This window comes from Bufo gargarizans, chromosome 1, assembly GCF_014858855.1.
Source record: "Bufo gargarizans isolate SCDJY-AF-19 chromosome 1, ASM1485885v1, whole genome shotgun sequence".
Classification (NCBI taxonomy): Eukaryota; Metazoa; Chordata; class Amphibia; order Anura; family Bufonidae; genus Bufo; species Bufo gargarizans.
In genome coordinates this window covers 189,061,818-189,194,789 of record NC_058080.1, presented here as the reverse complement: position 1 = coordinate 189,194,789, position 132,972 = coordinate 189,061,818, and the positions used below count along the sequence as shown (strand labels likewise).

Genomic DNA, 132,972 nt, shown 5'->3' with positions numbered 1-132,972 from the left:
TGTAGCCATCTATTTTGTAGTCTCCTGGAGCACTCTGGGAAACTCATACAGGGATGAAAACACTACAAAAGAATACTAGTCATACTTTTCATGAGGCATACTACTATAACAGCAGTGCGCATGCGCACAGAGCTGATGCCCTCTGGTTATTGCAGTGCACATGCCCGGACCCACCGGTGAATTGTGCGGGATCTTGGGAGCTGGAGAGGATGATGCAAGATGACTACAGGGCTGGCCAGACAAGGCAGGGAGGAGTTAGGAGCGCAAAACGCTGATACATACCAGCTTCCAGGGCATCCCCAGGCAGTACATAAAGGGCTATAGGGGTTTTCTGGTTATAGAAAGTTGTACCCTATACACAGAACGGTATGATGGCTATCGCCGAGGCCTGATCCTGACAGATTTTTATCAATACCCTCGGAATCATGGAAAACGGAGGGGGGATATAAGCCAGCCTGAACCTCCAGGATATTTACAGAGCAGCTATCGCCAGGGGGTTTTCCTCCCTGTAAAGGGAGCAAAACCTCCATCTTGGCGTTGAACCTTGTTGCCTTAAGATCCACCTCTGGCATCCCCCACTTGAGGACTATCTGCTTGAATATCTCGATGTAAAGACCACTCCACTGTTGGAAGACTGCAGCTCAGCAGATTTGCTATCATTTGAGGGAGCATCGAATGTGGATCGCAGATAAGTGGGAAAGGTTTGGCTCTGCCCAATCCAGAATCGCTCTGATAGGAGGGGAAGTGATCTTGTGCCTTCCTGCTTGTTGATGTAAAGTACCACAGTCATATTGTCCGAATGGCTTTTCACTGCTTTGCCCCGGATCTGAGGGGTGTAGTGAAGGAGGGCTAGCCGTGTACCTCTAATCTCGCAAAGATTGGATGAGAGGAGACCAGGATCTGTGAACGAGTCATCAAGGTGAGAGCCCCAACATCTTCATGAGAGTCCGAACTGGGACTTGCCAAGGCACCGATAGGAACGCTGCCATGTTCTGTATTCGGGATCTTCTTTCTGGAGTCAACCGGAGAGACATTCCAACTGAGTCGATTATGCAGCCTAGATATCTTGCTGAAGTCGACAGGCTCACGTTTGACTTCTGCCAGTTAATGATCCACCCTAGGTGTTCCTAAAGAAGATCGCTATATGAAGATGGTGGGTCAGGACCACTAGGGAAGAGGCTTTTAAAAGCCAATCGTCCAGATAAGGAATGATGGTCAGTCTTGGAGCTGCCACCACAGAAACTACCACATTAGTGAAAGTGTGAGGGGAAGAGGAAATGCCAAAAGGAATGGCAACAAACTGAAGGTGTCTAATGACCCTCAAAACCTGAACCGCAATTCTGAGATATTTCCTGGAAGCAGGATGAATCGGGATGTGCAGATACACATCCTTGAGGTCCAGGGTTGCCATCCCGTCTCCAGGATTCAGAACGTGAACCACTGACCTGATGGTTTCCATATGGAACCTCACCTTCCTTTACATATCGATTTGAAATATATCAGATCGATAATCATCCGAAAATCCCCTGACGCTTTGGGAACCAGAAATACTGGTGAGTAGATCCCTATGCCCCGTTTCTCTGCCGGAACCTCCTCCAGAGCCCCCTTGTGGATGTAATCCTGAATGTAAGTCTCCAGAACAGACTGCTTTGCGGCCTGTAAAAGTTAAGTCCTGTTGAACCTGTCCGGAGGAAGAGAAATAAGTCTGATTAAATATCCCTCGGAGATGACATTCAGGACCAAGGGATCCAAAATCTCTCAGATCCAAATGTCCTTGAAGTGGGAGAGATGACCCCCGATGGGAAGATGAGGCAGGGGAGTGGGGAAGTCTTCTGGCAGGAGTAACGGGAGTCATCCAAGAGCCTCGAGGAGGCCTGTAGTCGGGAGGTGGATATTTTACCCTTGGCTCCTTCGCGAGAGCGCCTCGAACCTCTTTGATGCGCTCCCCAGTCCCTCTGGGCTCTTGACTGCTGGCCAAACCTACCACCACGGTTCTGTCTGCCCCACCCCTGAAAGGACTGCTGGGGAAGACTCTTCCCCTTATCAGACTGGCCTTCCATGATCTTATCTAGCTCCGAGCCAAACAAACGCGTTGGGCTCAAAAGGGAAGGCCACATAAATTATACTTGGAGGAGTTGTCAGCGACCCAAGGCTTAAGCCACAAAGGCCTATGGGCCGCTGACACTAGGGCCATGAATTTGGCCACCAATTTCAACTGCTACTGCTGTGCGGTATCACACAGGAAATCCATCGCCAGGTTGACAGTCTTGAAAGCCGCCAGAATGTCGTCCCGAGACACCTTCTGATCCACGTCTGTCTGGATCTAGTTTAGGCGAGACCCGGGGAATGTGCAGACTAGACCCATCATCTGCTGGAACTAGAGTGCGCATGGACAATTTGGCAATAGCCATGTCCACTTTGGGAATGGAACCCCACGATTCCACCAAGGGTTTAGCCATCGGAAACATGGTTCTAAATCTCTTGGTTAGAACCGGACCTTTTTCGGGTTTCTTCGACGCATGACATAGAGGAGGGTCACATCCGCTTTAAAGACGCATGGTCCCCCGACCTCATGGACTTAAGTAACTTTTGCGTCTTATCTGGAGAAAAGAAACACAAAGTAAGCTCCTCCTTATCCGAGGAGGAAGAACCCAAGGAGACCACGGAAGGTCTCTCTACTGGAGCCGAGGACTCCATAGGGGTCTGAGCAGCAAGCCTCTCATCCAGCAGGCTTATAACTCCTTTGATAGACCCATCAACACAGGTCTTCACCCATTGATACATATCCTGCATCGTAGGTTCAGTAGAAGTATGGACCCTCAAACGGCAGCTGTCACACCTAGAATAGGGATAGCTATCCTCAGAAAGAGCGCTACAATTGTAGCAAGATAAATGTTTCCTCTTGGAACCCGCCTTTCTGCCATCCGAATCCTGCGGAGAAGACATCACGGCAGGGAAAAAGAGACAAGTAAAACATTTGTAAATTACCTACAAATGTTAAGGAGAAAAAGTAAAAAATGCGGAAGCTGAAAATGAGGACCAGAAGAAAAAAGGCACCAATAAGTGGAGGAACGTCGACTTATAGGACTCTGGGAGCTCGCTTAAAAAGCATGTGCAGCCAGAGACCAACCTGGTGCACAATGCTTCCTTAAATAGGGGAGTGGATGGGCCCAGAACCGAGCCCCTGCCCCCAGAGGAGAAACTCCAGATTAACAAAATAAAAGTTCCCCCCCAACGAAAGCAACACTTGAAATCCTCCAACAGGAGGAAAGATCGCAGATTATAATAAAAAATCACAAGAGGATGCGAAACCACGTCGCAAGTAAGCTCGGGAAGTAACGTCAGAGAACTCCAACGTCACTTCCGGAAGATCGCGGCGCTCGGCAGCCGCATGGAAAGAGGACCGAGGACACCGCCAAATACTCATTAAAACGAAGGCACAGCCCGTCGACAAACTGAAAAAAATATCCCACCTAGAGGGAGGGGGAATCACCGTCTAGTCCACCTGTCTGGGAGGACAGATAACAACACAGTGGGCAGGAGGTGATTCCCTCCTTTATAAAGAATGCTTAAGTGTTTTATTAGTTTATTACTTGGGTTCATTAAAAATTCTGCCGGTCCTACCAGTCCACGGGGGGTGTTTATCCCCATCTGTGCTGCTGGTAGGACGTAAGGGAAAGTAAATTATATGTTACTATCCATAAATCCCAAATATCATGACATTTCTGGATCTTCCCCCTTTTATGGTAAACAAAGTGTTCTAGGTGAAGAAGTTTAGATTCTCAGCGCTCCCTGGAAAAACCGCATGGTCTGAACAGTTATTCCCGATGTTAAAAACAACATGTCTGTTTGAAACGCGTAGACGATCTTATGGGAAAACTGAGGTGATGCTGTCACTGTATGGATCTGTGTTATTGTGAATAAAGAAACTTACAACGTTGTAACACTTTGGTGCTGGATTCATCTTTATTGTTTTTAGATTTATTACTAACCTTAAAGAGGATGTGTCACCAAAATATTCAATGTAACCTGAAAGCACTATGAAAGAGCAGGAGAAGCTGATCGGATTGATATATACATTTGTGGGAAAGGATTCAGTAAAATTTGTAATTTTTACATTTATATCTGCAGCCCTGTAAAGTGCTACCAGTTCAGGGAGGCGGACTTATCAGTCACTGACCGATATCTCTTATGTTCACTTATATACACAATGCCATCAATCACTGATAACCCCTGCCTTCCGTACTGATGCTGTTCAAAGAAGGTATCAATATGCTCAGCTTCTCCTGCTTTATGACATGGTGTCAGTTTGCATTGGATTATGTGGTGACGGGTCCTCTTTAAAGGGAACCTGTCATGTGGATATTTGATTATAATCTAACTAATTATATACAATCATTAAGTACTAAAAAGTGCCTTAGATGTATTCACTTACTGGTGTGACAGATGGTTACCTTATAATATACACACAAAGATGCCACGTGCCGCATGCTAATGAGCTGATTTGAGTCCAGCGTGATGTCATCGAGTCCAGCATATATTTAATTCAGAGCTATAGCCACTCCCCTGCCCACCTGCTGCTGATTCCTATGGAAACAAACTGTCACTCAGCAGCAGGTGGGCGGGGAGAGTCAGGAGCTCATGAATATTCATGACTCATCATTATCAGCTGGAGCTTTTCAATACAAGATGTTGGCAGATTGACTGGATCAATTAAAGAAAGTGACCCAGCATTTTGTTAAGAGAATAAGTCACTTATTTATGTTGCCCTTAGTTAGGACACCATAAAACTGGTGACAGGTTCCCTTTAAAGATGGTGTCTGAATTTCTATGGAATTCTGAAATTAATGTTCTTAAGTTAGCTTCTAAAACCTAGCATTTTCTAACTGTAAGACGTGACATATGGATCAAGCTATAGTTAGGTGCCATACCTTCCAAGAACTATTTTTGCTCTTTGCCTTTTCAGCCTATCAGCTTGTTTAATCCACAGCTAGAAAGAAATAGAATTGCTAAATGAGAACAAAGGCACCTCTTTTCAGTTTAAAGGATCACAAAAAAGGACTTTACGGGTAAACAAAGTGGATTTGAGTCCAAGTCAGACTCCCCAGTCCTTCAAGAGAAACTGACAGCAATCTAATGCAAAGAATCAGAATTTAGGATGCCAGGGAAAGGGCCACAGTAGGTGCCAGACTGGGTATATTCTATCAAGAGTGGAGTACAACATCGTCAGATGCAGAAAAGAGTTCAAAATGAATACCATCCATTCTGCAATGGCAATTCTCAAGCAATGGTATCTGATGGCCACAATAGACCTCAAAACTAGTACTTGCATACACTGATTCTTTTAGCCCAACAGAAGATTCCTCAGAGTGGTGGTCAACAGGGATCATGAACTTTTTATTACCAGTTCATCTAGCTGCCTTTGGTCTGTACTCTGAGTGTTCACGGAAGTCGCTGTAGTGCAGGTGTCGACTCTAACACTGTCTGGAGTATAGATAGACCCCTACTTAGACGACTGGTGGGTGAAAGCCTGCTTACAGTCCTTGCTCAGGTGACATCTGATTCTTCACATGCTGGAATCACACGGGTTTCTGATAAACCTGGAAAAACTCCAGTGCAATGACCCCCAGCCTCTCAGTTGAAAGAGTCCTGAAGATTAAATGATCAGTCAAGTCCATAGTGGCCTGTCTAAGGTGATTGATCTGGAAACCATCATCTTGTAACAGATGCTTGTTTGCAAATCCTTCAGAAGTTGTTGATTGGAGGACACTTGTACGAGCCAGTCATTGTTGTATGGGACGACTGTCACATCTTGCATCCTTAGGGACCCTGTTAGAATTACTGTGATCCTGTAAAGATTCCTGTGGCTGAATAATATAATGATGTGCAGGTAGATATTTGTGAGATGTATTGTGGTCAGAAATTTTTTCTCAAAAACACCATGATCGGATAGTCTTCATTTTTAATTTCTATTCATCAGAAACCTGTTCAGGAAGATGAGATCTATTAATTTATCAATCTCACTTTTCTCCTGGCCTGGGTATTGGAAATATTCTGGACATCTTTACCTTTCTCTGTGGTTTATTCTTCTAATACTACCTGTTCCAGAATGACTGGATTCATGTCTGTGTTGAGGAAAAATGCATCAGAAGGGAATTCTCTGAATTTGAGCACATAGACTCTTCTCATTTTTGAGGAGGCTCAAGTGTTTGATGTCTTGTCCTGGACCATATTATGTGAGGGGGAACAGCACTCCACGTACAATATTTGAAAAAAAAGTTGAAATGCAGGTGCTCGCCACAGTAGGGTTTGGTCCAACTCACTTCAAATACAACATCCAAAAATAAATAGTTGAGGCAGCACTCCAAAATCATGCAAAAGTCAATGTGTGGTTTATTGCAGATGCATATATACCAGATGCAACGTTTTGGCTATAGAGCTCGAGAAAGGCTCTATAGCTGAAACGTTGCATTTTGTATATACCTTTGCCATAGAAATAGATATTAGGGCAGTTTTATGGGCCACAGAGGGAGAGGTATACGTTTTGTTTTGTTTTTCTAATAGTGAATCAGCTTTCCTATACATCAATTTCTTCAGTATTCTTGACTCTTCTGAAAGGAACACAGCTTTTTTGGATTGTCTTGCCACTGCTAAATCAGCTTTTGGGACACCATCCCACACTTTACATAATTTTTATCTACTTTGTGGCTAGACGTAAAGGGGATAGGTCATTAGTAAAAAAAAATTAAAAGTAAATTGGGGAAAACCCTTTTAATTTTGTAGTTAATGTGGAAGTCTATAGGCCAGATTTATCATGACTCTGACAGCTCACTCCACTTTAACATATGGCTAAAGTCAGTTTTAGCCAAGTCAGATTTATGATCGGCCCTTTAAGACTGTAATAAATGTGGTTTGACGGTAGCAGTTTATCCGTCAGTAAGCAGCTTTACAAAAGTCGCACATCTTTACGAAAAAGTTGCAAGTTTTTATGAAAAAGTCGCATGTTCTATTAAAAAGTCTCATAAGATAAGCATGGTCCTCACTGGAGTGAAGTTGCGACTTTTTAAATAGTCCCAATAGTAAATCTGTCTAGAGATTCATTTACATAAGAAAACACGCCCACTTTCAGAAAACTGGCGAGCATAGGGCAGAGCAGAAAAAAATCGCAAATTTGTGTGCAGTTTTAGCGTTTGGGACTTTTTTGGGGACTTTTTCACTCCATTATTCTGACCTGAGCTAATGATAAATCTGGCCCTATTCTTGAAGCTCAACCATCACTGCAGCACTCCACCAATATAGGCTTTATGACAAAGTGGACAGAAAGAAGCCTGTCCTCAGTAAAAGACACATGAAAGCCTGCCTGAAGTTTGCAAAAAAAGTATCTAAAGAACTTTCAGACTGAGAAACAAGATTCTCTGGTCTGATGAAACCAGCACGGAACTTTTTGGCCTCAATTCTAAGCATCATGTTTGGGGGAAACCAGTCACTGTTCATCACCTGCCCAATTCCATCCCTACAGTAAAGCATGGTGGTGGCAGCATCATGCTGTGGTGGTATTTTTCACTTGCTGGGAAAGAGAGACTCGACATAGCTGTGGGAAAGCTGAATGGAGCAAAGTACAGAGATATGCTTAACCCCTTAACGCCCAGCGCTGTACATGTACGGCGCAACCAGACGTGACTTAACGCCCAGCGCCATACATGTATGGCGCAAGGTCCGCGGGGCTCTGGGGAATGATCAGGGGGGAGTCGTGGCACCATGCCTGCTCTTACTGGCAGGCAGCCATGCCGGGTAAGGGCAGCATGGTGCTGCACCGCCCCCCTGCAGCTCCAAGCGCTGCGATTGGCCGATCAATGAGACCGGCACATCGCAGCGAAGGAAACTGTCAGAGGCATCGGGGAGGTGGCAGGTGCTGAACAAGTCAGCAGCGGCCTCCTCCGAGGTGAGGCAGGGGACACCAGTGTTTTGGGTCCCCTGCCAGCGCTGCCATTGGCTGGAAAAATGCTCCAGCCAATGGCAGCACTATAGCTACACAGAAAGAGACAGAACTTCCCTGCATGCAGTCATTCGAGCTGGTGACTGCATGCAGAGAGGTTCTGTGCCTTTGTTAAAAAAGAAGATAAAAGTAGTTAGGGCATTATATAAATATATATAAAGTTCTATATTTATATATATATATATATATATATATATATATATACTGTATATAGATATAAGTTACATTTTTAGCCAGTGTTCACTGTAGTGAATTTTTATACTACAGTTTTTGCATGCACGCATGATCTGTGTGCGTGCGCGTGTGCATGCTGCAGAGCACCAATCAGTAGTGTGCTCCGTAGCATCTGCACATTTTTGAGATTTTTTTTTTTAAACTTTTTTTGGTGTGAAATAAGAGCTGCAGTTAGTGGTAGTAAGTTAGGTATATACAGTGCCTTGCAAAAGCATTAACCTCCCCTTGACTTTTTTCATGTTTTGGTGCCTCACAACCTGGAATTAACATGGATTGTTTGTGGATTTGCATTATTTAATTTACAGAACATGCCCACAACTTTGAAGATTATTATTTTTTTATTGTGAAGTAAACAACAAATAGGACAAAATAACAGAAAAAGTCAATGTGCATAACTATTCACCCCCCTAAAGTCAATACTTTGTAAAGCCACCTTTTGCGGCAATCACTGCTCCAAGTCGCTTTGGATAAGTCTCTATGAGCTTGCCACATCTTACCACTGGGATTTTTGCCCATTCCTCCTTGCAAAACTGCTCCAGCTCCTTCAAGTTGGATGGTTTGCGCTTGTGAACAGTAATCTTTAACCCCTTAAGGACCGAGGACGTACCGGTACGCCCTATTTCCCGAGTCCTTAAGGACCGAGGACGTACCGGTACGTCCTGACTTAAAATCTGCATTCCGGCGCCGCGGGGGTTAATCGGAACGGGACGCCGGCTGAAATCATTCAGCCGGCATCCCGTAACAATGCAGGGGGGGGTCATTTGACCCCCCCGTGTCGGCGATCGCAGCAAACCGCAGGTCAATTCAGACCTGCGGTTTGCTGCGCTTTTTGCAGTTTCTGATCCCCGCGGTCCCTGACCGCGGGGATCAGAAACTTCAGAGTGCCTAAAATCAATATTGCGCCCCCCCCCCTGCACCCCTGCATGATTTGATGGCGGCGGGTGGTGCAGGGGGGGTGTCGCAGGCAGTGGGGGCGTTGCGGGAGGCGGGCGGTGCGGCAGGCGGGATCGCGATCCCCCGCCCGCCTCCCATTGCATAATCGTTGGCGTCTAGTGGGTTATACCAGGGTGCCAGCACATTGCAGGCACCCTGGTATAAACGGCTGACATCGGTGATGCGATGTCAGCCGTTTAACCCTTTCCATGCAGCGGTCCGTACGGACCGCTGTATGGAAAAGGTTAACAGCGCAAGGAGCTCCCTCCCTCTCCGATCGGGGGGCTGCTGTGCCTTTGCAGCCCCCCGATGGGAGAGGGAGAGAGCCCCCAGAGAGCCCCCCGAAGCCCCGTCCTCACCCTTCCCCGTCTGCGAAGTTGTGACAGACGGGGAAGGTTCCCATGGCAACAGGACGCCTGCTCAGGCGTCCTGCTGTCCATGGTGCTGAACAGATCTGTGCTGAAAGCATAGATCTGTTCAGTGTAAGTAAAATACAGTGCAGAAAACTATATAGGTTCTGTACTGTATTTTACAGACATCAGACCCACTGGATCTTCAAGAACCAAGTGGGTCTGGGTCCAATTTTTTTTAAAAAAAGTGAAAAAAGTTAAGATAAAATAAAAAAACATTTATCACTGAATAAAAATAAAAATAAAAAAATACACTACACATATTAGGTATCGCCGCGTCCATAACGACCTGATCTATAAAACGGTCATGTTACTTTCCCCGCACGGTGAATGCCATAAAAATAAAAAAATAAAAACTATGAGAAAATTGAAATTTTGCCCACCTTACTTCCCAAAAAAGGTAATAAAAGTGATCAAAAAAGTCGCATGTACGCCAAAATAGTACCAATAAAACCGTCATCTCATCCCGCAAAAAATGAGACCCTACTCAAGATAATCGCCCAAAAACTGAAAAAACTATGGCTCTTAGACTATGGAAACACTAAAACATGATTTTTTTTGTTTCAAAAATAAAATAATTGTGTAAAACTTTTATAAATAAAAATAAAGTATACATATTAGGTATCGCCGCGTCCGTATCGACCGGCTCTATAAAATTATCACATGACCTAACCCCTCAGGTGAGCACCGTAAAAAAAAAAGAAAAAAAAAGTGTAAAAAAAGCAATTTTTTGCCATCTTACGTCACAAAAAGTGTAATAGCAAGCGATCAAAAAGTCATATGCACCCCAAAATAGTGCCAATCAAACCGTCATCTCATCCCGCAAAAAATTAGACCCTACTCAAGATAATCGCCCAAAAACTGTAAAAACTATGGCTCTTAGACTATGGAGACACTAAACAATTTTTTGGTTTTAAAAATGAAGTTATTGTATAAAACTTACATAAATAAAAAAAATTGTATACATATTAGGTATCGCCGCGTCCGTGACAACCTGCTCTATAAAATTACCACATGATCTAACCTGTCAGATGAATGTTGTAAATAACAAAAAAAAAAAACGTGCCAAAAAAGCTATTTCTTGTTACCTTGCCGCACAAAAAGTGTAATATAGAGCAACCAAAAATCATATGTACCCTAAACTAGTACCAACAATACTGCCACCCTATTCCGTACTTTCTAAAATGGGGTCACTTTTTTGGAGTTTCTACTCTAGGGGTGCATCAGGGGGGCTTCAAATGGGACAATGTGTCAAAAAAACTGTCCAGCAAAATCTGCCTTCCAAAAACCGTATGGCATTCCTTTCCTTCTGTGCCCTGCCGTGTGCCCGTACAGCAGTTTACGACCACATATGGGGTGTTTCTGTAAACTACAGAATCAGGGCCATAAATAATGAGTTTTGTTTGGCTGTTAACCCTTGCTTTGTAACTGGAAAAAAAATATTAAAATGGAAAATCTGCCAAAAAAGTGAAATTTTGAAATTGTATCTCTATTTTCCATTAAATCTTGTGCAACACCTAAAGGGTTGACAAAGTTTGTAAAATCAGTTTTGAATACCTTGAGGGGTGTAGTTTCTTAGATGGGGTCACTTTTTTGGAGTTTCTACTCTAGGGGTGCATCAGGGGGGCTTCAAATGGGACATGGTGTCAAAAAAACTGTCCAGCAAAATCTGCCTTCCAAAAACCGTATGGCATTCCTTTCCTTCTGCGCCCTACTGTGTGCCCGTACAGCAATTTACGACCACATATGGGGTGTTTCTGTAAACTACAGAATCAGGGCCATAGATAATGAGTTTTGTTTGGCTGTTAACCCTTGCTTTGTAACTGGAAAAAAAATATTAAAATGGAAAATCTGCCAAAAAAGTGAAATTTTGAAATTGTATCTCTATTTTCCATTAAATCTTGTGCAACACCTAAAGGGTTGACAAAGTTTGTAAAATCAGTTTTGAATACCTTGAGGGGTGTAGTTTCTTAGATGGGGTCACTTTTTTGGAGTTTCTACTCTAGGGGTGCATCAGGGGGGCTTCAAATGGGACATGGTGTCAAAAAAACTGTCCAGCAAAATCTGGCTTCCAAAAACCATACGGCGCACCTTTCACTCTACGCCCCGCTGTGTGGCCGTACAGTAGTTTACGGCCACATTTGGGGTGTTTCTGTAAACAGCAGAGTCAGGGCAATAAAGATACAGTCTTGTTTGGCTGTTAACCCTTGCTTTGTTAGTGGAAAAAATGGGTTAAAATGGAAAATTAGGCAAAAAAATGAAATTCTCAAATTTCATCCCAATTTGCCAATAACTCTTGTGCAACACCTAAAGGGTTAACGAAGTTTGTAAAATCAGTTTTGAATACCTTGAGGGGTATAGTTTCTTAGATGGGGTCACTTTATGGAGTTTCTACTCCAGGGGTGCATCAGGGGGCTTCAAATGGGACATGGTGTCAAAAAAACTGTCCAGCAAAATCTGGCTTCCAAAAACCATACGGCGCACCTTTCACTCTACGCCCCGCTGTGTGGCCGTACAGTAGTTTATGGACACATATTGGGTGTTTCTGTAAACAGCAGAGTCAGGGCAATAAAGATACAGTCTTGTTTGGCTGTTAACCCTTGCTTTGTTAGTGGAAAAAATGGGTTAAAATGGAAAATTAGGCAAAAAAATGAAATTCTCAAATTTCATCCCAATTTGCCAATAACTCTTGTGCAACACCTAAAGGGTTAACGGAGTTTGTAAAATCAGTTTTGAATACCTTGAGGGGTGTAGTTTATAGAATGGGGTCATTTTTGGGCGGTTTCTATTATGTAAGCCTCGCAAAGTGACTTCAGAGCTGTAGTGGTCCCTAAAAATTGGGTTTTTGTAAATTTCAGAAAAATGTCAAGATTTGCTTCTAAACTTCTAAGCCTTGTAACATCCCCAAAAAATAAAATATCATTCCCAAAATAATTCAAACATGAAGTAGACATATGGGGAATGTTAAGTCATCACAATTTTTGGGGGTATTACTATGTATTACAGAAGTAGAGAAACTGAAACTTTGAAATTTGCTAATTTTTCAAAATTTTTGGTAAATTAGGTATTTTATTATGCAAAAAAATTAATTTTTTTGACTTTATTTTACCAGTGTCATGAAGTACAATATGTGACGAAAAAACAATCTCAGAATGGCCTGGATAAGTCAAAGCGTTTTAAAGTTATCAGCACTTAAAGTGACACTGGTCAGATTTGCAAAAAATGGCCTGGTCCTTAAGGTGAAAATGAGCCCGGTCCTTAAGGGGTTAAGGGTACTTTCACACTTGCGTTTTTTCTTTTACGGCATAGAGTTTCGTCCTAGGGGCTCTATACCGGAAAAGAACTGATCAGTTTTATCCCCATGCATTCTGAATGGAGAGCATTCCATTCAGGATGCATCAGGATGTCTTCAGTTCAGTCTTTTTGACTGATCAAGCATTATTTTCCATAGGAATGTATTAGTGCCGGATCCGGGTTTTCAAAATGCCGGATCCGTCCTTCCGGTCTGCACATGCGCAGACCGAAAAAAGGTGGGAAAAAAAAAAAAGACGGTTCTGGCATTTCAATACATTTTTCTGACTGATCAGGCATTTTTCAGACTGATCAGGATCCTGATCAGTCTTACAAATGCCATTGGTTGGCATACGTTTTGCCAGATCTGGCAGGCAGTTCCGGCGACGGAACTGCTTGCCGAATCACTCTGCCGCAAGTGTGAAAGTAACCTAAGTCTGACCACAGATTTTCTATTGGATTGAGATATGGGCTTTGACTAGGCCATTCCAGCACATTTATATGTTTCCCCTTAAACCACTCAAGTGTTGCTTTAGCAGTGTGTTTGGGGTCACTGTCCTGCTGGAAGGTGAACCTACATCCTAGACTCAAATCACGCACAGAGTGGTACAGGTTTTGCTCAAGAATACCCCTGTATTTAGCATCATCCATCTTTCCCTAAACTCTGACCAGTTTCCCAGTCCTGGCTGCTGAAAAACATCCCCACAGCATGATGCTGCCACCACCATGTTTCACTGTGTGGATGGTGTTCTTTGGGTGATGTGTTGGGTTTGCGCCAGACATAGCGTTTTCTTTGATGGCCAAAAAGTTTAATTTTTGTCTCATCAGACCAGAGCACCTTCCTCCATACATTTCGGGAGTCTCCCACATGCCTTTTTGCAAACTCACAACGTGCCTTTTTGTTTTTAGCTGAAAGTAATGGCTTTCTTCTGGCCACTCTGCCATAAACCCCAACTCTATGGAGCGTACGGCTTATTGTCGTCCTATGTACAGATACTCCAGTCTCTGCTGTGGAACTCTGCTGCTCCTCTAGTTACCTTAGGTCTCTGTGCTGCCTCTTTGATTAATGTCCTCCTTGCCCGGTCCGTGAGTTTTGGTGGGTGGCTGTCTCTTGGCAGGTTTGCTGATGTGCCATGTTCTTTCTATTTGGTTATGGTAGATTTGATAGTGCTCCTGGGGATCATCAAAGATTTGGATATTTTTTTAAAACCCAACCCTGACTTGTACTTCTCAACAACATTGTCCCTTACTTGTTTGGAGAGTTCTTTGGTCTTCATGGCAGTGTTTGATTTGTGATGCCTCTTGCTTAGGTTTTGCAGCCTCTGGAGCCTTTCAAAAAAGGTGTGTATATGTAATGACAGATCATGTGACACTTACATTGTGCATAGGTGGACATCATTTCACTAATTATGTGACTTCTGAAGGAAATTGGTTGCACCAGAGCTTTTTATGGGCTTCCTAACAAAGGGGGTGAATACATATGCACATGCCAATTTTCTGTTTTCTATTCCTAAACAATAGCTTTATTTATTTATTTTTCTCATTTCACTTCACCACTTAAATTGTGTTCTGATCCATCACATAAAATTCAGATTAACAAAACATTAAACTTAAGGCTGTAATGTAATGAAAAAATTCAAGGGGGATGAATACTTTTGTAAGGCACTGTATATATATATCGCAGCACACCACTAAATGCATTAAGACTGAGTGAACAGGTGAATGTGTGAACAGGGTCAAATACATGACACCAATACTTACTGCAAAGCAGTAAAGAAGCTCTTAGCGCATATTATTGATCAAAAATATGTCGGGCCCATCTACCAGACGACAAGGTAGCTTCTTATCAGGTGGGATCTACTCTAACACGGAGTGTCCAGCTCCATTGTTACTCTGATTAAAAACACCAAGGGGTGGGGGATGGGTGGGGAGTGCTAAGTTCCAAAGAGGATGCCTGGTCCTCTATAATATACATATAAGCAAAAAACGGAACAGCACCTCCTGAGACAAATCGCAGGTGCAAGCTACCCGGCAATAATACAGCAAACAAATAAAGTAGCAGCACACCACTAAATGCACTAAGACTGAGTGAACAGGTGAATGTGTGAACAGGGTCAAATACATGACGCCAATACTTACTGCAAAGCAGTAAAGAAGCTCTTAGCGCATATTATTGATCAAAAATATGTCGAGCCCACCTACCAGACGACCAGCTTTTTGCTTATTCACCTGTTCACTCAGTCTTAGTGCATTTAGTGGTGTGCTGCTACGTTATTTGTTTGCTGTATTATTGCCGGGTAGCTTGCACCTGCGATTTGTCTCAGGAGGTGCTGTTCCGTTTTTTAGTTAGTGTAAGTATAGGTTTTTGCAGGAACGCACCATCTGCGTGCGTGCATTTTGCAGAGCACTGTAGTGAATTTTTATACTAGTTTTTGCACACACGCACGATCTGTGTGCGTGCGTGCTGCAGAGCACCGATCTGTAGTGTGCTCAGTAGCATCTGCAGATTTTTTAGTTTAGTTTTTTTTTTTGGTGTGAAAAAAGACCTGCAGTTAGTAGTAGTTAGTTATATATATATATAAATTTCAGTTAGTGTGAGATTAGGTTTTTACACAAACGCACCATCTGCGTACGTGCATTTTGCAACCACTGAGCACCGATCAGTAGTGTCCATTACTGATTGCGTCTGCTCATTTTGCACTGCAAGTTTTTTTTTTGTTGCAGCAAATACTTGTTTTGTGCAGAAAAGACGTTTTTTTGCTCAGAAAATACTTTTTTTGCAGAAGACTTTTTTTCTAAATTTAATTTCAAATTTATTACAAGCCCCTTCACGTGTGAAAACACTACATATACACCCTTCACACTAAATAAAGGTTTACACATTTCACACATCACACCCCAATAAAATAAAATTCATCCCAACGAGTATATTCAGCTGAAGAGGCATACGCCAGCCTTGCCTCCGATACTGAGTCTGCCAGTGAGGGAGTAGAGGATGCCACTTTCCTCTATTCCTCTACCCCCTCATCATTATCATCAGCTGATGAGGGACCCTCTAGAAGGCGCCCCAGGGTGAGCCCACATGGACCCCACCCCCTGACAATTATCAGCCCCAAATTCCAGAGTTTGTCGGAAACTCTGGAATCCAAATTGACTGCACGGGCTTCACAGAAATTGATTTTTTCAAAATCTTTTTCTCAGAAGATTTTATAAATTTGATGGTGACCCAAACAAATTTATACGCCCAGCAATTTATTTATCAGAGCCCTACTTCGCCATACGCTAGACCAATAGGTTGGACTCCAGTAAGTGAAGCAGAGATGATGACATTTTGGGGACTCGTGCTGCATATGGGCATTGTGAAAAAAACAACCATTAGGCAAAATTGGAGTTTGGACATTTTCTACCAGAATCCAATTTACAGTCAGAACCATGGCACAGAATTGATTTGATTCAATTCGGAAATTCCTATACTACAATGACAATTCACAGTGCCCACCCCAAAACGACCCAACATTTGACCGTCTGTTTAAAGTTAGGCCTGTCATTGACCACTTCAGCACAATGTTTGGTGAGGTGTACAACCCCGATAAAAATGTATGCGTAGATGAGTCCCTATTACTGTTCAAAGGGAGGAATAGATTCCGCCAGTACCTGCCTAGCAAATGGGCAAGGTATGGCATAAAGTTATACAAACTTTGTGATACTAGCTCTGGGTACACTTACAAGTTCCGCGTTTATGAAGGGAGAGATTCCCGGATAGAACCCCCAGAATGCCCCCCCATCCTAGGAGTTAGTGGGAAGATTGTGTGGGACTTACTGCACCCACTGCTGGATAAAGGTTACCACCTGTATGTGGATAATGATTATACCAGTATACCCGTATTCAGGTCCCTAACTGCCAAAGGTACTGTGGCTTGCTGCACAGTGCGCAAAAATCAGAGAGGCCTCTCTAAATCCCTGGTAGGGCAACCACTGAGAATGGGTGAAAGTAGGGCTCTCCTCCATGATAACATGCTGGTGGTTAAGTACAAGGACAAGAGGGACTTCCTTGTACTGACCAATATTCACACTAACGCCAGCTCCCCATCCCCTGTACGTGGTACCACTACCACTGTCCCCAAACCAGTTTGTATCCTAGACTACAACAGGCACATGGTAGGGGTGGATCTTTCAGATCAACTTCTGAAGCCCTACAGTGCCACACGAAAAGTAAAACAAAAATGTGGTACAAAAAGCTGGCCGTACACATTGTGCAGATGGCAATGTGCAATGCGTATGTGCTATTTAATTCTGAAGGCCATGGAAGAACTTTGCTTCAGTTCCAAGAGGTGGTAATCAAGGCCCTAATTTTTCAATCCAGGCCAGGGAGGGTCCCAATACTTCAGGAAGTTACGGTGCCCGTGTTGCACCAGGGCAACATTTTCCAGGCCAAGTCCCCCAGACAGCAAGGAAGGGGAAGACCCAAAAAAAGATGCAGGGTGTGTTCCAAAAGGGGGATAAGGAAAGACACCATTTACTACTGTGAAACCTGCCCTGAAAAACCTGGCCTGTGCATGCAGGAGTGCAGAATCTACCACACATCCATGGAGTATTAATTTAATTTCACCCTTTATGCCACCTGTAATATTTCCACATTAGATCTCTGATTTAGTCCACTTTGCTTGCATATTTACTTTCTAACAACCACTACATATTCTTTTCTGTGAAACAACTGTTAGGTCAAAAGTGCCCTTTCCACCCCTTAGAATGTTCGTACGGGGGTGCTCTTTCCGAAATGAGGTCACTTCTTGGGGTTTTTCATTTCTGGGGACCTCAGGAATTTATTTAATGTGACATGGCAGCTAAAATCCATGTCTGTTTATTCAGGCCTGCAAAAACCATATTTTGCAGTTTTCCTCTAGAGCCCCGCTGTGCGCCCGTACAGCAGGCTACAAGCACATATGGGGTGTTTTCAAAAAGGGGCAAAAATGAGGAACATATACTGGGGTGCAGTTTCTCCTTTAAACCCTTGTGAAAGTGAAAAATTGGGGTCTGCTAGTAATTTTTCATTTTTACAAATGTGTGCTTTGAAATGCTTTCACAAGTATTTATGTCTTCTGTGAGACATCTGTTTGCGGAAAAGTACCCTTTTCACCACTTAAAATGTTCATACGGGGGTGTTCTTTCAGAAATGGGGTCACTTGTTAGGGTTTTTCATTTCTGGGGACCTCAGGAATTTATTTAATGCCACATGACAGCTAAAATCCATGTCTGCCAATTCAGGCCTGTCAGCAAAATTCATATTTTGCAGTTTGCCTGCTGTGCGCCCATAAAGCAGGCTACAAGCACATATGGAGTGTTTCCTGAATAAGGAGAAAATGGTGAACATACCCTGGAGTGCATTTTCTCCTTTAACCCCTTGAGAAAACAAAAATTGGGGTCTGCTAGTAATTTTTTCCCCCCACAAATGTGTGCTTTGAAACGCTTTCACAAGTGTTTCTGTCTCTGTGAGAACCTGTTTTCTGAAAAGTACCCTTTCTACCACTTAAAATGTTTGTATGGGGGTGCTCTTTGTGAAATGGGGTCACTTGTTGGGGTTTTTCATTTCTGAGACATCAGGAATTTATTTAATGCAATTTGCACCTAAAATTAATGTCTGTTAATTCAGGTCAGCAAAATCCGTATTTAGCACATATGGGGTGTTGGCGTATTTGGGGGGAAACAGCAGAAGGGGGCAGTCATGTACACAGTTATTTTAGTATATTCTAACTTGAAGCGTCCCTATCACCATGGGACCGCCTCTGTGTTAGAATATACTGTCGGATCTGAGTTTTCACAAAGTGAAAAATCAGATCTGAAAAAAACAGTTATGCAAACGGATCCGTTCTGAACGGATGCAAGCGTTTGCATTATAGGTGCGGATCCGTCTGTACAGACACCAGACGGATCCGCTCAGAACGCAAGTGTTAAAAGTAGCCTAAGTTTATAACACCAGATGGATAAAATAGATAATTCAGGAATTTTAAGGCCCCTTTGCACAGGCATTTATCTGAAACAAATTATTAATTCCCCAGAACTGCCTGCTCATAGAGAAGATGAAGGCTGCATTTACATGCTGCAATTACCTCTGCTGCATGAGAACGATCGATTTCTACTGTGATCGTTAATCCCTTTACAGATTCTGCTATCCAGAAACAATGATTTTCATTTGATAAATGAGCATTAGGCTCCATTCACACGTCCATGGTGTGTTGCGGACCCGCAAATTGCGGGTGCACAACACACCCGCCCGGCACCTCTATAGAAATGCCTATTCTTGTCCGCAGCTGCGGACAAGAATAGGACATGTTCTATCTTTAGCGGAGCTGCGGACCCGAAGATCGGGGCCGCGCTCCACAATTGCGGATGCAGACAGCACACTGTGTGCTGTCCGCATCCATTCCGCATCCATTCCATCCAAAATTGCGGAACGGATGCGGAACCATTTTGCGGACGTGTGAATGGAGCCTTAGGCCTAGTTCACAGGAAAGTTTTTTTTGCGAGTGTACTGGCCTTTTTTTTGTGTTCCGTATACGGTCCATATACGGAACCATTCATTTTAATGGTTCCGCCAAAAAAACGGAATGTACTCCGTATGCATTCCGTTTCCGTATTTCCGTTCCGTTGAAAGATAGAACATGTCCTATTATTGCCCGCAAATCACGTTCCGTGGCTCCATTCAAGTCAATGGGTCCGCAAAAAAAACGGAACACATACGGAAATGCATCCGTATGTCTTCCGTATCCGTTCCGTTTTTTGCGGAACCATCTATTGAAAATGTTATGCCCAGCCCAATTTTTTATATGTAATTACTGTATACTGTATATGCCATACGGAAAAACGGAACGGAAAAACGGAACAGAAACACAACGGAAACAAAAAACGGAACAATGGATCCGTGAAAAACGTACCGCAAAAAACTATAAAAGCCATACGTTCATGTGAACTAGGCCTTATTCTGGAGTTATTCTGGTATTATTTTTTCATCAAATTAATTTCTTCAACTAATCTGCTATATATGAGCATGATCTTAACCAGCCTGATACTTTCAACCACTTCCTAAGTACAATAAGTGAATATATTCAACGTACATAGGGGAAGGCAGGGTAGTATATTAAAAGATACTTTTCTCTGTCTTATGAAGACACAATGGTGATGAGACAGAACCGAAAAAGAAGTGAAAAGGAACATGAGAAGAAAAAATTTGCATAAAACGAACATTCGTATGAAACTTATGAAGGAATACAGATTAAATACAAGAAATTTAATATTGAAATGTCATACTGAAATACGATCATTGGCATAAATATTCCTGAACATTTCTTTGTGTTGCCATAGCAGCAGTAAATACAACAGAAGAAAATCCAATGATAGCAAAAATTGTATAAAAACATCGTACATCCCTTGAAATGTAAGACAGACCATTGTCATAAATAGTGTTATTGACTAGGAAAATATCTAACAAATTAATTCACTAGTGCATTTTGTTTTAGCACCATTTGCAAAAAAACAAAACACTTTATGCCTTGTTTTACACTGTGTATTTATGTCCGTTTGCGCCAATTTATACTGTAGATTCACAGCTGTCTGCACAAAAAGTTTAAAAATATTTGTTAGGAAAGGTAAAAAATAAAGCAAAATACTAAGATGCATCATGTATTCTAGCCTGGAGCTAAGGTCCAATTTCTGCTGTGCTCAGATTTCTCAGCATTCCTTGGTGGTCTAAGATTTCCCCTGCACCAAAAGGGAATGCGTCTAATTTCTGATGGGGCGCACAGCTCATCCCCTGGCAGTTTGTGCACCTAAAGTGAAATCTATGCCAGCTCGGAACTAGCGTAGATTTCAGTCTTCTTTTATGTCTGAAAACTGTCATAAAAGAAGATAAGTATGCCATACCTAATGCCAGAGGGGGTACCTGAGCACTCCTCATGGGCACCAGCTGGATACCTAATGATCTGATGCTCTCAGTAGTAATTAATGCTAGAAGCATCAGGTACTTATGCTCCTGGCTGATGACCACAGGTGTCCTCCTGAAGTCAGCTATATCTCCATCCTCAGGACAGTAATACAGTTGAATACTGTAGTGAGTGCAGCAGTATTTTGTGCTGCATTGTATTATTTGGTTCTGCTGTGTCTTCTGTCAGTTTGGACCTGCCTCAAACATGGGGCCTCCTATGGGTTCTTTTTCAGGGCCATTTTAAGCTCGCAGCCTACTCCAGTACACATTAGATGGTTTGCCAGTCCCTCCGAAATCGGAATGTTCAGTCAACATTCACAAATGTTTATGGCCACCTGAGAGACTTTTTGCTCTGGCTTACGAGGGGGAGGGAGGGACCCTCAAATAGCCAAATGCAACATGATGAAAGGGTTTTTTCAAAGAGGAGGTGTAAAAACCTTTATATAATGATAAATAAGACTAGAGAGTGTTAAATTGGTTTGCCAGGTTCGATATGTAGATGAAATCAGGCTGAATTGCTTCTTGGAGAACCCATAGTTAATAGCGGGTGAAAATATTTGCTATCCCTATCCAACACATTTGAAATAGTTTTGGTACCAAACAGCCGATGAATAGTTCATCAATTTTGGATAGATTTAGTTGGGGAAAGAAGATATATCAAAAGGTCCAAATAGTACCAAAATGTATAGGCACAAAGAAATCAGAGGAACGTAAACTTCATGTCCGATCTTCTATACCTCCGAGTTGTCACTGCTGCTGTTTCTAGTGGTTACAGTTTCACGGCTATTGCAGTGACTATTGGAGGCAGTCTTTTTATCAGAATGTGAGCGTCCTCTGCATTTTAGTAGCACAATAATGATAACTGTAGTGCAAATCAGGAGCAACAAAGCAGCCAAACCTCCGATGACTGGCATCACAGTGCCCTGTGGATCCTGGCCAGTAATTTCTAAAAATGGCTTGTCATATAGTCCACTGCCCGGTAAAGTGTCCTTGTCGGAGACTCTTTTAGAGTTTCTTAGAGCAATGTGCTGAATGTTTGTCCCTCTGTTCTTATCTGCACCAATGTCTTGAGTAAGTGCTAAATTATCCTTATTTTCTCTTCTGCTTCTCTTCAAAAGAAACTGATCATTTCCTACGGCTGTGCTACTCAGGGTGTGGTGGTAATCCACACTACGTTTTCCAATGCCCCTGTTTGCATTTTCTCTGGAGCGGACTGTATAGATAGCATGAATGAACCATTCACGTCCAGCAGCCACCTAAATGTAATGAATTGGAAAAGACACATTTTATTTCTTGAGTATTAGAAAACATTTAGTTTAATACTTTAGCTTTACATTGGCACTAACGAGAGAGCTGCTGAAACAAATATGTATGTAACTCTTTCTGGAGGCTCTATAAAATATTTGATATTTGAAAAAAGCGGTGATGTTGGAAACACATTAAATTAACCTCAACTAGACCATAAATGTTAGGTTTAGTGACACTACAACTAGGAGTAAAGCTATCCATACATACTGGATAAAAATGTGCAGATTTTTGTATATATACCACCTATCTAATGTGCATGGAGGACTCTAGACTATCCGACAAAGGCTGATGAATCTAAACATGCATGGTCTTTTATTCCCATGGGAGATAAGCTTCTGCCAGATACATCTGGCAGCTCTTTATTCTCCTCACCCCACTGAAATATAGATGCACACTCATCTGAGCCAAGAGGGGTCAAAAGAAATACTGTAGCTCTTTGAGGTGTATGGCCAAATTAAGGCTGTTGTCACAATAAAGTTAAATCTCAGATCAACACTTAAAGGGGCTCTCCAAGTCTGGGAACACCTTTTTATACGGCCAGTCATGGTGAAGGGCTAAAATAAAAAGACTCACCGGTGCTTGGGTTCCAGTGCTGAGCTTGACCAGAAGTGTAATGTCCCGTCTATATGCACACCACTGTTCGCCAATAAGTAGCCTCAGTTTTGATGTGTACAGGCACGGTACCTGGCTGGTGCCACTACTGAGGTCATTGACTTGCCAGCAGCGGTGATGTGCATGTAGATGGCACATCACAATTCTGGTTCAGCAGGGACCAATAGCACATGAGAAAGAATCTTCATGCTAGACCTGAAGCACCTGTGACAGCTAAGTGTTGCCAGTCTCGGAGAACCTCTTTAACATAATCATTAAATACATTCTTTATAGTGTATTCTTCAGATCTTTTCGTCTTATGGGTTACATTTCTGTTATATGTATGCATTTAAAAAAAAAGTTTCTACAATGTGTGGTGCTTGTTGAGGATTGCACACTGACAGTAAAATTTATTAAAACAAAATTCTAACCACAAATTACCTGAAAAAGGGCATCTGATGACATACTAAAGCCATCCGATCCTGGCTGTTTCACCAAGGGTAGAGCTTCTGGACTGTCTGCTGCTAATTTAGCTTCAAATGGAACATTTCCAAATACCTTCCCTTGGGTTTCTGGTTGAGCTTTGTCCTGTTATTGAAGTAAAATACAACAGATTTTTAAAATGTTTTTGAGTTGTATATGCAGTTATTTAGTATTTTCTAGTGTTGTAGTGGAAAGATTATCTATGCCCTATAACACAAATGTTGTTGCACATAATAGATCAGTTCCTGGACAATACGCAGTAAGGGCTCTTTCACACCTGCGTTATTGTCTTCCGGCATAGAGTTCCGTCGTCGGGGCTCTATGCCGGAAGAATCCTGATCAGGATTATCCTAATGCATTCTGAATGGAGTGAAATCCGTTCAGGATGCATCAGTATGTCTTCAGTTCCGGAACGGAACGTTTTTTGGCCAGAGAAAATACCGCAGCGTGCTGCGCTTTTTGCTCCGGCCAAAAATCCTGAAGACTTGCCGCAAGGCCGGATCCGGAATTAATGCCCATTGAAAGGCATTGATCCGGATCCGGCCTTAATCTAAACGTCGTTTCGGCGCATTGCCGGATCCGACGTTTAGCATTTTTAGAGTGGTTACCATGGCTGCCGGGACGCTAAAGTCCTGGCAGCCATGGTAAAGTTTAGCGGGGAGCGGGGGAGCAGCATACTTACCGTCCGTGCGGCTCCCGGGGCGCTCCAGAGTGACGTCAGGGTGCCCCACGCACATGGATAACGTGATCGCATGGCGCGTCATCCATGCGCATGGGGCGCTCTGACGTTATTCTGGAGCGCCCCAGGAGCCGCACGGACTGTAAGTATGCCGCTCCCCCGGTCCCCGCTCCTACTATGGCAACCAGGACTTTAATAGCGTCCTGGGTGCCATAGTAACACTGAAAGCATTTTGAAGACGGATCCGTCTTCAAATGCTTTCAGTACACTTGCGTTTTTCCGGATCCGGCATGTAATTCCGGCAAGTGGAGTACACGCCGGATCCGGACAACGCAAGTGTGAAAGAGGCCTTAATCTATAACACACCTGGTCACCTCGTAACTAAATGCAGCACCATTAATTTTTGACAATTGTCAGACTTCGACTTACTGTATATTGGTAGATTGCAATGAGTTTAGTAGGTTAGTACACTAATGTGGCTATAAATTAACATACCAGTATCTTAAACTGATATAGTAAGGTGGGAGAATCTGCAAGGCATCCATACTCCTTGTTGTCCGGATTGTATTTAGGCACATAACCATCGGCTCCAGTACATAAGAATACTTTCTCAATGTTGCAGATGAATGAGTCTCCAAGGTTTTGAACAGGATCCACCATGACACGTCCATAAATTGTGGATCCTTAATTGAAAGAAAGAATATTTCAAAATTGTCTTTAACAGATGAAATGCTTAAACACCATATGTTAATAAACAGGGGACTAACAGTTGGGTATAATAAATAAAGAAACCTCATTAGTAAGAACAAGGGGTGTTATATGATCTGCTGATATCAGGACGCATCTCACTGCCCTGTGGCCTAATGGGACAGCAGACATATGACAAACCAGAAAGTAGGATTCAAGAGCGTGGGATAAGAGAAAATTGCAAATTAGGTAAATAAAGAAATAAAAAACCCAAGGGGAAATGGGAGCTAGAGTGAAAAGTAGGGTATTCCTTTAAAGAAATATATTGATAAGACAAAAATAGGGGAGGAATATGTATGCTGAGTAACAAAAAATATTGGGTGGCAAGGGGCGTTATTTCTTACATGTTCTACAGGCTCATGTATGTATGAAATAGTACAATATATATAATTTTTATAACTTATTACCAGAAACGTTTCCTTCTTTAAAATAAACCAAAAACACCAGTCATGGCAAAATAATTTTTTTGCTGTGGTTCTTCAGAAACAGCAGTGGCACAGCTTCTTGCTGCACAACTACCCGAACATGTAAACATATCTTTAAAGTTTAGAGGGTTTAGTGTATCTGTCATCAAAGATAGAGATGGCCTTGCGGTTTGCCCGGTGGTCGTTTTGCGGCGAACTTTGCGCGTTCACAATTCGCCGAACATGCGAACATATACCGGTGTCCGCCGGTGCCATATTATTTTACATTGCGACGAACTTTGACCCATGACACATCCATCAGGTGGGACAGGACAGCCAATTGAGATGTTTCAGCACATGGACACACCCCCACCCTATCACAGAACCGATCTGGCAGCCATTTTACTTTCTGTGTTTTGGCAGTGTAGGAGAGAGGTTGCTTTGTGGAGCAGGGACATGCTGAAGGGACACCAAACGCTAGCTAACAGGGCCACAAAAGTCTTTTTAAGGACTGGTATAGGTGTGCTATCGATAGGTGTGATATACTGAGGGGTGTGATATACTTATATTTTCTAACATAAAAAGTATATTATAGTGCATTTGTATTGTGCAGCAGTTGTGTGCGGTTCTGCTGCGATAACGCAGCTATATAGAGGGACAAACGCTATTGGAACAACTATTTGCAACGGGTGTGATATACCTGTTTCCCCCCCAAATAAACTGATTTGAGGGGTGTGATATACCTATAATATACTTTCTAACATAGAAAGTATATAGTGCATTTGTATTGTGCAGCAGTTCTGTGCGGTTCTGCTGCGATACCGCTGCTATATAGAGGGACAATAGCTATTGGAACTACTAATTGCAATGGGTGTGATATACCTGTTTCCCCCCAAAAAACTGATTTGGGTGTGATATACCTATAATATACTTTCTGAACATATGTTTTATTGTTTTCAAAAAGGAATGTTACATATATTCTGTGAGTTGCATGTCTCATTATACAGTGCAAATAAACAGTATTTAACAATACTACAAGAGATGTTTGTCCTCGTCATCCCCAACATAGGGATACCAGGGCAAAATTTATGAACATTACTATAAGGTAACATTGGGAAAGTAAGGAAAAGGGGACGAAAATAAGGGGGGGGGGGGGAAGGGAGGTGTGTGACAAAGTGATAAAAACATCTGTACTTTACTTATCTATTAGGGCTTTGTTGAATTTGGAATAAAGCCAGTAGTGCCATATAGTTTTAAAATTGGCTCGTTTGTTATATATAGAGGCATTGATCATTTCATATAAACAGTTGTTATTGACAGCGTTTACAATTTCCATCAGTGGAGGAGGGTTTGGATTTTTCCAATAGTAGGCAATCTTCACTCTAGTAGCCACAATCACATGGGTGATAACTGTCCTGATAGTTGGGGGAAATATATCTAGATCAACGGAGAGTAGGGCTTGAGATATGGATAGTGAAATTTGGATATTACATATTTGTGTAAGAATAACATTGGCCGAGCTCCACATCAGTTTAATCTTACTGCATTCCCACGAAATATGTTCCATATGAGCTTTTTCCACAGAACATCTCCAGCAGACTGGGGATGATAGGGGGTACATCTTAGATAGTTTATAGGGTGTATAGTACCATCTATAAAGTATTTTCCTAGAATTTTCAAGGTGGTTTACACATTTAGAAGAGGCACTTATAATCGAGAAAGCAGTGTCCCATTGTTCTAGAGAAATATTTAAGTTTAATGTAGATTCCCATTTCCTCAATAGGGGGGTCAGTGGTGAGTCCGATCTCTCATAAGGTGATAACTGACAGATAGGGCTTTGAGAGTAGTTAATGGGTTTCGTAACATTTTCATTATATCAGAGGTGTCAGTCATGGGGAAATTCGTCCCAGATAAAAAATTTCTGACTTGTAAGTACTTGTAGAAGTCCCTATAGGGAATTTTGAATCTCAAGGACAAGTCTGTGAAAGAGCTTAAAATATTGTTGGTGTAAAGTTGACTCAGGTTTGTGATTCCTGAGTTAATCCAATTATGGATCTTTAGATTTGGGATACACTTCTCCACGACCTCTAGGGGAATGTCTGTTAAGGAAATGCTAACAAGGTTCAATTTGGTCGTCAATAGAGTCCATACTTCAAGTGCAGCTTGAATTGTGGGTGGCATCTCTGGAGAGCGGGAGGATTTCATTAGTGAATTTGAGATGAAGAATATTTGGGGGTCATCTACACCAATTGTATAGTTTTCGATTGTGATCCAGTTTTCGATTGTGATCCAGTTTTCGATTGTGATCCAATGTTTGTCGGGCTGGCTTAACCATGTATATCTCATTTGTTCTAAAATGCACACCCTGTAGTATTTAACCCTTTCATGACCAAGGTTCATTGATGCCCCAGTGTCCAGGTCAAAATTTACAAATCTGACATGCGTCACTTTATGTGGTAATAGCTTTGGAACACTTTTACTTATCCATGCCATTCTGAGATTGTTTTCTCGTGACACATTGTACTTCATGATAGTCATATATTTGAGTCAATATATTTCACCTTTATTTATGAAAAAATCCCAAATTTACCAAAAATTTGGAAAAATTCTCAATTTTCCAAATTTCTATTTCTCTGCTTCTAAAACAGAAAGTCATACCTAAAAAAAAAATTTATTACTTAACATTCCCCATATGTCTACTTTATGTTGGCATCATTTTGGAAATGTCCTTTTATTTTTTTAGGACGTTAGAAGGCTTAGAAGTTTAGAAGCAATTCTTAAAATTTTAAAGAAAATTTCCAAAACCCACTTTTTAAGGACCAGTTCAGGTCTGAAGTCACTTTGTGGGGCTTACATAGTGGAAACCCCCCATAAATGACCCCATTGTAGAAACTACACCCCTCAAGTTACTCAAAACTGATTTTACAAACTTTGTTAACCCTTTAGGCGTTCCACAAGAATTAAAGGAAAATGGAGATGAAATTTCTAAATTTCTCATTTTTGGCAGATTTTCCATTTACAATTTTTTTTTTCATTAACACATTGAGGGTTAACAGCCAAACAAAACTCAATATTTATTACCCTGATTCCGCGGTTTACATAAACACCCCACATGTGGTCGTAAACTGCTGTACGGGCACACGGCAGGGCGCAGAAGGAAAGGAATGCCATACGGTTTTTGGAAGGCAGATTGTGCTGGATTGGTTTTCTGAACGCCATATGTTTTTTATTTTTCTGCCGATCGTCTTGTGCAGGGGCTCGTTTTTTGCAGAAAGTGTTGAGGTTTTTATTGGTACCATTTTTGGGTACATAGGATTTTTTGATCATTCATTATTACACTTTATGGGGCAAGGTGACCCATTGGCTGTTTTGGAACAGTTTTCATTTATTTATTTTTATTGCGTTCATCTGAGGAGTTAGGTCATGTGATAGTTTTATAGAGAAGATTGTTCCGGACGTGGCAATACCTAATATGTATACTTTTTCTTATTTATTTAAGTTTTACACAATAATAGCATTTCTAAAACCAAAAAAATGATGTTTTAGTGTCTCTATAGTCTGAGAGCCATAGCTTTTTTATTTTTTGGGCGATTGTCTTAAATAGGGTATCATTTTTTGCGGGACGAGGTGACGGTTTGATTGGTACTATTTTGGGGGTCATACGCCTTTTTGATCGCTTGCTGTTGCACTTTTTGTGATGTAAGGTGACAAAAATGGCTTTTTTTTACACAGTTTTATTTTTTTTATGGTGTTTATCGGACGGGGTCTATCATGTGATATCTTTATAGAGGCGGTTGTTACGGACGCGGTGATACCTAATATGTGTGGTTTTAAAAAAAAAAAATTTATAGGAAAAGGCAATTTTTTTTAATTTTACATTTTTATTTATTTATTTATTTTCACATTTTTTTTTATCAAGTCCCTCTTGGATCATGAAGATCCAGTGGGGCTGATGGCTGTACTATACTTTGCCCTGTAGGTGGCAACAGCGGGGCTGACATCGCAGCGCAGCAGCCCCGATGGTGGAGAGAGGGAGCCCCCTCCCTCTATTAACCCCATGGATGCCGCTGCCGTGGCATCTATGGGGTTACAGAACTTACAGCAGAGTGTCAGCATAGAGCTGACACTCTGATGATGGCGGCTGCTCAGGAATGGAGCCGCCGCCATCAAACACAGCAGGGGGGCAGACGGGGGCAGCGCTCGAAGGGGGGGGAGGGAGGTATGTCATGATAGCAGGGGCCGGACTCAAGGAGGGGGCAGCACTGGGAACAGATGGAGGGGGCACAGATGGGCTGCACAGATCGGGGGGGGGGGTTGTCTGCACAGATCGGGGGCGGGGGGGAGCTGCACAGATGGGGGGGCTGCATGGATCGGGGGGGGCCACGAGGACACTGATTTCAGGCTCTGATCTGCAGAGCGCAGATCAGAGCCTGAAACCGGCATTTTAACACTGCCGCGTTCCGATTGGTTAGTCTGCACAGACTAACCAATCGGATCGATTGCCGGCAAGGGACCAGTCTGATTGGTCCCTTGCCGGCATTACTGCACTGTATGCTGTCCGTGACAGCATACAGGGCAGGGGCAGAAGCTTTAATCCAAGCGCTTTGCAGTGCTTGGATTAAAGAGCTGCCAGAACGTATATATACGTGGTAGCTGCACGGGGTATGTGCAGCTATCACGTATATATACAGATTGCGGTCGGGAAGGGGTTAATTATGGAGGGGAATCCGAGTCCCCCTTTGGGAATGGGTAGGCACATTACATCTGCTTGGATTCTATATTTTCTATTTTGCCAAATATACTTAATAAGCATTTTTTGGATCTCTTTAAAAAAAAATTAGGGGTATAGAGATTGGGAGGTTTCAGAACAGGTATAGAATTTGTGGTAAAATGAACGTTTTTATGGCTCATTTTCTTCCAGGATATTTCGCAATTTCTCATCCTATTTAGTTTGTTTTTTATTTTTTCCATTAAGGGCTCTTTCACATCTGCGTTCTTTTCTTCCGGCATAGAGTTCCGTCGTCGGGGGGCTCTATGCCGGAAGAATCCTGATCAGTTTTATCCTAATGCATTCTGAATGGAGTGAAATCCGTTCAGGATGCATCAGGATGTCTTCAGTTCCGGACCGGAACGTTTTTTGGCCGGAGAAAATACTGCAGCATGGTGCGCTTTTTGCTCCGGCCAAAAATCCTGAAGACTTGCCGCAAGGCCGGATCCGGAATTAATGCCCATTGAAAGGCATTGATCCGGATCCGGCCTTAAGCTAAACGTCGTTTTCGGCGACGTTTAGCTTTTTCTGCATGGTTACCATGGCTGCAGGGACGCTAAAGTCCTGGCAGCCATGGTAAAGTGTAGTGGGGAGCGGGGGAGCAGTATACTTACCGTCCGTGCGGCTCCCGGGGCGCTCCAGAGTGACGTCAGGGCGCCCCAAGCGCATGGATCACGTGATCGCATGGCACGTCATCCATGCGCAAGGGGCGCTCTGACGTCATTCTGGAGCGCCCCGGAAGCCGCACGGGCGGTAAGTATACCGCTCCCCCGCTCCCCACTACTACTGTGGCAACCAGGACTTTAATAGCGTCCTGGCTGCCATAGTAACACTGAAAGCATTTTGAAGACGGATCCGTCTTCAAATGCTTTCAGTTCACTTGCGTTTTTCCAGATCCGGTGTGTAATTCCGGCAAGTGGAGTACACGCCGGATCCGGACAACGCAAGTGTGAAAAGAGGCCTCAGTTGTTAAGGTTTACTGTTAGGAGATTAGAGAACGATGGGGTTAGCTTAATTCCAAGGTAAGTGATGTGTTCAGAATTCCACTTAAAGGGGTAAGATCTGAATCTTTTAGACCTAGGTTAAGGACTTGGGTTTTAGCTACGTTTAAGCTATGGTATGAGATAAAGCTGAATGACTTTAATATTTACATAATGGTGGGTAGGTATATTGTTGGATTGGTTAGTGCCAGGTTAATATCATCGGCAAATAAACCAATTTTGTGGCTTGTTTCCCCAATTTTTATACCTGAAATTAGTGTGTGGGCCCTTATGCTTTCTGCCAAAGGTTCAATCGCCAATGCGAAGATAATGGGTGACAGGGGGCACCCCTGTCTTGTTCCATTATTGATTCGTAGTTGGTTTGATGTTCGTCCATCACTAATCATAGATTAAAAAATTCATAGTGAAAACTAAGCCAGCTATATGCTAAATGTTACCTATGACACATTTCTACATAAGTGGTATTCAGCCAGGTACTGTCTTCTCACCTTCAGAAAATGCAACATCTGTTCCTTCACCAAATCCCATTGAGCCATCGGAAAGCCATAGTTCCTTTTTGGACAGTAAAAACATTTGAGTATTGAGACTGAACTCTGCCGATACAGGATCACTGACCTGCAAGACACCAATATGTTACATTCAAATGTGTCTGCCTTTCTAAATGTGCAATAACATACATGAAAGCTGCTTTTAATTACATACAAAATTAGGCTGAGCCCTGTATCCTACCTGTTGAAACCTAATGTCGATGTCAAATGTGATAGGCTCACGTGGATTGCATACAGGAGGTACAGTATATTCTTGGTTGGGAGATGCACTACAAGGAATAAGTTTTACAGTGTATGTTCCTGAGTAATCGCGCACCTGTAAGAAAACAAGAGAACACAATTTTTAAAATAGATCAAATAAATAAAAAAAACATACAGTGCCTAATTATAAGCATCATATAGCATGATGATTAAAAACATGCTCAAATTAAATGTGATCTAAAAAATTATCTTGTTTATGGTCTGGGTAATCTTCGGTCACATATGTGTCCAGCTACAGTATGTCTTCTTTATTTTGGTAATCTGCATGCAGTTCTTCACAAATACCACTAGGTGGAAGTATTCAACTCCACATTGACTAACTTTGATAAATGGGTGCTGAACTAAAAATTGCACCAGAACTGCTGCAACCTAAAGCCAATTAGGCAAACTATGATCTATCCCTACTCAGTGAATTTAGTCATGTCCTGATTTTCGATCTTGAATATATTCTGCAGAATGTACCCACCCACATGTGGCCTTGCTCCAAATGGGATTTTTAACTATCATAAAATCTCTCACTCACTCAGAGTAGTTTATTTTAAAGGAGTTATCGAGGAATATATATTTATGACTTATCCTCAGGATAGTTCATTAGTATCACATCTGCAGGGGTACGACACCCGGGACCCCCACCAATCAGCTGTTAGAAGAGGCCCTGAGCACGACAGCCTCTCCCTAGGCCAGTGACATCACTGTACATGGCCTAGTTGCAGCTCAGCCTCTTTCAAGTCAATGGGGCTGAGCTGCAATATGAAGCACAGCCATTATACGATGTATGGCGCTGTCCTTGGAAAGCTGCCAGGAGCCTGCATCGCTCACCATAGCTTTGGTGAGCCCAACAGGTGCCTGAAACGGCTGATAAGCAGGGATGCCGGGACTTGGACCCTCACTGATGTGATAATGATAACCCATCCTTAGGATAAGTTATCATTATCTTTTCCAGGAAAACCCCTTTAATATTTATGTTTTTGTTGATTTTTATTAGTTATGGCAGTTTATTAAAGGGGTTTTCTTATCATATACAATGGGGGCATATCGCTAGGATATGCCCCCATTGTCTGATAGGTGCACTCCCACCTCTGGGACCCGCACCTACAACGAGAACGGAGAGGGGAAATAAATAGAGGGCGCACTGCACATGCGCAGCCACCCTCTATTCATTTCAATAGGGAAGTCGGCCCCATAGAAATGAATGGGAGCACTGTGACCGCGCATGCGCGGTGTGCTTCCAATCACTTGTATGGGAGCAGCGCTTGGTGGTGGACGGACCCCGGGAAACCCCGTGTCCTCCAGTCACAGCTCTACCTGCTGCCTTCTCGTTGTAGGACCTGCACCTATCAAACAATGGGGGCATATCCTAGCGATATGCCCCCATTGTATGTGATGGGAATACCCCTTTAAGTTACTTAAGGTCTTAAGGTCCTTTAATATGCTTTTAAGAGGTTTTTAAAATGCCTTTCCTTAGCATAATTGAGGAGTCTCCTTTACATTCCATCCAGGTAGTGTTCCCCTGTGTCATACAGTAGATGCTTGTATGATCACATGAGCATTCTTCGTGGCTTTCTTGCCTGGCTATATTGGACCGTGTAGCAACAATTATAAAGAGCTCCCTATTTTTCTCAACCATGATATCTGTGTAGATAGAATGGCTGAAGCTTGAAGGCACTCAGAATATGTTAAAATACTTTATAAATAGTCATTCTATGTTAAAGGGAAACCCATCATCTGGATTTAGGCTTTTAAACTGTCACCAGCCTGTTACCTAGGAAGGTTGGCAGCTTTACAATGATGATCCTGTAGTCAGAAAAAGAAGCTTAATCGCTGTAATCAAATGTGTGTCAGGAGTCATCTGAGAGGAACCGCTCATTGGAAGAGTAACACTACACCGGTTCTGCTCCTGGATTGATTGATGTCCTGCAGATCAGGTACGTCAACACAAGACATCTCAATCGGCATCCGACATATGTGCTGTGCACAGATGAAGATGAGGCCAGTGTACCCCGCTTCACTGTGCATATGCCGGATGTCACTAAAAATGATGTCACTGGTCTGTGAGACCTCAATCAATCCAGGAGGGGGCTGGCCAGTGTGACTCTTCCAAGCAACAGCTCCTCCCGGATGACCCCCGACACACATTAGAATACAAGTCAAACTTCTTTTTTAGATTTATGCTGAATATAGATCATCATTGTGGAACTGTCACCATCCTGGATAGGTTGGTGGCAGTTTGGGGGCCTAAATCTTGAATGACAGGTTCCTCATGACAGGTTCCCTTTAAATGTTATTATTAGAATAGGCTCCTATAGCCAAGGAAGTATCCTGATAATATAATGTACAAGTATCTGCATGGAATTTAAAATGATATCTAGTTTCTCAGCAGATCTAATATCATAAGCTGGGAGTTTTACAACAGACATCGTAAAATGTTCTGCCGGGTCTGCTGAAGAGGTGTAACCTGAAGCTCCTGAGCCCGGTGCAAAATTTGTAAAAGACCCCCACCTATTATGTGTCATTATAATACTGGTGTCTTATTATGTTGCAGAGGGACCTCTGCACGTCTATAGCTAGAGCCCTAAATCACCTGAACCAGTCATATATCCTGTCGTATCATCCCTGTATTGAAATATTCTACTTTCTAGAGGGTAAAAAATTCTTAGAAAGAGGGCAGAATTGGTTAAAAAGTAAAACAAGCCATACCTCATGGATCTCACACCACTGCTGTTCTGATGATTAATGGGCCCTCTGCTGGTATCTGCTTCCTGATCCATCTCGACACACAGGAAATCACCAGCCAATCGGTGACCTGTCTCAGCCAGTGATGAGTGGTCATTTCCTGCACGTTCAGACCAGCTGGGGAGCTGTTAAAGGGGTTGTGCGGTATACTGATGATGTATCCTCAGGATAGGTCATCAATATCAGATTGGTGGGAGTCTGACTCCCGACACCTCTGCCGATCAGCTGTATGAAGAGGCTGCAGAGCTTGCGCGAGCGCTCTACACTCTGCCCTGTTTAACTGCACGCTGTCTAACTTGTAGCGGCGGTGCAATGTATAGAGTATTACATTTACTTATATAGTTTACCCATTATAGAAACTGCTTTGCGGAGCGCACAATGGGGGAGATATATCAAGGCTGGCGCATCCATCTGCCAGTCTTGATCTCGCTGCACTGGCATGAGATGTGCCTTATTTGTTAGGAGGCAGAAGCCACTTAATAAAGCAGGTGCATCTGTGCCCTGCTGTGCACCAGACAGTGACGTCTACGCCAGCTACAGACTGGCGTAGACTTCAGCTATAACTTCCGCCACTTTCAGGCGAAAGTTACAGTAAATGCGGCCTGCGGCACAAAGTCACGGCCATTACACCAAGCCATGCCCCTTTCTGTGGAACTTTGGGAAAGTGCAGAAAAGCTGAAAAAGTCACACATTATGGTGCACAGATGCTGTGCTCCTTAATGTCAGCCGTTTTACACCACAGTTGTGGCATATAGGGCTTGATAAATGCCCCCCAATATGTTATAAACAAGCATTTGATCACTGGACTCATTATTATCTATTCTCATACTTACAGCAAAGTCTGAAACAAAATTCCACTGTTGCACAGGCTGCCGGAAGCTGGGCTCACTGCGAAGAAGGTTCAAGGTGAAGGTGAGCTCAGGGTGGTCAGTAGACATGATCATAGATGTCAGAGATGTACCTAAACCAAAAGAATGACCATTAGCAAATAGAGTTAAAGGGATTGTCCCATTTCAGCAAATGGCAATTATCATGTACAGAAAGTTAATACAAGCCACTTACTAATATATTGTTATTGTCTATAGTGCTCTCTTCGCTGGCTGGATTCATTTTTCCATTACATTATACACTGCTCGTTTCCATCAATCCAGCAGTGGTGGTCGTGCTTGCACATTATAAGAAAAAGCACCAGCCTATTTGGTGGCCGGGGACCGTGGGAGCGCACATACACTGGTGCTTTTTCCTATAGTGTGAAAGCACGAACACCTCTGACGGATTGCATGGCGGTTGTAACCATGGAAACGAGCAGTGTATAATGTGCTAAAAAAATGAATCCAGCCAGCAAATGACGCAATACGGACAATCACAACAACACTGAGATCGAGGCTGAGACAGCTCTTTCCTACTTGTCAGGGATTATGATCCCGAATACAGATTATAAGAACGTTAGCTGAATCTCTGTATGGATGGAGTTCATGAAGAGACATGAAGCACAGAAAGAACGGACTATAGCTCAGTGTTGTGAAGTAACTTGTCCTGCTGTGTGATTAGGACAGGTTTTGTGTGTACTAATAGGACGGCGGCCATTTTGTTTCTCCTAATGATTTCTCCCTAGACAAAACAAGCCATTATAACTAATGAAAGGTATTTGGGAATATATTTATAATAAAGTAAAATTTAATTATTTTCATTTTCTTAATTCCCGGAGAACCCCTTGAAGCTTTAGACCTTACCTGGATGAGACATGACAAATTGCCCTCGGAAGCGAATTTCCGTTTTAAAATTCACCACTAGACGACCTTCCTCATTAATCCGCATGCTAGTTGGGTAGAGGGATCCTGGAACAAACATGTAATTATTATTTTAGACGTGTGGAACACTGTACACAGTAATGTATGAGCAACTACTTTATGCAATGATGGACACAGACGTGGAATTCTTGTTGGCATAGAATAGCAATTTTAGTGGGATCCATTGATAATCTAATGTCAATATAGCTAAAATAACATAATATGGTTGGCATACCCTGGAGCACCTGTATCTGAACACCTTTGTAACTGCATATAATTAAAATGTATTATAGACAATGGTTTATTCATTAAAGCGCCCCCTGCTGTTTATTATTTTCCCTATTTCTCTGTCTTTCTTCCTCAGATGGTTGTACATGCTCAGTTCCATCCTACAACAGCCACTATCCCTACAGGACGAGAGCTGCAGCGGAAAGAACACGCCCACTGAGCTGGGATAGGGAAAGAGCTGCAACTGAAAGAACACGCCCACTGAGCTGGGATAGGGAAAGAGCTGCAACTGAAAGAACACGCCCACTGAGCTGGGATAGGGAAAGAGCTGCAACTGAAAGAACACGCCCACTGAGCTGGGATAGGGAAAGAGCAGCAGGTGAAAGGTAACACACCTAAGCTGTGATAGGGAGAGAGTTACAGCAAAACTGGCAGCTTTAAAGGGAATGTGTCATCACATTTTGGTGATATTATTTTTAATTTTCCATGTCACTATATTTTAAAAAGAAACTAAGTAAAATCCTGCAGTTTTTTTTACACTGTCCACTAAGCCTAAAATAGGAACAACTTTTTGGTCAGTTCCGGATTACAATGACATATATCACCTCTATATAGATAAAACAGGATCTACCATTCACAATAGGTGATATCACAGCGTATATACTCCCCCCTGACGTCTAACAGATTACAGAACATGACTAGAAAACTCCCCCATAAAAATCAAAGAGGTCAGATCCTGTCTATTGTGTCTATGGCCTATGGTGGCTGCTGTAAAGCATATCTGTAAATGCTGTTAACAACAGCTATGGCAAGTTGGCCACTCCCATAATCATGTTCAGGAAAGAGAATTTAAAAAAATGTACTAAAATAAAAACTGATTAGAAATAATATATGGTTTTAACTAGCAAAAAAAATTACCTTTTCCTCCCTTTAAATATATCTAGCAGAGCATCTGGAGCAATGAATGGGAAGACTCTAGACCTGTGTGGAGTGGTAGGCTGGTTCTTGCTTTGTTAGCGTAAAATGTACTATACAAAGTCATATTTTATTTTTTTACATAAATCATGAGATTACCCATTTAAAAATCGATAGATAAAAAATATTTTCTTAAGGAACATTGATTACAGCCACACAAAAAAACTGCCTGTGGAACAAATTTAAAGGAATATCTGCATATAAATATACTGTATTTAGTCTTACCTTGTAATTCTGATTCTGGTGGGCTACCTATTCCTTCATTCCATAAAATGGCTGTGTCATATACAAATTTAAGCCTCAACTCAGACTGCAGGTCAAAGTGCTGCCAACCACCAACTGCTACCGGTGAATGAAACACATAAGAGACGTAGAGAGGAACCCGCAGGGTAACATATGATTGTACCAAGTTCAATACCTGTAGAAACATGAACGTAACTATAAACGTCTAGAGAATAAGTACTTATTATAGACCACATTTATACTGCACAATCTCCTGCATGGCATATAAGGAGGAATAAAGTAGACACTGGCAAAATCTTATCTGCAGGAGATGTGAACTGGCATTGGCAAGTTAATTGACCCAAGGCCATGGACAATTAAGTCATGTGATCTTATGTGACTACGAAGGGACTGACTAGGGACTGACGTTGTCTGGACAGGTTTCAGCATGTGGTAGAACTCTTTACATTTGGCCACACAGGCAAGAGCATATTCAGCAGCTGAGCACAAGAAAAATCTAGCTGAATAGTAATAGTCGAATATACACTGTATTAGTAGGTGCCCTAACTTTTATTGCCTGTTAACAGGAATTGTTCTATGGAACCAGGCTAGACCTTTTGTAAAGAAAAACTGGAGGTCCAGCAACTGAAACCAAGAGAAGTCAACTTGTATGTCCAGGAGAAGCTGCTGGTGGCTAAACATATCTCCTGCACATAAATTAGGGACTATGTAAGACCATGTCGACTCGAGTCCACCAGAGTATGAACTGCTCTTTGCAGCAGCTCTTCATTTTGGTAAGGACAAAGCCAAGGCCTCGGCAGGTCACTTTCCACCCAAACCTTTAGTTGTTCATATACCTTAATATGGCATATACTGATAGGGTTTGGCCCAACAAAACAATCCCTAATAAAAACCAGATTTTTGGGGGAAATCCATGCCAACACAGGGAGAACACAAAAACTCCATTGCCCATAGTCAGATTTAAAATTAAGAACCAAGTACTGTAAGGTGACAATGTTAACCAGTGAGCCAACTGTGGTTATTGTGACTATCTATCTATCTATCTATCTATCTATTTATCCACTGACCTGTCCATCAGTCCCTATAGTGCCGCTGCAGTCTGTCAAGAGCTCAGACATATCATAGTAGCTGTTGAATTCCCAAAGACAAGCTTCCAGGTTGAGGTTATGATAGAAGCGCAAGGATTTAGCTGATCTCAGAGCGGTGCTGTACTGGTATGGAGAAGTTTCACCTATCAGTTCACCATTTTTTGTGCTCTCCGTTATGAAACCGTATTTGGTAGGAACTTCATTGTAGTCCAGTAGGTTAGAACACTTATGGTTGCCAACACGAGTGCCATCAGGACTAAGTGTCAGTTCAAAGTTGGACATGTGTCTAGTTGACACAACAGGAAGCATACCTGTAATATAACCAAATGTATGAATTATACAACGTGGTTGATAGTTTTATTTTACACTATATCTGATATATACCGTGGCCTACCAATGTCAACAAAGCATAAATATAGAACCATTAATGCGCTTAGTTACTCTAAAATTAATTAACTGTATAGCAATCACCTAAGCAGAATTAAAATATAAATTTTTTAGGAAACATAGAAATCATACCATCCATATGTGGCATTGTTACAGTCAGCTTTATTAGGTTAGGATGGTCTGGATCTTCAGGGCCAGTGTACCGAATTTTTGCCGAAAAAGGTTCAGCACCTACTGTCCCAGGAACACGGGGTTGACAAAGACCTTGAAAAAGAACAATTATTGGTAAATTACTGATTTATTTGATAATGCAAGATATTTATAAAGCACTTGCGTCAGATTTTTGTGTTTCAAAACAAGCCTTAGCATGAAAGAGACTTTAACCCCTTGAGTATAGGGTGCATTTGTCAATAATGATGTCAAATAAAAATAAATAAATAAAAATAGTACATGATGGTTTTATTAATATTTTTTCTACAAGATTTTTTACTTTTTTGTGTTTTTTTTAGAGGTAGATTGTGAAAAAAGGTGAAAGAACCCAGATTTAACATGTTTTACTTCTTCAGTTTAGTAGTACACATTTACATTAAAGATACAGTTAAAGTTACAACTTAAAGAATGCCGTACAATTTAAACTTCTCACCCACAAAGTTTTTCACGGTGCTACACCACCCTATACTGTATACTGTCATTTCAACCTCTCACCGGTTTCCAAGATTTTTCCCATGCTGCACCAATTCTCTAGACTGCACTATCCTGGATATCAGATTACCAACATCCACATTTTTAAATGTGCCCTAAAAACATTTTTTTTTAAGGCAGGCTTACCACTTTCCCTAGCTTTTCTGCAATACCCTCCCTATTGTAACGCTTCTCCATTTATCTTTTTCTATATTACTGTTATAACTCAGTTTGTGACCCCCTTATCCAACAATTACCCCTCACACTATATACACTGCATATCTATACTTACAAATTAAGGCTACTTTCACACTTGCGGCAGTGTGATCCGGCGGGCAGTTCAGTCGTCGTCGGAACTGCCCCCCGGATCCGTCGATCTGCATGTGACTAAAAGCATTTGTGAGACGCATCCGGATGCGGATCTGTCTCACAAATGCATTGCAAGAACGGATCTGTCTCTCCGCTTGTCATGCGGACAGACGGATCCGTCTTGTATCTTTTTTCACATTTTTACCGGTCTGCGCATGCGCAGACTGGAAGGACGGATCCGGCATTCCGGTATTTTGAATGCCGGATCCGGCACTGATACATTCCTACGGGGAAAAATGCCTGATCAGTCAAAATGACTGAACTGAAGACATCCTGATGCATCCTGAACGGATTACTCTCCATTCAGAATGCATGGGGATATGCCTGATCAGTTCTTTTCTGGTATTGAGCCCCTGTGACGGAACTCTATGCCGAAAAAAAAAACGCTAGTGTGAAAGTACCCTTACCAGTTGGATGATTGCCATATAGCTGGACCATTGTACAAAATAAGCACTTTTACCTTTTGTTTCAACTCTGCTGATCTGTTGTACTCTTTGAATTCTAAGGGCTCTTTCACACCTGCGTTCTTTTCTTCCCGGATAGAGTTCCGTCATCGGGGCTCTATGCCTGAAGAATCCTGATCAGTTTTATCCTAATGCATTCTGAATGGAGAGAAATCTGTTCAGGATGCATCAGGATGTCTTCAGTTCAGGACCGGAACGTTTTTTTGGCCGGAGAAAATACCGCAGCATGCTGTGCGGTCCGCTGCGTGAATGACAGCCAAGACCCGCTCCGGACAGCAGAAGCACGGAGCAGTAACATGATTGATAATGCTCCGTGCCTCTCTGTGATCTCTTTACTACAAAACCACAGTGAGATAAAGTTGTCACCGTGATTTTGTAGTAAAGAGACCACAGAGAGGCACGGAGCATTATCAGTCATGTTACTGCTCCGTGCTTCTGCAGTCTGGTCTTGGCTGTCATTCACGCAGCGGATGTCACGCACGGCATCCGCTCGTGTGAAACAGCCCTAAGACGAAATGCCAAAGGGAAACCTTTAGAGGAATTCCATTTTGCATTCCATCATAATAGAAGTCTATGGGAGCATAATGGATCCGTCCTGGTTTCCATTAAGCAGGAGTCCTGCTGCCCATAGACTTCTATTATGACGTAATGGAAAATGGAATGCCTCTAAAGGTGTCCCTATTGCATTCCGTCTTAAGTATTATGTTATTTTCCAAAATACCCATGTTATAACAAAAAATAATACGTTTGGGTAAAGTTCGGGTCCGGAACCTGAACTTTGACCTGAAGTTCGGCTGAACCCAAACTTCCACAGGTTCGCTCATCCCTATTAGCGAATTGAAGTATCCGAAGTGGACTTCGATGTGAATTTCAGGAAAGATTTGATTTGCCACGAAGCCGAATTTCCTCGCACTTCGTTGTAACTAATCAATTTTTCCTAAAATGGTGGGTGAAAAAAAATAATACCTCATCCACTTGTCATCAGTAATGACGTCACGGTGCGTGTCCAGCATAATCACGTGGTGATGTGATCACCCTCACCGCAGGTCCTTTGGCGAGTTTTCTTCAATCAAGATGGGAGCAGTGGGTGCGGTGAGTATTTGAATATTTTTTTTTTATGCTGATTAACCCCAGAAATGCTGAATGTGAGTCACAGATGCCGCGATCAGCGTTGAACGTGACACCTGGGGGGTTAAATGACGGGTGGCACAATCTCGGTTCCATGTCATTGCGTCCGGTCCATACAATGGGAATCGATTCGTGATGAAGTAAGGCTACTTTCACACTCGCCTTTAGTGGCGATCCGTCATGGATCTGCTCAAACGCTTCCGTTCAGATAATACAACCGCATGCATCCGTTCAGAACGGATCCGTTTGTATTATCTGTAATATAGCCAAAACGGTCTTGAACATGATTGAAAGTCAATCGGGGACGGATCCGTTTTCTATTTTACCATATTGTGTCAGTGAAAACAGATCCGTCCCCATTGACTTACATTGTGTGTCAGGACGGATCCGTTTTCCTCTGCATCGTCAGGCGGACACCAAAACGCTGCAAGTGGAACGGAGGCAAACTGATGCATTCTGAGCGGATCCTTATCCATTCAGAATGCATAAGGGAAAAACTGATCCTTTTTGGACCGCTTGTGAGAGCCCTGAACGGATCTCACAAACAGAAAGCCAAAACGCCAGTGTGAAAGTAGCCTAACTCGTAACGAATCAAACTTCTTGTCGAAGTTCGGCGGAGCAGCCAAATCGAATTATTAAAAAATTCTATCATCTCTAATGTTGGTGCTTTATGAAAAAGTATAATAATTATTATATTAGAAAAACTTTTTATAAAAAGGATCCCTTTTCTGTCATTGCCTCTTTGACATGACAAAAAAGTACAATTTGGGCTGGCGGCAATTAATATTATTGTTTTATTGTCATTTTCCTATTCTTTTATTCCCAAACCTCTCTTTTTGTGGGTATATTAGAATTATATATGTACATTACACACATTGTAGTCTTTCACTGTAACTAGTTCAACAAAAATATCATTTATCACTTTAAGTGTTTTGTTGGCTCTAGTTAGACCCAGCAATTATATACATGTACCCAGTATTTTGAGAATCACATGATCAGTTAACTGAGCCCTCTAATTTGTATACACTGCTCAATATATGTAAGAATAGAGAATGCAGAAGAGACAGAAATGCCTTTGTCTCCCCTACTTAGAATCTGGCTGTCCTATTTTGGGGTTCTCTAGATTTATAATTATTACTTGTTTGGTAGTATAAGGATAATCGCCCAATGTGTATCAGGGTGTTTTGTGAGAACTTACCTTCATCTTTGCTGACAGTAACTATGGGGCTCATCAGTTCTAGACCAGGATCTCCATTAGCATTGACTGCCCTTGCAGCACATTGAACCCTGGAACCAGCATGGAAGTAGATGGAGTCTAAAGTGATTGACTTGGTGTTAGTGAAAAATGTATTGGAATCCACTTCCCGCATAGGACTGGTTACCCCATCGCTGCCACTAGGGGCACTGACAAGCCAACGATACTGAGTAAGTGTGTCATTAATATTCTCAGCACTGCAGATGGAGCCTGTCTTGTCATACTCTGAATATTTTGGATTGCATGCCTAGAAAAAAAAAAAAAGATGTTACCAATATAGTAATACTGCAACTCCATCCAAATTCTCATTGTAATGAGCTTGGTTCATATCCTTGAATGTGTTCATTTTTGAGTACCATTTTAATAAAGATGTGTATATGCTAAGTTACATAAAGGGGTATTCCCACCTATGACTTTAAAGTTAGATAGATGTGCGTTTCACCTTTGAGACCCACATATATCTCGAGCACGTGCCCCTGTTTGGTGGCCGCAGTGTGTGGAGAGGTAATTCCCATAGAAGTGAATGGAAAGAGCTGCGCATGTCTGGCCACCTCGCCATACACTGTAGTTGGACGCAGGGCTTGGACCTACATCTATTAAAGGGAACCTGTCATCAACTTTATGCTGCCCATACTAATGGCAGAAAAAAGTAGAGACATGTGAGATAATTTCAGCGGTCTGTAATTTATAGGTTAAAAACCAATGAGAACCAATATCACAATCATTGCAGACTGGGCCTGGCTCTTCTCAGGTAGATTTGACTCTTTTCCAGGCCTGTACTGCAATGATTGTGATGCTGGTTCTCGGCAGCCACTTACCCTACTTTTAGCTCATGAGTGACACACCGCTGAAATCAGCATTTCTCAGTGAGGTCAGCATAAAGTTGATGACAGGTTCACTTTAAACTTTTACGACATATCCTATGAATGCTATAAACTCCTAAGATGTGAATACCCCTATAACTTTTTATGCAGATTAATTATATTAACTAAAAGTTGTCCAAAGGTGAACACACACTTTAAAGAAACAAAAGTAGTTCAGAAAACTCAAATTATATTTACATTTTACAAAGATTCACACTAATATAGTGGTTAATTTTTCAGAAGAAATCCATATACATGAATCTTAAATTTATGTAGCACAAGGCATTGCCATTTAACTGGGTCTAAAACCTTGGAGACCACTGTCTATCCAGCAAGTTATAGAAGCAGTGTTATAAAAGGGAGCTCCATTGACCACTTAATGCATATTAATCATGCCGGATGGTGTCTTTTAACTCTACAAATCTATGGAAATCTATGTAAACATGATATTATTAGATAGATTAGATATAATCTCATTGGTCATTGTTCAAAGCATGCCTACTAGTGGCCAGGACAGCTAATTGAGCCTAAGACATTTTTTGTTTTATCCATATCAGACAAGAAAGCAAATACTGCTAGTTGGATATGAGTGATATGAAGTGGCCATCTATAAAAGATTATGTCTCAAGAACGTGCGTTGACTTTTATGAGAGTTTTAAAAATGGCCATGCATGGTTTGGCTATCTTCAGACCTCTCACAGAAGTGAATGGAGAGCCGCACTTGCTTGACCACATCTCTTTTCACAGTAACCATGAGGTGACGGGAGATCATCCTTCACAGGATAGGTGTGGGTCCCAGGTAGGAATACCATAACATACCATATTTACGGTTCTCTGAAATGGTTAATAATGGATTAAAACTAGGGATGAGCGAACTCGAACTGTATAGTTCGGGTTCGTACCGAATTTTGGGGTGTCCGTGACACGGACCCGAACCCGGACATTTTCGTAAAAGTCCGGGTTCGGGTTCGGTGTTCGTCGCTTTCTTCGCGCTTTTGTGACGCTTTCTTGGCGCTTTTTGAAAGGCTGCTAAGCAGCCAATCAACAAGCGTCATACTACTTGCCCCAAGAGGCCATCACAGCCATGCCTACTATTGGCATGGCTGTGATTGGCCAGAGCACCATGTGACCCAGCCTCTATTTAAGCTGGAGTCACATAGCGCCGCCCGTCACTCTGCTCTGATTAGCGTAGGGAGAGGTTGCGGCTGCGACAGTAGGGCGAGATTAGGCAGATTAACTCCTCCAAAGGACTTGATTAACTGATCGATCTGCAGCTGTGGATCATTGAGCTGCTGATCCTCAATTGCTCACTGTTTTTAGGCTGCCCAGACCGTTTGTCAGTCACATTTTTCTGGGGTGATCGGCGGCCATTTTGTGTCTTGTGGTGCGCCAGCACAAGCTGCGACCAAGTGCATTTAACCCTCAATGGTGTGGTTGTTTTTTGGCTAAAGCCTACATCAGGGTGAAGCTGTCACACCAAGTGCATTTAACCCTCAGTAGTGTGGTTGGTCAAGCTATCACACCAAGTGCATTTAACCAGCAATAGTCTGTTCATTTTTTGGCCATATACTAAATCAGGGGCAAGCTGCGCCCGTCACCAAGTGCATTTAACCCTCAGTAGTGTGGTTGGTCAAGCTGTGACACCAAGTGCATTTAACCAGCAATAGTCTGTTCATTTTTTGGCCATATACTACATCAGGGGCAAGCTGCGCCCATCACCAAGTGCATTTAACCAGCAATAGTGTGGTTATTTTTTGGCCATATCCCAGTCTAATTCTGTCACTAAATCCATACCGGTCACCCAGCGCCTAAATACTAGGCCTCAAATTTATATCCCGCTAAATCTCTCGTTACCGCTGTCCTGTTGTGGCTGGGAAAGTTATTTAGTGTCCGTCAAAGCACATTTTTTGTTCTGGGTTGAAATACAATTCCCAATTTAGCAATTTAAAAATTTAGTGGTTTCTGCTGTATCAGAGCTATTTGAAATCTATCCCTAAAAGGGTATATAATATTCAAGGTGCACATAGGGTCATTCAGAATAACTTCACACACCCGCTACTGTGCATTTCCAAGTCTAATTCTGTCACTAAACCCATACCTGTCACCCAGCGCCTAAATACTAGGCCTCAAATTTATATCCAGCTAAATCTGTCCTTAGTGCTGTAGCTGGGCGAGTTATTTAGTGTCCGTTCAAGCACATTTCTTGTTCTGGGTTGAAATACAATTCCCAATTTAGCAATTTCATAATTTAGTGGTTTCTGCTATATCAGAGCTATTTGAAATCTATCCCTAAAAGGGTATATAATATTCAAGGTGCACATTGGGTCATTCAGAATAACTTCACACACACCCGCTACTGTGTATTTCCAAGTCTAATTCTGTCACTAAACCCATACCTGTCACCCAGCGCCTAAATACTAGGCCTCAAATTTATATCCTGCTAAATCTCTCGTTAGTGCTGTAGCTGGGCGAGTTATTTAGTGTCCGTTCAAGCACATTTCTTGTTCTGGGTTGAAATACAATTCCCAATTTAGCAATTTCATAATTTAGTGGTTTCTGCTATATCAGAGCTATTTGAAATCTATCCCTAAAAGGGTATATAATATTCAAGGTGCACATTGGGTCATTCAGAATAACTTCACACACACCCGCTACTGTGTATTTCCAAGTCTAATTCTGTCACTAAACCCATACCTGTCACCCAGCGCCTAAATACTAGGCCTCAAATTTATATCCTGCTAAATCTCTCGTTAGTGCTGTAGCTGGGCGAGTTATTTAGTGTCCGTTCAAGCACATTTCTTGTTCTGGGTTGAAATACAATTCCCAATTTAGCAATTTCATAATTTAGTGGTTTCTGCTATATCAGAGCTATTTGAAATCTATCCCTAAAAGGGTATATAATATTCAAGGTGCACATTGGGTCATTCAGAATAACTTCACACACACCCGCTACTGTGTATTTCCAAGTCTAATTCTGTCACTAAACCCATACCTGTCACCCAGCGCCTAAATACTAGGCCTCAAATTTATATCCAGCTAAATCTGTCCTTAGTGCTGTAGCTGGGTGAGTTATTTAGTGTCCGTTCAAGCACATTTCTTGTTCTGGGTTGAAATACAATTCCCAATTTAGCAATTTCATAATTTAGTGGTTTCTGCTATATCAGAGCTATTTGAAATCTATCCCTAAAAGGGTATATAATATTCAAGGTGCACATTGGGTCATTCAGAATAACTTCACACACACCCGCTACTGTGTATTTCCAAGTCTAATTCTGTCACTAAACCCATACCTGTCACCCAGCGCCTAAATACTAGGCCTCAAATTTATATCCTGCTAAATCTCTCGTTAGTGCTGTAGCTGGGCGAGTTATTTAGTGTCCGTTCAAGCACATTTCTTGTTCTGGGTTGAAATACAATTCCCAATTTAGCAATTTCATAATTTAGTGGTTTCTGCTATATCAGAGCTATTTGAAATCTATCCCTAAAAGGGTATATAATATTCAAGGTGCACATTGGGTCATTCAGAATAACTTCACACACACCCGCTACTGTGTATTTCCAAGTCTAATTCTGTCACTAAACCCATACCTGTCACCCAGCGCCTAAATACTAGGCCTCAAATTTATATCCTGCTAAATCTCTCGTTAGTGCTGTAGCTGGGCGAGTTATTTAGTGTCCGTTCAAGCACATTTCTTGTTCTGGGTTGAAATACAATTCCCAATTTAGCAATTTCATAATTTAGTGGTTTCTGCTATATCAGAGCTATTTGAAATCTATCCCTAAAAGGGTATATAATATTCAAGGTGCACATTGGGTCATTCAGAATAACTTCACACACACCCGCTACTGTGTATTTCCAAGTCTAATTCTGTCACTAAACCCATACCTGTCACCCAGCGCCTAAATACTAGGCCTCAAATTTATATCCAGCTAAATCTGTCCTTAGTGCTGTAGCTGGGTGAGTTATTTAGTGTCCGTTCAAGCACATTTCTTGTTCTGGGTTGAAATACAATTCCCAATTTAGCAATTTCATAATTTAGTGGTTTCTGCTATATCAGAGCTATTTGAAATCTATCCCTAAAAGGGTATATAATATTCAAGGTGCACATTGGGTCATTCAGAATAACTTCACACACACCCGCTACTGTGTATTTCCAAGTCTAATTCTGTCACTAAACCCATACCTGTCACCCAGCGCCTAAATACTAGGCCTCAAATTTATATCCTGCTAAATCTCTCGTTAGTGCTGTAGCTGGGCGAGTTATTTAGTGTCCGTTCAAGCACATTTCTTGTTCTGGGTTGAAATACAATTCCCAATTTAGCAATTTCATAATTTAGTGGTTTCTGCTATATCAGAGCTATTTGAAATCTATCCCTAAAAGGGTATATAATATTCAAGGTGCACATTGGGTCATTCAGAATAACTTCACACACACCCGCTACTGTGTATTTCCAAGTCTAATTCTGTCACTAAACCCATACCTGTCACCCAGCGCCTAAATACTAGGCCTCAAATTTATATCCTGCTAAATCTCTCGTTAGTGCTGTAGCTGGGCGAGTTATTTAGTGTCTGTTCAAGCACATTTCTTGTTCTGGGTTGAAATACAATTCCCAATTTAGCAATTTCATAATTTAGTGGTTTCTGCTATATCAGAGCTATTTGAAATCTATCCCTAAAAGGGTATATAATATTCAAGGTGCACATTGGGTCATTCAGAATAACTTCACACACACACGCTTCTGTGCATTTCCAAGTCTAATTCTGTCACTAAATCCATACCGGTCACCCAGCGCCTAAATACTAGGCCTCAAATTTATATCCCGCTGAATTTGAATACAATACATTGGGCCAAATAATATATTTGTTGTTGTGGTGAACCATAACAATGAGAAAAACATCTAGTAAGGGACGCGGACGTGGACATGGTCGTGGTGGTGTTAGTGGACCCTCTGGTGCTGGGAGAGGACGTGGCCGTTCTGCCACATCCACACGTCCTAGTGTACCAACTACCTCAGGTCCCAGTAGCCGCCAGAATTTACAGCGATATATGGTGGGGCCCAATGCCGTTCTAAGGATGGTAAGGCCTGAGCAGGTACAGGCATTAGTCAATTGGGTGGCCGACAGTGGATCCAGCACGTTCACATTATCTCCCACCCAGTCTTCTGCAGAAAGCGCACAGATGGCGCCTGAAAACCAACCCCATCAGTCTGTCACATCACCCCCATGCATACCAGGGAAACTGTCTCAGCCTCAAGTTATGCAGCAGTCTCTTATGCTGTTTGAAGACTCCGCTGGCAGGGTTTCCCAAGGGCATCCACCTAGCCCTTCCCCAGCGGTGAAAGACATAGAATGCACTGACGCACAACCACTTATGTTTCCTGATGATGAGGACATGGGAATACCACCTCAGCATGTCTCTGATGATGACGAAACACAGGTGCCAACTGCTGCGTCTTTCTGCAGTGTGCAGACTGAACAGGAGGTCAGGGATCAAGACTGGGTGGAAGACGATGCAGGGGACGATGAGGTCCTAGACCCCACATGGAATGAAGGTCGTGCCACTGACTTTCACAGTTCGGAGGAAGAGGCAGTGGTGAGACCGAGCCAACAGCGTAGCAAAAGAGGGAGCAGTGGGCAAAAGCAGAACACCCGCCGCCAAGAGACTCCGCCTGCTACTGACCGCCGCCATCTGGGACCGAGCACCCCAAAGGCAGCTTCAAGGAGTTCCCTGGCATGGCACTTCTTCAAACAATGTGCTGACGACAAGACCCGAGTGGTTTGCACGCTGTGCCATCAGAGCCTGAAGCGAGGCATTAACGTTCTGAACCTGAGCACAACCTGCATGACCAGGCACCTGCATGCAAAGCATGAACTGCAGTGGAGTAAACACCTTAAAACCAAGGAAGTCACTCAGGCTCCCCCTGCTACCTCTTCTGCTGCTGCCGCCTCGGCCTATTCTGCTGCTGCCGCCTCGGCCTCTTCCTCCGCCTCTGGAGGAACGTTGGCACCTGCCGCCCAGCAAACAGGGGATGTACCACCAACACCACCACCACCACCTCCGTCACCAAGCGTCTCAACCATGTCACACGCCAGCGTTCAGCTCTCCATCTCACAAACATTTGATAGAAAGCGTAAATTCCCACCTAGCCACCCTCGATCCCTGGCCCTGAATGCCAGCATTTCTAAACTACTGGCCTATGAAATGCTGTCATTTAGGCTGGTGGACACAGACAGCTTCAAACAGCTCATGTCGCTTGCTGTCCCACAGTATGTTGTTCCCAGCCGGCACTACTTCTCCAAGAGAGCCGTGCCTTCCCTGCACAACCAAGTATCCCATAAAATCAAGTGTGCACTGCGCAACGCCATCTGTAGCAAGGTCCACCTAACCACAGATACGTGGACCAGTAAGCACGGCCAGGGACGCTATATCTCCCTAACTGCACACTGGGTAAATGTAGTGGCAGCTGGGCCCCAGGCGGAGAGCTGTTTGGCGCACGTCCTTCCGCCGCCAAGGATCGCAGGGCAACATTCTTTGCCTCCTGTTGCCACCTCCTCCTTCTCGGCTTCCTCCTCCTCTTCTTCCACCTGCTCATCCAGTCAGCCACACACCTTCACCACCAACTTCAGCACAGCCCGGGGTAAACGTCAGCAGGCCATTCTGAAACTCATATGTTTGGGGGACAGGCCCCACACCGCACAGGAGTTGTGGCGGGGTATTGAACAACAGACCGACGAGTGGTTGCTGCCGGTGAGCCTCAAGCCCGGCCTGGTGGTGTGTGATAATGGGCGAAATCTCGTTGCAGCTCTGGGACTAGCCAATTTGACGCACATCCCTTGCTTGGCGCATGTGCTGAATTTGGTGGTGCAGAAGTTCATTCACAACTACCCCGACATGTCAGAGCTGCTGCATAAAGTGCGGGCCGTCTGTTCGCGCTTCCGGCGTTCACATCCTGCTGCTGCTCGCCTGTCTGCGCTACAGCGTAACTTCGGCCTTCCCGCTCACCGCCTCATATGCGACGTGCCCACCAGGTGGAACTCCACCTTGCACATGCTGGACAGACTGTGCGAGCAGCAGCAGGCCATAGTGGAGTTTCAGCTGCAGCACGCACGGGTCAGTCGCACTACAGAACAGCACCACTTCACCACCAATGACTGGGCCTCCATGCGAGACCTGTGTGCCCTGTTGCGCTGTTTCGAGTACTCCACCAACATGGCCAGTGGCGATGACACCGTTATCAGCGTTACAATACCACTTCTATGTCTCCTTGAGAAAACACTTAGGGCGATGATGGAAGAGGAGGTGGCCCAGGAGGAGGAGGAGGAGGAGGAGGAAGAGGGGTCATTTTTAGCACTTTCAGGCCAGTCTCTTCGAAGTGACTCAGAGGGAGGTTTTTGGCAACAGCAGAGGCCAGGTACAAATGTGGCCAGCCAGGGCCCACTACTGGAGGACGAGGAGGACGAGGATGAGGAGGAGGTGGAGGAGGATGAGGATGAAGCATGGTCACAGCGGGGTGGCACCCAACGCAGCTCGGGTCCATCACTGGTGCGTGGCTGGGGGGAAAGGCAGGACGATGACGATACGCCTCCCACAGAGGACAGCTTGTCCTTACCCCTGGGCAGCCTGGCACACATGAGCGACTACATGCTGCAGTGCCTGCACAACGACAGCAGAGTTGCCCACATTTTAACCTGTGCGGACTACTGGGTTGCCACCCTGCTGGATCCACGCTACAAAGACAATGTGCCCACCTTACTTCCTGCACTGGAGCGTGATAGGAAGATGCGCGAGTACAAGCGCACGTTGGTAGACGCGCTACTGAGAGCATTCCCAAATGTCACAGGGGAACAAGTGGAAGCCCAAGGCCAAGGCAGAGGAGGAGCAAGAGGTCGCCAAGGCAGCTGTGTCACGGCCAGCTCCTCTGAGGGCAGGGTTAGCATGGCAGAGATGTGGAAAACTTTTGTCAACACGCCACAGCTAACTGCACCACCACCTGATACGCAACGTGTTAGCAGGAGGCAACATTTCACTAACATGGTGGAACAGTACGTGTGCACACCCCTCCACGTACTGACTGATGGTTCGGCCCCATTCAACTTCTGGGTCTCTAAATTGTCCACGTGGCCAGAGCTAGCCTTTTATGCCTTGGAGGTGCTGGCCTGCCCGGCAGCCAGCGTTTTGTCTGAACGTGTATTCAGCACGGCAGGGGGCGTCATTACAGACAAACGCAGCCGCCTGTCTACAGCCAATGTGGACAAGCTGACGTTCATAAAAATGAACCAGGCATGGATCCCACAGGACCTGTCCGTCCCTTGTCCAGATTAGACATTAACTACCTCCCCATAACCATATATTATTGGACTCCAGGGCACTTCCTCATTCAATCCTATTTTTATTTTCATTTTACCATTATATTGCGAGGCTACCCAAAGTTGAATGAACCTCTCCTCTGCCTGTGTGCTAGGCCTAAATATATGCCAATGGACTGTTGCAGTGGTGGCTGACATGAAGCCTGATTCTCTGCTATGACATGCAGACTAATTCTCTGCTGTCATGAAGCCAGATTGTCTGTTACGGGACCTCTCTGCTCTGCCTGTGTGCTAGGCCTAAATATATGCCAATGGACTGTTGCAGTGGTGGCTGACGTGAAGCCTCATTCTCTGCTATGACATGCAGACTGATTCTCTGCTGACATGAAGCCAGATTCTCTGTTACGGGACCTCTCTCCTCTGCCTGTGTGTGTGCTGGGCCTAAATATATGCCAATGGACTGTTGCAGTGGTGGCTGACGTGAAGCCTCATTCTCTGCTATGACATGCAGACTGATTCTCTGCTGACATGAAGCCAGATTGTCTGTTACGGGACCTCTCTCCTCTGCCTGTGTGCTAGGCCTAAATATATGCCAATGGACTGTTGCAGTGGTGGCTGACGTGAAGCCTCATTCTCTGCTATGACATGCAGACTGATTCTCTGCTGACATGAAGCCAGATTCTCTGTTACGGGACCTCCCTCCTCTGCCTGGGTGCTGGGCCTAAATATATGCCAATGGACTGTTGCAGTGGTGGCTGACGTGAAGCCTCATTCTCTGCTATGACATGCAGACTAATTCTCTGCTGACATGAAGCCAGATTGTCTGTTACGGGACCTCTCTCCTCTGCCTGGGTGCTGGGCCTAAATTTATGACAATGGACTGTTGCAGTGGTGGCTGACGTGAAGCCTGATTCTCTGCTATGACATGCAGACTGATTCTCTGCTGACATGAAGCCAGATCCTCTGTTACGGGACCTCTCTCCTCTGCCTGTGTGTGTGCTGGGCCTAAATATATGCCAATGGACTGTTGCAGTGGTGGCTGACGTGAAGCCTCATTCTCTGCTATGACATGCAGACTGATTCTCTGCTGACATGAAGCCAGATCCTCTGTTACGGGACCTCTCTCCTCTGCCTGTGTGTGTGCTGGGCCTAAATATATGCCAATGGACTGTTGCAGTGGTGGCTGACGTGAAGCCTCATTCTCTGCTATGACATGCAGACTAATTCTCTGCTGACATGAAGACAGATTCTCTGTTACGGGACCTCCCTCCTCTGCCTGGGTGCTGGGCCTAAATATATGCCAATGGACTGTTGCAGTGGTGGCTGACGTGAAGCCTCATTCTCTGCTATGACATGCAGACTAATTCTCTGCTGACATGAAGACAGATTCTCTGTTACGGGACCTCTCTCCTCTGCCTGTGTGTGTGCTGGGCCTAAATATATGCCAATGGACTGTTGCAGTGGTGGCTGACGTGAAGCCTCATTCTCTGCTATGACATGCAGACTAATTCTCTGCTGACATGAAGCCAGATTGTCTGTTACGGGACCTCTCTCCTCTGCCTGGGTGCTGGGCCTAAATTTATGACAATGGACTGTTGCAGTGGTGGCTGACGTGAAGCCTGATTCTCTGCTATGACATGCAGACTGATTCTCTGCTGACATGAAGCCAGATCCTCTGTTACGGGACCTCTCTCCTCTGCCTGTGTGTGTGCTGGGCCTAAATATATGCCAATGGACTGTTGCAGTGGTGGCTGACGTGAAGCCTCATTCTCTGCTATGACATGCAGACTGATTCTCTGCTGACATGAAGCCAGATCCTCTGTTACGGGACCTCTCTCCTCTGCCTGTGTGTGTGCTGGGCCTAAATATATGCCAATGGACTGTTGCAGTGGTGGCTGACGTGAAGCCTCATTCTCTGCTATGACATGCAGACTAATTCTCTGCTGACATGAAGACAGATTCTCTGTTACGGGACCTCCCTCCTCTGCCTGGGTGCTGGGCCTAAATATATGCCAATGGACTGTTGCAGTGGTGGCTGACGTGAAGCCTCATTCTCTGCTATGACATGCAGACTAATTCTCTGCTGACATGAAGACAGATTCTCTGTTACGGGACCTCTCTCCTCTGCCTGGGTGCCGGGGCCTAAATATCTGAGAATGGACTGTTCCAGTGGTGGTTTCAAAGGAAAGGACCGGCACTTCGCTGATGTAGATCACAATGTAGATTTATTCAGTCACATATTCAAAATGGCATAGTGACGCGTTTCAGCACAGATGTGCTTTCATCAGACTGCATAAAACATCTTACACTCCAGCTATTTATACATAAATGAAACACAAAGGAACTGACATCATCAAAGAAGCTCCGCCTCCCTCATTAAATAAAATTCGCATATCAAATAATCGCAATGAAAAATTCGCATTGAAAAATTCGCAATTGAAAATTCGCAACTGAAAATTCGCAATTGAAAATTGAAAATTCGCAATTGAAAATTCGCAACTGAAAATTCGCAACTGAAAATTCGCAATTGAAAATTCGCAAAAAACATATCCACTCTATACTGGCGAAGATTTTCAGTCACATAGTCCATTCTTGCAGTGATTAATCACGCTGAAGAAAAAAATAAATATATTTATCAGATTGCATAAGGCCGAATGCCTTATAGGAAGCAGGACACATTGTACTCACGATTGAGGCCCCTGGGCTCCATTGTCTGAAGACGATGGATCCAGTAAGCCTCCCTTTTCAATAACAATTTATTTCTGTCACCCCCTCGACGGGGTAATGATACACCTTCAATAATCTGATACCTCAACTGCGAGATGTTGTGTTTTTTATCATAAAAATGAAGGGGTATTGGGAGTAATAAATTCTGTTTACGGATAGTAGATTTGTGTTTACTTAGTCTGTCCTTCATTCTCATTGAGGTTTCCCCCACATATAGTAATCCACATGGACATTTAAGAATGTAAACCACAAATCTACTATCACAAGTGAACGTGCCCCTTATTGGAATATTTTCACCTGAGTGAGGGTGGGAGAAACATGAACCCTTTATAACGCTGGAACAATTGACACAGTTTAAACAAGGAAAAGTGCCCCGTCTAGGTGTAGATAAAGTACTCTGTCCTCTTTCTATTTTATTACTTCCCACATCCGCCCGGACTATTTTATCCCTAATATTTTCTGCCCGTTTATAGCATATCATGGGTGGCCTCTGGAACTCTCCTATCCGTGGATAGGACTTAGATAATATGTGCCAATGTTGATTAACAATAGTCCTAAGGCGCTGGGACCAGGGATGGTATTTAATCACTAAGGGGATCCTTGTTTCTTTCTTAGTTCTATCTGGTGGTGTAATCTCAGCTTTATTACGCTGTATTTTCAATAGATCAGGGGGGTAGCCTCGCTCTCTAAATTTATTGGTCATATCGTCTAATCTTGTTTGACACATATCCCTATCACTAACGATCCGTCTAACCCTCTGGTATTGCCGCCCTGCTTCTTACTAGAATTGTTCCAGTGGTGGGTGACGGGAAGCCAGATTCTCTGCTATGGAACCTCTCTCCAATTGATTTTGGTTAATTTTTATTTATTTAATTTTTATTTTAATTCATTTCCCTATCCACATTTGTTTGCAGGGGATTTACCTACATGTTGCTGCCTTTTGCAGCCCTCTAGCTCTTTCCTGGGCTGTTTTACAGCCTTTTTAGTGCCGAAAAGTTCGGGTCCCCATTGACTTCAATGGGGTTCGGGTTCGGGACGAAGTTCGGATCGGGTTCGGATCCCGAACCCGAACATTTCCGGGATGTTCGGCCGAACTTCTCGAACCCGAACATCCAGGTGTTCGCTCAACTCTAATTAAAACAGATTACTTACCGTTACACATACTACAGGGTAACCAGTTGGAGGTCTTGGATTTTCTTTTGCTTTAGAGGTGTCATCATACATCATGAGGGAAACAACCTGGGGCACTGCTGGGAAAGTCACATCAGCAACACTGTCCATTTCTTCAATGTACACAATAGCTTTATTCATCTGAAAAGATAAGATACTATATGTATTATATGACTGGTACTGACTGCTCCTAAAACATGCATTTATGATAATTGATTGCAACTAAACAATGGAGAATTGTCATGTCACCTGCTCGGTGTGACTTTCGAGAATACAGATCTACGCACCCTGACACTAACTACCAAGTCCTCTCTTTTCCAATAATCAACTTTTGTGACAGAAAATGTGTAAGATTCTTACCTGGGTTTCAGCTACCATGTTATCATCTGGTTTTAAATGAACTGTGAATGCCTCACGCATTTCTCTTTGGCCGTCATATAATATTTCTAATTCAACAAAATGCTCTGTGTCCCCTTCCTTGAACTCAACATCTGTCCAAAGAAAAATATATCAATGGTGATCTAGTGAAAATAATACTAAAACAACAATAATTTTTTGAATTGTGCTTCAGGAAATGAATCCAGATATTTGACCATTGATCTGCCTATCTCATGTACAAGTACTTAATCATGAATGTTGAACTACATTACAGTTTCAGGTGGAAATTAAACTGTTTTCCGGGAATACATTAAAGGGGTTGGCCACCCCACTCACAGGCCTGCAAAATAAAACATACTAACCTGCTCCTCACCGTTAGGTCCTGGCTTCTTCGCTCCCTGGCTTTGGCTGCCTGACTCAGGTGGTCCCCTGCTATCAACATCCTCTTTGATGCTAAGGTAGGCAATGACTTCCCGCAGTGGTGACTTGCCCCCTTTGCGTCATGTCAATTGGTCACATGACACAAGGGGAGCACGTAATCTCTGCAGCTAATGATTGGCTGCAGTGATGTCAAAGCAGATGTTTACAGTGCGGGACCTAAGCAAGGAAGCCAAGTCTGGCCTGGAAGGGGGAAGTCTGCCAACCCCCCCCCCCCAAAATGTGGCCATTTCATTCAAGGTTCATCTATTCACTTAAAAGAAGATCTGAATAAAATTATCTTCCTCCAGTTTGGAAACATTTGTAGCCAAGTGTCCTTTCAATAGGGCTGAGCTCGATACCAAGCACAGTCGCTATACAATGTATGGCGCTGTACTTGGTAAGCTGCGAGAAGCCACAACGCTCACAGGAGCACCGGTGACTTCTTAAACAGCTGATCAAGAGGGGTCCGGGTGTTGGACCCCCACAGATCAGATACTGATGACTTCTCCCGAGGATAGGTCATCAGTATTAAAATGTCCAAAAGCGCTTTTCATGTTTAAGCCGGCATAAAAGGTTCTATTTACTGTCAAATGAATGTTTCCTTTTGGCTGATAATCATCCTGTGCAAAAGACCCTTAAAGGAAATGTGCCATGCCAAAATGACCCATTGTTTAAATCATATTTCTATGTTAAACATTTTTTTTTGAATTTCTGGTAAACTTTTTTCTTTTTTCCATTTTAGCATCTATATTTAAAATTTTTTTTTTTAATCCTGCAGTTTTCATACTGGCCACTAGGCCTAAAATATGTTAAAACTTCCTGTCTTTTGACAGCAGCTACATGGGTCAAAGACACAATGGACAGGAGGGGACCTCGCTCATTTATATGGAAAAACTTTCTAGGCATGCTGTGTGACCTTTGCAGAGGTTAGGAGGAAGTAGATAAGCTGTGATATCACCTAATGTGAATGGTGGATTCTGTGTTATCTATATAGAGGTGTTACTTATCATTGTAATTCTGCCTGTGGTGATAATTATAATGGCTACTGAAAAGTTAACTGTACTGACGAGGAAATCATGACCTATTATTAGACCTAGTGAGCAGTGTGAAAATTGCAGAATTATGTAAAATTTTTAAATATAGATTGACATGGAAAATGAAAAAAAATAAACTCACCAAAAATTCTACACAAAACATTTAACATAAAAATGTTATCTAAACAGTAGTTCAATTTCTGATGACATATTCCCTTTAAGTTTAGAAGAAATGTGGTCAATTGGCCTTCTATTTTAATGGTCTAGACGCAGTGTTTCCCAACCAGTGTGCCTCCAGCTGTTACAAAACTACAACTCCCAGCATGCCCGCACAGCCAAATGCTGTCCGGGCATGCTGGGAGTTGTAGTTTTGCAACAGCTGGAGGCACACTGGTTGGGAAACAGAGCACATCAGATATGACTAGATGAAGTAAAAACTGATATTACATTGGACTGACACGATAGCAATTGAACCAATGGCACAGTACAACAATATCTTACCTTCAGATAATGGATTGTAGTCTTCACCAGAAGTGGCTGACCCATCCTTTGTGTGAACTCTTACAATGGACACTTTGGAACTGTCACCAACACGTAGTATGGGGATCTTCACAACAGCAATTTCTCCAAATTCCTGAGGCTCTTTAATGCTATATTTTACTTCTGAAAATCTAATAATGGGTTCTGTGAAAATAGTTGTATGTCAGAGGAGGGAATATCATATAATAAACAATCTAACAAATAAAAGGTAGTAACATGGCTTAAAGGGAACCTGTCACCAGTTTTATGGTGTCCTAACTAAGGGCAACATAAATAAGTGACTGATTCGCTTAGCAAAATGCTGGGTCACTTTCTTTAATTGACCCAGTCAATCTGCCAACATCTTGTATTGAAAAGCTCCAGCTGATAAAGATGAGTCCTGAATATTCATGAGCTCCTGACTCTCCCCGCCCACCTGCTGCTGAATGACAGTTTGTTTCCATAGGAATCAGCAGCAGGTGGGCAGGGGAGTGGCTATAGCTCTGAATTAAATATATGCTGGACTCAATGACATCACGCTGGACTCAAATCAGCTCAATAGCATGCGGCATCTTTGTGTGTATATTATGAGGTAACATTCTGTCACACCAGTAAGTGAATACATCTAAGGTACTTTTTAGTAGTTAATGATTGTATATAATTAGTTAGATTATAATCAAATATCCACATGACAGGTTCCCTTTAAACTTGGAAACCACATGCAGTGTTCGACATCAGCACTTCTACTATTATATTAAATTATACTATTTGTCCTTTATAGAGTACATGGTAGGACTGCCACAAGTGGAGAATTTTACCATGGTTTTGCTTTTTTCTCCTAAATAAGCAATTCGAAGAAATTTTCCTTTCTGCACTTTTTCCCATTGGAAGAATGAGTCATTTTTGTAACAGCCAAAATGGAACAAAAGCAGTGGAGCAGATTTCTTATTAGAACTGCGCTAGAATTCTGTCTCAGACCGAGTTTGAATTCTGGCGCACAAGTTGTACATTTATTCCACCTCACCTGGCACAGGGAATAGCTTAGTGGCAAGTGGGCGTGGCTTAGCAGAAAGCGGTCAGTGGCTTAAGATGATACATTATGCACCAAAACCATGTCAGAACCTTGGCACAAATTTCTGCCACAAAGTGTAAGTCAACTAATAGGCGGTGTAAACTTTGGTGGGGGTGAGGATTTATTAAGAATGGCATTTCTTAAGCAGGTCTTCATAAAAAAAAATTCTAGCATAAAATGCACAAAATCTATTAAGAGATGCACACCTCCTAATTATCATCTCAGGTACTCGTGTAGATTTCACTTGTAATTTATACCAGTTTTCTGGCTTAAATGTTGGTAAATCTGTTAAGCCATTAAGGCCACACTCCCTTCCGCCCACCACCAAGCTACTATTAGGCCCCTTTCACACGGGCGAGTTTTCCGTGCGGGTGCGATGCGTGCGGTGAACGCATTGCACCCGCACTGAATCCTGACCCATTCATTTCTATGGGGCTGTGCACACGAGCGGTGATTTTCACGCATCACTTATGCGTTGCGTGAAAATCGCAGCATGCTCCTCTTTGTGCGTTTTTCACGTAACGCAGGCCCTATAGAAATGAATGGGGTTGCGTGAAAATCGCATGCATCCGCAAGCAAGTGCGGATGCGGTGCGATTTTCACGCATGGGTTCTAGGTGACAGTCTATTCACTGTATTATTTTCCCTTATAACATGGTTACAAGGGAAAATAATAGCATTCTGAATACAGAATGCTTAGTATAATAGTGCTGGAAGGGTTAAAAATAATAAAAAAGTTAACTCACCTTCTCCTCTTGTTCGCGTAGAGGCCGGTCTGTTCTTTAGCTGTTCTTTAGCGTTTTGATGCGTTTTTCACGCGCGTGATAAAAAACTGAAGGTTTACAAACAACATCTCCTAGCAACCATCAGTGAAAAACGCATTGCATCCGCACTTGCTTGCAGATGCAATGCGTTATTAACGCAGCCCCATTCACTTCTATGGAGCCAGGGCTGCGTGAAAAACGCAGAATATAGAGCATGCTGCGATTTTAAAGCATTGCAGAAGTGATGCATGAAAAAAAACGCTCATGTGCACAGCCCCATTGAAATGAATGGGTCAGGATTCAGTGCGGGTGCAATGCGTTCACCTACTGCATTGCACCCGCGCGGAAATCTCGCCCGTGTGAACGCAGCCTTATTCTGGTACAGGGGACTTGATATATTCCCCTCCCCTGAAAATGTCTAAATTTTAGACAGTATTAGTAGATCGGCCTCGGTATATGTGAAAGCAAGCTTAAAATCAGAATGAAGTATAATAAATTACTCTAAATGGGGAAACTGGTATAAATCTATAAGACCATTGTAAAAATTTCTCTTTCTTTAGTGCTTCAAATGCAATTTTAAGGAAAGAGAACATAAATTGTCATCTAATGTATTTCTATATTTACAGAAATGGGACCAATCATCGTATAGAGTGATAAGGTAAGCCACAGGCAAACAGTATGGGTTAGTGTATAAGAAATGAGTAACTCACTGTCTTCCACATCCTTTATCTTCATCAGTGTCTCTTTTTGGTCCCCAATTGCAGCTCCGAAATGTGAGTCACTTTTTGGTGACCCAAGAACCAGTCTGAATTCTTCTTCCTCTTCATAGATTGTATCATCCATTAGAGTCACTATACATGGCTTATCAATCTCACCTGAGGATACCATTAAGATTCCAGTTTACTTACAAACAAGTAAAATTATTTTAATATACTTTTAGTGTAAAACCGATAAACGAACAAGATTTTGCATGTTTCTCGGGTATCTTGATAGAAAAGCTGTGTACAGTACCTGGGAGAAATACTACCAAAGAGTCATCAGTATTTGGCCTTTCTTCATAGTCCAGCACAACCTGTGCAGAGCCCTGGCGGGTGTAGCATCGCACTGAGGACTTTTGGCTGATGTCACCACTCCTGTATATGATAGCTGATCCTTGCCTATCCTTCTCATTCACAATGTATACTGGCTCCTTGAACTGCACCTTGGGCACTGCAAGTAATACATTGTTAGGAATTTATTAGAATTGCGGTGACAATGGCAGTAGAAACTGCTAATGTAGACTGTATTTCAAAGTTAAATGGCTAGACACAGATATTTATATACAGGTATATATACAGGGGTCAAGTCCTGGGAAAAAAAGTGTGGGAACTCACCCAAGATCCACTGCAACACCCCCCCCCAAAAAAAAAATTTGCTAAAATTTCAGTGCAACATTTATTGTAAAGTGCCAGTTTACACAAACAACTGCAGAATTAAAATGAAATAGACATGGAGATCCCAGTGCCAGCTGCCTTGCTGGTGGATGATTGACATATACTTCTTCTGCAAGGCAGCTGGCACTGGAATCTCCATGTTAGGCTAGTTTCACACTTGCGGCAGGACCGATCCGACAGGCTGTTCACCATGTCGGATCCGTCCTGCGGCTGTTTCGCCGTGCCCGCAAAATTGACTATAATGGGGACGGGGGCGGAGCTACGGCGGTCCACGGAGAAAGCTGCCGCACTAAAAAGCCTGACATGCAGTAATTTTAGTCCGGCGGCCTTTCTCCGTGCACCGCCGTGCTGCGCCGGAGCTCCGCCCCCGTCCCCATTGTAGTCAATGGGGACGGAGCGGCGGTCCGCGGGTACGGCGAAATAGCCGCAGGACGGATCCGACATGGTGAACAGCCTGTCGGATCCGTCCTGCCGCAAGTGTGAAAGTACCCTTATTGGTCAGTTAATACATCAGGGACCCCCTGGCATGGGGCCTGGGCATAACTAAGTGCACACTGGGTGATCCATAGGCAGGACTAGGTGGCTGCCCTCATCTACCAGCCCGTCAATACCCCCTTAGGAAATCTCTCATCAGATGTGAGAGCAGCAGCGATCGATCAGCCAGGATTAATGTGCACAGTGGGAGGCCTCCCTTAGGCAAGTGACAAACTGCCCCCCTCATTCTTAGGCAAGTGACAAACTCAGCTCTGCTACATCTACAATGAGCAACTACAACAAATGTAATGCCAAACTGCAGTTCCTCTATGTGATGCCTTGGATAGCTTCCACTGGACCCAAGCTATCCAAGGCATCACAGTCACATAGAGAAACTGCAGTTTGGCATTACATTAGTTGTAGTTGCTCATTGTAGATGTAGTAGAGCTGAGTTTGTCACTTGCCTAAGATTGAGGAGGGGGGGAAGTCAGTCAGTGAGTCACTCGCAGCCAGCCCAGCACCGCTGCACACAGCTTCCTCTTCCCTCCTCAACTGAAGCCGCTCCCCCTCCTTCCCTCCTCAACCGAAGCCGCTCCCCCTCCCTCCTCACTTAGCCTGAGTCACGCAGGGCCTCGCCTCCGCTCCGCCCCCTGTGAATTCAACCGCTTCTCCTCCTGGTCCTTTTGCCCTGAAAGGGAACAGCGTTCCTGCAATGAAAAAAGTGCAGCAACGCCGTTCCCCCTCGACTCGACCCCTGTATATATACCCCCTACAAGTTTACTGAGAACATTATGCTATATATGGAGTATACCCAAGGTCTAGTAAAATTCTAATGTATACAAGAATTGACTTAAAATAGGGAGGAGGTCAATTCTGGAAATTCATTATACTTTAATTACATTTACTTTAATTAATATACTAAAATTAAGTTATGTACTATCAAAATGTATCATATGTAACGGTGATTCTTTCTGTCATTATACAGAACAACCTACATCATCCCACAGAACTTACAGTCAGAGATTGTGTCATTGATTGTGACGGTGGTTTTGCTTGGCTCCCCAAGTACAGCATTTACAGGCATACGAAGAACCAGTTCAAACTTTTCGAGACCCTCTAAAGCAGGTTGTCCTAAGTCATCAAGGATGGTCACTCGAAAACTCTGCATGTTCACTCCGGGGGCAAAGTCAAGATTTCTGCTAATGCCAACATAATCTGTTCCAGCTGTATGGTAAAAGAAACGTGGCTTAGTAAACACAAGTTTGAATTCTGCTGACAGACTATGTATTCTGCTACTTTGCCTGCTTATGGGTGGTGCTGATAGATTATGGGTGGTGCTGATAATAGATTTATATTTGCAAACTGCTGAATATGCAATTCTCTTCTGGATAAGCATGCTATCTCCAACTGAGAACCTATGCTTTCCATATACTTTTCATACAGGACAGTTTTATCTTTTTGCTCACCATCTGCAGACAGGGGCTCGGTTTTCCTGGAGCGTACAGTGACTGTCGCCGCTTTGGAGAGATCTGTTCCTGTTCTCCACACTCGAACTTCCACATAACCAGCACTTTCATCAACAACATAATCGGTGTCGGCAAAGTAGAAGGCTGGCTCTAAGGACGGGAGATAGAACTTATTTTTACCATTCTTATATACATTGTCATTAAATGTAACATTATTATGTGGTAGAAAAGATAAGAAGTTCAAGTCTGGAACTGATCATAATAGGCCCAATCAGTGATAATATCATCAAGTGCAGAAAACCACTGAAAATGATTTACACCTGCACAAGGTCTCCATGACAGCACTGCCCCATCAGAGGCTTTCAGAAGTGCAGTCTCAGGCTTTGGGCCTAGAATTTTACTTATGTAGGAAAGGAAGAGTAATGTCATATTTTTTTAGTCATTTTCATCTGCTGGTTTCCCTTAGTCACCAGCCAAAAACAAAGAATTCTCCTTTCTCAGGGTGAGGGGTGGTAATTGAGTTTGATTTAGCCTGTGTAAAATGACATCTTAAAAATGATGGTCCCTTAGTAATAAAGATCAGCAGAAAGGACTCTTTGGGAGGGATAGCCTCAAGCTCAGCATTCAGTTTTAGACCGTACATATTGGTGGAAAGCTTACAAATCAAAATCAGACAGAATTTGCACCAAAAACTGGCAAGCATGTTTTGCACTCCATTTATTAAAGGGGACCTGTCATCACATATCAAGAAATGAAGCTAATCCATTTTGTAGGTGCACACTTTCCTCCTGAATACAATACTCATATGTCCTCCTGCATTTGCCCCCACCACTTTGATAGACAAGGCCTGGCAGTGTCCAGAAATCTCATGGCTGCACGCTAGGTGCACATGCACTACAGGGCTGGAGCTCACTGGGCAGATGGAATCTATCTGCCTCCCTTTAAGTGTTTTAGATAATTTATTAGGCTTGCGTTGTCTGCTAGAAAGAAGCATGACTTGGGTTGTACCATCTCAGACATTGGCGGCATATCACTAGGATATGCCCCCAATGTCTGATAGGTGCAGGTCCCACTTCTGGGACCTGCACCTATAATTAGAATGGAGTCGACAAAGTCCCAGAGGGTGCACTGTGCATGCGCTGCTGCCCTCCATTCATTCCCATGGGAGCTCCCTTAGCCCCATAGAAGTGAATGGAGTGGTGGCCACACTTGTGCAATGCGTTTCTCATTGATTTCAACGGGACTTCCAAATATATCATGCTGCTCGGCTATTTTCGACGATCCCATAGGAATGAATGGGGAGGGGCCACGCATGCACGGTGCTGGCTCTGTTCTAAGTATAAATGCGGGTCCCAAGGGTGGGACTCACACCTATCAGACATTGGTGACATATCCTAGCGATATGCCCCCAATGTCTGAGATGATACAACCCCTTTAAGACAAGGAACACCAAAAATTTGGGTGCAAAATTCTGGCAAAAAGTAAGGCAACTAATAGGTAGTATAGATAGGGATATGTAGCGTTTTTTTTTTTTCTGGCACAGGATTAGTATATCTACCCCACTGTGTACAGACTGTATTGTGGACTGTCATGAACACGTAGTACAATGCCAATATCTGCAGAGAGCCCACTTTATACCTGTGTGACTGAATGTAGAATTGGAGGCACAGAGATATTTTTTCCTACGGAATCTATGAGAAACAAAAATTGTGGCATGCTCCATGTGACACATTATGGAGGCAGTCTCCTATAGAAGCAATGCGTCTAGGGGAGGCATCATGTGTTAGCACACAGAGTGCCCATAGGTCCGTACTATTCTGTGGTCCACTGTACATGCAGATTTGCCCTAAAGATTGATTTTAAAGGGAACTTGTCACCAATGTAAGCTACAGACAACATGATATAGAGCAGGAGGGAGTGAGAAGATTGATATATAGTTTTATTGAAAAATATTCAGTAAAGCTTGTATTTTATACATTTTAATTCATGTTCATTCTTAGCTTTGAAGTCCAGGAGGTGGTCCTATCAGTGATTGACAGCCTTCCCTCTATGACTCTGTATACAGAGATAGCTGTCAATCACTGATAGGACCGCCTCCTTGACTTCAAAGCCCAGAATGAACATGGATATAAATGTATAAATTACAAGTATTACTGACTCTTTTCCCATAAAACTATATATCAATCTGCTCAGCTCCTCCTGTTCTATAACATGCTGCCTGCAGCTCATGTTACATGACAGGTTCCCTTTAAGTGTGTTTACAGCATTTGAAACCAATTCGGTAACATCTAAATGAAACTCAGATACATTTTCCCAATCAAATGTTTTAGTACCCTCCAGCAAACTAGTAGTTAAATTACCTAACCGTAGTTCTCAGGCACAAAAACAAGGAAATTGCATTCTACCAATTAGTACTCATGCGTCTTTTTCCCTTTCATTCATTCTGCCAACACACATATCCAATAGCATAATGCTCACTTAGCCCTGGTCTTTCTCTCTGCACTCTATAATTTGTACTTATCTAAACACTTTCAAAGGATAAAAGGATTGCTTCACGGTACGAGGCTCAGTTTGGATGAATAATAACGGTGATGCTTCTTAAGCATCTTCCACATTATGCTTTTTAGCTATAGACACCTACTGTATGGGGACTGATGTAACTTACTTCCCTCAGGGCTGGGACTTTCATCACCTTCTTGCATTCAGATTATAGAATAATATGAGATTAGGATATGGCAGCTTTGAGGTGCATAATGTGCAATGCTGGTCATAGTGAATAGTTCTACTCAATTGTTGTATTTTAAGTAAGGGTACGGCCACATGTTCAGCTTTCTGCATGCAGTTTTGGAAGTCAAAACCAGGAGCGGATCATAAAAGTAGAGAAAGTATAAAAGGACACATACGACTTCTCTTTTCTGAATTCACTACTGGTTTTGGCTTCTAAAACTGCATCCAGAAACCTGACAGCGTGGCCGTACCCTGAATTGGAAAGTAGTAAAGAGTATCTAGGACAGTATTTTCCAACCAGGGTTTAAAAGAACCCTAGTTAGGCTTTTCCTCGAAAATATAAGCTGTCACCTTTACAGTACGGGCTATCCAATTAGGATAATGGAATCAACACCTTTGACCCAATGCTGGGTATAATTACCAGATGTGGATTCAGTTACATATTTATTCCCAGAATTTTTGTACGATCACTCAGAATTGAGAAAGCTCGTTGGAAGAACGAGTGAAATGTTTTCAAGAAATCTACAGTACGTCCAGTTGCCTTGATTTATTCTTTACAGATATATACCATGACCTGGATAAATGAGAACCTTCACAGACTTGATATACAGTAGTTTTAGCTAGGCTTTTAATTATCTGGGCTGTTTCAGCCTTCTCTGTTCATGCCATCCTTGCCCTAGCAACGGGTTTCCCTCACTAAAGCTCTGGAGATATATATATATATATATATATATATATTTTAATTAATACAATATTTAAAAACTAATGAAAGGAAAAGTGGAGAAGTTGACCATGGCAGCCAATGAGAATGTTCCTTTTATTTTCCAAAGTACCTTTTCCTCTGTCAGACTGGGGTTCCTGGGACTCACCAGAGGAACTTATTATCCAGATCCAAATCCTATTACATCAATAAAATTGAATAGGCTTTGAATCAAAGAAATAGTCCATAGTGGGGACTGATTGTCTTTAAAAGCAGCCAAATGTTTTTTTTTCTCCTGGATTTTTGGGGCCCAGTATAGTATTTGAGCCTGGGCCCACTGGAGGATCCTCTGGCACTCTGGTGTACCAGTCTAACTCTGAACTCTTCCCTTTTGTCCTTGTACTAGTTCTCATTAAAAAAAAAATCTTACACACATAGCTAGCTGTAGTTTTTTTTTTTTGCGTTTTTTAGTTAAATACATACCATGCTTCCTAATGCTATTTATACAACCTTGATGCTGATATCCCTTTCCTGTTTAATAATCCGTCTGCCTTAGTGATATCACCCATCTACCCATGTTCTCATTTTACCTTGTTGTATCTGAAAAAGGGCCATTTACACTAATCCTCAAAGGAGCCTGTGAAAGCTGCCTAAGAAAGCTTACCATTGTTGTGTGTCTACAAGGGAAGTAAACCTTTTCTTTTTCCCTGCCCTTCAAGTCTTTGTACATAGATTGTCTGCATAGGATACAGCATGAGCAGGAAATTTATGATTAGAGCAACAATTCGGGAGATCATGTTCCTATGTCCAGGTGCTTCTTGAACTGCCTTAAAGAATACAAAAAAGACTAGGTCCTAGATAGCCAAAATATACAACAGCTGAACAATGGCACCAGTCTGCTTCCTCCACCATGTAATTGGCAGTTTGAAGAGAACCATTCACCCATGGCATCTATATGAACTAGATGCAATATGGATGGGATGTTCTCCATTGACCTAATCCACTTGAACTCATGCTTAAATTGAGGATGACTATATATATGGACTGTATACCAAGAAAAGAGGCCTCTGTGGAAAAAACAAAATGAAGGATTCTCCTGGTGTAGGTCACTGCTCATCCTCTAATGTTGAGTGCTATGTACGAAGGCTGTGCACTGTAGAACTTCTGGTCTTGGATAGAAGCAGGAGGGCTGGCATGAGCTCAAACACTCCACAGGACTCATAGCATTGAAGTGTCCTGTCTCTCTAGCAGATATGCTCCTGCTTGAATCATACAGTACATTGGACATCATTGTTTCCTTGCAACCTTGTGTCATCAGCTCACAACAAGGCAAAATTAGATTTTTTTTTGCATGACAAAGACAACAAAATAAAACTTTCCAAAAAACACTCTAAAGGTTGTATTTTTGGGGGTAACAATTTGAAAACCCAGGAGCAGAGAGGTTTTCAAATTACAGCATTTTGTGTAAAACCATGGCCAATATATTATAAAGATAAAGCATTTTTAGTAAAATGTACTGCTGTCCTTACCTAAAATAGAAGGTGAGAGAAAAGGAGTACTTAAAGGTTATAGACACCTTTGGGTGCAACCTTTTTAGCATTGCATTTTACCAATTTTAGTCAAAAATCTTTTTTTTTTAATGGTCTAGTGGCAGTGGAGCTGCCAGAGAGGCATATTGGTGTCATTAGGATGGCGTGTCACACCCAGAGAGAGCTAGGTGAGAGAGAACAGTCTAGGAAAATTGGGTGTTCCCTCTGTTCATCAGGTAACTGGGCTTAATTAGCAGCCAGTTGAAGAGCTCAGGTAAATGTAGACAGACCTCTTCCAACAGATCTCCCAGTCTAGACAAGACACAGGCAGTGTCGGGGCCTGTGGGAGCCACAGCAAGAACTCTGACCTGATGCATAGTATGAATAGTGATTTGGGTAACTGGGTGGTAGACCCAGGACCCAGTAGTAAGGGACAAACTACTGTGTAGTTAGTGGCCAGACAGCCTAGGATTTGTTTTATATCCTGTGTTGGAAATGTGCACTAATTGCTGTGGAGAGAAAACTGTCTTATTGTGAAGAAAGATATTAAAGCTGGTTACGATCCAAATCTACGGTGTTTGAGTGGCTTCTTGAGGTGTGCCAACTGTCTAAACTGAGAAGATGGTGATTGCAGAGAGCGAAGTGACCCCTGATTTGTTACAGTCTTTATTAAAAGGGTTCAACCGTTTTTCCTCTACAGCTTTCACTTTGATTATATCTACAGACTACTGCTCTCTGCCTCACACTGAATCCGTCAGGAAGCTGCTCCAATGCCTTTCACGCTAGCGTTAAAGTTTTCCGGTATTGAGTTCTGTCCTAGGGGCTCAATACCGAGAAAAAAAACTGATCAGTTTCATCCTAATGCATTCTGAATGGAGAGCAATCCGTTCAGTATGCATCAGGATGTCTTCAGTTCAGTCACTCTTACGGTATTTGGCCGGAGAAAATACCACAGCATGCTGCGTCATTTTCTCCATCCTAAATTCCGGAACACTTGCCAGAATGCCGGATGGCATTATTTTCCATTGAAATGCATTAATGCCGGATCGGAACTGCCTGCCGGAATCCAACAACGCAAGTGTGAAAGTACCCTTAATCTGTAGCACTTATCTCTGAACTCCTGACAGCTCATAAAGACTCATTTAAGTCATATTTTTATCAGCTTGATATGATTTTAGCTATTGTTATTAGTTCACTTATTTACTGCTAATTTATTCGATTGTGTTATTTCTATTACTCATAGAGCCAGAGACAGTTCTGCTACAACAGGATGCAACTGCATGTCTATGAGTCAGATTCTGTTACCACAAACAGTATACACCTGCAAAGCATTTTTGATAGATCAGAAAAGTGCATCCTTCAACTTTTCTCTGTCCTGCTAAAAAACAATGGGTGTCATTTATTTTCTGGCCCAGATTGCGGCGCGACTTTTCCACGCTCAAGCCAGGTCTAAAAAAGTGAGGGTGGTGTGGGCGGGGAAGCGGATGGGCCAGCAGATCCGTCTCATTAATCATTTTCTATGCCTGTTTTAGCTGTAGAAAATGGTCTAAATGTAAGACAGCGAGGAAGCTGTCTTACATTTAGACTGGCACTGGATGCGCTGAAGTTATAGAGAGCCTCTACATAACTCCGGCGGATCCACCTCCAGATATAGAGTTTATTAAGACCAGCGTCTTAAACGCTGGTCTTAATAAATGACCCTCAATGTTTTAGGAAAAAAAGGCCTAAATCAGTCTACCTAAGTGGACAAATGTGGGTTTTGTTCCTTCCTGTGGAATGAAGTTATTTAGTGTGTGATAAAGGTTTTTTCTTATCTTATAGGTGGAGGTCTGACTCCCAACACCCTGCTGATCAGCTGATTGAAGAGACCACTGCGCATTGTGATAGCTGCCACCTCTTTCTAGACCTGTGATGTCACATTCATCAGTCACATGGCCAAGGCGCGGCTCAGTTCCATTCAAGTGAATCAGCCTGAGCTGCAATACCATGGATAATGGCATTTCATTGGAATATACAGGTTGACTTTGTGTGCATTTTTTGTGTTATATCATTCTACATAGTATATTAATTTTGTCTTACCATCATCTGTATCTGCTAGGATAACCACTTTAGCACTGGAGAATTCATTCCCTACTCGTCCTCCCATTGGCATGCTAAGAGTGACATTAAAAATCTCATCTTCTTCATATAGAGAATCATCAATTATGATAATGCGACAATTTTTCTCTTTCTCATCTTTGTCAAACCGAATAATGCTGGTGTGGTCATCTGGGCGAGTGATGTAATCGGAGTAAGACAAAACTGATGACGGGATGGTGCCTGTAGCTGTGCCTACATGAATAGAAAAAAGGAAATAGCTTAGCATCTACTGAAATTCCAGAATTACATTTCATGCCTAGAAGGTTGCAGCAGGACAGGAGGGCCTTCTACTTGTTCTCCCCACCCCTTCAGCCATGCTTTGTAAGAATGTAAGGTGATATGACCTATGATTACTGAAACACTTGAAGAGGCATCACTGCTCAGGTTCAAGCAACCTAAACATAAGGACTGTGCAAAACATAAGGACTTCACCAGCTAAGTCCTGTAGATTCATGAAAGCTCAAAAATTAATGGTTTAATATGTCTAACGTATGTTTACTAGCAAGAACTCTTACCTGCTTGACATTGCTGCTAGGGATGAGCAAATCGACTTCGAAGTTCGCGATTTTTTTTTTACTGTAAAAATACATTTATGAAGTCATTACGAGAAGTCTCGTGAGACTTTGCGAAGCAATAACTTCGGCTCATCAGAGCCAATACATTCTAATAATGTATGGAGCTCCTCCATAATTCGCTCATCCCTAATTGCTGCAGTCCCAAAATGGCTGCTGATACAGGGTCATGTAACCAATCCCATCCATCAGTGGCCTTCATTCACTTACACTTGGGCAAATCCATTTTGGGACTGCAGTACCGCAAACAGGTAAGAGGTCTTTCTAGTAAACATAAATTAGGCATATTAAACCATTGGGCATAAGATCCAACTGGGGCTGTAACTGGGGCTGACATATTAGTCCCAGTTTTTGGAGAAATACAGCCTCATTGCAGAGCTTATCTGGTTTTGCTAAGACCCAGTAGTTCCTGGAGTTACCAGGCACCTGGTTATCACATGATCGCTGGGACAGGAGGAAAAAGCACCATGGCTGCTTCCTGATGTGTATACTTATCATTCACTGAGTGCACTGTGCAGGGGTGTAGCTAAAGGCTCACGGGCCCTGGTGCTAGAGTTCAGCTTGGGCCCCCCTTCCCTCAGTGCTTTGTGGCCAGGGGCAGGGAAGCACATAGCCTTCGTGCTTCCTGAGGCAAAAATTGAAATGGCACCCCTTCATGCCAAATTCTTGACCTAACCCCTTTCCTCCAGCCAGAGGTGAAACTTGACCAGCATGCACTTTCTATATTACTGGTGTCTTCTTATGCAGCACAAGGGTCTTTGGACCCCTCAGGCTCTGGGGCCTAATAGCAACTGATACCTCTGCACTCCCTGTAGCTACACCCCTGGCACTGTGTACAGAGATGGGGAATACAGGGGAGATGGTAAAATATCTTTCACTTCATGGGGATCCTGGTTGTCAATCTGCAAAGACATTCAGAAATGCCCTTGCAGGGTGAATGCAGACCCTTTGGATGTTTAAAGTTGTCCATTAGTCTGGAAGTAGAAAAATTACCTTGCTGTGTTGAACAGACTACCATAAGTTCTTGATTAACATCTCCCAACCGTTTAACAGGAATTAGTAGTTCCCCAATGTCTTCTTCAATTTTATACTCTGACTGTGGAATATATACCATAGATTCTAGGAAAAAAGAAAGAATGTTTAATACAGTAATATACATGTTCTGCTGAAGTTACTATAATGTTGTACTGTGGCTATGTGGTCACTTTATGTACGTCATTTGCCTATTGCTGTACCCTCTAGTATCATGACAATAATAAACACACAGGCACAAACTCATGTCAACGGTCAGGAGCCACTTCTATATCTCCAAGAAACTTTCAATTTGAAATATTTAAAGGCTATGTACACCTTTGGTGGCAATTATTTTTTTATTATTGCATTGTACTCATTTTGCTCTAAAAATCTTTTTTTCAATTGGTCTTTATCAAAAATATTGAGACACATACTATACAAACACAAACTATAATGTGCATGAGAGATCTGTAATCATGGACAAACATAGGGCATGCTTCCATGGGGTCAGACCCATGGTTTGTGGAAATCCACTGATGCGTGATTGAAGTCAATCCATATGTGAGCGGTCCGTGGAGACTACGGACAGCACATGTCCGAGATTCACTGATGTGTGAAGGTCCTAACTCAGAACAGAAATGACAGCTTTTGTTCCCCACGTGCATCAATGGGCTTTAGGCACTTATGACTTTGGCACTGCATCACCAGTTTTCCTTTCTTGGACAACATTTGGTAGGTAATAAACTCTACATACCATCACAATCTGGTTCTTATCAAAGTCGTTTAGATCCTTATGCCTGTCCATCTTTTGCTTACAACATGTCAACATCAAGAACTCACCGTTCACTTGTTGCCCAATATATTTTACCCCTTGGCAAATGCGATTGAGAAAAGATAATTCATGTTACACCTGTCGGCAGTTTTAATCTCGCAATGATCACAGCACTCTATCTATTCTGACTGGTTTGGGTGCCTGTCGTGGTATGTTCCTAGCTCCACCTCTTGGAACTGTAATAAGTATTGAGCAATTTAGACAGCACTCCGAAATTTTGCTTAGTTGATTTTTATTTGTTTAGCCGGACATGGTGGTTCCTTAAACAACCTTTCGGGCAGAGAGAATGCCCTTCAGCAGGCTAGTTTGTACACCTGAGGGTGCGGATGGCCGACACCTGTCGGCAGTTTCAATGTCTTTCAGTGTCATGGCTGATCACTGTATATGCTTCACCAAACAAGTCTCTTGCCCATTCAAGAAACTTAATGTGCTGCTAGCACTGATGCACTGAAGATTTTCATTGCCTGTATGCATTTGTGACAAGTTATCTTTAAGAGTCGTATATCTGTTCACATTTATGCTAGGCATATCATCTCTCATCATCAATAGTTGCAGAAGTTATATTCAATAAATGTTATCATGGGTTTTACTTATTTTTTATTATTACTATACATACCATCACCAGGATCCACAATCTCAATAGTTGCCTCACTGGGAAACTCTAGTGCAGCCATGACGGGTTCAGATAGTATTATCTGGAAGGTCTCAGATTCCTCATATTCATCATCAGCTATTATCCTGACTTTCCATGTAGCTGTTGTTTGACCTGGATTGAACTGGACTTGCCTCTGTGTTTTTCCTTTAAAGTCTTTATCTGTAATTGCTGCTCCATCCTTTGTACTAATACCTTAATAAGGCAAATGAACACAATCAGTAAAGCATTGGCCCTTCAAAGAAACACTGTATGAAATACAAAGAAGAACTTTTTGTGTGGCCTGACCAGAAGACTCGTAAGGGGGATTTAAACAGGATGTTCCTATGTTAATACGTATGTTAGGATTGTATCTTATCCTGGTAGTATAGTGGTAGCAGTAGTATCCAGTGGGCTATTGAGCATTGAAAAGTTAGTTAAAACTGAAGATCACGCGGTGTACAATAGAGAACACCATATTGATTTACCAGTGATAACGAGGATTTTGCAGCACATCAGAAGAACAAAAACCCTAAAAACTCAAAGTAGATTTTCTACTTCATCTAAAGCTCTAAGCCATGTCTGCCATTGCTAGTTAAATTTACACAAATCACCAATAACATTAGAACAAGATCTGAAAGAAAAGCTTTACACTCCAAAAGATAATGCTTCTTAGACTTTTTATTAGGCATTTCGGCCCTGTAAGCCTTCTTCAGATTGAATAATGCACTATATATAGAGAATTTGGCACTACAAGTAGGACATGGTTTCCCTAATAAGAAGTCTAATAAGTTTGATCTATTGAAGTGAAAAGTTCATCGTTCTGTGCCACTGAACCAGTTACAATTCATAAAATCTCTTTTGTAGCATAGAATCATTCAAGGCCCTAGGCTGCCGTAGATACCTATCTGTTTAACTGCCCTGATGGCATCTAGGGGGTAACATGACCAAGATCAGAGTTATTTCCAATCCCGGTCATTGTGGCCGTGTGTTGGCTGTCTTAGTGGGCTTAGCTCGTGAGCCTGCTCCATACAATCCCTGCACACAGATAGGTTACATTTTTTTCAAGACCTTACATCATCAATGTCTTGTAAATTCCTGTAAATGTATTAACTCTGTAAAAATGTATTATAAACCACATATGAGTCTATATACACTGTTTTTAGATCTGCACAAAAATTAAAGAACCAGATTTCAAAAACTAAGAAAATCTTTCCATTTCCCATCTGCAGTTATATCTACTGTGTTTCTTATCACCACAGTATAATCACAGCCTATAAAATGTTGTTCTTGTGCAGCATACAAAATGCCATCTCAAAGAGGGCCCTTGATTGCCTGTATACAGCAGTAAACGGCATTTGGGCTAATAAGACAGAACATTGTACATATAATATGCTCTTCCGACTCGGGGCAGTATATTTAGGGGACAGATTCCACTCTAAATGAACATAAATGAAAGACTGAAAATACACAAATGTTGTGAGATATATATTGTCTCCTGAAATAACCTTACTGTATATGTTAATCCTCTCCCACAACTATGCCATTAGTCTCTAGAGTGATTAGGTGAATGTGGTAAATGGTCTTGCAAGATTCCAGCAGTATTAAATTACTGTGAATTGTCTGCAAGAATTAAGTTTAAGGACTAAGAGCTTGACACTGGAGATTATATAACTCTTTAGTTGCTGTTTACAAGTTCTGAAAAGCTTGTAAAATTTAATTTTGGCAGGTTGAGACAGAATGTAAAACAAGTGTCGTAATGGGTGTTGTACTGTAAAAGTACATGTAGAAGTCCAAGAACAGTGAAGACCCACTTACATGGACCAATAATCAGGGCAAATATTGGGAAGGGACATTTCTATGAATGCTCTTCCCGATAATTGCCTTATGTAAAGATCCTATCAATTACCTGATGAAGGAGCAAACACTCATTCATCAGATGAAAGCATCTCTGATGCAGTCATTTAAAGGCCCCTTTACACGTGCCTATGCAGCAGGCAATTATCGGGAATGATCCATTAATTCCCAATAACTACTTTATATGCTGCATGCAGTGTGATCAATCAACTCCTCTGTATGGAGATAAGGGATTGCTACTGTGATGACTTGCCCCTATAGAGAATCATTGCTTCTGGACAACAGATCTCTGTTTACAAAGCATGATCTGCTGTTCAAAAATGATGAATAAGGCTACTTTCACACTCGCGTTTGGTGCGGATCCGTCATGGATCTGCACAAACGCTTCCGTTCAGATAATACAACCGCATGCATTCGTTCAGAACGGATCTGTTTGTATTATCTGTAACATAGCCAAAACGGATTCGTCTTGCACCCCATTAAAAGTCAAGGGGGGACGGATCCGTTTTCTTTTGTGCCATATTGTGTCAGTGAAAATGGATCCGTCCCTATTGACTTACATTGTGTGTTTGCCTCCGCATCGTCAGGCGGACACCAAAATGCTGCAAGCAGCGTTTTGGTGTCCGCCTCCAGAGCAGTATGGAGGGGGAACGGAGGCAAACTGATGCATTCTAAGCAGATCCTTATCCATTCAGAATGCGTTAGGGCAAAACTGATCCGTTTTGGAAAGCATGTGAGAGCCCTGAAACAGATCTCACAAACGGAAACCAAAACGCCAGTGTGAAAGTAGCCTTAGGTGACCTGATGAACAAGCATTTCCTAGGAACACTTTTTCCTGATTACTGCCCTGATCACTGGCCTGTGTAAAGGGGACTTAAATCATAATTTCAGGGAAGTAGATCATGTTGTGTAAGCAGGGATCTGCTGCCCAGAAACAATGACTGTCTATGGGGTTTGAGTGATCAAACCAGTAATCCCTCATCCTCATACAGCGAAGGTGATTGCTGCATGTAAATTATTGAGAACAAATGGATCCAGAAAATTGCCTGCTTTGTCGCCCCATGTAAAGGGGTCTTTATTATAATAAACTGCACTAATAAAAATTATCCAATTATTTTTCAGCATAACAAGAATATCATTGCTATTGTAAATAATCATATAATTGATCTTTCTTTTTGTAGATATGTTGGAAAATACATCAGTTCAGCCTTCTGCAGAAAATACATTAGTTCAGCCTTCTGTAGTTATTGAATAGGGAAAATGTATGTATGCTTCTTTGTAATGTGGTTGTGTGTGGATTTACTGTGAGTGGATCAGTAAATCACTCCCTGCATAATGATGCTCACATACTAAGTTTGTAGTGACAAGATGTTGTATTCAACAAGAAGTTTTAGGCTGCAGCTGGACACAAGTTAAGGCATGTTTGTGCATTTTGTTACATGCTACATTTTTCTGTCCCGCTCTGGGGTACATACATCATTAATATTGACGCAGTGGGTGGCAGAAACGATCCCATCGAAAACCATGAGATCAGTTCTGCCATCAGTTTCCCTCTTGTGTTTCTGCACCATGCACGAGGGAAAGAAGTGGCATAACTCTCTGTGCTGCCCTTGACTTTACTTTGATAATTCTTAGACCACATGGCGAGTTTGTGGGGAGTTCGGGACGTGGCTGTGCTGTAGTTGAGTACCGTCTGGCCATTTAGGCCACAGCTATCTTTTAAATAACTCATGAAAATCACACTGTATAGTCGGCCTGCATTGTTAATGGTTGCATGGCACCTTCAATACAGCGAGGCCATTAACAATACACAACCAATGAACAGTGCGGTCTCATTAGTTTTATTAGAGGCAGCTGCAGCCCGTACAAATGCAGTACGGCCGAGTCCCAATAGAGACACAACCGCTCCAGCCTCCTGACACATTGTAACTTACTCTCAGACTTGTACACAGCAATATGTCAGAACCAGTTTCTGGATGTAAATAGTAATCATATATCACAAAAAGAATCATAGAAAAAGTTGTGGTGCCCATATCAACCAAGTTGCTATGGGTAGGTTCACACTGAGTATTTTGGAGGAGGTTTTGAGTCAGATTTTCCTGCAGGTTTCTCAACCAAAGCCAGAAGTGGATCTAGCAGGGGGAAGAAGTATAAGTCCTTCCTTTATATTTCTGATTCCTTTGGAATTCACTTTTGGCTTTGACTGAAGAACCTCAAAACCTCCTCCAAAAAAACCTACCCTAAGGGTAAAAAAGCCACTTTTTCTCTTTTCACTTTGATACTTGAGGTTCAAGACGAGGGAGTTCAAGTTCATGTAGATACTCACTGACAAATGAAGTTTCTCCAAGATATCCTCTTCGTTTTAGGGTCACTTCTAAAAACTTGGCATCTTCATCTATAGTATATTGATTTCTTTCCAGTGAAATCCAGGCCCAGTTAAGACGGAAAAGCTGACTACTTAGTTTATTGCCACCTAAAATAAGAGGAAGCATAACACAGGATTTATGATGATGAATAGAACAGTAATAGTTGAGAGAAAAAAATTAGAATGTATGCACTGCATTAACGTTAGAAAAATGGAGTTACACTAGATTCACTATTGAGAAAGAAAGTTGTGTTAAGAAAGAATATGAAAGAATAGAATTCAACACTTCATACATTGTCCGAAATACTACAAGCTCCCCAAATCTTCAGAATTATGCAACAATTCAGCTGCTGTTCCTGTATCACTACTTAGGCCTATTTCACACTTGCGTTGTCCGGATCCGGCGTGTACTCCACTTGCCGGAATTACACGCCGGATCCGGAAAAACGCAAGTGTACTGAAAGCATTTGAAGACGGATCCGTCTTCAAAATGCTTTTAGTGTTACTATGGCAGCCAGGACGCTGTTAAAGTCCTGGTTGCCATAGTAGGAGCGGGGAGCGGGGGAGCGGTATACTTACAGTCCGTGCGGCCCCCGGGGCGCTCCAGAATGACGTCAGAGTGCCCCATGCGCATGGATGATGTGCCATGCGATCACGTGATCCATGCGCCTGGGGCGCCCTGACGTCACTCTGGAGCGCCCCGGGAGCCGCACGGATGGTAAGTATACCGCTCCCCCGCTCCCCACTACACTTTACCATGGCTGCCAGGACTTTAGCGTCCCGGCAGCCATGGTAACCACTCTAAAAAAGCTAAACGTCGGATCCGGCAATGCGCCGAAACGACGTTTAGCTTAAGGCCGGATCCGGATAAATTCCTTTTAATGGGCATTAATTCCGGATCCGGCCTTGCGGCAAGTCTTCAGGATTTTTGGCCGGAGCAAAAAGCGCAGCATGCTGCGGTATTTTCTCCGGCCAAAAAACGTTTCGGTCCGGAACTGAAGACATCCTGATGCATCCTGAACGGATTTCTCTCCATTCAGAATGTATTAGGATAAAACTGATCAGGATTCTTCCGGCATAGAGCCCCGACGATGGAACTCTATGCCGGAAGAAAAGAACGCAGGTGTGAAAGAGCCCTTAACTTTGCAGATTTACCAATATTTAAGAAATACAATATGCTGCGTACCATACAGAACTATTTTCACTGATTAACTCCCTACTATAGTTTGTGACACATTGCCTAAGATGGCCACAGGAGCACCAATAAACATACCAGTCTGTACAACACTGGTAAACATTTACTAACACAAGTTCACCATATGGACCCTGATGCAAGAATGCCATATTTTTTTATGTATGTTAATGTATTTGTTAATGTATATCACAAGACAGGCATAAAAACATCAATACATATGCCTCAGATGGGTGAATAAACATTTCTTCTTTTTTTGGAAATATTAATGAGCTCTCTTTTCAAAAAGAAAAGAAAGCTTTGCCTCTGGTGCCACCAGTCGGAAGCTACAGATACTATAAGTCCTATAATATAGGTTAGACTTTTTGCAAAGGTCTTGAGATATAATTCAATTGCTGTAAGCTCTATGCCCGTAAAAGAGTAAAATTATTCACAAGGTTGGATCAAGCATCATCATAGATACAGACACAAGATACAGCAGAGAAGTAGTTAGATGCATACATATGACGTATCTACTGAATCCACTATATAACTACTGTTGTATCATTTGTATCAATGGCTTGCTGCTATTTATTTTTATTTTTATTATATTATTAACTTGTTTGCATAATTTGATAATGGAGATAGCATCACACATATATACTGCCATAGACTTGAGTTCATTCAATTCTGATAACAGTATATAATATATGATATTTGTGGGGATTCGCTCTGGTAGTTAGGATAAGCGGACGCAGTACAGAGGCAAAATACAAGTTCGTAATTCAGACTTCAGTGTTTGTTCACACATGATGCCAAAAACAAAACGTCACTTTTGCAGTGTTGGTGTTACTTCACACCCAATGGCAAGTTAATATAACAAAAAGTCACCTTGGTGGCAGTTCTGCTTCAGAAAGTCCAAATACAGGCTTTAGGCGGCCTGTTCCCCTGACACACGGGTCTCAGCTCTTTAGCCCAGCACAGGCCTCAGATCCCAGCACACAGACATGGCTTATGAGCCCAGCTGCCTATTTAAGGACAGCCAGGTACTGCCAAAACCCAGACCGGCACTTAAAATCCGGTCCAGTATTTGACCTCATCTGGCTGTAAATCAGCCCAGCAGCACATGCTGGGAGAAAAATACCTGTTTTCCCAGACCAAACCTCTCACTATATCACATATGATATTTACATGATCTAGTGATATTTCTTTGTCAACACTTTTGTCTAGAAATGCTACCTTAGTTTTTATGACACTACTTAGGCTGAGTTCACACTTCAGTTATTTGATCAGTTATTTCCATCAGTGACTGTGAGCCAAAGCCAGTAGTGAAGCCTACTCAGGGATAAGGTATAAGGGAATGATCTGCACCTGTTCTGTCTTTTTGACCTGCACCTGGTTTGGTTCCCAATAACTGATGGAAATCACTAACTAAATAACTGAAGTGTTATTTAGTGCCTTACTGGAGTGAGATTATGCACTTTTGTGCCTTTAAAAAAAGTTATAAATCTAGCATACACCTAACCATGCCCACTTTGCTATCATTTTTAAAAGTAGCAGGATCAGCATAAAAAGCTATGTTTGATCAAAAAACTAAATTTGCTGAAAACGGGACTTAATAATACAATCTCCCCTTTGTGCCTATGGACTTGTTAGAAGTTAAGTATTTGGAAGGTTAAAGGGAGTCTGTCACCAGATTGTGACCTTATAGACCGCTTACATAGCGCTCTAGCATAGCAGTCTATGATTCTAATGGTACCTTTGATGTTTGCTTGTGAAGTTCCCCCAAGGTAAAAACTGACTTTTATTCATATGTAAATTAGGGCTCGGAAGTGCCCAGGGAGGGGTTCACCTCGTTGGAGCCCAGGCTGTTCTGCCTCTTTTCGTCATATCCCTGCCCCAGCCTCTTCCTCTGCCCGCCCCGCTCTCCCTTTGCGTCCTCCTTCTCTGCAGCCGGATCCCGCGCCTGCGCTATCTATTGCTTGGCCGGGGCATGCGCACTGCGATGCCCATTGTGGGCACGGCATCGCAGTAGCTACTACGCATGCGCCGGCCAACGGCGAGAAACAGCGGCGAGGAGGCGGACCAGAGACACCCACAATGCTCATCGCAGTGCGCATGCCCCGGCCAAGCAATGGATAGCGCAGGTGTGAGATCCGGCTGCAGAGAAGGAGGACGCAAAGGAAGAGCGGGGCGGGCAGAGGAAGAGGCTGGGGCGGGGATATGACGAAAAGAGGCAGAACAGCCTGGGCTCCAACGAGATGAACCCCTCCCTGGGCACTTGCGAGCCCTAATTTACATATGAATAAAAGTCAGTTTTTGCCTTGGGGGAACTTCACAAGCAAACATCAAAGGTACCATTAGAATCATAGACTGCTATGCTAGAGCGCTATGTAAGCGGTCTATAAGGTCACAATCTGGTGACAGACTCCCTTTAAACTAAAGATGATTCTCTAAAGTTATAGCATATATAAATCTCGTAGGATGACAGTCAGATCCTATTACGAGGATATGTAAGATTGTGATGTTACAGATCTGCGCCAGTTTTTATACCTTCCATTCATTTTATAGGAAAGTGAAAGAAACATCTACTATTAGGATCAGCTCGATTGTGAGGCTGATGGGGTCTTAGTTGCAGGATCATTACTGTTTTGACTATCCTGATATCTATGATTAGTAGGTCAAAAAGATTTTGGGCAAACCCATGCAACTAAAAATGGCCTGCAGCCAAGTAATCCTATACAGTAAATTCTATCAGCTGTAAAATTATATAAATATCTACTGTATATCATTAGTGCCAACACACATATTCAGGATTCCTCCCTCAGTAAAAGACACCTATTTATAAATATAGGAAACGCCTTTCCTTACATTACTCTCCCTGAGTCTAGTATGTGTACAGATTACGTCACCAGAGACCACCCATGTTAGAGCTGACTGATGATGGCTTACCTCTTGAGCGATGCATTGTATTGTATTAATGGCACTGAAAACAGGGTCTTTGGAAGTGTTCTTAGCATTAGAGGCCATGTCACAACCCAATATGCTTTTCACTACTTGTTGTTCTACCAGATTTCAGTACAATGCTAAATTAAACAAGCAGCAAGCATGGTCTTGCAGGTTTAGAGGATGTCTTAGGGTAGTTGACAGGTATACAACTCAAGATTAATGAGATACTCCACCAAGATGTGATAGTTAATAGGTTGCTGAATGGTCTTCAGTTTTCACTGACTCACTACTCCTGGTCTTTAAAATGCAAGAGGAGTAAAAAATCAGGAACATGACCCTCATCAGTATGAAATATTGAGAACATTTTAGATTTTTTTTCCAATATCATGGAATTAGTGTTGGTTCCTGAATTTTATTTCCATTGTATATTTCTTTTTAATAAATCTTTTTAATAAAAGCTGATATATGTGAATTACTCAGTACAGTATGCAATGGAGTGTATTTATCTTTTATGAGCATTGTAAATGGCATTATGCATGTTATTAATATATTCACCAGTGTAAATTATCTCTTATTAGTATATGACAAAATAAAAATCTTACTAAGATCATTATACCCATATCATTTAGACACCTGGCACATTGTCACAATTTAGGTCAGCACTTTACACATGCAGACACCTTCATGCAATTTGGCGGCAAAATGAATTTTTTCCTAAAAATTGCTTAAATTAGCTGATATTAGCAGGTATATATGTAGCATAGCTACAATAATTCAAACAAATTTTATGTGCACATATCTTCATAAAATCACTAGAACTGGAAAGACCAAAAATCTAGTTTAAAGCTAAAAAAATTGAAAAAGTAATCACCTATGAAATATAAGAGCACCCCAAAACCTATGTATTTGCTGAAAGCAGACAAGCTGATGATTGTTTTGATGGACTGTTGACAACCATGCCCACCTTCATGTAACTTTGTCAAAAACAGGATTTTTTTTTTTTAAATGCCTACATCGAAGCAGAAGTTTACACACAAAACAATGTAAAAGTTATATATAATAAAAGCTAATATATACCACAAATATATACATCAACACAGGCTTTAGCTCTTGAAACAGAGGTCATGCAACATTTGGCTGCCATCCAGAAATGTGTTAAAATGTATCTATACACAGCAAGCAGCTGCCTTGTTACCAAAATGTACATGTGCTGAAAGAACACATCATAATGTATATAAAAATATAACTTAATAATTCATACACACAGCCACCTTAGGCTCCTTTCACACTAGCGTTCGCTGGTCCGCTCGTGAGCTCCGTTTGAAGGGGCTCACGAGCGGACCCGAACGCAGCCGTCCAGCCCTGATGCAGTCTGAATGGAGCGGATCCGCTCAGACTGCATCAGTCTGGCGGTGTTCAGCCTCCGCTCCGCTCGCCTCCGCACGGACAGGCGGACAGCTGAACGCTGCTTGCAGCGTTCGGGTGTCCGCCTGGCCGTGCGGAGGCGTGCGGATCCGTGCGGATCCGTCCAGACTTACAATGTAAGTCAATGGGGACGGATCCGTTTGAAGATGCCACAATATGGCTCAATCTTCAGGCGGATCCGTCCCCCATTGACTTTACATTGAAAGTCTGGACGGATCCGTCCGAGGCTATTTTCACACAGCTTTTTTTTTGCTAATATAATGCAGACGGATCCGTTCTGAACGGAGCCTCCGTCTGCATTATTACGATCGGATCCGTTCAGAACGGATCCGATCGAACGCTAGTGTGAAAGTAGCCTTAGGCAACTTTGTAGCAAGCAATGATTATACAAAACCCCAAGATATTCTGTCTAATATGGACAGCACCATAATACCCCAACATTCTGCCAAAACAAAACACCACCCATTGAGTGGTCCACTTATGTCACACTATTGAAAACATCCTCAGTTATAGAGAAAAATATTTGGATCACCCATCCACATGCCATGCATTGATCTATTGCTTCCCAGCATAATTCATAAACATCGCAACTGAGGCACTTATTATATGTTTTCATCATAATGCATAGGACCACTCACCACATCAAGGTATCTTCTATTAACCACTTCAACCCCGCTAGCTGAAACCCCTTAATGACCAGGCCACTTTTTACACTTCTGCACTACACTACTTTCACCGTTAATTGCTCGGTCATGCAACTTACCACCAAAATTAATTTTACCTCCTTTTCTTCTCACTAATAGAGCTTTCATTTGGTGGTATTTCATTGCTGCTGACATTTTTACTTTTTTTGTTATTAATCAAAATTTAATGATTGTTTTGCAAAAAAATGAAATTTTTCACTTTCAGTTGTAAAATTTTGCAAAAAAAAACGACATCCATATATACATTTTTCACTAAATTTATTGTTCTACATGTCTTTGATAAAAAAAAAATGTTTGGGTAAAAAAATGGTTTGGGTAAAAGTTATAGCATTTACAAACTATGGTACAAAAATGTGAATTTCCGCTTTTTGAAGCAGCTCTGACTTTCTGAGCACCTGTCATATTTCCTGAGGTTCTACAATGCCCAGACAGTACAAACACCCCACAAATGACCCCATTTCGGAAAGTAGACACCCTAAGGTATTCACTGATGGGCATAGTGAGTTCATAGAACTTTTTATTTTTTGTCACAAGTTAGTGGAAAATGATGATTTATTTTATTTTTATTTATTTCTTACAAAGTCTCATATTCCACTAACTTGTGACAAAAAATAAAAACTTCCATGAACTCACTATGCCCATCACAAAATACCTTGGAGTGTCTTCTTTCCAAAATGGGGTCACTTGTGGGGTAGTTATACTGCCCTGGCATTCTAGGGGCCCAGATGTGTGAGAAGAAGTTTGCAATCAAAATCTGTAAAAAATGACCAGTGAAATCCGAAAGGTGCACTTTGGAAAGTGTGCCCCTTTGCCCACCTAGGCTGCAAAAAAGTGTCACACATCTGGTATCGCCGTACTCAGGAGAAGTTGGGGAATGTGTTTTGGGGTGTCATTTTACATATACCCATGCTGGGTGAGAGAAATATCTTGGCAAAAGACAACTTTTCCCATTTTTTTATACAAAGTTGGCATTTGACCAAGATATTTATCTCACCCAGCATGGGTATATGTAAAATGACAACCCTAAAACACATTGCCCAACTTCTCCTGAGTACGGCGATACCAGATGTGTGACACTTTTCTGCAGCCTAGGTGGGCAAAGGGGCACACATTCCAAAGAGCACCTTTCGGATTTCACCGGTCATTTTTTACAGATTTTGATTTCAAACTACTTCGCACACATTAGGGCCCCTAAATTGCCAGGGCAGTATAACTACCCCACAAGTGACCCCATTTTGGAAAGAAGACACCCCAAGGTATTCCGTGAGGGGCATGGCGAGTTCCTAGAATTTTTAATTTTTTGTCACAAGTTAGTGGAATATGAGACTTTGTTAGAAAAAGAAATAAAAATCATCATTTTCCGCTAACTTGTGACAAAAAAAAAAATTCTAGGAACTCGCCATGCCCCTCATGGAATACCTTGGGGTGTCTTCTTTCCAAAATGGGGTCACTTGTGGGGTAGTTATACTGCCCTGGCATTCTAGGGGCCCTAATGTGTGCAAAGTAGTTTGAAATCAAAATGTGTAAAAAATGGCCTGTGAAATCCTAACGGTGCTCTTTGGAATGTGTGCCCCTTTGCCCACCTAGGCGGCAAAAAAGTGTCACACATGTGGTATCGCCGTACTCAGGAGAAGTTGGGGAATGTATTTTGGGGTGTCTTTTTACATATACCCATGCTGGGTGAGAGAAATATCTTGGCAAAAGACAACTTTTCCCATTTTTTTATACAAAGTTGGCATTTGACCAAGATATTTCTCTCACCCAGCATGGGTATATGTAAAATGACACCCCAAAACACATTCCCCCAACTTCTCCTGAGTACGGCGATACCACATGTGTGACACTTTTTTGGAGCCTAGATGCGCAAAGCGGCCCAAATTCCCTTTAGGAGGGCATTTTTAGACATTTGGATCCCAGACTTCTTCTCACGCTTTCGGGCCCCTAAAATGCCAGGGCAGTATAAATACCCCACATGTGACCCCATTTTGGAAAGAAGACACCCCAAGGTATTCCGTGAGGGGCATGGCGAGTTCCTAGTTTGTTTGTTTTTTGGCACAAGTTAGCGGAAATTGTTTTTTTTTGTATTTTCTCACAAAGTCTCCCTTTCCGCTAACTTGGGACAAAAATTTCAATCTTTCATGGACTCAATATGCCCCTCATGGAATACCTTGGGGTGTCTTCTTTCCGAAATGGGGTCACATGTGGGGTATTTATACTGCCCTGGCATTTTAGGGGCCCTAAAGCGTGAGAAGAAGTCTGGAATATAAATGTCAAAAAAAATTTACGCATTTGGATTCCATGAGGGGTATGGTGAGTTCATGTGAGATTTTATTTTTTGACACAAGTTAGTGGAATATGAGACTTAGTAAGAAAAAACAAAAACAAAAAAAAAATTCCGCTAACTTGGGTCAAAAAAAATGTCTGAATGGAGCCTTACAGGGGGTGATCAATGACAGGGGGGTGATCAGGGAATCTATATGGGTGATCACCCCCCTGTCATTGATCACCCCCCTGTAAGGCTCCATTCAGACGTCCGTATGTGTTTTGCGGATCCAATCCATGTGTCTGTGGATCCGTAAAAATCATACGGACGTCTGAATGGAGCCTTACAGGGGGGTGATCAATGACAGGGGGGTGATCAATGACAGGGAAGTGATCAGGAAGTCTATATGCGTGATCACCTCCTTGTCATTGATCACCCCCTGTAAGGCTCCATTCTGACGTCCGTATGTGTTTTGCGGATCCGATCCGTGTATCCGTGGATCCGTAAAAATCATACCGACGTCTGAATGGAGCCTTACAGGGGGGTGATCAATGACAGGGGGTGATTAATGACAGGGGGTAATCAGGGAGTCTATATGGGGTGATGCTGAGTGATCAGGGGTTAATAAGTGACAGGGGGGGGTGTAGTGTAGTGTAGTGGTGTTTTCTGGTACTTTACACAGCTACCTGTGTCCTCTGGTGGTCGATCCAAACAAAAGGGACCACCAGAGGACCAGGTAGCAGGTATATTAGACGCTGTTATCAAAACAGCGTCTAATATACCTGTTAGGGGTTAAAAAAATCACATCTCCAGCCTGCCAGCGAACGATCGCCGCTGGCAGGCTGGAGATCCACTCGCTTACCTTCCGTTCCTGTGAACGCGCGCGCCTGTGTGCGCGCGTTCACAGGAAATCACGGCTCTCGCGAGATGAAGCATATATGCGTGACTCTGCGCAGAGCTGCCACCTCCGGACCACAGATCTGCGTTAGGCGGTCCGGAGGTGGTTAAGTTGGTCTCTAGTTCAGCACAGCGCCACATGGTGGCCACTGCTGCCGCAACACAGCAGTGAGACCCAGTAGCCTAACAAGACTCCTGCTGTCAGGTAATGCCCCAATGGCACTGAGTCCCATCAGCCCACAGGCACAGCATCACAGCAGCAACAGCCAACATGTAGCACCGCATAATGGGAACAAATCTCAAAAGTTCACCTCGCCATGTGGTCTCAGAATACAAACTGAGGCAGGGTAGGAGTTTATTAACCCGTAGGCAGTGTCCTGCTAATTAAAAACACCTAGGTCGAATGGGAGGAGTGTTGGTACCATTAGAAAAAAATAAAAAAAATCCACATTAAAAAAACAATTTTCAGCTTCTATTGGCAGATTCTTGGAAAGCTGGTAGGCATCCATTAAGGTTGCCAGTCCTGGAATCCAGAATTTCAAAATTGGCTAGTTAGGCAATGACACTTTGGTATCTGGACTGTCACTGACGTGAAACATCACTATACTACTATATAAAAAGGTTGTGAGAAAAACTCTTGGAGAATTCACATGGGAATTACAATTTTCTTTTTTTTCTAGAAGCTTATTGCTTCACCTTGGAACACCAGGTTCACAATGACACTTCACTACTAATTATATGTATGCCTAATTATGGCTGTGCAGATTTAGCTGGGTGGCCAGCAGTGAAATAATCTTCTTAAACTTCACTTCAGCTTGATGGGGGTAAGAAATGAGCTTGAAATACTAATGAGTGTGCGTCCAAGTGTAATGGATTAATTGGAGTGATGGGAACGTAATTCCTTTTCAAAATCATTACTTTGATATGTGACATTTCTGCTCTTTGTAAAGCAATAGCAACAATGGTGAATTATAGAGTAGGAATTGTCGGTATATGTAGTAAACTCACTGGTGGTAAATGTTACAGCTATAGTCAGCGATACAGGCCTACTTTTCAATCTTGAATGAAATCAATACTTTTCTATTCTGAGTTTATAGCTATAGTTTAGTTTTACCTTTCTTTTCATATTACACAATACCATCACTGGACATGAGTGAGCAGAGTTTTGTTTTTTATTTTGAAATGTATTTCTGTCATTGGACACTCTTCACATATAAAAAGGGTTTGTTTCTTTGGATAGTTCATTTTTGTTAGAAGGGTTTCCTGGGGGAAAAAAGCTGCGGGAGACCTAATAGTCTATAATGAATTATGGAGTACTGAGTCCAGAAAAATGTGAGAATCAGGTACTCATGTTCCACCATGGGAGTTCCAGAAGATAGGTCATCAGTGAAAACAAAAAAAAAAACTCTCGGAAAACCCTTTTAATTTGTTGTATATTAAACTAAAAGTTAAACAATAAAGCTTGAAATTTTGCATTTTTGGCCCAAGTAATATACAATGCTGACATTCAGAAATCAAGAAAAAACTGGTATATAGGAGTTTTAGTTGACATCATTGAAGTTCAGCTTCAAAACTTCACACTAATCAAATTTTTGGGTCAATTTTATTAGTCTTGTCAGCTTTGACCTTTTTGTACAACTGGTTAAATGGCCATATACTGCTTTCTGCCTTAGGCTTTATTCATACTTCTGTTTGTTCTTTTCTATAAGAATATATTGTAGCGTAAGGTGAATGTTTACATAAAATTTTTTAGGCAAAACTAGGACTGGATCCAAAAAGTCTGATCTTTATGCTTTTACCCTGCATTGGATCCATTTCTGGGCTTAACTGAAATAAAATGAACGTAAAAATATTCTATGAGATCAAATGTGCATAGTTAACATTTTTTTTACATACTTGAATATTCTTCGCAATGGTCATGATTGTTGAATCCCTTAGAATTTTCAAATTAAAAAACAAAACTAAAAATGAATATTTCAAGTGTAACGTGTCTCTAAAATGTCATCCCTTATTGAAAAATGTCAACCGTTGCTACTAGTATGTTTTTGATATCTGATATATTCATTGACTGATTTATTCTGGGTGTTTCATTGAAGAGATTTAAACATCCTCACAGAGGATTTCTTTTCAAAAGAAAAGTGGTGATCGCAATAATTTAAAACCAAGAAATATTAACCTCCAGACAGCCAGTCTGCCTGCTGACACGAAGCCGTGATCTCTGTATCTCACATACAGGAATGTCATCATCAAACCCACAGAAAACAAGTCTTAAGTTCTCCACAGTGTCAGGCTGGTTTAAAAGAGTGTAGAAAATCATGCTGGCTGTTTTCATGTCACCACTATTTGTGATTCTAGTTGAACATTGCCGGTATATAAAAGTATCAAGTATGTGCAAGCTCTGGAAATAAAAGGATAGTCAAGCCCCCATGAAATGTTTTTGGGTTTTTTTTAACAAAAAATTTAATACCCTCCTTACAAATCCTAGGCCACTCCTGTCCTGGGTTCCCTGCTGTCTCTGTCAACCCAACTTCAGCCATGACATGTCAACATGACAAGTAACCGCTGGAGCCATTCGCTGCCAGCAGTGGTGACCTCAATGACGTTGAGACATCACCAATATTGCAAGTGATTGGCTGCAGTGATTTAAGGGGAACAAGTGTTCAGAATATGTGGTAATATGACACACATCAGGTCCTGTTGGTGCAGAATAAGGGCGGGTTCACATAAGCGCTATGGATAGCGTTTTTGTTTTCTGTCATAACATGGTTAAAACGGAAAATAATGGAATCCATAAGATGGAAGTCAAAACGGAAGCCTTTAAGAGACATTCCGTTTTTGATCCTTCATAATACAAGTCTATGGGCAGCATAACGGATCCGTCCTGGTTTCCATTATGGAGTCCAGTCCTGCCTAACGGAAACCAGGACGGATCCGTTATACTGCCCATAGACTTGTATTATGACGAAATTGCTAAATAGAAGCCTTTAAAAGGCATTCCGTTTTGCTTTCCGTCATAATAGAAGTCTATGGGAATCAAAACTGATCCGTCTGGTTGACATTATGCAGAACGGAAAAAAAGTCCTGTCGACAGGACTTTGTTTTCCGTCTTGCATAATGGGAACCAGACGGATGCGTTATGATTCCCATAAACTTCTATTATGACGGATCAAAATGGAATGCCCCTTAAAGGCTTCCATTTTGGCTTCGGTCTTATGGATTCCGTTATTTTCTGTTATAACCATGTTATAACAGAAAACAAAAACAGAGTCCATAACAGTCATGTGAACCCGCCCTAAAATAGCTATGTGCATAGTATGCAGATTACTTATAAAATCAGGTGCATAGATAAATTATCTGCATCATTATATTTCTGAGCATACTGTCTTAACTAATAATAAATTTGTATATACCTACAAACACAATATATTTTCCTGCTAACATAAAAATGCTATAACATATCCAGTGACTCGCCCCTCTACAATTTACCTGTCATTATGTCCTAGCAGATTATCGGTACAGATAGGTCTAAAATCACATTTTTTGTTGTTCTCGACAGGATAACAAATCCTGATTGACACTGAGATTACATGATGTGAGACGGGGAAGTACACACAGCACCGATTAGCCCTTCCTTTACTCCACATGCTAAGCCTTGCTGATACAAAAGCAAAAAGTGAGCTCGAAAATTTAACTCTTCTGATACTTGTTCATGTGAATGAACGAAGAGGATTGTGGCATAAAATACAGTTTGACACACACACACGTCTAATCATCTTACACTTGGGCTCAGTGGTTCTGTAAAACCTCCAGATCATAATACAGTGCAAGTGTACAGACCCATACTATACCTCAGTATACCCCTAGTTGACGCCATACAGCCTTCTGCACACAACTCTGCCCATGAAGCCTAATTACCAATATACACCACCCCCTACGTTTATGAATATACATTTTAAAAGGTTTCCTGGGGCTATAATATTGAGGGTCTGTCCTTAATACTGGCCTTTAACATGAGATCATTAGATGTCCAAAGCCCACCACCATGCAGATTAGGCAATTGAAGGGGGCTGCAGCGATCCAGTAAGTGCCATTTTTCATTCAATGTTAAACAGGCATATCACTATACTTTCATATATTATGATTTCCTATGGTAGTTTTTGGCATGAAAAAGTTGCACAGACCCATTTTGCAACTTTTTAAACATCCATGCGCCTACATTTAGGCACATGCAGAATTTTTATACCGCTCTCAACACTGGGGAGTGGCAGGGGCGGTGAGGGGACATGGTGGAGGCTAACATTTACACCAGTTTTCTGGCCTAAATGGCTATTGAAATCTACTCCAGTAAGGGTCTGGAGTAGATTTCAATCTAGGCGCACTAGAATGTGTCTAATTTATGACGAGGCCTGCGCCTCATCATAAATTAAGTGCATCCCCTGGCAGTCCAGTAGATATCAATGACCGGTATTAAACGCTGGTCTTTGTTAAATGACCCCTTTAGTATTTACAACAGGACTGAGATGCAGTGAGCTGCAGTACCAGACACAGACATTGCAAAATGTACAACGCTGTGCCTGCTAAACGATGAGAATGTGGAGCTTACTGGAGCCTCACAGTCCCTTCAGTCAGTTGATTGACAGGGGGAGCAGGAATAGGACCCCCACCAATTTCATATCACTTTAAGGACAGAAACAGACCCAGCCGGGAACTAGCATTAACTGAACTAGAGGCCCAAATTATAACCCCAAATGGAGCAATCATTCAACCATACCAATATCTACAGCATGTCTTTGGCTACTTTTAGTCCAAGCTAAAAACTCAAAACATTTCAAGTGTTTCACTGATGAAAGGCTCTGCCAAGTTGCGTACATAGAGAAGTAAGGGCCCTATAGCAAGAATCAAACCAGGCCCCCACACAGGACAAAAGGGTTTCTGCCTAAACCCTTCTCACTGACCCTTGGGCCATATTTCCACTGCTTCATTTGCTAAAAGCTGTTCCTTTAGGCCTCTTTCACATGGGCGTCCCGGATTTGCTCCAGATGCGTCGCGTGTGCATTGCGAGAAAACCGCACGAGTAGGCACGCAATTGCAGTCAGTTTTGACTGCGATTGCGTTCCGATGTTCAATTTTTATCGCGCAGGTGCAATGCGTGATAAAAAACTGAATGTAGTACTCACACCCGAACCCGGACTTCTTCACTGAAGTTTGGGTTTGGGTTAGGTGTTCTGTATATTTTATTATTTTCCCTTATAACATGGTTACAAGGCAAAATAATAGCATTCTTAATACAGAATGCTTACTAAAATGTGGCTTGAGGGGTTAAAAAATAAAGAAAAATTAACTCACCTCATCCTCTTGTTCGAGCAGCCGGCATTGTCTTCTTTCTTCTTCTTTAAGGACCTGCAAAAGGACCTTTGATGACGTAATCTCGCTCACCACGTGGTGAGCGTGGCGATGTCAGCGCAGGTCCTGCTGAATGAAGATAGAAGATCCCTCTGTCTTCATTCAGCAGGACCTGAGCTGATGTCACCACGTGGTGAGCGTGATTACATCATCAAAGGTCCTTTTGCAGGTCCTGAAAGAAGAAGAAAGAAGACGATGCCGACTGTGCGAACAAGAGGACGAGGCGAGTTAATATATATATTTTTTTTAACCCCTAAATCCACATTTTAGTAAGCATTCTGTATTAAGAATGCTATTATTTTCCCTTATAACTAAGTTATAAGGGAAAATAATACAGTGGTTAGACTTTAATGGACTAACGCATTGCACCCGCGTGGAATTCTCGCCCGTGTGAAAGGGGCCTTAGAGGGTAGAGTCCTGACCAAGTTTTCAACTCCAGTAGAAAAGGAGATGATCCCAATTAAGACTGGGCCCCTTTTTGCCCTGGGCCCCATAGCAATCCCATGGTCTGCCACTATGGTAGTTACACCCCTGGCTCTGGCTCAACTCCACATCTTTGGAAATCTATTAGACTAACAATGAGTGTCTAGACAAAAAATGGTTTCAACTTGGTCTAAACTTGACCATACACAGAAATTTGGCCATGATCAAGAGATGACTTCAATGGCATTGCCTAGTAAATCACACATATGCAAAGATATCTTGCTATAACCTAAAAAATGTTCCCTTAAAATCCTTATTTAGTTCATAATTATGACCATCACAAAATTTTTTCATGTGCATTGATTCAAATGGGAGATTCTTAACTAAATGTTGAGTGAGAATGTTTTAATCAGTTAATAGATTACATAAAAATATTTGTCAGGTTTATTGCCACCATAGAAGTACCATGCACTGTTAAACAGTTCATTAACCACTTCAGCCCCGCTAGGTGAAACCCCCTTCATGACCAGAGCACTTTTTACACTTCGGCACTACACTCTTTTCACCGTTTATCGCTCGGTCATGCAACTTACCACCCAAATGAATTTTACCTCCTTTTCTTCTCACTAATAGAGCTTTCATTTGGTGGTATTTTATTGCTGCTGCCATTTTTACTTTTTTTGTTATTAATCAAAATGTAACGATTTTTTTGCAAAAAAATGACATTTTTCACTTTCAGCTGTAAAATTTTGCAAAAAAAACGACATCCATATATACATTTTTCACCAAATTTATTGTTCTACATGTCTTTGATAAAAAAAAAATGTTTGGGCAAAAAAAAAATGGTTTGGGTAAAAGTTATAGCATTTACAAACTATGGTACAAAAATGTGAATTTCCGCTTTTTGAAACAGCTCTGACTTTCTGAGCACCTGTCATGATTCCTGAGGTTCTACAATGCCCAAACAGTAGAAAACCCCCACAAATCACCCCATTTCGGAAAGTAGACACCCTAAGGTATTCGCTGATGGGCATAGTGAGTTCATAGAGCTTTTTATTTTTTGTCACAAGTTAGCGGAAAATGATGATGATTTTATTTTTTTTATTTTTTCTTACAAAGTCTCATATTCCACTAACTTGCGACAAAAAATAAAAAATTCTAAAAACTTGCCATGCCCCTCACGGAATACCTTGGGGTGTCTTCTTTCCAAAATGGGGTCACTTGTGGGGTAGTTATACTGCCCTGGCAATTTAGGGGCCCAAATGTGTGAGAAGAACTTTGCAATCAAAATGTGTAAAAAATGACCGGTGAAATCCAAAAGGTGCACTTTGGAATATGTGCCCCTTTGCCCACCTTGGCAGCAAAAAAGTGTGACACATGTGGTATCGCCGTACTCAGGAGAAGTTGGGGAATGTGTTTTGGGGTGTCATTTTACATATACCCATGCTGGGTGAGAAAAATATCTTGGTCAAATGCCAACTTTGTATAAAAAAATGGGAAAAGTTGTCTTTTGCCAAGATATTTCTCTCACCCAGCATGGGTATATGTAAAATGTCACCCCAAAACACATTCCCCAACTTCTCCTGAGTACGGCGATACCAGATGTGTCACACTTTTTTGCTGCCAAGGTGGGCAAAGGGGCACATATTCCAAAGTGCACCTTTCAGATTTTGCAGGCCATTTTTTACACATTTTGATTGCAAGGTACTTCTCACACATTTGGGCCCCTAAATTGCCAGGGCAGTATAACTACGCCACAAGTGACACCATTTTGGAAAGAAGACACCCCAAGGTATTCCGTGAGGGGCATGGCGAGTTCCTAGAATTTTTTATTTTTTGTCACAAGTTAGCGGAAAATGATGATTTTTTTTTTTCTCTTTTTTCCTTACAAAGTCTCATATTCCACTAACTTGCGACAAAAAATAAAAAATTCTAGGAACTCGCCATGCCCCTCACGGAATACCTTGGGGTGTCTTCTTTCCAAAATGGGGTCACTTGTGGCGTAGTTATACTGCCCTGGCAATTTAGGGGCCCATATGTGTCAGAAGTACTTTGCAATCAAAATCTGTAAAAAAAAGACCGGTGAAATCCGAAAGGTGCACTTTGGAATATGTGCCCCTTTGCCCACCTTGGCATCAAAAAAGTGTCACACATCTGGTATCGCCGTACTCAGGAGAAGTTGGGGAATGTGTTTTGGGGTGTCATTTTACATATACCCATGCTGGGTGAGAGAAATATCTTGGCAAAAGACAACTTTTCCCATTTTTTTATACAAAGTTGGCATTTGACCAAGATATTTTTCTCACCCAGCATGGGTATATGTAAAATGACACCCCAAAACACATTCCCCAACTTCTCCTGAGTACAGCGATACCAGATGTGTCACACTTTTTTGCTGCCAAGGTGGGCAAAGGGGCACATATTCCAAAGTGCACCTTTCGGATTTTGCAGGGCATTTTTTACACATTTTGATTGCAAAGTTCTTCTCACACATTTGGGCCCCTAAATTGCCAGGGCAGTATAACTACCCACAAGTGACCCCATTTTGGAAAGAAGACACCCCAAGGTATTCCGTGAGGGGCATGGCGAGTTCCTAGAATTTTTTATTTTTTGTCGCAAGTTAGTGGAATATGAGACTTTGTAAGGAAAAAAGAAGAAAAAAGAAAAATCATCATAATTTACGCTAACTTGTGACAAAAAATAAAAAATTCTAGGAACTCGCCGTGCCCCTCACGGAATACCTTGGGGTGTCTTCTTTCCAAAATGGGGTCACTTGTGGGGTAGTTATACTGCCCTGGCAATTTAGGGGCCCAAATGTGTAAGAAGTACCTTGCAATCAAAATGTGTAAAAAAATGGCCTGCGAAATCCGAAAGGTGCACTTTGGAATATGTGCCCCTTTGCCCACCTTGGCTGCAAAAAAGTGTCACACATCTGGTATCGCCGTACTCAGGAGAAGTTGGGCAATGTGTTTTGGGGTGTCATTTTACATATACCCATGCTGGGTGAGAGAAATATCTTGGCAAAAGACAACTTTTCCCATTTTTTTATACAAAGTTGGCATTTGACCAAGATATTTTTCTCACCCAGCATGGGTATATGTAAAATGACACCCCAAAACACATTCCCCAACTTCTCCTGAGTACGGCGATACCACATGTGTGACACTTTTTTGCAGCCTAGATGCGCAAAGGGGCCCAAATTCCTTTTAGGAGGGCATTTTTAGACATTTGGATCCCAGACTTCTTCTCACACTTTCGGGCCCCTAAAAAGCCAGGGCAGTATAAATACCCCACACGTGACCCCACTTTGGAAAGAAGACACCCCAAGGTATTCAATGAGGGGCATGGCGAGTTCCTAGAATTTTTTATTTTTTTGCATAAGTTAGCGGATATTGATTTTTTTTTGTTTTTTTCTCACAAAGTCTCACTTTCCGCTAACTTAGGACAAAATGGGGTCACTTAGGACATCCGAAATGGGGTCACATGTGGGGTATTTATACTGCCCTGGCTTTTTAGGGGCCCTAAAGCGTGAGAAGAAGTCTGGAATATAAATGTCTAAAAATGTTTACGCATTTGGATTCCGTGAGGGGTATGGTGAGTTCATGTGAGATTTTATTTTTTGACACAAGTTAGTGGAATATGAGACTTAGTAAGAAAAAACAAAAACAAAAACAAACAAAAAATTTCCGCTAACTTGTGCCAAAAAAAATGTCTGAATGGAGCCTTACCAGGGGGGGGGTGGGGGTGATCAATGACAGGGGGGTGATCACCCATATACACTCCCTGATCACCCCCTGTCATTGATCACCCCCCTGTAAGGCTCCATTCAGACATCCGCATGATTTTTTACGGATCCATGGATACATGGATCGGATCCACAAAACACATGCGGACGTCTGAATGGAGCCTTACAGGGGGGTTATCAATGACAGGGGGTGATCAGGGTAATCAGGGTGATCACCCCCCTGTCACTGATCACCCCCCCTGTAAGGCTCCATTCAGACATCCGCATGATTTTTTACGGATCCATGGATACATGTATCGGATCCACAGAACGCATGCGGACGTCTGAATGGAGCCTTACAGGGGGGTTATCAATGACAGGGGGTGATCAGGGTAATCAGGGTGATCACCCCCCTGTCACTGATCACCCCCCCTGTAAGGCTCCATTCAGACATCCGCATGATTTTTTACGGATCCATGGATACATGTATCGGATCCACAGAACGCATGCGGACGTCTGAATGGAGCCTTACAGGGGGGTTATCAATGACAGGGGGTGATCAGGGTAATCAGGGTGATCACCCCCCTGTCACTGATCACCCCCCCTGTAAGGCTCCATTCAGACATCCGCATGATTTTTTACGGATCCATGGATACATGTATCGGATCCACAGAACGCATGCGGACGTCTGAATGGAGCCTTACAGGGGGGTTATCAATGACAGGGGGTGATCAGGGTAATCAGGGTGATCACCCCCCTGTCACTGATCACCCCCCCTGTAAGGCTCCATTCAGACATCCGCATGATTTTTTACGGATCCATGGATACATGTATCGGATCCACAGAACGCATGCGGACGTCTGAATGGAGCCTTACAGGAGGGTTATCAATGACAGGGGGTGATCAGGGTAATCAGGGTGATCACCCCCCTGTCACTGATCACCCCCCCTGTAAGGCTCCATTCAGACATCCGCATGATTTTTTACGGATCCATGGATACATGTATCGGATCCACAGAACGCATGCGGACGTCTGAATGGAGCCTTACAGGGGGGTTATCAATGACAGGGGGTGATCAGGGTAATCAGGGTGATCACCCCCCTGTCACTGATCACCCCCCCTGTAAGGCTCCATTCAGACATCCGCATGATTTTTTACGGATCCATGGATACATGGATCGGATCCGCAAAACGCATGCGGACGTCTGAATGGAGCCTTACAGGGGGGTTATCAATGACAGGGGGGTGATCAGGGAGTGTATATGGGTGATCACCCGCCTGTCATTGATCACCCCCTGTAAGGCTCCATTCAGACGTCCGCATGTGTTTTGCGGATCCGATCCATGTATCCATGGATCCGTAAAAATCATGCGGACATCTGAATGGAGCCTTACAGGGGAGTGATCAATGACAGGGGGTGATCAGGGAGTGTATATGGGTGATCACCCGCCTGTCATTGATCACCCCCCTGTAAGGCTCCATTCAGACGTCCGTATGCTTTTTGCGGATCCGATCCATGTATCCGTGGATCCGTAAAAATCATACGGACGTCTGAACGGAGCCTGACAGGGGGGTGATCAATGACAGGGCGGTGATCAATGACAGGGGGGTGATCAGGGAGTTTATATGGGGTGATCATGGGTGATCAGGGGTTTATAAGGGGTTAATAAGTGACGGGGGGGGGGGTGTAGTGTAGTGTAGTGTGGTGTTTGGTGCGACTGTACTGACCTACCTGAGTCCTCTGGTGGTCGATCCTAACAAAAGGGACCACCAGAGGACCAGGTAGGAGGTATATTAAACGCTGTTATGAAAACAGCATCTAATATACCTGTTAGGGGTTAAAAAATTCGGATCTCCAGCCTGCCAGCGAACGATCGCCGCTGGCAGGCTGGAGATCCACTCGCTTACCTTCCGTTCCTGTGAGCGCGCGCGCCTGTGTGCGCGCGTTCACAGGAAATCTCGCGTCTCGCGAGATGACGCATATATGCGTGACTGTGCGCCAGCCTGCCACCTCCGGAACGCACATGTGCGTTAGGCGGTCCGGAGGTGGTTAAACAGTTCAGCTGAGATACAGGGGCAACTAAACCCTCCTATATTTATATTCAAATATAATCTAGAACCAACCAATTATACCAGTACAGGATGAGTACACCAGACGCACATCCTACTATGGGTCCAGGCTCTGATATTTGAATGAGGCTAAGTAGGTCCAAAAATGTTCTACTATATCTGAAGCAAACCACTCCTGAGGTTTACCTTATTTTGTCATTAATTCATAAAGACCTTGCTTGTGATTATGCTTGTATTTACAACGATAATAATTCAATTAAGAGTTTAAATGAACAATCTCTGTAAAAGTAGAAGATGGACCTTTGACCTCATTTCTGCTAGGTGGCTCTAGGTATCTCAGTACCAGTGTGAGATGCACTGATTTTCTAGCGCGAATTAGTATCAATGATGTCAGGACTTTGTTACCTATAGCATTTCCTAAAGGGTCAAATAGATCATGTGTATAAGCATTTAAATGAAGAGAGAACGTCTCTCCAGGGCATGGCTTCTGTAAATGTCAAGGGGCAAAAGTTCTCAAAACTCCACATAATAGGTGAGGCCTCCAGGTGTTTTCAGGTTGTCTACTGATTCTATATCCCAGAGAAAAGGAAAGTACTTGGAATTCTGTGTTATCTGACTAAGGGCTCAAAAGGAAGCCCTAAAAACACAATTTAAGTGCAATTGCTCTCCACGTTTTACATTTTGGAGATACTTTTCACCATTAGTAAAGTTATTTCGAGAATTGCCGGTATTTATGGTAACCTTCCAGATCAATTCACAAGCCTCACTTTTATTTACCTGTAACTTTTATTTAAGGGCATTTTTGTTTAATCATTCAAATTTCAAAAGTTATTGTCACATGTAATAGGGTGCAGTGATCGAACTATGAGCAATAAATTATTTGTTTTCTGTGACAAATCTGCCTGACTGAAAGATTATTGTTAATTGCCACCACATGCCCTGGTCTGACCAGAAATCTGCCAGTGTTAGGCCTCATGCACACGACAACGGGGTTCCGTTGTTCCGTGATCCGTGTCCGTTTTTGTTTCCGTGTGTCTTCCTTTATTTTTGGAGGATCTCCAAACATGAAGGAAAGTAAAAAAAAATCTAAGTTTAGTTTGCCATGCAAACTAAACTTAGACAATCTTGTGTGCATCCGTGTTTTTTCACAGACCCATTGACTTGAATGGGTCCGTGAACCGTTGGCCGTGAAAAAAATAGGACAGGTCATATTTTTTTCACAGACTGGAAACACGGATCACAGATGCGGATGACAAACGGTGGATTAGCCGAGTTTTCCACGGACCCATTGAAAGTCAATGGAAATCACGGAAAACGGAACATCAGACACGGGACATCAGACACGGGACACAACAACGGTCGTGTGCATGAGGCCTAGTCTTGTAAAAGGAGCAATGATCTCAATAATAGGCAAACAGCAAAAATATTTGGCGATAATTGAATTGTGTAACTGAATGTCTTGTCAATGCAAAACGACTTGCTACAAACACAGATGACATCTGTGTTGTGTCCGTGCTTTTCACGGATATGTAGATTATGATGTGCATGAGGGATCTGTAATCATGGACAAAATAAGGCACAGATACCACATGACCATGATTTACTAACGTATGAAAGAGGTGTTATTCTCCAAATTCTTGATTGGCTAGCAGTTATTCCTCCCAACCACCAGGGCCGTCTTTACCAAGGGGCAAAACGGGCAGCTGCCCCGGGCCCAGTTGCTCCTGGGGGGCCCAAGGCAACTGCCTATTGAGCCCTGCTAGCTACTGCCCCGGGTGTCAAGCTGTCAGCTACACAGGCATCGTACTGTGTTAAAGTTGTGATCTAGGACCTTAGATGACATCATCACCATGTGACCAGTAACCAAGCAATTACTGGTCACATGGCTATGAGGTCATCACAGATCCTAGCAGGAGTGTTGCAGAAGTTAACTATGGAGCTTTTTTGTGTGAAGATTACATCAGAAAAAGTTGACAGGGGCTGTTATGTTAATATACTGTAAACTACTGTATAGTGGGGTGCTGTATACTGTGTGGGGGCCTGTATATTGTGTGGGACTGTATACTGTGTGGTGGGCTGTATACTGTGTGGTGGGCTGTATACTGTGTGGGCCTGTATACTGTGGGGGCTGTATACTGTGTGGGGGCCTGTATACTGTAGGGGGGGGGCGTATACTGTGTGGTGGGCTGTATACTGTGTGGTGGGCTGTATACTGTGTGTGTGGGGCTGTATACTGTGTGTATGGGGCTGTATACTGTGTGGGGGCCTGTATACTGTGTGGTGGGCTGTATACTGTGTGGGGGCCTGTATACTGTGGGGGGCCTTATACTGTGTGGTGGGCTGTATACTGTGTGGTGGGCTGTATACTGTGTGGGGGGCTGTATACTGTGGGGGGACATGTATACTGTGGGGGGGCCTGTATAGTGTGGGGGCCTGTATACTGTGTGGGGGCCTGTATACTGTGGGGGGGGGGGGCTGTATAGTGTGGGGGGGCCTGTATAGTGTGGGGGCCTGTATACTGTGGGGGGCCTGTATACTGTGGGGGGCTGTATATTGTGGAGTGCTATACTGCTGTACTGTATACTGGGGGGGTCTGTATACTGTGGGTGCGGTATAGTGTGGAGTGCTATACTGCTGTACTGTATAGTGTGTTGGGCTGTATCATGTATAGTTTGGGGTGCTGTATACAGTGAGGTGTTGTATACTGTGGGGTGTTGTATACTGTGGGGTGCTGTATACTGTGGGCTGCTATACTGCTCTACTATATACTGTGGGGTACTGTTTAGTGTGGGGTGCTAAACTGCATACTGTGTGGTGCTGTATACTATAGGGTGCTATATTGCATACTGTGGGGTGCTGGGGTGCACTGTAACACTAGGGTCAGCCGAGCCCTGGTCTCCTTCCTGCAGAGCGGTACCCACTTCCAGCCTGAGCCCAGCGGTACCCACTTCCAGCCTCAGAACTGGAAGTATTTACAGTCATTCACTGTTCTCTACCAGATGTGTGGATTTTTTGTGTGTGTGTTGTGGTGGAGGGCGTGATTGCCTGCTAAGGTGTGGGAAGGCGGGATCCAGGGGGCCCAAGTAAATTTTTGCCCAGGGTCCAATCAATATTAAAGACGGCCCTGCCAACCAGCCATACACATATTAACTCATCTCAGCAGAGAGAGTATGTATTCTCAATAGGGAAAAGGGAACAAGCCACAGTGAGACACCTGGGCATGTTAAATGGGTGATGGTCAGGACATCTCCATGTACATTCGAGGGTCAAGTCCTGCTGAAAACGTTAGGTTCAGCTTACATTCCGGTAGTGGTAGGAGGTGATGTCCTGAACATGTAATGCGCAACACAGGACAGGATAGGAGTCATCTCAGGTTAATTTGCATATGTATCAAATAGCTTTTTTTTACACAATAAAAGCACACAGAGCTTTCATCTATATTCATCAGCCCCTTTATCCACTGCAGGGGCGTTGCTAGGTTAAAACATTTGGGTCTTGGGCCCCAGATGTTTTTTCCCAGGCCTCGAATGTACTGCCTGCCAGATAGATAGAACTGTATTGCCATCCTCAGGACGGCAATACAATTGAATCTAATGCCCTGCAAGTGCTGAATGACCTGTGGTGACATCACAGGTCATGTGACCAGTTCTAAATGCAGTACCTGAAAAGGACCTGGAATGATGTCATCATCATGTGACCAGTGCAGGAGAGGACGGCAGTGAAGAGGAGAAGTCCTGGAAAAAAGCTGTGGTGAGGTCTGTACATGAGGAGAGGTAAATGAAGGGAGAGGCAGAGCAATGCTGGGAGTTGTAGTTATTTAATTAGGACTGTATGTTAGGGCTGAAGGGAGGGAAGTTATTTACATGGGACTGAATGTTGAGGGGTAATGTTATTTACATGGGACTGCACGTTGGATGTGGCTGGGGAGGTGGTGATGTTATTTACATGGAAGTGTATATTGAGCTGTTTATGTTATTTATAAGGGACTGGGGTGATGTTATTTACGTGGGACTGTATATTGGAAGGGGCAGGAGAGATGGTATGATGGTATTTACATGGGACTTTATGGCGAAGGGAGGGAAATAATGTTATTTACATGGCACTGTATGGGGGAGAGGCTGAGGAATTATAATTTCTGAGCACACTAAAGGGAGGAATATAAATCCAGGGGACATTAGGCATATTATTACTACTGGGGGGCGGGACCTATAGAGCACTATGGGGGCCTTATTACTACTGAGGGGTCTGTGAGGGTATTATTAATACTGAAGGGCTATTCTACTAATGGGGACACTCTTGGGGAGCATTATGACTGTTGGGGGCACTGTAGGGGGCAGTATAACTAATAAGGGCATTCTAGAAGGGAATTATCACCACTGAGGGAACAATAGGGGGCCTTATTACTACCGAGGGGTCTGTGAGGGTATTATTAATACTGAAGGGCTATTCTACTAATGGGGACACTCTTGGGGAGCATTATGACTGTTGGGGGCACTGTAGGGGGCAGTATAACTAATAAGGGCATTCTAGAAGGGAATTACTATTGGCGGTACTTAGAGGAGCACTATTACTATGGGGGGGTGGGCTATCTGTACGGTACTCATTGTTCTTCAGGATAGTATTTGGGGGTATTGAGGGGCACAGAGTGCAGCAGCATAACAATTTGGGGACTCCAGGTTGGGGGATGATGATAGAAAAGTGAGGAAGCTAAGATGTCCATGTATCACACTCTGCAGAGACGAGGTGGCTGAAAGGATATGTCCGGACCAAATGGAGAAGATGATGACAGGGAAGATCTACATCAGAGGAGACAACACCTGAAGGCCCTAGATGTGAAAGGTAAGTACTGATGTATAGCTGTATATCAAGTACAGTAAAATGTCTTTAGTGCTATTTTTTTTGGGGGTGGGGGGGGGGCATCAGTCGACTTAGAGAATTGGGCCATATGCATTGGGGCTTGGGCCCCGGATCTTTTGAGACCCTAGCAACGCCCCTGATCCACAGGATCTCTGAGGGACTCAGAGGTCAGATCCCCGTCCACCCATCATTATTTTATGGCATATGCTAGCAATTTGCCACAAGAATATTTCATGGGAATATCTATTCAGTCACTGTGTAAATTAGACATCTGTCAAAGTTTCACATATAAATTTGATTTAGTTCCTCAAAATGTGTATACTTTCAGAGAACGGATAAATTCTTTGGTCCATAAAGACCAAATACTTCTTATGACTTAGGGTTTGCTACCATTGTATCCAGCTAAGACAGTCATCTGAGAACTAAGCCCAGCACACATCTCTCTCCTGTTCTAAGATCTCAGAGAAGTGCCCACAATGGATACAACTGGACAGGTTTTCAAGCTCTGGTTGTGAAGAAATATACTCTCATTCACTGGGATGCTGGATACAACACGATTCACGGACAAATCTTAAGTTAAAGTAATTGTAATTAGTAAAGTGTAAAAGCCATATACAAGTCTTTACCAGTCCTACTGGCTCATGTCAGCTCTCTACTTGTCAACTTGCTGTATGTTCTAATTGCTGCCGTAAAATCTGACCAAAGGCTGCTAACAGCATCCTGCCACAGTTGCAGATTGATGACTAGCTTCTATAGGGAATATCTTCCCAGCTATCCTGTAACCTGGGAAGCAGGTGCCCTCATACAGGTATGTGTAGTACATTCCTCAGCTCACATGTCAGGTCATGTCCCTCCCACTGCTCTCTGGTGAATGAAATTCCTTGCTACAAAGTCTACAAGTTAGGAAACATAACTTCCTTTTGGACCAGAGACACCTTTTTTATTTTTATTTTTTTATTTTTTTGCAAATTCTGACAACTACTGCCAAATTACATAATATAAAGCAATTTTACAAAAACAATTTTTTGGGGGAAAATCCGTTTATTTTTTTATCCTTTTTTATATTATATATGAACATTTTTTAGTAACAAAACTTCCATATGTAGGTAGGTATATAGATGTTGAATGAAAAACCTATCTATATGCCATACTGTGCCAGGGGAAAAGTCGGTGAAATAATGCGGCTGAATGCCTTCTGTTTTAGGGTGTTTTAAAACCCGTCTAGACCAGCACCCCTGTAGTTTTTAGTTACATACAATTATCTATCTTTTGGCAAAAGTTCCAACGTACAAAACTGTATGTAGAAACCCCAACTGCATCTTTTACAGATTGCTCCACAACGTAGCCTCCAAAGGAACCAGTCTGTTAAGCAATGATGCATAGATCTGAATTAAAGGATTTCCAATTCAAAGAAAACCATTGTTGATGATAAAGTTAAAGATATAAAATAATTTCATTACATATCCCTTTTTATTATAAGTAGCCATATGCACTGAGCTGCTTGTAGGTAAGAGATATGTTGCATAGGATGCAGCTTAGAACTATACCATCAACTATTCCTCTCACCTAGATGGGCAAAGCTGATCAGGGGGCATAGTTTTAATAGACATTGTAACGGATCTCCTAGCACCCCGACTGGGTACCTCCGTCGATAGATGCTCCTAGTGCTTTCTGAGGACTCCAAGCACTCCACTTGACACCGTACGCACTGCAGACCCCACGAACCGCCTGCAGCTTGGTTGGGGTCTCACCGTCCTCCACCCATGCTGGACCCAAGACCGGGCTTCAGCTTCAAGTGGGTGAACCTCTCCTACATCCAGAGAGCAGGAACCATGAACAAGCTCTTACAAGAGCTTATACTCAGGGGAGTATTGTGATATAGCAATCCCCAAGAGTGTAGTTATCCCATTCCCCAAACATGAGCCAAAACTTCATGAAGGTATAAAGCAGTAACTTATATAACTATGCCGCTATTGCATAAAACCGTTGCATACAACATGGGACCATAATCACATGGTAAGAGGCTAGCAAGTAGTCCTCTCCAAGCACTCGTGGCAACCTCAAAAGAGGGGAGTTTGTCACAGACATCATATTCATACAGATTCCCTTGAAATGCTGCTACATCATGGCAGTATTTTACTAATATCTTTATAGTTAATTTCATATTTTTTTGGACTATATTTTCATATTTTTCTTATGTTTTATATGTGCTAAAAGCAATATTGAACCTGCCATGAGGACCTAATAAGAAATTGCCCTAAATCACTTACTCAGTCAGGATAGGTTTTATATTAGAATAGGTACATGGTGACCTATAAAATCTGAACTGATAAGCACATTTACATCTTTTAAATGACCCTCTCAAGTACCAATCAACGGGCTCTTAGCCTTTTTTTAGAGCTCAAAAAAAATAATAAGGCCAGGCACTCAAATATGGAATCAATATGAGACAACTATTTAATGGAGATTATACTCCCTAAAATGGCAGTGTATAAAATAGATAAAATCAATCCATATACATAATAGCAGCATAGATTAAATCACATATACACAACAGCATATAAACAAATCGCAATAATAGCAGCAATAGGTACAGCATATGAGACCACAATCAATCAATAACCATCAAGGGTGTGAATATGGAAAACTGCAATTCATATGTTTGGTGGATATCACTCTTTCCAATAATCGCATTCAACTTCAATAGGGTGATCAGTCCCGTATGTTGCTCCTACTAAGAGTTAACAGAGCATAAGCAGATAACGCAAGAACTCAGGAAAGACACAGTGCGATGATGTATCAGGGTGGCGTCCCACCTATTACTGCAACTGTATCAATTTTACCTAAGTTCAGCCGGTGTCTTCTTCTCCTTACGGGGACTTGGAATGTTCACAATGAGCCAAACGCCAACTGGATATCCGCTCACGTGGCTTACTTGGGCTTCGTATGATCGGAGCTTTTTAGGCGAAGGTTCCTCCAATAATCGCCGGTCTTTAACACAGCCGTTCAACTTTAAAGTCCAGGGAAACTACTGTCTCAGCATGCCGGTGCAAGGTATAAACCATGCGCGTTTCGGGGTTGTTTGAATAACGCCTTCCTCAGTGGATTATTCAAACAACCCCAAAACGCGTATGGTTTATACCTTGCATCGGCATGCTGGGACAGTAGTTTCCCTGGATTCTAAATTTGAACGGCTGTGTTAAAGACCAGCGATTATTGGAGGAACCTTCGCCTAAAAAGCTCAGATCATACGAAGCCCAAGTAAGCCACGTGAGCGGATATCCAGTTGGCGTTTGGCTCATTGTGAACATTCCAAGTCCCCGTAAGGAGAAGAAGACACCGGCTGAACTTAGGTAAAATTGATACAGTTGCGGTAATAGGTGGGACGCCACCCTGATACATCATCGCACTGTGTCTTTCCTGAGTTCTTGCGTTATCTGCTTATGCTGTGTTAACTCTTAGTAGGAGCAACATACGGGACTGATCACCCTATTGAAGTTGAATGCGATTATTGGAAAGAGTAATATCCACCAAACATATGAATTGTGGTTTTCCATATTTGCACCCTCGATGGTTATTGATTGATTGCGGTCTCATATGCTGTACCTATTGCTGCTATTATTGCGATTTGTTTATATGCTGCTGTGTATATGTGATTTAATCTATGCTGCTGTTATGTATATGGATTGATTTTATCTATTTTATACACTGCCATTTAAGGGAGTATAATCTCCATTAAATAGTTGTCTCATATTGATTCCATATTTGAGTGCCTGGCCTTAATATTTTCTTTTGATTTCTGTTTTTTGTGACTGGGTGGGTCACAAAGACTAAGAGCACCTTATCCTAATTACTCAGCTGTAGTGATCCACGGACACTTTGTTTGGATCTTCTTTTAGAGCTGACTGGGTTCACATCTCCATAAAGCTCTTAAGGCCCCCAATAAACATTAGTGTACTATCAGCCAAACCTACCAAGAACACTGGGTTCAGCTAACAATCTAATGTGTGTTTGAGGTGCTCCTAACACTTCCCGAAGATATATCGCGGAACAGAAGGATTGGGTCAACTGAATTTTTCCACCCAATTTTTTTTGTTCTCCCAGGAGAGAAGCTACCACCAGGGGCAGCTTTCTTCCCTCTCACTATAATAATACATAAATGCTCGGCTGAACTGTATGTGTATGAGGAAGTCAAGAGGGAGTACTAGGAGACAGCTGTTGACCAATCAATCATGTGTATGTATAGTTACCTTTAGTCCTCAGAGGCTAGCTGATGATGAAGTGTCTATGCTTTTTTTGGTTCTGATTGGCACATATTCTCGATTTATTTGTTCCCACAATTTCACTGAGCTAAAGCTAATAATTGTAGAAAAACTAACAGGATGATCTACTATTCAGCTACAACCACATGAAAATGCTTCCTAAACATTCAACTGTATCTGTCATCAGGTAGCTTAACATCTCGACACAGAAATCAGATGAGACTGCAGTGAATCTGTGACCTCACACTTGTACAAACCTGTCTATAGGACAGAGCACCCCAGGGCATGTTATAGGATCTCTGAAAATTCTTAATCCCATTAAGGCCTCTTGCACACGACCGTTTGTCCCCCTTGACCGTATTGCGGCCCGCATACGGCGGGTCCGCAATACACGGGGCACCGGCCATATGCATTCCGCGTCTGGAGTTCACAAATCTGGAGATGTGGTTCGGAACGGAACCACAGAACGGAAGCACTACAGAGTGCTTTTGAGGGGTTCTGTTCCGTGCTTCCGTTCTGCAAAAAGATAGAAATTGTCCTATCTTTTTGCGGAACGGACGGATCGCGAACCCCATTCAAGTAAATGGGGTCGCGATCCGCATGCGGCTGGCCCATGTTCGGTGTCCATGCATTGTGGACCGCAGCACGGGCACGGGCAGCACATGTTTGTGTGCAATAGGCCTAACTGTCAGATGTGAAGTGCATTTAGCAGATCACAGGTATTGACTTGTAGATTGGAAATGTAGCATCTTTAGGCGTATACAGTATTTGTATTTGAAGGTGTCTTCTGAGAATTATATATTCATGGCCTATGGAGTCCAGCTCCTGGGATTAGCCATGGCACAACACTCCCCTCATTGTTTACACAGGTATAAATGGTTGTGTACTTCATCTCAGCCCCAGACGTGAATGGGACTTAGCTACAGTTACACGCTCATCCACACACTTGGCCCCATCATTCTGCTGATTGTTAGAAGTTCTTAAAGGGGTTGTCTCACCTCAATAACCAACCTCTAAAGGGGTTGTCTGGGTTCAGAGCTGAATGCTGTCTCTTTTGCAGTGGTGGCGCAAGCAGATGTGATTACGCTGCGCCGCCTCTAGAATGGAGACGATGCACAGGCAATTACAGAGAGGAAGCGGTGCTCGCAGCTGATTGGCAGGGTGCTGGGAGTCAGGCCCCCCACTGATCTGATATTGATGACCTTTCTGAAGATAGGTCATCAATATCTTTGCATTTCACAATTCTTTTAAAGTGCTACAATGTGGATTTACACGTTTCACTTGCAATAAGAATAAATGTTATTTTAATAACTAGATTTTTGTTTAAAGAAAGGCCACTCACCCAACCAAAGGTACATTGACAGATGCTGTAGGTCATGGATATAGAGTATTGGATCAATTAAAATATTTATGTAGGAATATTCTAATGTCTAATATTTATTGTCACTGTACAGACGGTACTGGAAGTCAAAGTGAATCTGTCAGCAGTTTTGACCATGCTAAACTGATGACAGCACTAGGTAGGGCCTGAAGTGAGCAGGACAAAAATACATTTTGTGAAGTTTTTATTATCAGGAGAATATGAACTTTTATTCTTCCAGGTTATGTATGGGAGATGGATTTACATTGAGCATGTTTGCATTGAGCTGATTCACAGCCCCTCCACCGAGCGCTGAGTGACAGTTGTAGTGGTCTCCTGGTTAGATGCCACAACTGAACTTGCAGCATGTCTAAGCGAGAACTCCGGTCCTGACCTACGTAGCTTTGATAGGATGGCATAGCATTATATTGATTTATGATGCTATGTAACTCTTAGAGGTCTGGAATCTATTGTATAACACTGACATAATGCTTTCAGTGTTACTGTATACAATACATTCCAGAACGGTAAGGGTTACATAGCATCATAAATCATTATAATGCTATGGGATCCTATCAGTGCTATGTACGGTAGGTCACAACGGAAGCTCTCGCAGACACACGGTGTGAGTTCAAAGCATTGAACTCGCTGGTATGAAGCTAGCCTAAAGCAGCTTAATGTGGAAAGCACCTCACAGTAAAGCTTTGCTTCATAACACGCAACAGGGGTTTCCATCTGTTTTCTACTAATGACCTATCCTCAGTATAAGTCATCAGTATCTGATCGCTGCAGATCGACATCTGTACCACCGTCGATCAGCGGCTTGAGGAGGGGCAGCAGTGCTCCTGTGCCAGTGACGTCACATTCATCAGTTATGTGGTCTAGGCACAGCTAAATCCCACTCAAGTGAATGGGACTGAGCTGCAATACCAAACACAGCCACTATACAATGTATGGCGCTGGTGTGCTTGGTAAGTTGTGCGGATGCCGTAGAGCTCACTGGAGTGTAGTGACCTCTTCAAACAGCTGATCCCGGGTGTCGAACCCCCACTGATCAGATACTGATAACCTGTCCTGGGGATAAGTCATCGATATCAGAAACCAAACAACCCCATTGACATTTTGTGTTACTATGCTTTTTTTAACCTTTTTTTAATAGACACAATGCCATTTTTTTTTATAGTCCCTATCTTATAATCTAATCTCCTAGAAGGGGCAACTAAAAAAGGTAAACTTAAACCATAGGGCACCACTTAGCTGCCGGGCGAGAGAATGCTAACGCATGAATGCTCTAATGGTTTCTGATCCAGCTCCCAGCAGCAGACTATCTGAGCATACTGGGAGTTGCAATGTTGTTACAGCAGAGAGTCATAAATTGGATGGAGCCACTAGATCAGGATAAGGGCCCATTCACACGTCCGCAGTGTTTTGCGGATCCGCATAACACCGGGCCGGCACCCCAATAGAAATGCCTATTGTCCACAGCTGTGGACAAGAATAGGACATGTTCAATTTTTGAGCGGAGCCGTGGAGCGGAAGTTCGGGGCCGGGGACCGGAAATGCAGATGCAGACACCACACTGTGTGCTGTCCGCATCTTTTCCATCCCCATTGAAAATGAATGGGTCCGCACCTGTTCCGCATAATTGTGAAACGGATCCGAACCCAAAGTGCGGACGTCTGAATGGAGCCTGATTCTGATGAATTTCTAGGATCAGATGTAGTCATGACATGGCTCTATTCTCAAGTATAAAAGAAAAATCACATTTTAAGAGCTTACCATTATCTTCTATTGAGAATCGAACAATGTCACTTGTAGAATTCTCGCCATCCTTTAAGACATAGCAGACTTTTAAATCATCAATGTCGGCTATTGAAAATAGAAAGGGAGAAATAGATGAAATGCAAAGAAAACATGACAATATTCAAATTATATTTCAGTGAATGGATACACTTTCTTCTTCTTCCATGTGGACAACACATAAGGTGATATGTTTTTCTTGTATACCTTACTTAAAGGGAATGTGTCACCAAAATTTTTCTGCCAGTAAAAAATGGATAGCGACACATATCCTTTTTTTCTAATCTGTTTTTATCAGATTTTTTTTCTACTTCCTGAACATGATTATGGGGGCTGCCATCTTGTGGTTAACAGCATTTAGAGATATGCTTTACTGCAGCTACCATGGCCCATAGACACAATAGTCAGGAGGGGATATCATTGACTTCTATGGGAAAGTTCCCTAGGCATGTTCGGTGACCTGTGCAGTGGTCAGGAGGGAATAGATAAGTTGTAATATAACCTATTGTGAATGGTGTATCCTGTGTTATAGTTGATATTTGTCATTTTAGTCCTGCCTCTAATGATAAGCAGATAACTTCAGTAAAGTGATCTGTACAGACCAGGACATGAAGCCTATTATTAGACCTTATGACCAGTGCGAAAACTACAAGATGTTAGGGGTTTTTTTTTGTGACAAAATACTCTATAAAACTTTGTTTAGCATAAAAACATTTAAACAATATATTTATCAAAACTGGTGTAAAGGAAAACTGACTAAGTTGCCCATAGCAACCAATCAGATTCTTCCTTTCATTTTTTGTCCCTCCTTTCGAAAATGTAAGGTGGAATCTGATTGATTGCTATGTGCAACTTAGTCATTTTTCCTTTACATCAGTTTTGATAAATTCACCCTTTTTCTGATGATACTTTCCATTTAACTCAGAAAAAGGGCTCATGCACACGACCGTATGGCTTTTTCAGTGTTTTGCTGTCGGTTTTTTACTGATCCGTTGTTCAGTTTTTTTCTGTTGTGTTTCCGTTTCCTTTCTGTTTTTTCGGATGCCATATACAGTATACAGTAATTACATAGAGAAAAAAAAAATTGGTCTGGGCATAACATTTTCAATAGATGGTTCCGCAAAAAACGGAATCGATACGGAAGACATACGGATGCATTTCTGTATGTGTTCTGTTTTTTTTTTTTGCGGACCTATTGACTTGAATGGAGCCAAGCACCGTGATTTGCGGACAAGAATAGGACATGTTCTATCTTTTCACGGTACGGAAATACTGAAATACTGAAATGGAATGCATACAGAGACAATTCATTTTTTTTTTTTGCTGGACCATTGAAATGAATGGTTCGGTGTATGTACCACATACTGAACGAAAAAAACGTCCAGTATACTGAACGCAAAATACTGTTGAGTGCATGAGCCCAAAAAGTAACAATTAATTGAAAGCAAAGTTTGTAAATAAGTTTGAAGCCTTGTTTTTTTTAGTACTCACCCTGTGTAAATGTTCTTGCTGTGCCATTGCTGTGTGCCATGTTGATGATAGCTCCATGCTTTGGACCATCTGTGATCCTGTATTTCAGTAATTTATTAGGGCTGTCTCGATCTTCTGCTCTCAGTGATTTACTAGTGATAAGAAATCCAAGATGTCCAGAAGGAAGGATCCTTAATGTTGCAGCTCCTTTATTGACAGCAATTTGGGGAATACCATTATCCAGGGAATTTATTCTAATTTTTAGCATTTGGGGTTTTCGTGTCTCAAAGGTTGTATCAGGGAATACATAAAATTCAGTGTGTGTTCCATCAGTTACAGTGAAAGAGAAACTATCTTCCAAAGATTCACTCCCATCATGCCTATAACTGATCAGATTTTCATTCAGATCCTGCTTGGTGAAGGTAGTTATTGGGCGACTGTTGTTAAACAGAAGGTTACCATGTACTGGTACTTGAGTGATTGTAAATCGCAGCAAGTGGTCAGGAGTGTCCATGTCATCTGCAGTTAGTTCAAAAGGAGTAATCAGTTTGTTTTCTCCTTCATTCGCCACCAGGTTGTGGATTGAAAGAACTGGTTTCTTATTGTCTACATCAGTTATTGAAATCCGGAATGTACGAAACACAGGATTGTAGCCATCTGTGACTTCAAACTCAAAACTGTCCATCTTCATCTCATCTTCAGAAGTATGGATATAATAGATTTTATTACCTGCCAGTTGAAGTTGGGTGAAGGTTGTGATAGGAATACCAGGTTGATCTGTATTCTCCAAATGTCCACGACTTGGTGCTTTAGTGATGCTAAACCTTAAATTCTCATCTGGACTATTGATGTCACTTGTGCTTAGGAGGTCTGTTGTCAGTGTCACTTTTCCTCCCTCTTTTAATGTGACTCCTTTGTTAATTACATCTGGGAATGCAATATCTATGCTACCAATATTAATATAAAAGTACCTGTCAATGAATGGGTTAATTCCATCTGTGATATCAAATTTTATAAGATCACGTATACCTTCTTGGCCTGTGTGAGTATATTGGATAAGTTGCTTGTCAATTTCATCCTGGGTAAAATTCATTCCCACTGAGATGTTCCCCAGGACTGTTCCATCAAGGTCAAGGCGCTGCAGTAGCCCTTGGTTTGGGCCAAACTGAATTACATAAGTTAGAGACTTGTCATCTGAATCTAAATCTGTGGCTTTCAGCACCTTGTTTGTAATTAACTTTGTCTCTCCTATTTCAATTTCTAGTCCATCATTGACTGCCATTCTAGGTGTTTCATCGTCTACAGGAATAACCATCACAAGAATTTTCTTCTCGACACTGTGCTCTCCATCAGTTAGAAGAATGTGAAAACTGTCCTCCTTGGTCTCTGAGTCATCATGTTCATAAACAATGTTAGAGCTCTCTTTTATTTCTTCCAAGGTAAAGTTTGAGATAAGAGAGTTGCTTTGCTGCAGAACTACTCTGCCATGTTGTGGGGGTTTGGTAATTATGAAAAGAAGCTCATCTGCAGGTTTATCTGCATCAGCAGCATTGAGGATGGGTGTGTCAATAACAAGACTCATACCTTCCATAACAATAAACTCACGAGTGAAGATTTCTGGTTTCTCATCATTGGTTGGGATTATGACAATTGGAAAGAAGAGGGGCTGAGAAGAACTGACACCATCTGAGCAGCGGAAAGTGAACCTATCTTCTATGGGCTCTACTTCTTGGTGAATACTTTGAACATAATATATATGACCAAGATGGATATCTCTTATATTGAATGCACTAATTGGATTCCCAGATCTAGACTTTTCAGAGCCCGGGGCAGGTGAGATATTTTCTATATATCCAGATGAGGGCTGGACAATGATTGTGCACAATATTTCATCTTTTGGAGTATCAGCATCTTCTGCATCAAGGTTTTCAGGCATTACTATATTTTTACCACCTTCTAATACAGAAAATAGATCTCCCAGTTTTACTATAGGGGTTTCACTGTCCACTGGTAGTATGGTGACATGTACTTTAACACCCTGCACTTTGTTCCCTCCTAGCTCCCATTCATCTGAAAGATCTGAAATTGTTAAGTTAAAGAAATCCTGCTGCTTTTCAAGGCCTATTTCTCCCGAAGTATGTGCATACATGACATCTCCATTTAGAAGATCTTGTTGAGTGAATCTCTCAGCAGGAACACCATTTACCAATATCTCACCTCTTCTAGGAGGGTCCTCCACAATAAAAGTAAGCATTAGATCATCAGTGTCAGGATCTGTGCCTTGGATAACATTGGTAGTTATCTCAGTTTTTCCCCTCTCCAGGACTTCTAAGGAAGATCCCAAAAGGCCACCAGGAAGCATTAATGTTGGGGCCTCATCATCTACTGGCTTAACTTGTATCCTGATTGTAACAGGGACTTTATGAATACCATCACTAACTACCAAGGAAAAGGAATCACTGTCAGATTCATCCCCATTATGGACATATGATATATGACCTAGTTCTATGTTAAGAAGTCTGAATGAATCTCCCAATGACATTGGCTCACCTTGGTATTGCAACTGACCATGTACTGGAGATTGAGATAAACTGAACATAATGTTCTTTGTGTCAGTGTCCTCATCTCTGGCATCAAGCTCTGCCTTGGTAAATATGAAAGAAGCCCTCTCTTGAACAGTAAAGCCTGTATTGGTGATTTCAGGAGGTTTGTTATCCACAGGTTGCAAAAACATTGTAAATGTGCCTTGTACAGAATTACCTGAAGCATCTTCCACAGTGAAGTTAAACTGCAAAACCTTTGCAACAATTCCCAGTTCCTTTTCTGGAGGTCTGTAGGAAATTTTGTGATGGTTAATTTGAGCTTGAGTGAAAGAGGTTACCTGGATATCTGGCAGGTCTGTGAATACTACATGACCAGTAAGGACTGGATGGTTGGGGTCAGTATCCCTTGGATGGCTGTGTATGGTGTACTTGAGATTTCTATCATCTGTATCCATATCTGTATACCGAAGGTGCTTTCTTTTGAAAGGGGTAACCTCATATTCCTTAACAGTCATATGTAAAGTTGTTCCTTGGAATAATTCAGGAGGAATATCATCTACAGGTTCTATCCTCACAGTGAAAACCTGCAGTCCAGAATGGTTGGGTGGATCATTATCATCCAGCACCATGAACAGCACCCGATCGAACACTGTCTCAGCACTGTGTGGACCCACATGCCTATAGTAGAGTCTGCCATCTACAATATCTTTTTGATACCACTCCCTTACCACCTTTTCATACAGTTCTTCCTCAGGAAGGTGTATCCACTCCTCACTTTCTGCAGGGGTTTCAGTTTGTCTGAGCACTAATTCTCCCAACTTACTAAATGGTTCTTGCAACACAAAGAGAATGGTGGAGTCTTCTGAATCAATATCTGTAGCACTAAGAATAAAGGGTGAGATAAGAGCCAGGCTCCTCTCTGCCAGGCTAAGTCCTGTGTTGGCATTGAGAACTGGGGGTTCATCATCTGTAGGGAACACTGTGATGGGGTAAAGTAGCTCCACCTGGTGTTTTCCATCATCCAGTCGGAGAATCAAATTATCACTGAAAGTATCACTACCATCATGCTGGTAAATGACAAGTCCAGAATGAAGGTCTTGTGGAGTAAATGTGAAGCCATTCCCACCACTGTTAGCAACATTGGTCCCATGTGCCAGAACTAGTTGTCCATGTTTAAGTCCACCTACCACACTCACTTTCACCTCCTCTAGATTGTCCTCATCACTGATCACCAAATTGTTAATTCCAGACCCTGGACCAGACAGAGGTCTTGACTGGCCCTCTAGAAGCCAGAGTCCAGCATTGCGAGTAGCAAGGGGGGCAAATGTGTTCATAGGCTTTACCACGATCATGAAGGCAAATGTTTCAGAGGAAGCACCTTCTGTGTCTATCACCTGCATCTCCAGCTGCAGGATCCTCTCCAGCCAGGACTCGCTGGATGGTGGCTGGTAGGCGATCCTCAACTCAGTTAAGTCTCTTTGATAAAAAGATGTTATGGGCAAGTTCTGGTCATCGGTGCTTACCAGATAGCCAGATGTTTCTGAATCTAGGGGGCTTGTCACGTTAAAGATAATATCCCCAGGATCTGACTCTAAATCCTCTGCAGCCAGCATCTCCGGAGTCAGGGCTGTCAAGACGAATTGGTCGACTTCCATCATGAGCATGGACACAAAGCTGGGACGAGGAGGAGTGTTCTCAGCTCCCTCCTTGATTCTTACAGTCAGGTGGAAGTGTTCTTGCCTAGTTGCTCCATTTGCACTATTCAGATCTACTCGCATGGGCAGGTAATCTCTGTTTGGGGAGTTATGAGGGGCTGTGTGCAGGTAACGGAACCCTGAGCTGGTAAAGGTATGGCAATCAATGCTCTGCTGGTGACTGGTGCTCATGTTCACTAAGTGACCATACCTTGGAAGCCCACCTGTGCCGAGAAATGGAGTGATTCTGCAGGACTCCTTAGCAGGATCATAGAAGAAACCTAAAACTTTCTTATCAATAGGCACACTAAGTCCATGTATCTTCTCCACCACCAGGGGTAAATTGCGAGTAACAATATCAAGCTGCTGGAATATGACCTCCACCTCCAGGACAAAGGGCACAATCAGCGTCTCTGTGGGAGAATCGTATCTAAGCTGTAACCTTACTCTGTCCTTTGGGGGGCTGCGGGAGCCCAGGTGAGTGTATCGCACTTCTCCTTGTCCAAAGTCACACGGGAACTTCTTGGGCGTCAGAGATCCAGGTCTCTGGGACAGGGGGTCATTGTCCAGCACGTTCACGACACATTTGTCTCCAGGCTGTACTTGTAGGACCAGATCCTCCACTGGATCCACAAATGCTGATCTGCCAAAGGGGACCCGGACTCCTCGGTTGGTCACAAGGATGTGTTCTGGATGCAAGGATCGGGATCCAGGCTGAGCTTGTCCCCAGGAGAAGAAAGTCATGATGAAGAAGAAGACGAGATACTGGGGTCTTCTCTGAGGGTTATGATTCTGCATCTCCATGTTCCTGCCCTGTGCAGGGCTGCAGGATCGCATTCAGGACAGGAGTGCTGGACTTTGAAGACCACGATGGAGCTGCAGGTGGTGTCAGGACACAGCGCTGTCTCCTCTGTTTGGAGGTGACAAGAAATGCGAGGTGGGACAGGAGGATCTGCAGGTATTATTTCAGCTGGGAGGGGCTGGCTGGCAGTACATGACCCCCCTCTGCCCCCTCCTTAGTTCTCACCCACCCATAATATGCATAGTGCAGCCCTTTCTTTCTGCCCTTTTCTCTAGTTCTTGATTGTTATGCTGCCCCTGTGCTGCTGTGTTTAGCAGTATGTCTGTGGCCATAGACTGGCAAAGTGCCATCAGAAATACCACAACTGAAGAGAGACCTGATAAAAGGTGCAATATCAGAGTCACACAAATGTATCTAATGTCTACAATATCTATCTATCTATCTATCTATCTATCTATCTTATATAAATGCATCTAATATCCAACTCACATACGTAAATGTATTTCATTTGTATCACACAAATGTATCTAATGTGCTGTATGTATCACACAGAATATGTCTAAGGGCCCTTTCACACTTGCGTTGTCCGGATCCGGCGTGTCCTCCACTTGCCGGAATTACACGCCGGATCCGGAAAAACGCAAGTGTACGGAAAGCATTTGAAGACGGATCCGTCTTCAAAATGCTTTCAGTGTTACTATGGCAGCCAGGACGCTATTAAAGTCCTGGTTGCCATAGTAGGAGCGGGGAGCGGGGGAGCGGCATACTTACAGTCCGTGCGTCTCCCGGGGCGCTCCAGAATGACGTCAGAGCGCCCCAGGCGCATGGATGACGTGTACATGCGATCACGTCATCCATGCGCCTGGGGCGCCCTGACGTCACTCTGGAGCGCCCCAGGAGCCGCACGGACGGTAAGTATACTGCTCCCCCGCTCCCCACTACACTTTACCATGGCTGCCAGGACTTTAGCGTCCCGGCAGCCATGGTAACCATTCAGAAAAAGCTAAACGTCGTATCCGGCAATGCGCCGAAACGACGTTTAGCTTAAGGCCGGATCCGGATCAATGCCTTTCAATGGGCATTCATTCCGGATCCGGCCTTGCGGCAAGTGTTCAGGATTTTTGGCCGGAGCAAAAAGTACTGCATGCTGCGGTATTTTCTCCGGCCAAAAAACGGAAGACATCCTGATGCATCCTGAACGGATTTCTCTCCATTCAGAATGCATTAGGATAATCCTGATCAGGATTCTTCCGGCATAGAGCCCCGACGACGGAACTCTATGCCGGAACCGGCCAACGCAAGTGTGAAAGGGCCCTAACATCTGTCTTACCTGTAAATGTATCTAATATCTGTATAAGCCACAAATGTATTTCAAGTCTGTATAAGGGTGCCTTCACACATAAGTTTTCAGTGGTGTTTTTCTGGGCCTTTGCATTATTTTGCACTGTCATTTTTGGTGTATTTTTGGTGTGTGTGTTTTTTTTTTTTTTTCGCTCCTGGCGTTTTTTTTGTTCATTTTAGTTTTTCTTGCTTCTTTTTAAAAACGCAGCATGCTGGAGCTCTTGGTGTCTTCTTCTGTATAGAGGAAAACGCCATGAAACAAAGACTAGTGATAAGACGCAGTGTGTGCAAAAAATTCCAGAAAAAAAACAATACAAAAAACACGTCAAATACCGCAGGTGCTAAAAAAAAAAAAACACTTGCACTTATTCTGCCATTCTTTAATTCATGTGTGTAAGGATTCTAAAGGTGGGCTTACACATAGGGTTTGAGTGCCTTTTTGTGCTTTTAGTGGCATTTTTTGCACCCGCAGTTTTTGATGCAATTTTTGTGGTAAAAAGGACAGAACCAGATGTAAAATGTAATCTATGGGAAAGAAAAGTTTTTTTTTTTTGCCTAGTGGTGTTGCCTAGTAGTTGCCATTTTTTGTATCTGTAGTGTTTTTTTTTTTTTTTTTTTTTTTTTTTTTTTTTACAGCTTTGGCATCTTTTTGGGCTTTTTTTTATCCTCTTCACTAGAGGGGAAATAAAAGACTGAACAAAATTTTTTTTTTTTTTTCAGAAATGTCACAAAAAAATGCCATAAGAACAGTATGCAGTATGGAAAAAAACTGTAAGCGGTTTCTATGTTTTTTTATTTGGTGTTCACGATGCGTGAAGCAAACTCATAGCATCATCACATGGGTCTGTGTACATGAGCGTTGTACCCAATATCTGTAAGTATACTAAAGTAACTAAAGAGTAACTAAACTTTTGTATAATTTTTTGTGAACGTTTCCCTAATGCCCTAGTAACACTTTTTGTAATATAGTTTATTAATGTATTTTGTATTTTTTATTACACTCTCCCTCTACCCCAAAGCGCATGTTTCGCTGTGTGCTTAGAATCTACTTATCTGTACACCGCTGACAGCTCAGTGGTGTATGGAGTACGGGCTGTAGACACTTCATGAATGGGGCCGCAGCGCAGTGAGTACGGGCAGGAGCGCACATTGCTGCTCCTGCCCCCAGGAGGTTTACTAAGTCCTGGCATAGCATATGGGTAATCTGTAACCATGTGCTATGCCAGGAGTATCTGAGCGGAGCAGGTTCCCTCCTGTGCCTGCTTCGCTAAGCTAAGAATCCTCCATGTCAGCTCTTAGCTTAGCAAAACAGGCAAAAGCAGAAGCCCAGATCTGCAAAACGGATACGCAAGTCAAGACTGTTGGAAAATTTATGAAGATTGGTGTTTCTAGCGCCAGTCTTGATCTTAAGTGCTTTGCTGCAAGAAGCTGAACACCATTTAATAATTCTTCTAGCTACGCTAGGTTTTTGGCGTAAGTAATGGCAAATATGTTGGGCAACTTTGTCCCGACCTCTCCCACCCAAACCCCCCCCCAATTGATCATCCAGCATCAACCACTGTGAAAACTTTGCCGCACTTTCAAACTGCTTGTCTACAAATTAAACAGGATTAGCAAATGTAGGCCGTTGGGGGTCATTTCAAAAAATGTTGAATGACCCCATTTTTGTGAAATTTTGAATGCCTGTGCGCCACGTATGACACATAGGAGTGTCCACGGTGTGGCTCCGGTGTGTGGGGACTTCAGCCCTGCCAAATTTACTGACATTTACGGTGTAAATGTTGGCGAAATACTACTCCAGCCAGGGGCTGGTCTAGTTTTTCCACAAGGCTCGCGGACTGCTGAAGGTGCACCTAATGTACGGTGCATGCCTCGTAATAAAATAGGCACATCTTCCACCAGCAAAAGCAACGTAAAAGACCGGCATAAAAAGTCGGTCTTTGTAAATGACCCCCATTGACTGTTACTTTTTTGGAGAATGAAATTCACCTTTCATTCATGAAGGGTAAAAGGTAAGGGTTGAAAAAATCTGAATTGCTCCTATAACTGAGGCCCTTCCGCAGCACATCCTACTCTCTGCACACACCAGGCCGGATACAATAAAAGCTTTCAGGTAGGAGCTTTATAAGTCCACAGTAGATTTAATGGCTATGTCGCTGTGTGAAGATGCCGTTTGATCTGGAGAGCTATTATGCTTTCATAACGAGGCTCCTGTTCTTATCTATCAGACAATCAAAGGAGCTTTTTTAGACCTCAGCTTCTTGGGACTTTAGGGTAGTCATTTCTTATTACCTAAATGTATATCATTTGCTGTACCTGTTACTTCTAATAACATCCAGCACGGCACTTGGTCTTCTCATCCCTATTCGTTTTTTAAAAATCTAAAATACTAGAAAATCTGTCATTATAAATCTAAAAGCAATACTATATTATTCTGCTTTACCTGAATAAATCTACTTCTAAGGCCTCACGCACACGGTCGTTGTTTGGGTCCGCCAAAATGGCGGCTCGGATGCAGACCCATTCACTTCAATGGGGCTGCAAAAGATGCGGACAGCACTCGGTGTGCTGTCCGCATCCGTTGCTCCATTCCGTGGCCCCGCTAAAAAAATATAACATGTTCTATTCTTGTCTGCGCTTTGCGGAGAATAGGCATTTATATTGAAGGCTGTCTGTGCCATTCTGCAAATTGCGGAACGCGTACGGACGCCATCCCTTTTTTTTCGGATCCGCGATTTGCGGACTGCAAAACACACCACGGTCGTGTGCATGAGGCCTTAGTGAATCATATCCTCACTTCACATTTTCAGTTTTAGATGTGCAGATAACATCGCTGCCTGGTCTGATTTTAAGATGTTGTCCTAAGATTTCCTATCCCCTATACAAAGGATAGGGGATGAGTGTCTGATCCATGGCTGGTCCCATGGATGAAGAGAAGTGGGGGTCATGTGTCTGCCCGTATGAATGGATGCACAGTTAAAAGAGATCATAATTGCAGGGTCAGCCTGTGTAGAGCTTGTTTGCCTGTGATCACGTTTCTATGGGACAGTCGCAGAGTAGAGCGCTCAGCTATCTCTGGCTGTCTCATAGAGATGAATAGAGCGCCGGCGTGCGTGATTCACTGCCACTTCATTGACATAGAGAAACACAGGGCCCTTCTTCTCGTTTCCATCGAGATTGCTGAGTTGTTCCAGTTCTTCTTTTTAGATCAATGTTTGTGTGATACAGGTATGTATCTAATATCTAATATCACATTCAAATGTATCTAATGTCTTATTTACACACAGATGTAACTTAGGCCTAGTTCACACGAACGTATGGCTTTTATAGTTTTTTGCGGTCCGTTTTTCACAGATCCGTTGTTCCGTTTTTTAGTTCCATTGTGTTTCCTTTTTTCCTTTCTGTTTTTACGTATGGCATATACAGTATACAGTAATTACATAGAAAATATTGGGCTGGGCATAACATTTTCAATAGATGGTTCAGCAAAAACGGAACGGATACGGAAGACATACGGATGCATTTCCGTATGTGTTCCTTTTTTTTGCGGACCCATTGACTTGAATGGAGCCACGGAACGTGATTTGCGGGCAATAATAGGACATGTTTTATCTTTCAACGGAACGGAAAAACTGAAAAATGGAAATGAAATGCTTACGGAACACATTCCGTTTGTAATGCGGAACCATTGAAATGAATGGTTCCGTATACGGACCGTATACGGAACACAAAAAAAACGTCTCGTACACTCGCAAAAAAACCGATCATGTGAACAAGGCCTTAGGCTACTTTCACACCTGCACTCGGTGTGGATCCGTCTGGTATCTGCACAGACGGATCCGCACAGATAATGCAATTCATTAAAAAAATAGAAATCTAAGTCAAAACGGATCCCTCTTGACTTACATTCAAAGTCAATGGGGGACGGATCCGTTTTCAATTGCACCATATTGTGTCAGTGAAAACGGATCCGTCCCCATTGACTTACATTGTAAGTCAGGATGGATCCGTTTGACACTGCATCGTCAGGCGGTTACCAAAACGCTGCAAGCTGCGTTTTAGTGTCCACCTCAAAAGCGGAACGGAGACCAAACGCAGCCAAACTGATGCATTCTGAGCGGATCCTTATCTATTCAGATTGCATTGGGGCTGAACTGATCCGTTTTGGGCCGCTTGTGAGAGCCTTGAACGGATCTCACAAGCGGACCCATAAACGCCAGTGTGAAAGTAGCCTAATGTCTCTATGACACCTACATATGTGGCAGATTTAGTTGCAAAAACTTCTGCGACTGAAAACTGGTTCCGTAGGGAGATAATAAATCTCTTCCGTGGATTTCTGCAAGCCCCAGTCAAATGAATGAAACCAATTTTCAGCTGCAAAAAATCCTACAACAAAAATCTGCCATGTGTGAAGGCGTCCTGAGATATCTGATATCTACACTATAGCAATACACGTGTGATACCGGGTACATGTATGTGTCACACAGATATTAGACACACTTGTATAGGATAGAGATATTTGATACAGTTGGGTGAAAGACATTAGATACATTTATGTGATACATGGATTAGAAACATTTGTGCGATGTTATTTATTATCTACAGATATTAGATGCCCTTATGTGCAATACAGGCGACTGGATGACTATCAGCTTCAGAGAAAGTAGAGGGCAAAGTATTCCGTTAGACTGACCAGATGGAGCCTCTGACGCTGCTGTTAAGCTAAGTTTTACATGTTATTTGCACTTTATCTATTGCTTAATCTTTTGTTATTTCATTGCTGTAGGTCCCCTGATGAGTTGGCCAATGAAACGCGTCGGGCAGAGTGGTACCGGGACATAGCTATATACTGCTTGATCTTTTGTGCATAAGTACATGTCTATGCCTGGGCAGGACATCATATAATTGCTTTATGTAGCTATATCTTTGTGTTTCCTTTTATTGTGCCAGGTGTCAGTTCCTCCGCTTGCTAGGCAGTCAATTGGCGCGGCATAGGGATATCAAGGGTTACACTAGGAGGAAGGAGACACGCAGTGGGATCGCCCTGTCTAGGGTGAGCTTGTTGATCCCCAGCGTAGAGGATTATTAGAGGAGGGCTTACTGGGAGGGAGAGACCCAGTTTTCCCTTCCCCTCCGCCCCCTCTCTATGTCCCCTGGCACTAATATAGGAATACTGTATTTATTCCCCACTGAGTGATAAGTGTGTTACACCCTGGCGGGCGGGCGGGCGGTCTTCCGCTTCCTCTTGGGTATATTATTTTAATCAGGCAATAAAAGTTAAGTCTTAATTGAGGTCACCCACTAATTCAGTCTTTCTTGTATTTATAATTGGGTACCCATTTATTGGTTATTAAGAGTGACCATTATCTCCCCATGGTTATTTAAATATCATCTTACTCTGAGAAAGATTTTTGCGCCAAAATAGCGCAATTTTGGTGCAAACTGGAGCATGTTAGGCCCTCCCCTCTGCCTTTTTCCTCTGAGCTCTGCCTCCTGTCAAGAATGTCTAAATAAAATGGAGAAACCTTACAAGTGCCAAACGTGTGCCACTTCTTAAGGGCTCATGCCCACGAATGTAAGAGCTCTGTGCCCGTGCTGCGGACCGCATAAGGCTGTTCCGCAATACACGGGTCACCAAGCCGCGTGCATTCCGCATTACGGATGCTGACCCATTCACTTGAATGAGTCCTCAAATCCGGAGATGCGGTGCGGAAGCATGGATCGGAACCCCACTGAAGCAATACGGAGTGTTTCCGTGGTGTTTCTGGCATGCTCTACTTTTTTGCGGTACGGACTGTCGGATGCTAATCGCGGACCCCATTTAAGTGAATGGGACCTCGATCCGCATGCGGCTGCCACACAGCTGGTGCCCGTGCATTGCGGACCGCAGTTTGCGGTCTGCAGCGCGGGCAATGGGCCCTTACGCTCGTGGGCATGAGCCCTTAGACAGGTATTTGGTGCAGAAAAACATTATAACCTTAGTGAATCTGGGCCTATGTGTGACACCAGCCTAATATTCACCTGCATTCTGCTGGTAAATCTGCTAGGAGGGCCATCTGACAGTAGGTTGTCCTGGATGTGCCTCAGGTTGCTGCAGATACGTACGATTTAATTCATTTCAAGAAGAAGACCTTTTTTCTGAGTTTTATCTCTATGACAGGCACAACCTATAATGTTGCAAAGTAAAAACAGGCAAAGGTTATTAACATTACTACAGAGGAAAAGCAATGTGGGGTTACCCACAGGAACCAATACGCTTGCTGTTTTATTCTCCAAGATCCTGTGAAGTATGAGAACTAGAATGAGAATGAGAACTTTTGAACTCATTGACCTAAATCTTCCCCAGAGTTTCTCCTGCTGACCCCCATTAGGAATAATTACACCACAAAACAAATTCTGCAGAGTCATTTTCCACCAAAACACCACATTGCCATGAGCGCTTTGCCTGCAGTTGTGGCAGAGAACACTAGAGGTCCCAGTTGAGCTCCCTTTCCAGCCTTGGCATTCAGCTGCTACTTTTTGAAAGCTTCATGGAGCTGCGTTACGATTGGAGTTGGAGTTTGGAATGAGAGAATATATAGTAATGTCTTACAGTTTTCACATTCTGGATATTTTTTCCTTATTTTGAGTAGAGAATGAATTTGGAAAATATATTTTATATAGTATTTCATATTTTGTAGCTTATATGAATTATCTAATAAGTGCACATAATGAAATCTTTTTTGTTGCTGGGGAGACTGTGGTTGGCAGTGAAGGAATTTTGCATGTGACTGATGGGTGTTGTAGTGAACACTGGAGTTCACCTCAGCTGCCGATGGGAGACGTTTTTCATTTGGAGAACACTGTGGCTGACAGAGTACTGTATGGGGTATACACTGTGGCTAGGATACTGTAGATGGTACTGTATGCTGGACATACCCTGGCTGGCACTGTAAAACATACTTCAGCCATCATACTGTTCAGTCAGTGGTTGATATGAATCTTCCACTTCCTTTTTGAAAAGATTCCTGGCATCGTCTGAAGTGTGTATTCCAAGGAATGATATACCCTACTATAGAGTCACCTAGATGGTCCCAGAACTCATCTGCCACTTCAAATGATTTACAGTAGGATGTTTTTAATTTGTTTAATAAAAAACACTAATAATTTTTAGTCTACTGCTACCTGGAAGAGAGTCTGTCACTGTTAAGGCAAGCAGAATTTCTTGTAGGGCTAGCTCAGCTGAACATAATGATACCTTTCACTCAGCAATCCGTTGCTTCATTCTGGAGAAAAGGTACTTCTACATGCAAATAAGCAGTTAAGTGCAATGAGGCTGGGCCCAAGCCACTCTGTGCACCCTTAATTCTCCTGCTTCCCCTGCCTCTCATTCTTAATTAACAGCGCCAGGCAAGATGACTATACAAATATCTGGCACTGCCAATCAAAAATCAGTGAGAGATTCTGGCAGAAGAAGCAGGAGGAGCAAGGGTGCACAGAGTGGTTTGGCCCCACCCTCGGTGCACTTAACTTTACATTTGTATATGGATTAAAAGTTATTTTTCTCCAGAATGAAGCAATGGGTCATTAAGTGAAATGTATCATTACATTCAACTGAGTTATCCCTATATGGCATCATCCCTGCTTTTAACCCTAGTGGGGAAAATTGGCTTCTACCTCACAGTTTTTTTTTTGCCTTCCTCTGGATCAACTTGCAGGATAACAGGCCGAACTGAATGGACAAATGTATTTTTTCGGCCTTATGTACTATGTTACTATGTTACTTGTATGCATTTTAGGGCATAGTGACCAAGCAATTTTTTATATTTTTTTATATAACTTTTGTATTGTTCTGTTCATGTAGCTGTATGAGGGCTTGTTTTCTGTGGACAAGTTGTAGTTTTCAATGACACCATTTTGGAGTATATACAGTACAGACCAAAAGTTTGGACACACCTTCTCATTCAAAAAGTTTTCTTTATTTTCATGACTATGAAAATTGTAGATTCACACTGAAGGCATCAAAACTATGAATTAACACATGTGGAATTATATACATAACAAAAAAGTGTGAAACAACTGAAAATATGTCATATTCTAGGTTCTTCAAAGTAGCCACCTTTTGCTTTGATTACTGCTTTGCACACTCTTGGCATTCTCTTGATGAGCTACAAGAGGTAGTCACCTGAAATGGTTTTCACTTCACAGGTGTGCCCTGTCAGGTTTAATAAGTGGGATTTCTTGCCTTATAAATGGGGTTGGGACCATCAGTTGCGTTGTGGAGAAGTCAGGTGGATACACAGCTGATAGTCCTACTGAATAGACTGTTAGAATTTGTATTATGGCAAGAAAAAAGCAGCTAAGTAAAGAAAAACGAGTGGCCATCTGTCACGGCCACGGTTATGGTCGTGACTCCTTGGGAGCCGTATACAGTTGCCCGCGGTTGTGGTTGTTGTGTCAACCGCAGCTGAGGCATAATGTGTTTGGCCTCAGTGCGGTTGCCGCGGACAACAGCTTTGTGTGCGGTTCCCGGGGAGTTGTGTGCGTGTGTGGATGCACTTTGTTTGTATGTCTGGTGTGCACTTGTTGTTTTGGTGCGCACGGACATCTTCCTCTCACTGTGGCTGCCCGTGGCAGCGTCTGGTATGTTGTACATGTGGTGGCAGTGTCCTGGCCTTCGGGCTGTCTTTCTGGACGGCTGCCACCCATGTCGTTGCCAGCGGCAACAGCCACAGTGTGATCTGTTTGACACTTCCCCTGTCTGTGACTTTCCCTTCTGTGGTGCTGGAAGGGTTAACTCCCTTCCCAGTGTGTGAGTGATGTCACTGGGTGTGTCTGACTGTGGGTGTGGCTCCTTGGCCTATAAAGCCTGAGTGTTTTGCATGGCCGAGTAGTCACAACATCACCTGGCTACGCACGGCTGAGGGTTTCCCCCATCCTCAGCCGTGACACCATCATTACCTTAAGAAATGAAGGTCAGTCAGTCCGAAAAATTGGGAAAACTTTGAAAGTGTCCCCAAGTGCAGTCACAAAAACCATCAAGCGCTGCAAAGAAACTGGCTCACATGCGGACCGCCCCAGGAAAGGAAGACCAAGAGTCACCTCTGCTGCGGAGGATAAGTTCATCCGAGTCACCAGCTTCAGAAATCGCAGGTTAACAGCAGCTCAGATTAGAGACCAGGTCAATGCCACACAGAGTTCTAGCAGCAGACACATCTCTAGAACAACTGTTAAGAGGAGACTGTGTGAATCAGGCCTTCATGGTAGAATATCTGCTAGGAAACCACTGCTAAGGACAGGCAAGAAGAAGAAGAGACTTGTTTGGGCAAAAGAACACAAGGAATGGACATTAGACCAGTGGAAATCTCTGCTTTGGTCTGATGAGTCCAAATTTGAGATCTTTGGTTCCAACCATCGTGTCTTTGTGCGACGCAGAAAAGGTGAACGGATGGACTCTACATGCCTGGTTCCCACCCTGAAGCATGGAGGAGGAGGTGTGATGGTGTGGGAGTGCTTTGCTGGTGACACTGTTGGGGATTTATTCAAAATTGAAGGCATACTGAACCAGCATGGCTACCACAGCATCTTGCAGCGGCATGCTATTCCATCCGGTTTGCATTTAGTTGGACCATCATTTATTTTTCAACAGGACAATGACCCCAAACACACCTCCAGGCTGTGTAAGGGCTATTTGACCATGAAGGAGAGTGATGGGGTGCTGCGCCAGATGACCTGGCCACCACAGTCACCGGACCTGAACCCAATCGAGATGGTTTGGGGGTGAGCTGGACCGCAAAGTGAAGGCAAAAGGGCCAACAAGTGCTAAGCATCTCTGGGAACTCCTTCAAGACTGTTGGAAGACCATTTCAGGTGACTCCCTCTTGAAGCTCATCAAGAGAATGCCAAGAGTGTGCAAAGCAGTAATCAAAGCAAAAGGTGGCTTTGAAGAACCTAGAATATGACATATTTTCAGTTGTTTCACACTTTTTGTTATGTATATAATTCTGCATGTATTAATTCATAGTTTTGATGCCTTCAGTGTGAATCTACAATTTTCATAGTCATGAAAATAAAGAAAACTCTTCGAATGAGAAGGTGTGTCCAAACGTTTGGTCTGTACTGTATAACTTGTTGGTTAAGATAACATGATAACTTTATTCTCTGGGTCAGTATGATTACAGAGATTCCAAATGCATATAGTTTTTTTGAAGTTTCACAATAAAACCCCTTTTTTTTAAAAAGAAAAAAAAATGTTTTTGCATTTTAACATCCCATGACCAAAAATTGTTTTAATTTTCATTCTATAGAGCTGTGTCAGAGCTTGATTTTTGAGGGATGACTTATAGTTTTCATTGGTATTATTTTGAGGTACATAACACTTTTTGATTGCTTTTTGTTCAGTTTTTTGTGGCATTTTTTTCGATGAAAAAAGTTGTATTTTTTAACTTGGATTTATTTAATAGAGCTTTTTTTTAAACTTTTTTTTAACCATTTACTAGTCCCACAAGGGGACTTTAACAGATGATTTTTTTTGATAGTTTCTTTGACACTCTGTACTGCTTATGCAGTCCAGGATATCATACTGTCAGTGCTATACTAACAGTCAACAACAGGAAGTGCCAGAGAGATGCTGCCTGATGGGGATACACTGAAGGCATAAGCACCCTTCAATCTCATTCGTGGGGTGCGGATTGGGAGACAGAGGGAGCTCCCTACCGCTAAACCACTTAGATGCCATGGTCGCTTTTGACTGCGAGGCATCTAAGTAGTTAAATGACCAAGACTGGTGCTTCAGCCAGTCTTCACCTTTAGAGCAGGAGCCCGGTTTTCATGTAACAGCTGAACCCCTGCATGGGAGATTCGTGCAGCACTTATTCCTGGCCGCCGTATAAAGGCAGCTGTCTAGGAATAAAGCCCATTAATGACCGCTGTAGAAACCCTTATTGGCGGTCATTATGGGGTTAATAGTGAATTTTATGGTAACAGATTCCATTTAAGCCATTTTATTTTACTAGTTATTCAGCTCCTAACATCAACAAAGATAAGTAGCCTAAGGTACCATACACACAGCAGAGCACTGTCCACAGAAGTGCCATGGAGGCACAAAGGCTATCTCTGTACTGCGGAGCTGTAGATGCTATGTTAGCCAGTGAATAGTTCCTCCATATGGTGTATATATAAAGCAATACAAAAGTTAATATAAAGCAATACAAAAGGGCGAATACTTCTGTAATATAGCATGCCAAGAGCTTGTTATAGAGACATATGAAGACATATTAAGACATCAAAGACTTTTATGGGTACAGTCAGTGCTTAGTAAAATTTTTACTATTATTATTTTCTTCTTATAATGTACATAGAATCATTTATTAAAAAGGAGACATAAATAACCTTTTAGAAAATTGAAAATTAGAGCTAATAATGCGATGTATAGATTTTTTGGGCTAAGCCTCTGAAACTCAGGTTTCTGTATTCAAATTATCCAGCAGTTACTTAATCTGTGGAATTAAGCCATGGCAATACTGAACAGCAATACTGAACAGTGTAAAGAGTGAGTAGAGCGAATAATAGCAAGTCATTTCTGATCTAGAGGCCCTGAGGAAGCATGGCATCATGTAAAATGGCCATAGGCCAAGGATTGTTTTGTCCTACCTTGTTTATCTGTAATTTGGCAAGGATTGAATAAAGAAGTTGAAACCGGACCGGTGAGTGCCACTTTATGTATTATGTGGAAAATGAGCATTTCTGATATTGTCCTCCTCTGTCTGACTCAAGTTTTACCTTTAGTCAGGCTTCTTAGGGGGCATAACCCTTGACAACACAGGGACCAATATACAAGGCTTATTTATAATCGCTTTTTCGCAATCATCAATATTTCAGGATTCCTGGTCCTCATGTAAGGAAAGAGAGGAGAGGAAGCATACATGGTCATTGTTCTGGACCACATCCAACAAACTCTAAATCTACTACCTATCTTTCCTCACCACTCTACACTACCCATAGGTGTTCACCAAAGCCTGTCACAAGGCTGGTTGCACTTGGCTGCTAAGGATTTTGGTTACATCTGTGGAGTAAGGCTGCAAAAAACAGGTGCCAGCTCACAGGTAGCAGACCTATCAGATGCCAAGGAGTAGCAGGAGAGTAAAACAAGCCAGACTCTGAGCCACCAGAGTCAGTCGAGGCCAAAACTGTAAAAGTGTTAATCCAGAAACAAAATAAAGTTAATATACAAGAAGGTCCAACAGAAATGCAGCACTGTTCTGAGCCAGGTGTAAGTAACTCATATATTTATGCATGGCTAAATGACTGGACCAATCTGCACCAAATTTGGCACATAGGTACACCTGGTGTCCGGGAAGGTTTTAGACCAGATTTCTGGTCTCTAGGACGTACTGTTCCTGAGATATTCCCAAAAAATGTGGCACCATCACATGACCTGCATTAGCCAATAGAAGCTCATAGGTCTTTCCACTTATATCCCAACTGCATACACACGTTCACATGACCCTTATCGGCCAATAGAAGCTTGCAGGTTCTTCAGTCTCGACATACAGTTTTACACCAGGTTACCATAACAACCCAGCCATTTTTCTTCACTGCTGTAGGTCACCTTTAAAGGGCAGGGGACTGTGGATGACACTGTGCTGTGGAGGTCAATGTTAAGGGGCAGGGTTGTGTAGAGGTGACTGTTAAGGGGGCGGGGTGTTGTGAAGGTCACATTTTAAGGGAATGGAGCTTTGTGGAGGTCGCGGTTAAAGGGGCGGGTTATTGTGGAAATCATTGTTAAGGAGACGGCATACTGTGGAGGTCACTAATTAAAGGGCGGCCACTGTGGACGTCACTGTTAAATGGTCAGGTGCTGTGGAGGTTACTGTTAAGAGGGCAGGACACTGTGCAGGTCACTGTTAAGGAAGTGGGCCGCTGTGGAGGTCACTGTTCAAGGGGCAGGCACTGTGGAGGTTATTGCTAAGAGGGCAGGGGACTGTGGAGGTCACTATTAAAGGGGCAGCTGCTGTGGAATTTACTGTTAAGGCAGCGGGTACTGTGGAAGTCATTTTTAAGAGAGCGGGGTATGTGGAAGTCACTGTTAAAGGGGTGGGTGCTGTGGAGGTCTCTGACAAGGGGAAGGGGGCAGGTAACAGTGGAGGTAATTGTTAAGGGGCGGGGTGCTGTGGAGGTCACCATTAAAGGGGGGGCAGTGTGATGAGGGTCACTGTTAACTGTATGGGCAGCTGTAGAGGTCACATTAAGGAGGTGGGGTTCTGTGGAGGTCACTGTTAAGGGGTAGATCCCTGTGGAGGGTCACTGTTAAGGGGACGGGCCACTGTGGAGGTCTTTGTTAGGGGAGCAGGTTGGGTGATGTAGAGGTCAATGTTAAGGGGGTGGAGCCCTGTGGAGGTCACTGTTAAGGGGGTGGGGTGCCGTGGAACTCACTATTAAGGGGGTAGAGGTCACTGTTATGGGGGATACTGTCGATATCTTTTAACGACACACACAAACATTAAATTAAATAGTGGAAATATACCTGGGCAAAGCCAGGTCATCCTGCTAGTTTCTTATAAAATGAACAAACCAAACAATTCACATGTACAGAATGAACTGGTACCCAATAATGTTTCCTCGGGTCCATAACCTTTCTAATGCACTAGATACTGAAGGGAACCTCTAACCTTACAAGGATACACAATGCATTGTACTTCATTCATACATCAGATCTCTCTCCACCTGAACAGAAAGCATAGGGGAAATGTACTTTTAGAGCAGGGATTTATGAAACATATTATGAATTTTAAATGAAGAAGGGCAGAAGCAATCGGAAAAACACACGAATAATAAGTCTCTGAATCTCATATAGACCCATGTGTCTTGA

The 132,972-nt window shown here is 42.7% G+C and overlaps 1 protein-coding gene across 1 annotated transcript; it reads right to left on the bottom strand.

Annotated features, from left to right (window-relative positions):
• Positions 1 to 20,168: 20,168 nt before the first annotated feature.
• Positions 20,169 to 117,784, bottom strand: FREM3 (FRAS1 related extracellular matrix 3). Its single transcript, XM_044277094.1, has 24 exons — positions 112,765 to 117,784; positions 111,253 to 111,342; positions 77,928 to 78,074; positions 73,730 to 73,960; positions 72,261 to 72,386; positions 70,636 to 70,887; positions 63,601 to 63,750; positions 63,149 to 63,358; positions 61,239 to 61,436; positions 60,938 to 61,102; positions 58,375 to 58,557; positions 56,402 to 56,532; positions 56,024 to 56,182; positions 42,917 to 43,220; positions 39,209 to 39,340; positions 38,669 to 39,000; positions 37,584 to 37,776; positions 36,099 to 36,203; positions 35,199 to 35,326; positions 31,553 to 31,687; positions 31,312 to 31,438; positions 24,399 to 24,586; positions 23,183 to 23,329; positions 20,169 to 22,098 (listed from the first exon to the last, which is right to left on the bottom strand). The coding sequence occupies exons 1-24, from the start codon at positions 117,782 to 117,784 to the stop codon at positions 21,574 to 21,576; spliced, it is 9,378 nt and encodes a 3,125-aa protein (XP_044133029.1). The 3' UTR covers positions 20,169 to 21,573.
• Between the last annotated feature and the right edge of the window lie 15,188 nt (positions 117,785 to 132,972).

Coding starts and splice junctions, on each gene's coding strand:
- FREM3 (XM_044277094.1), bottom strand. CDS start 117,784: ATGGAGATGCAGAATCATAACCCTCAGAGAAGACCCCAGTATCTCGTC. Junction 39,341..42,916: donor TACTGTCAGCAAAGATGAAG/GTAAGTTCTCAC, acceptor TTCTTTTTCAAG/GTCTTTGTCAACCCCGTGTT. Junction 31,439..31,552: donor TCGACATTAGGTTTCAACAG/GTAGGATACAGG, acceptor GGTGTCTTGCAG/GTCAGTGATCCTGTATCGGC.